Here is a 142,726-nt window from a genome sequence, read left to right as displayed (position 1 = left end):
TGCCCTCCCCAGATCACCCATTCCCATCTAAGGGTCCACATCCTTCACCTGTTTCCTTTGTTGTTTTACAGATCCTTGCATTAGAGTTCAGGCTCCCCTGGACTGGCTCCAGCCCTCTGTGCTCACTTCAGGCTCCAAACCTGGATGAGGATCTAATGCTACCTAATGTTAAGGTGTCCCATACACTTAGGTGGGTTCATGACTAATAAAGACAGCTCTGAGTGCAGCTTAGGACAAGTTCCATGTCCAGTGATGGGTTCTCTACTTCAGGGGACAGTGACAAAAGCTCAGACTGGGATTTTAGAGAGCCAAATTTCAAGACCTCTCTCAGCTCCTAGTGGCAGTGGCAGTCATATAGACAGGCAACAGTCCACTCTGTGTCCAACCCAGCATTGGGTTGCAGTAAAATAAAAATGTAATCACAATGCTGGGTATGGTAGATCTCACAGTAAGGCTCAACACTCTTGAGAGACAGGGGCAGATGGACCTCCATGAGTTTGAGGCCAGCCTGCTCTATATATAGTAAGTTCCAGGACAGCCAGAGCTACACAGGACGACCCTGTCTAAAAACAGGTACCACACAGACAATCTTTGTGGTCCCTATCCCGACTCCACCAATGTCTAGAGCCACCCCTGAGTCACAGCGATCAGACGAGGTAGGGGGAGGAGAGGACGTTTCTTACAGGAACTGAGTCTTCAGTTGGGTTCTCAGAACTCAGGGAATGAACAGTGCTGGCCAAGGCTCAGAGGAATAAGGGACTTGGGGGTGGGAGAGAGGCTGGTCCTCTTGGGGGTGGTTCTGATTCCAGTTCATGGTACAAGAGGTTGTGACAGCTTCAGCCCCCTCAGACCCCCCTTCTCAAGCCACCCACCCTGGCTCAAACTGGGTTCTATTCAAGGTGTGCTCAAAGGCTGGATCTGGTCAGCAGGGCACCCTGACACCCTTCCAGGTTCTTCTATTTGTCTGAGGTCCCACTCAGCTGCCTCGTAGCCTCTTCTCACATAACTCTAGTTTCAGGCCCCATTCTCATTTATAGGTTCTTTGAGACAAGGTCTAGCACAGACTGGCCTCAAACTCAGGGCAATCCTCCTGCCCCCACCTCATGAGTGCTGGGATTACAGGTATATACCACCACACCTGGCCTTGCCTACAGTTTGTATGTTCTCAGACCATGTTTTAGCTTTATTTCTCTATGCTAAAATACTCCAACAAAAAGTAACTTAGGGGAGAAAGCGCTTATTTTAGCTCACAGTTCCAGGTCCCAGTCCATCATAGCACATAGCAGGACATTAAAACGGCTAGTCACATCACATCCATAGTCAAGAGAAACAAATGCATGCATGCTTACTGCTCACCTCCCCCCTCCCCCTCTCCCCTCCCCCCTCACCCCCCCCTCTTGCATCCGAGACAGAGTTACTCTGTGCAGCCCTGGCTATCCAGAAACTCACTCTGCAGACCAGGCTGGCCTTGAACTCAGAGAGCCTCCTGCCTCTGTCTCCTCCTGGGTGCTGGGATTAAAGGTGTGCACCACCACTGCCTGGTGTCAGGACATTTTCTTCACTCTGATACAATCCAGGACCGGAACTTGGAGAATGCTACTTCCCATTTTAGGATAGGTTATCTCACATCAATCAACATAATCAAAACGGTATCCCACAGACATGCTCACAGGCCAAACTTATTCAGACAATCTCTCGCTGGTACTTTCCCAGGTGGATTCTGTGACTTTGACATTAATTAAAACTAACCATCACCTTGCCATTCTGAGAGGAGGAAGCATTTCTGTTGATCTTAGACTAGCCTGTGCATGGAGGAGTCATTTGCTTACCCTCATCTAGGTCCCTGCAGCCTGCAGGGAGACGAAGGCACACGGGAGAGCTTTCCTTTTTCAGTACTGGGGGCCAGGTGAGCTGTTCTAGAAAGGTGTTTGGACAGGGTCTTAATACTGATTTTCAAGTGGAGGGGCTCTAGAGTCAACTCGGGGACAAACCTTTGGGCATGACCATGAGACAATTTCTCGGTTGGGGTAACTGAGATGTGAGGCCCCACACTAGCGGTGGGCAGCACCGTCTCATGGGCTAGAGTCCCAGACTGAAGAAGAGAGAAAGGGAGCTGAGCTTGCTCTCTGCTTCCTGACTGTGTATGCAACGTGACTGGTCATCTTACCTTCCCTCTGCCATGATGGACTGTATGTACTCTCTCAACCTGTGAGTCCAAATAAACCCTTATTCCCTGTTCAAGACTCCTGATTCAGATCCCTAAGTGTGTCCAAAGGTGTCTGGCTTCCACACTCCTCACGGATCAAGGATGCTGTGGCCCCTCACTACACTTCTTGCAGCTCTCCAAGCAAGTCACATGTCCAGACTCCTCCACTTGGCTTTGTCCTGCCAGCCCCAAGCCTCTGCAGCCCCATTCCCTGGAACTCTGAGCCAGCATTCTCCATAGCTGCCTAGCCTTCCTCTGCCTGTCTGGTGAAAACTGCCACACGGGGAGCCCGATTTACCTAGCCTTGTGTGAGTTCTGAGAAGCTAATAGGTCCCCTGGGGCTGGTGGCTGATGCAGAAGCTGACAAGGGAAGGCATCCTGAACTGGCAGTTGGTACTAGAGTCAAGAGCAGGCTGGATGAGCCAGGCTGCAGAATACTGCTGGATTGCCTTGTGGGTCCTTGGGAACTACAGAGGCTAACCCTGATGAGATAGAATGGTTCCTGCCCCAAGCTCCAGCCAGTGCTGATGTCAGAGTCTACAGTGGAGGGAGCACACTCATTGGTACTTGGAATCAGAGTAAGAAAGAAGAAATGGCCATTTATTAGGACATCGTAGGGGCTGGTGACTTTCAGGCCACCTCTCATTCACTCTACTCACTGGTAGAGTCAGCAACATACTATTTATAGGCTCATAGGCTGCAACCCAGAGAGGTCAAGCAGCTGGCCAAGGGTCACACAGCTGCGGGGCAGAGTCTATCTTCTCGCTGGCCTGCATCTGAGACCTCAGCCAAGGAAACTAAAGGCAGGAGTTGGAGCCCCCTTGTCTGGAGGGCACACACAGGGCTGTTTTCATCCTGCCATGTTGAGACCGGGAGAAGACCTACCTGAGCACCACCTCCTCAACCCTGCCTTTCTGTAGTCTCAGTCATGGCAATCCCTTCTGTTCAAGAGAGAAGAGAATCCTTCAGCAGAAATCAATAATACATGAACCATCGCTGCTGTCAGGGCAGAGCACGATGTTTTTAATGCTTCTTAAAATTCAGCATTAACAAGCCTTCTAAAGGCTGGAAATATTTGAATTAGGGGAAATGAATGTTTTATGAGCTAAGAGGGAAACATAATCTCCCAAGGTTGGTCAAGGGGTGGCTGAGGTTCAGGGCAGCCTTGGATTAGGAAGACAGTAGGAGTCTCTGAGCCCCAGGCCACTGAGAATCACAGGGACTGTGTTCAGGTAGAACTCCACTCAACCAAGGTCTCAAAATGGTCTCCATCCATGCCTGGGAGGCAGTAGCCTTTTGTGTCCAGGTCTTGACTTGGTTCTGACCTCTTGGAACCTGCTTCTCCAGGGTAGTCAGGCTGTTCCTTTCCACATGGCTGTAGACAGCCACCTTCTGTGGTAGATTTGTTATTATTGCTCCATGAGTATTTACTGTTCCTGTGTATGCTGGCTAGTCTTACATCCACTTGACACAGGCTAGAGTCATTTGAGAAGAGGGACCCTCAACCAGGTAGGTAGGTAATTCTGTAGTATATTTTCCCACAAGTGAGGATTCAGCTCACTTTGCTCATTGGTACCATGTGTCTTTCAGGTTCTAAGTCCCTCGCCCCCTGTCCCTATGTCATGGCATATGGAGACAGTTTGTGCCCACTCAATTCCACAGCCCATAGCCTTTGTTACGATGGTCCATTGGCTATCTTGTGCCATTATTGCTGGCCCTTGCTGACTCTCTGGGATGCCAGAAATTGATAAAACTAATTTATCTAAAACTTTTCATTTTTTTTCTTCACTTGTCTGTTCCTAAGGATGGTATTTTTTCTCTCTTCTGGTCTTGGGACTCCTGCTCTTCCCAATTACTAAGACCATGGGCCAAAAGGCTCCAAATAAATTCACAAATTTTAACTCCTGTCTCTAGTCTGTATTTTGGCAGGCTGGCAGAAACATCAGAGCAGCAGTGTGGACCACAACCTGCAGTGCTCTGTCTGCTATGGACGCCAGTGGAGACTCTTGTCTGTGTGATGTGGACCAGCCCAGCCCAACGTAATTGTTCCCTGCCTCTACATCCAGGTCAGATAACCACGTGCTTCTGACAAATGCCCCATTGTCCAGCCTTTGACAGGCCTTTTTTGGGGGCCCTGACAACAACGTTCCAATGTGGTGGTATTGTGTTCCCCAAAATATTGTGTACCCTAATAAAATTTATCTGGGGTCAGAGAATAGTAAAGCCACTTAGGATAGACAGTGGTAGCACATGCCTTTAATCCTGGCATTCCAGAGGCAGAAATCCATCTGTTCAAGGATACAGCCAAGCATGGTGACTCACACCTTTAATCCCAGAAAGTGAGTCTTTAATCCCAGGGAGTGGTGATAGAAGGCAGAAAGATATATAAGGCATGAGGACCAGGAACTAGCAGCATTTGGCCTGGTTAAGCATTTGGCTGGGTAAGCTTTCAGGTTTCTAGCAGCACAGTTCAGCTGAGAGCCATTGGGATGAGGACACAGAAGCTTCCAGTCTGAGGAAACAAGACCAGCTGAGAAGTTGGCCAGGTGAGGTTAGCTGTGGCTTGTTCTGGTTCTCTGATCTTCCAGTTCACCCCAATACCTGGCTCAGGTTTGATTTTATTAATAAAAACTTTTAAGATTCCTGCTACACTCCAATGCCAGCTCAAAGCAGTTCCCGAAGAGAATACATCATCCCATGTTCCCTGTCCAGAGTAGGCTGAAATGCTGGGTCAAAAGGAAACCCCCTGGCATAGAGGACCAATTGGCTATCTAATGTCCATTGATATTTACTAATTAAAATAGTTCTGCAACAAGATGGGACACTTGACCTTCCTTATGCAGAACCAAGGAGGTGTTATATGACCTTAAAAAATAATTATTTCTATATGTCATTCAAGATTGTAATCTGGCTGTACTCAAAGATCAGAACTACAGCTACAGGGCCTTGAAAATGGTAATAGATTCAGATATCAGATATCACTGCCAACAGCTTAAAAAGTGTCTCTCCTTACTCAAGGTCTATTCAGACTTAGGAATGTGAGCCTCCCTGTCCTTGCTAACTTCATTAAGCTGTAACTAACTGGGAAACCTATATAGTCAGAAGATATATATATATATATATATCCTCTCAAAATTAGAAGTATATCTAGCAGATTTTGTTCCCTGAGTCCTCAAACACCTGTAGAGATCTGAAAATATGGCATTTAATATAAAAGTTTTTTTTATGATAAAGAGACATGTCAGCTCCTGGCAGCATCCTGTGTCTCCTCCAAGAAGATGGATGGTCGCAGAAGAACTTCCCACCCGGAAGCTCATGGCAGGGCTAGCCACGCAGTGAAAAGCTGATCCTGTCCAGACTATGAATAAGAGGAACAACAGGGATCGGTTGTCCTCTCTGTCAAGACAGGTAGGATGACCTCCCCAAATTTCTTTCATACAAAAAAAATCTGCCAGATCTTCTGGGCTGATCAGCTGAACAACTGCTGCCTTTGGGGCTTCTGTCTTCCAGTGACCATAGAGAGATGGAATTGCTGCCTAGGAAGATGGAAAGCTGTCTCACTTCTTAAATTTATCCTTCTCAGATTAACAGCCCCAATCCCAAAATTAAAAGCACCTTGATAGCTCATTAATAAGTTTCCTGTTGAAATTATAGACAGGTATGCATCATTCACAGACTTTGTGGTACAGGATAGTCTTGTTTCAGATATAACTCCAGAGGTTCAAAGTTTTGATACTGATAAATGCAGCTTTGCTAAACTGATAGAACAGTGACTACAAAGAGTTCTTAAGAGTCCTTAAATGGATTTCTAACCCTTTTGCCATCATGTAAATCCATTCCAGATGTCTTACAGATACCTACAGGCTCCTGGGAAAAGTTCTGCTACTGTATCAAGAAACCTGGTTTGATGAAAAATTGACAGTCTCCAGAGCCCATTTTGACCTCACCCGTTTTCAAGCATATTTTGCAGTTTCATTATTCCTGCCTGACTTCCAGAGAAATAGCAGATGCCATGGCTTCTATACTCCCGATTTGGCATGCCATTTCCCCCCAAGCTCCCGGAACACCACTGCTGCAGCCTGCCTCCCCAGCTCCCTCAAGGAACATTCCTGAGATCTTCTGCCGTGCGTGACTCCCAGTTCCCCCACCCCTACTTTGCCCCTTGTCAGCTTGAAGTAGCCTCGAGAGTTCAGTGCCCTTGTTTCCCCCACTTGCTTCCATAATTCACCTCTTTTTATAATAATCAAAACGGAGGAATGTTAATATTCTGACCCACCCCCTTGGCACCACCCTGAGTCCTGACAGAAAAGCCTCATTCTAAGGAAAAACTCCCCCCTTCCTCTCTCTCTTCTGCTTTTCCTCCCACGAGGTGCACCCCCCCTCTGTCTCTCTCTTTCCTATCTTTCTCTTCATCTTTCTACTATAATAAACTCGCCACGTGGAAGCAGCATCTGGGTTGTGAATTACTGGCCACCACCGCCATGCCCAAATGGCATGCATCTGCCCAGCCCGCCTTTGCATCTGCCTAGCATGTTTCCCTGCATGCTCAGGATACCCTTGGAGGTCCCCCACGCTATAATAACATAACAGCTCTGACTTCCCTGGATGATGGAATACAAACTGTAGGATGAAATGAACCCTTTCTTCCCCATGTTGCTTTTGGTCATGGTGTCTATCACAGCCGTGAAAACCCTACCTGTATTTGTTACTTTTCTTGTTGTTGGACAAAACCCCTGACAAGAGTAACTGGAGGATGCAAGGGTTTGTTCCGGCTCACAGTTTGAGGGGACAGTCCATCATGGTGGGGAAGACATGGAGGCCGGTGCGTGAGGCACCTGGTCACACTGAATCCATTAACAGAAAGTGGAGAGACAGATGAATCCTGGCGTCCAGCTTGTTTTCTCCTTTTTATTCAGTCCTGGACCCCGGCCCACGATGGTACCACTCCTGTTCAGAGAGGGTCGGCCCTCCTCAGTTAAACACAGACACACTCAGGGATGGGTTTCTATGACTACTCTAGATCCAGTCAAGATTCACCATCACTGGCCCTCCTCGCTGTGCCGGTGGCAAGTACTTGTCCCCTGTAAAGAAATGTAAACACTGGGAAGAGCCACCCTGCCTGGTGGCTGTGCCCGGTGTCTTAGCTGGAGTTTCTGTTGCTGTGATGAACCCAACATGACCAAAAGCAACATGGAAGGAAAGGGTTTATTTCACTTGTGCTTCTGCATCACAGTTCATCATCGGAGGACGTCAGGACAGGAACTCAAGGAGTTAACCAGGAGCCAGGAGCTGATGCAGAGGCCGTGGAGGGGTGCTGCTTACTGGCTTGCTCCTCACAGCCTGCTCAGCTGTCCTTGTAAAACCCAGGACCACCAGCCCAGGGGTGTCCCCTCCCACAATGGGCTGGGCCCTCCCACATCAATTACTAATTAAGAAAATGCCCTTCAGGCTTGCCTAAAGGCAATCTAATGGAGGTATTTTCTCAACTGAAGTTCCTCTTCCCAGGTATCTCTAGCTTGCATCAAATTGACAGAAAAGAAGAAACATCAGCACACTGGGTCCCTGCTTAGCCTTTCCAGGCTGGTGACTTCACAGGGGTCATACACTGACAGGTAAGTGCAGTTTATTACCCAGAATTCTCTCAGAAATGTGAGCATTCCCTCCCTTCCTCCCTCATACTTCTGTCCCCACATCCCCCCATCCTGTTGGAAATATTCTTCTGCATCGTGAAAGCCCTTTCCAGTATCAAACCTTGTCCTTGGCTCCTTCTGGGTCGGGAGCTTGTATTTTGGTAACCATTGATTGGAAGTGGGGTGGGGGAGGGCTTCAGGCAGAAAAAAGCGAGTATGAATTAGTTACCCTTTCAGACTGATTACATTTGATCCAGCAGTACAGCAGTTTGGGAATATCCATAAAGGAGAGCACACACAAGAGACGGGACGCATGTCCATCCCTCTGTACACACTGCAGATCTCATCCCGGCAACCTGAGACTCTAGAGCAGAGAGAGAGAGCATGCCAGCAAGCCACTGTTCTATAAAATAAATGATGACGTAAGTGGTAAGGTGTGGATGTGGCTTACTGTGCACATGGGAAGGGCACCAAAGAATTCCTTTTTTTTAGAAATTGGTGCAGATACCAATGGAGAAATGCTGCTTGCTGCCTTGCTTCCAGGCCTGATTTTGGTTACCTCTCTTACACAGCTCATACCAACTTGTCTAGGGATTGTGGGCTGGGTGCTCCTATATCAATCAGGCCGGTCTGATGGAGGCAATTCCTCCACTGACATTCTCTCTTCCGGGGTGTGTCAAGTTGGCAGCAGAAGCTAACTGTGACAGGTCTTCTACCGCTCTCCACCTATTGTTTTTTGAGACAGGGTCTCTCACTAAACCTGGAGTTCATTGATTTATCTAGGCCGGTGGAGGGAGCTCTGGGGATTCTCCGGTCTCCACATGCTGCCACGCCCAGATTTTACATGGGTGCTGAGATCTGAGTTCAAGCCCTTGTGTCTGTGCAGCGAGTGCATTTGCTGACTGAGCCACACAGCCCAGCCCCCAGTTTTATCTGTTTTTCTTTAAGTCAGGATCTCATTGTGCTTACAAGGTAGTCACCAGACTGGCTTGAAATCACTAATAACCAAGGATGACCTTGAACTCCTGATCCTCCATCCCTTTAATGTTGGGGTCACAGACGTGTGTTTATCTTTCTTTCTAGTTCTCTGTTACTTTTTCAACTCCCTGACCAAGGTTCAGACTTAGAGCGGATTCCCAACCTCAGGTTTATTCCTTGCAGAGTAGGGCGAGTGGTCAGTCCTGTTAGTATGAGGCTGAGGGGCAAGCGGGGTCCGAGAACAGCTAGTGACAGAGCTGTGACCATCTTCTTCCCTCTTCCTTCTCTGCTAGGCCTCCTGCCTTCCATCATGCTCACACCGGAGACTCACGTGTCTTTCCCAGCCCCTCATTCCTCACAGAGCACCTCTCCCTGAACGAATTTGTCACTCGATAAGGTCCTGACAGCGGATGTCAGTGACTTAATAGCAGATTAATCGAAGATCCTGTGTACAGCTCCTCAACTACAACCCTGTGTGCCTTTGACCTACAGGCCTGTGCCTTAATTAAAGCAATTAGTGGCAGCAGTCAGTGACAGGCCAGTGTTCTCAGGCCTCTGCCAGTTTCACACTCGCCTGCACTGAAGGACAGGGCCAGCTGTCCACACCTGGTGCTCATAGCAGAGCCGGGTTCTCACCTAAGTGACTGATCGCTCTTGGAGGTAGAAATTGAATCCTGCCAGGCAGGCAAAGCAAGAAAAATGAACATTTGGGCAAGTCAGGGACTGACTGTCTGTCTGTCTGTCTTTCTATCTATCTTCTCTTCCCTCCCTCCCTCTCCCTCTCCTGCCCTCGCCCTCACCCTAGCCTTCTCTCCCTCTCTCCCTCTCTCCACTGGCTTTCTATTTTTCACACCAGTAACTGGGCCACAGTGACCTCCTGTCTCAGCCTCAGCCTCCTGGGGCTAAGCCACGTGCTCCTGCCTGCATCCCTTTGCCCTGGTCTCTGCTCCCTCCTGAGGACAGCTCGGGATAGTGACATCATTAATAGCTGGGATAAGCTAAAGGCTCTGCGCGGCATTTAGAGGGTATTCTGAAGAGCTCCGAAAAGAAGACAGGGATGGCTAACCCTCAGCTTCACCCGTCAGCAAAGGACACACTGAAACACCACCTCATGCCTGCCAAAATAGCTATCCTCAAAAGGATGAAGCGGCCAGGAAGGGTGCATACCCACAGTCCCAGCACTTGGGAGGTAGAGGCAGGAGGATCAGAAGCGCAAGGCTAATAACAAGCTACAGTTTGGGTTCAAGGCCAGCCTGGCTTCCTGCGCCCCTTCCAGAAGAGGAAGAGCGTGGAGCATCACAGGCTGTGGGTGCAGAGACAGGGGAATGCCCGCACTTGGTGGGTGGGAAATGGAATTACAGTCACAATGAAAGCGTGAGGTTCCTCAGCAAGTTCAAGCTACAGTCACCACGTGGCCCAGCAATTCCTCCAGTGAATAGAGAGAAAATGAAGTTAACATGTTGAAGAGACATCTATACTCAATGTTCCCTGCAGTACCATTCAAAGAGGCCGAGATAAAGAATCAACCTAAGTATCCATCCATTGAGGAGAAACGGGATATGAGAAAGAAGACACACACGCAAATGGAATACTATTCTGCCTTCAAAAGGAAAGAAATCCTTCCATGGATGAAGCCGGAGGACAGGATGAGAGTGGAACAAACAAGGCGTGGACAGATGCTGCAAGACCTCACTCATGCAGAATCTGAGGACTGATTCCAAGCCAGGCATGGAGGTGCAGACCTGCAATCACAGCGTTCAGGAACCTGAGGCAGCCACTGGGAAGACTGGAGAACGTTGGCCAAAAAGATTGGCAAGTTTCTATTAAAGAGAAGGCATGCCTCTGAGAGGTCTACTGCACAGCATGGGGATTATAGGCAAAATCTGTGTTTTAGTTTATTTGGGTTTTTTTGTTTTTGTTTTGTTTTGTGTGTGTGTGTGTGTGTGTGTGTGTGTGTGTGTGTGTGTGTGTGCATGTGCAGGAGCCACATGTGGAGGTCAGAGGACAATCTGTGGGAATCAGTTCTCTCCTTCTCCCGTGTGGGTTCTGGGAATCAAACTCAGGTTGTCAGGTTTGGCAGCAGGCACATTATTTACCTGCTGAGCCAGCTCACTGGTCCTAAAGTACTGCGTTCTTGAAGACTGCTAAGAGAACATAAATGTCGTGTGTTTTCTTATCATGTGGAATCTGAACGAGTGTACATAGAGTATAAAGTATACGAAAAGATTATATTATCTATATGAGAGTATGTGTATATGGACATGAAAGCAGAGAGGTTCTGTGTGAGGAGGGGAGAAGCGGAAACGAGAAGAGAGAAAGGAGAGAGAAAAAAATCACATGGCTGTCCTCGCATGCAGAGTCTAGATTTAAACACATGCTGTATGTGTGTGACATGGAAACAGAGGGAAACGATTGGGGGCATCGGAGAGGAAGGGGGTACCAGGGAGGTGAATATGAACAGGAACAATATACGTGAAGACGTCCTGATGAAACCTGCTATTTTTGTATTGTAATTAAAAGTTTAGTTAAAAACTGGGGTTTAAAAGTAGTGAAAACAGTAAATGTAAATTACTCATGCCACAAAAGTATGTGAGGTGATGTGTATGCCAATCAGCTCCATTTAATGCACAGTGGTACATTGTACATGTATTTCAAAACATGCTGTACAAAGCACATAGATACAATTTTTATTTGTCAGTTAATTAGACCATCAATTTAAGAAGACATTCTGGACTGTCAGTTAATTAAAATAACAATTTTAAAAAGTGTTTTGTATTTGTCACTTAAAATACTATTTTTTTTTAAAGTGTTCTGTTTGGGCCTCTGCCCTGGCTGTGTGACATGGTACAAATTACTGACCCTCAGAGTCTTAGCTTCTCCCTCGGTGACATAGGACCGTAGCAGCCCCTGCCAGCGGGGCAACGGTGGGGCTGAAGGAGGCAATCGATGCTCATCGCAAGCTCAGTGCAGGGGCTGGTCATCAGAAGAACCCAGTTCATGGTGACTGGGCTTCCGTTTTTATCACGGCAATGCTTTGCCCCACTAACTCTGTGGAGTAGCTGACCATCTATTTCCCCGTTCACAGAGGACAAAACAGGTTCAGAGACATTAAGCAACTTACCCAGTATCACACAGCACGTAAGAGCCGAGCCCCACTTGGTGTGATGATGGTGGTGGGGAACCTCCTGTGTCAAGTGAGGAAAGAGATCTTTGTGGATGCAGCCGTGGACCAGTCCTCTCGCAGGGACCTCAGAAGCTAGGCTGGTGGGTCCCGTTTAAAATTCGGATCCTCGGGCTGGCTAGATGGCTCAGTGAGTGTGCTGGCTAGTGAGACAGCAAAGGCCTTTGCCCTCAAGCCTGATTATCTGAGTTCAGACCCCCAGGCCCCACCTGGAGGAAAGAGAAAGCAGACTGTGTTTTCTCTGACCTCTACATATGCAATGTGGTGAGCTTGCACGTGTGTGCACACGCATACACAAATAGTAAAACAGATGATGCGACGTTTTATTAACTGTAATCACCATTCGTCGTTCTTTTCTCCCCAACTTGCCTTTGGTCATGGTGCCTTTATCATAGCAATAGAAACACTAACTAAGACATAAGCCAATGAAGCTTTCCTGCCCACAGTTGCCTTTGGTCAGGGTATTTGCCACAAGAACAGAAACGAATCTAGAACACCTTGCCACAGGAAGGCAGTTCCCCCATCCAGGATGCACACAGGACACTGATGCCGACTGTACCAAGGGACACGAAAAGGTCACAGGCATGCCTGGTTGCCTTTCCACAGCTCAGCTGTTTACCCATGGAGCTTGCCCCACATGCCAAGACTCACTGACGACCACTGGTATTGACATCTAGCAAACATTTGCTCTTTTTTAAGAGAATAACACTGAGACTTACCACACACACCTTTTGCCTAGTCATTTCCCCTGTTCATGTATCCTGAAGATTATTCCAGAGCAGCTCATGGAGAATTGCCATGTTTTCTACAAAGTTGCCTCTACTCTGCTGTGTAGATAATTCACGTAGTCAGTTCTCAACCATTTCTGTTCTCTGGGTCAGAACGGTGCATTAGTCACCATTCTCATTATTGTGACAGATGCCTGACTACAGCAACTGAAGGGAGGGTTTATTCTGGCTCACAGTTTGAGGAGACAGTCCATCATGGTGGGGGAGCCATGGCGTCAGGGGCATGGAGCAGTTGATGACATCGTATCCACAGCCAGGAAGCAGAGAGAGAGAGAGAGAGAGAGAGAGAGAGAGAGAGAGAGAGAGAGAATGCTGGCATTCAGCTTGCTCTCTCCTCTGTATTCACCGACCCATGGCATGGTGCCACCCACAGTTAGGGTGGCAATGAGTTTATTTAATTATTCTTTATCAATAAAAAAATCAGGAGTCAGGTATCAGGGTAAAAACCTGAGTGGTCAGAGAAGCAACCAGTGACCTCATATCTCTTCTGGTCCACCATCCAAAATGGCCTGAGAGCCTCTCCCAGCCTTGCCTTAATACTTCCTGTCTCCTACCTATCCTCAGTCCTCCAAAACCTCTGTGGTTAATTTTGGTTAGCTGGTGGCTAGCTCTGCCCTCTGACTCAAAGCAAGCTTTATTGTCAGAATGCCATCAAAATATCACACAACAGGTTGGACCTTCTCACCTCAACCCCATTCAGAAACTCCTTCACAGACATGCCCAGAAGTCTGTCTCCTTGGTGACCATAGGTCCTGTCAAGTTGAAAATCACTCTTAACCACCATCACAGAGAGCAAGTGAGTTGCTTTTTCTTTTTCTTTGAGGGCTGAATTGACTTTAAATTTCTTTTACATTTATTTAGTGTGTATGTATAGGCACACACACACACACACACACACACACACACACACACACACACACACGGAGATCAGAGAGCAGCTTGTGGGAGGAGGTTCCTTTTCTTGCCACTGTGTGGTACCAGGGAAATCAGACTCAGGTCCTCAGACTTGGTGGCAGTACCTTTACCCAGTGAGCCCTCGGGAGCCTGGCGTTTTCGGTGGCTGTGCCAATTCACACACTCACCAGCAAGCTATGAAACGGGTTGTTTTTAAGTTGATGAGTGGGGAACAAAAGCTGTCTCCTCGTGGGCTCATTTATGTTTCTTTTATTAGTGAAGTTGAAAAAGCACTGGTCCCAGCAGGGTGTGGTGGCAAAGGTGCACACCTTTAATCCCAGCACTCTGGAGGCAGAGGCAGGTGGATTTCTGTGAGTTTGAGGCCAGCCAGGTCTACAGAGTGAGTTCCAGGACAACCAGGGCTACACAGAGAAACCCTGTCTTGGAGAAAAAAAAAATAGAAAGAAAGAAAACAAAAAACCACACTCTTTCCTCCTTGCCAGAGCTGATAGGAGTCTCCTGTTAATTTGTGTCTGGATGGTTGTTTCTTTTTCTTGTAAACTTGAAGAGACCTTTACATGTGGCAAAATCAACCCCCTTTCTCAGGCTAGGAGTTGACAGCTTGTGTCTTCCTAATGGTGTTTTTCTCCTTGGAGGAAATCTTAATTTCCATTCGGTTGTTATGTTTTGAATATGAAATTTCCCCCGTGGGCTCATCATCTGTGGGACACTTGGTTTGTGAGTCGTGCGTGACTTTTTCCTCAAGAGATGTCAACAAAGGACTACTTACCTTAGATGAAACCTAACGACGGACCAAACGAGTCCGCCAAAGCCTGATTTAGCAAAGCAACGCATTTACTGGGGTTACTTACAGGACCATGGATGACTCAAAGGCCACTTCATCACTGTCTTAGTTAAGGTTTCTATTGCTCTGAAGAGACACCGTGACCATAGCACCTTTTTTTAAAATTTTTTATTTATTTATTTATTTATTTATTTATTTATTTATTTATTTTAAGACAAGCTGTGTAGTTTTGGAGCCTCTCTTGGAACTCACTCTGTAGACCAGGCTGGCCTCAAACTCACAGAGATCCACCTGCCTCTGCCTCCTGAGTGCTGGGATTAAAGGCAATGTGCCACCACTGCCCGGCCATAGAAACTTTTATAAAGGAAAACATTTAACTGAGGCTGGCTTACAGTTCAGAAGTTTAGTCCATTATCTATCTTCATATCTTCATGGTGGGAAGCATGGCTGCATACAGGCAGACATGGTGCTGGAGAGGTAGCTGAGAGTTCTACATCTATATCCAAATGTAGCAGGAAGAGACAATTGACACATTTCCTCCAACAATGCCACTCCATCAAGGATACACCTCCTAATAGTGCCACTTCTTATGGACCTATGGAGGCCATTTTTATTCAAACCACCATAATTACCTTAAGCTCACCCCAGCATGGGTGGCTTAGAGTTCTTACATCTGTCACTCAAAACACTGCATTCCATTCCCTGGCCCACATAGGCTCTGGCATTTGAATATTGGATCCACAGTTAGTGGCACTGTTTGGAGAGACTCAGGAGATGTGACCTCACCGGAGGAAGTATGTCACTGAGGATGAGTTTTGAGAGCTTAAAGATATGCTGTTTCTAGTGTCTTCTCTGCTTCCTGCTATGATTTAAGATGTGATGGCATCTGCCATGTGCTGCCCCTGCTCTGCCATCACGGACAATTATCTGTCTAGAACTGTAAGGCAAACAAACTTTTTCTTTTATAACTTGCCTTGGTCATCATATTTCATCACAACAGTAGAAGAACAACTAAGACAGAGGGTGGTGTCAGGCTATTGCTATGGAGAACCTGACTATGGCTTTTCAGAGGCACGTGGAAGACTTCGGATCTTAGGACAAGAAAAGCAGTTGAATGGTGTGAGCAGGGCTTCATGGGCAGGCAATTCCAGCAGAAGCATGCACGGCAGTTCTGAGAGCCACGTGGACTGTGGAGGCCCAGCTCAAGAAGTTGCCGAGGGGAGCGACATTAGTAACTGGGTTAGAGATTGTTATTGTGGTATTTTGGCAAAGGATTTGGCTGCCTTTTGCCCATGTCTTAAGAACTTACCTGAGGCAAAATTTAAGAGTAATGGACTAATTTCTTCAGTGGAAGATATTTCAAGATAGCTTAATATTGACTCTGTCACATAGTTATTAGTAATCATTCTTGTGCAGATTTTCAATGAAAAAGAGCAAAAGGAGGCAGAAAGAAATACAAAATGTACAGTTTGAAGAGAAAAAGGACACTGGCAAGCTTAATGTTACAGCTAAGGCTTGTGCTGGAAAAGAGGTTGTGATTATTCAGATTAGTGCCATTAAGGAGCGAACTCTGCACTGGACAAGAAGGAGGGGTGCCCTCAGTGCAAGACCCCACCCAGGTAAGTCTCCAACCTGTGAAAGGAAAAGGTCTAAGGATTATTCTGATCCTAGAAAGGAACAAGCAAAAGCTGCTTCAAATGTGATTCAAGGATGGCCAAGGTCCATCCTCGCCTGGGAGATGAGCTTAGCAGTGTCATCCACATGGTGCTGGCCTCAGAGTTAAGAAGAACACCTAAGTAAAGGGCTCGTGGAGTCTCGCCCTGTGGTTATGGAGAGTTACTGAGGACAGGCCTGTGGGCAGGGAAGTCCTGCACGGAGGACCAGAGAGGCCATTGCATGAAGCTGTGAAAATGAAGCCTGGATTACATTGGACACCCCAAGATGTTAGTGCCAGAGCTGGGGGACATCTGCCAAGGAGAGCTGCACAAGAAAGTGGAACCAGCCCGTGAGAGAGACGTATCTCGCAGGCAACACGTTAAGCGGGAAGGGCAGCGCCATCTAAGGCTTTTGACATGCGATGTGGAGCTGCAGAACTTGGAGTTTGCCCTGCTGGGTGTTGGTCTTGCTTTGGTCCAGTATTTTCTCGATATCCCCCATTCCTTCCTTTTGGAATGGTAATGCATGTTCTGTGCCATTGTACATTAGAAGTACATAATTTGTTTTTTTTTGATTTTTATAGGCAGCTACAGTAAAGAGATTGCCTTGAGACTCAGCAGGGACTTGGACTTTGGAGTTTATTGAGATTATGAAAGACTATAGGGATTTTTGAAGTTGGGCTAAATGCATTTTGCCTTATGATATGTCCATGAGACTGTGGAGGCCAGGGCATGGACTATAGTGGTTTGAATGAAATGTCCTCTGTATTCTTGGGTGTCTGAATACTTAGTTCCAAGTTGGTGACGCTGTTTGGGGAGGTGTAGGAAGTATGGTCTTGCTGGAGGAATTCTGTCACCAAGGAGCAGGGTTTGAGGTTTCAAAAGCCACGTGGCTGTGGTTGTCAGCCTTCTCTGTCTCTCTGTCTCTGTCTCTGTCTCTGTCTGTCTCTCTCTCTCTCTCTGCTTCCTGTTTGCAGTTTGAGATGTGACCTGTCAGCTGTTACTCCAACCACCTGCTGCCTTGGCTCTGCCATCGTGGACTATTATCCCTCTGGAACCATAAGCCAAATAAACCCTTCCTCCTGTGAGTTGCCTTGCTCATGGTGTTTTATCGCAGCAACAGAAAACTAAGACAGAGAGTGTAAGTCAGATTGCTTGGGCTCCACATTTGTCGAAAGTGAGCTACAGAGCAACTTTGCATTCTGGGAGCAGTTATTCAATGAGTTTAATAAATAATCTACTTAAGCCAATGATTAGAAACTTTACACATCCCCGATTGTTGTTTCTTTCTACTTCCATTCTCTTCTTTCCCCTGGTCCATTGATGAGTCTTTTTACTTGTGTTGTCTTAATCACTATAGCCTTGTTCTATTTTTAATATCGGTAGGTGGGAGCCCATTCTTTTTTTTTTTTTTTTTTTTTTTTTTTTTTTTTTAATAGAATGCTTCTCCTTATTCTTGCTTGGCTGTATTTATATGCATTGGGCTTTATAATGAAGCCGACTCATTCCAGAAAGGAAGAACTGGTTTCAGAGATGGTGTGGGTGAGCAGGGGATACCACTGCCACCTCTGGTCCTGATGCAGAGTCCATCAGAAAGGGTGAGACCTTGCCGGATGGTTCCAGCTGGCTCACGGGGTTCTTCCTTCCCTCTCCTTAACCATGGAGGGATTTCTGGAGCACAGAGGGGTGAAGAAGTCAGGAAAGGAAGCAAGAGAAAATGGAGAGGTGAAAGAAAATTAAGAAGCAAGGAAGAGGTCCCCAGGCAGAGAGGGAGGTAGGACTAAGGGCACCGCTCTCTGGAAGAGACTGACAGATTGAAGCAGCAAAAACCAAGAAAGGAGGGTTCCTTGTGAGGGGGGAAGAGGGTGCATGAGAGGTGGGGACTGGCTGAGGGGCCTGGGAGGGGGATTGGGGTGGCCTGGAGCTGTGCCCTCAGGGGCTCTGCTAAGAAGAGGAGGGCCATATAAAAGAAAAGGAATCCAAGTTAGGAGCCCTCGTAGCCTCACACAGCCTGTGTAGTCCTGTGGAGGTAAAATCTGTCCCTGCTGCAATGCAGGGGCCCTGCCTTCAGGGAAGCCACCCAGCAGGCTTTTGGACTGGCTCCGTGACACACACCCTCATGGAGGGAACTCAGAGCTGGGCTTGCAGAGCCGGTTACAGGCATGCCTCCGGGTCCGCCATGAGCGTCGCGCATCGAGGAGGCGTCACAGCTCTGCTTCATTAGATGCCGTGATTCTCCACACACAAAGAAGGCAGCATTGCTTCCAGCTGTGCCCTGGAGGGGCGGGGCAGTGCCAGAGGTGTGCGAGCATGGGATGCAGTGAACACTGGAGAGGGAAGGAGGGTGGGAGGAGCAGACACAGAGGCTCATGCGCAACGGTCCAAGTGAGTGTGCGCGAGAAAGGGGCCCCAAGGGCTCTCACCGCAAACCTTACAGGCCCAGCCAGAGCCTTGCAAAGGCATTCTCCTGGGAGAAGTTTCTGTGTGAGCACCCTGCACCCCAAGGGCCAACCTCCAGGCCTGCAGTGCACAGCCACATGCCAACCTTCCGGGTGCAGCCCCTATTACTCTCCACCCTTTCTTGGCTGGGTTCAGAGTCTTAGCATCAGTTGGAAGCAGGATCCTGCTTGCCCACCCCATGGCTATATTTGTTTCTTTCCTCTACAGCTAGGATGAGCAGGCCCAAACCCTCTCCCTCCCTCATAACTTGCTAAGAATCAGAGAGTGCCTGGAGGATTCCAAAGCTACCTGACCGTGACCCAAGTTACCAATGTGTCCAGCAGCACAACAAAATGTCAACGAATTGAGCTTAACGGCCTGACTGACTTTTATTAAGAATTCATGAGCCAGGCAGCATTCCATCCGTGGAACAGGAAAGTGTCATGCCACAGCTGGAACAAAGAATCAGCGTGGAACAATAACAAAAAAAGAATTGTTTACCAGGTGTGGTGGTATTCTGCTCATCCCAGCTACTCCAGGGGCTGAGGTTAGAGGTGTGGCAAGCTTGATGCCAGCCTGGACCACAAGTCAGACAGTCTCAATAATACATAAACAAATAGGGTAGGGAGCTAGCTCCGTGGTAAAGTGTTTAAGCCAGTCTGGACTATATAGTCAGACTGTCTCAATAATGATGAATGAATGAATGAATGAATGAATGAATGAATGAATGAATAGGGGTGGAGAGTTAGCTCTGAGGTAAAGTGCTTGCCCCTGTATGTGCAGGTCCTAGGTCCAATCCCCATTGTTGCTAAAAACAACAACAAAAGCTGCTGATGTCAGGTTTCCTTCCTTCTAAGAGTTACTGCGATGTGGCTGGCCGGGAGCCCTGGCTTGCATGCCCTCATTTCTCATAGGCCAGATTGTTAGATGTTAATAGCTGAGCTTTCACTTGGAGATGAGGAATCTTAGCTCAAGTGACTCCATCTTGGGTTGTCTGTTGAGGTCTAGTCTGGGAGTTCAGGCCAAGTCAATGGCCTCCCATAAATCTTACTAACAATAGAATGTGGCTCACTTCTCCTGGCAGCTGGGCTTTTTCTAAGTCTGGGATCCCTGCTGTGCTACAGGGCACATTAGCATCCTGTGCCCAATCCTGCCCTCCTCCCCATAAGACCTGATGGCTGGGTGACTGGGTGGGGGATCAGTTTCCTTCCTGATATCCACGACACTTTGATTTTTAAGGGCCAGTGTCTTGAAGGGCTGTTTATTTCAGTTATAGGGGAGGGGATGTGTGTGTGTGTATTCAATTTGTGATTGTGATCTGGGGAAGGAAGCCAGAGGTATAAATCTATAGGGAGAAAGTGGGCATTAGTAGAAAATGTTCTTGCTGAGGATTTAGCTCTTTCTCTGGAAATTTCCCTCCTTCAAGCCTCAGTTTCTCAGTCTGTCAATGGAAGAGGTTGGATTTGTCTCTCTGAAGACCCCTCCAGCATGGGCCTGCTCTGATTTTCTTTGTTTTCATTTGTGTTATTTATTTATTCTTTAACGATTTCATATGTGTATGTGTGTACATGTAATATACCTCGACCCTCCCCCATTATCCTCTTCTTCCCCACACCTTTCCTCTGCTCCAACATCCCCCCTCTGTCCTAGTCAGAGTCACTGTCGCGGTGATGAACACCATGACCAAGAACAACATGGGAAGAAAGGGTTTATTTGGCTTCCACTCCCACGTCATGGTCCATCATTGAAGGAAGTCAGGACAGAAACTCAAACAGTACAGGAACCTGGAGGCAGGAGCTGATGCAGAGGCCATGGAGGGGTGCTGCTTACTGGCTTGTTCGTCATGGCTTGCTCAGTCTACTTTCTTATACAACTCAGGACCAGCAGCCCAGAGATGGCACTACCCACAATGGGCTGCCCACCTCCTGCATTAATCACTAGTTAAGAAAATGCCCTGCAAGCTGGATCTTACGGAGGCATTTTCTCGGTTGAGGTTCCCTCTTTTCAGTTAACTCTAGTTTGTGTAAAGTTGACATAAAACCAGCCAGCACACCCTCCAGACCTTTATGTCTTGTGTATTTATGTGTGTTTACACTGAATTTAATTAGGGTTGGGAGTAGTATGGGAGTGCATGGGGTCATTTACACAAACAAGGGCAGCTTACCAGTGCACTACTGAGGGACAGGACTTCCTCTCTCCTCACAACCATTAATTGCCTGTAGCTTCCCAGGGAGGGGTGGAAATTTATGAGCCGCTCCTCCGAGCATGGTAGCATATTGATGGGCCCTGTCCTGTGCAGGTACCCACAGCTGTCCTGAGTTCATGTGTAGAAGATAGTGTTTCCCAGCCTTCTTTCCCAGCCTCTAGCTCCCCTCTTCCATGACACTCTCTGAGCTTTGGTAATATAGATATACTGTTGAGTGCTGGACACTCAGTGGCCACTTATTCTCAGCACTTCGTCTAGTTATAAGTCGCTGCATTACCCATCCCCTAAAGCTGACAGGAGTCTCTGACAGCAGTGCTAATCGATGGGTCATTCCTGTGCCTTCTGTTGGGCAGATGGATGGAGAGGGCTTGCTGTCTGCCTCCTAGATGCTTCCACACATCTCGTTTGTAGAAGGGAAGCAGCTGCCAAGCAGGGTCCCGGGTCCCAGCACAGTCCCACAGTGAGAGAGGCCGGAGATGGAAAGGCCTGGAGAGGAGAGAGCACTCCTCACTGCCAGGCCGACTCCTCTCCATCTTAGTCACAGGAAGAGCACTGGTTGAAGATTTGCCATCTCAACTTTTCAGAGGGGAACTGTTGGAAGCGTGAGTTATCTCCTGAAGGGGATGAACTGTCAGGTGAGTCACCAAGGAGTCCAGTTTCCATTTGTGCTGAAAGAATGTAAAAAGGAAAAAAAAAGTCAGAGCTGAGGCGATGCTCAGTCAGTAAAGCACTTTCCCCAAAAGCATAAGGACCTGAGTTTGAGGCCCAGAATCCATGTGAAATGTGCAGTACAGTAATGTGATTGTGATCCCAGCACTGAGGAAACACAGATAAGATAATCCCTAGAGTTTGCTGGCCAAACAGCCTAACTTGATGGGTGAGGCCCAGGCCAGTGAGAGACTTCGTCTAAACTCACTCTCTCTCTCTCTCTCTCTCTCTCTCTCTCTCTCTCTCTCTCTCTCTCTCCAAAGTGGTTCTCTTAGTCTGCTCTAAGACTATAACAAAATACCATAGTCTGGGAAATTTGCAAAAGTAGAAATTTACCATTCATGGTTTTAGATCCAGTGCCTGGGACATCCTGCTCCATTTCATAGTTACCATTTTCTAGCTGTCCTCTCCCAGAGACAGGCAGATCTCTTGTAAGTTTGAAGACAGCCTGGTCTGCATAGCCAACTTTCAGGCTAGCCAAAGCTACATAGTGAGACATGTATATAAAAAAGAAAGAAAGGGGCTGGAGAGATGGCTCAGCAGTTAAGAGCACTGGGCTGCTCTTCCAAAGGTCCTGAGTTCAGTTCCCAACAACCACATGGTGGCTCGCAACCATCTATAATGAGATCTGGTGCCCTCTTCTGGCCTGCAGGGACACATGCAGACAGAACACTGTATACATAATAAATAAATTTAAAAAAAAAAAAAGAAAGAAAGAACGAATGAAAGGTGTGAGTGTAGATAAGAGCCCTCAGTCTAATTCTCCAAGATCTCATCTCTTTGCACTACAGACACCCCTGACTTACAATGGTCTGATACCATTTTCAATAGACTTTGAATTTTTATCTTTCCCCCAGTTAGTGATACATGGTGCAGCACTCTGGCCGTGCTGGATAGCAGCAGCAAGCAGCATGTGGTCATCCATGACTGCATGTGGCTCCAGCCAGCCACGTGATCACAAGGGAAGACAACAGAATGGTGCAGAATTGCCAGCCTTCTTTAAATGAGAGTACTTAACAAAGTACTCAAGACAGTCCATATTTTACTATAAGCTACGTTCTGTGCTGTGTGGATTTGCCCCAATGCAGGCTCATGAAGGTGTTCTGAGGATGATGGGGCAGGCTAGACTAAGCTTTATGTTGGGCAGGTTAGGTGTCAATTATATTTTTGACTCTACATTTACATATCTGAGCAGATACACCCATGTATGTATGTATTATTAAGTGTTTTTGAGATGGGGTCTTGCTATATAACCAGAGCTGGTTTTAGTCCTCTTTGTTGCCCAGGTTGGTCTTGAACTCACAGTCCTTCTGCCCCTGCTTCCTGATTACTGGGGTTATGGTCGTGCATCTCCATGCCAGGCTTCTTACAATGTTTTTACCTTCCATGGATTTACCTGGCTATAACCCCATTATGAGATGGGGTGCATCTATATTGCATTGGACATTAGAAAAGAATACACAGATTTGGTGAGGCCCCAACATGCAGGCCACAGCATTAGTTCCAACCTGGAATCTGGCCCCTCTCTTAGCTCACCTTCTATTGAAGAGAACTTAGGCTAAGGGTCACATCTAGCTGATCTAACTGCTACAGCTGGACCATCTGCATCCCGGGCACCTTCAGACAGCTTCATCACAGAGAAGCACCCGGATGTACATTTGGTGAGGCTCTAGCAATCTCTCAAGCTTTGAAAACTATGTCAGCTTTGAAGTTTCCGTTTTCCCGAGAGTCTCTTCATGTGATTTTTTTAAAAATTGGCCTCTGCCTCTTCATTATCATTCCTTCCCCCTTCCTCTCCCATGCCCCCTTCCTCTCCCATGCCCCCTCTTCTTCCGCCATGCTTCCCCCCTCACTCTTCCTTCCACTTCTTCTCCCAAACGATGTCCAACTCAGAAGATAAAGCTCATGGAGGTTCCAGGTTCCACGAGTTGGGGCACAGCACAGACGGTCAGGATAGGGACTGTGGGCATCTCTGTGTTCCTTCCCTATGCTAGCCCATGACCACCTCCCACACTAAACCTCCCTCAGTCTAAACATCCCTCAGCAATCAATTTGAGGGACTGAGGGGAGAGCAAGGTCGGCCAAGAGCTTGCTGTGTGAACATGAGGTCCTGAGGTCACTCCCCAGAATCCAATTTTAAAAAGTGGTGACCCACACTTGTGCTTCCAGATCTGGGGAAACAGAGGCAAGAGGCGCCCTGAGGCTCACTGCCTAGCTAACCTAGCCTATTGATGCACTCCCCAATGTGAAGCTGACTGGTTCAGGTTGTCCTTTGTCCTCTACATGTGTGAGTACAAGTACACACACACACACACACAAAACATACAGATGTACACACACAGATGCACAAGCACACATGCACACACACAACATACATACACACATGTACACATGCACACACACACACACAACATACAGATGCACACACAGAGATGCACAAGCACACATGCACACACACAACATACATACACACATGTACACATGCACACACACACACACCACCACCACCACCACCACACCATCATCACCACCATCATCACCACCATCACCACCACCACCACACCATCATCATCACCACCACCACCACCACCACCACCACCACCACCTCCACCACCCACCACCACCACCACCACCACCACCACCACCACACCACCACACCACCACCACCACCACAGAATGCATTTGAGAAACAAGTGGAGTAGAGAGCAAGAAGCAAACAGTGATTCTTGTAGGAAGGAGACCCAGATTTTATCTCCGATTCTGTATGGTACAAGTTGTGTGCTCTCCTGGCCTTTGTACACTGTCTGTCAGAGAGAGACAGGGAGGCAGGGAAGGAGAAGGGGTGGAGGCAGAAAGAAATAAAGAGAGGGAGGGAGAAGAGGGAAGGGGGAGGGAGGAACTTCACTTGTGACCCCTAAAAAGTTTCTGTGAGTCTCACACAAGTTCAAGCTTGAGAAAGCATTTACCGTTTGGGGACTTTAACTAGACTTGTCCTCTGGTCTGAAAACACTTGGTTAGTATCTGACATCCTCCGGCCGTTAGTCCCACTGTGGGTCTGTCCCTGCACTAGTTTCTACCCAGGTGGTTCCCTTTCTGCTGGCTCCTGTGATTGTGAGCTCAAGGCTCACCCCAGGCTTTTCTCTCCCTGTGAGGCCTGGGTTATGACCTCACTCCAAAAAGGACTAATATTCTCACCCCAAGGTGCTATTAGCCTGGCCCTACTTCAGGTAAATTTCTTGTTTGATATTCCAAATCGCCTCCACAGCCCTCATTTAAATTCCAAGCCGCTGAGGAAGGAGGCTGTGGTTTGGGTTCTCGGGCAAGGATGGCGCTTTTCCACACAAAGCTCAGATCAAGGCAGATGAGTTTCCCTCCGTCTCTCTCTGCTGACAGGTCCACTTTGTCACCGTGACCTTAGCTCCTCTGCATCTGGTTTTCCTGCCGAAGTCCCGTGTCTGATAACCCTGCCTTGCTTGGGTCTTCATGCAAGCTCTAAAACTCAGACAGGACAGGTGAAAGAGCTGGAGAGAGTGCTTTCTGAGCAGGCCTGATCATGACCTCCAAGTGTGAATCCATGCTTGAAAGAGAACTGACTCTCAAAAGCTACCCTCCAGCTTCTACGTGTGTTCAGTGGCACACAGGCACCCACAGTCGCACACCTCTCTCTCTTACACACACACACACACACACACACACACACACACACACACACACACACACAGCTCTAGACGCTATGTGAAGGAGGTGGGCTAGGGGCCGCCTTTGAGTCTTAACTTCCTGCCCTTCTCTCCTCCCTTCACGTAGGACGCTTGGAGTTGGCCCTGGCCTTCCTATGGCTTTAGCACGCGCTGGACAGGTGTCTGTCACATTCTATCTGGTTTCTAAGTGTCGAGTCTTGCGAGCTGTTCAGGTGTGGTGGCTGGTGGAGTTTGACACCCCGAAGCTCTCAGTATTCATAAGCCCTTTTTCTGCTCCTTTGTTCCACAGCCACCACCACCACCCCCGTACCCGTCTTCTCCCCTTTCTCCATACTTACACCACACTTCTTTATTCCGTCTCAGCTGTCCACTTAGTGTCTTCTCAGGGAATATTCTGGCAGATGTTCCTTGATGCTCCTGTTTGGCCCTCTTCAGCTTCTCCCTGTGGCTCTGGCCCTCCTACGTGGCCCGTGGATCCATCTAGACACCCCACTGCCCTGACTGCCCCCGGCCTCGCAATCTGTGCTGGCCTGTCAGATTCACTCACCCATCACATTTAACATGTCAAATGAGCTCAGCCTGGAGCGGTTTAGGTCAGAGCCTTTTTAGCATCTCTATGGAGACTTCCTCCTTTGAATCACCATGAACCCCCAGCATGTAAAAAAAAAAAAAAAATCAAGTTGAATTCTTAGAGATTAAAATGTCATCACTGAACCTAGTGCTAAACCATACACAAATTGGCCACATGCTAGCTAGCCTGGGAGGTCCAGAATTTGGCCAACTTCCTGTTCCCTAGATGGACTGGGGAAATGTGTGAGAATCCTGGCATGAGTTAGGCAACAAATCACCAGAGAAAAAAGGAGAATCTGGTGTTAATTGGAGGTCATTTCACTTTGGCAACATCCTTGGCTTGCCCAGAACCTGGCAAGAACTCTATTGGACCAGCTTCTAGAAGAGTTCACTGAATCCGTCTCTCCTGAGGGAATCCACCTGGGGACTTTGAATGTCTTGCCTTTATCAGAGACTCCACAGGGTAACAGGAGACAAAGCCTTAAGCCACGTGACCGAATTCCAGGCTTCCCACTGGAGGGGAGCATGTCCTTCCTCGGGGTGTCAGTTTTCTCACGTGTCAAAGGAGAGCACCCCCCTGGGGTGAGGAGAAGTGGGTGCCTGTGCAATTTTCACATCACAAGAATCTTCAGCTGTTTGGACTGAGAGGGGATTAGGAATTGCTAAGACATTGCCCTGGGGCTCCTGTGAAGGAGGGCTAAGGCCACATTCCTCTTTCCTATTGTCAACAAAACCCACTCACCAACCAACTGGCCATTTCCCAAGTGTCCACTCCATCACCTTATCATAAGGATGACTAGAAAGTGAGCTTCTGGTGACCCCACCGCGGCCTTAAGTCAGAATCACTTAGACTAGGACAGCTCATGACTACAGTGTGGAGGTTTGACTAGGAACGGCCCCCTAGGCTCATAGATTTGAATGTATGGTCATCACGGGGTGGTGCTATTAGGAGGTGTGGCTTTGTTGGAGTAGGTGTGGTCTTGTTGGAGGAAGTGTGTCACTGGGGGCGGGCCTTAGGGTTTCAAATACCCAAGCCAGGCCCAATGTCTCTCTCTCCCTCTCTCCCTCTTTCTGCTGCCTGTAGATCCAGATTTAGAGCTCTTAGCTCCCTCTCCAGGACTGTGTCTGCTTGCGTGCCCATGATGACAGTGGATTAAACCTCTGAACTGTAAGCCAGCCCCAATTAAATGTTTTCCTTTCTAAGAGTTGCCGTGGTCATGGTGTCTCTTCACGGCAATAGAACACTGACTAAGACAGCCAGCTTAACCTAACCCACCTGACTGGCACAACCCTGTGTGCTTGTCGGTTTTCTGTCACTGTGATACAATACCCAAGATAATCAACTAAAAAGAGGAAAGAGGGAAACAGTTTTGTTCCCCTCAGAGTTTCAGAGGTTTCTGCTCATGGCTCACTGGGACCTATCGCTTTGGCCTGTGCTGGGAGGGCACAACCGAGGAAGCTGCTTCCTTCATGGCAGCTGAGGGAGATGGGGGGAGGGGCAGAGCCACAGTCAAGGGCACACTCCCAGTGCCCAAACTTCTTTCCTCATGACTGCCGCCTCTGAAAGGCTCCACCTCCCATTAGCATCAAGGCGAGGGCCATCCAGTACTCTGTACACAGTGCTCCACCTGGGAGGTCCCAGGCTGGCAGCAGGAGGCTCTCAGGGCCCCACACAATGCCAGCTCCTACCCTTCCCCGGCATCTGGGTGACGGCGGCACACCTGCATGCATGTGACTCCACTCACCCCAGGAAGGCCATGTAGGCCGTGTGGGAAGGTGTGGTGAAGTCTCCTTTGCTGGCAAGCAGCACAAATGAACCCCAGCTGCCTCAAGACACAGGGGCCAGGGGCTGGGCGGATCCGGAGACTTCTAATTAACAGCATGGGCCTTCTAAAGAAAGCAAGGTGGAGGCTTCTGGAGCCGTGGTTCTTGGTGCCCACTGGCATTCTTCCCAGGGACAGTCAAGTGGGGAATGGTTGCCTCTCACCTCAGGTAGAAGTTCAGATTCCTGGAAGGAAAAGAAGTCTGAGCAGTTAGGGCCCACCAGTGACTCTTCTGTGCTTGGTTAAATGTCTTCTGGCACACAGAAGAGGGTCTGCACCAGAGAGAGAGAGAGAGAGAGAGAGAGAGAGAGAGAGAGACCGCGCATGAAGACCGTGGGGAGCAACGTTTGTACACAGAGTCATCTGGTGCTGACTCACACCTCCTCTCAGGAGGACCTACTCCCCATTTCCCCAAAGAAGGGGATTTTATCACTTCATCCAGCACTCATGGGAGCTGTTGTTGATGTTTCACGGGTGCCAGGCTTGTGGAGGGTTCTGGGATGGAAGCCGTCCTGACCAGACTTCTGAGGAGGGGACACACAGTAATGCAAGGATGAGGGGCCTGGGCCTGGGGAGGGCCCAGCTGAGGTGAGGCCTATCTTTCTCTTCACCTGGCCAGGGGACGCTTAGAGCTGGCTGACATAGTCTCAGAAGGTGATAGAAGTTGTTAACCTCTTCTACAAATTTCTACATGAATGGCTTCTTTTCTATGTGTGTGTGTGTGTGTGTGTGTGTGTGTGTGTGTGTGTGTGTGTGTACAAATTCATGTTCCACAGCATATATGTGGAGGTCAGATGGTGACTAATGGGAGTCAGCTCTCTCCTTCCATCGTGTGGGTCTGGGAGACTGAACTCAAGTCTTCAGCCTTGGCCTCAGGCTTCTTCATCTGCTGAGGCATCTCAGGGTCCATGGATGGCTTCTGTGTGCTCATCATCCCTGACGTTCTGAGTGGAGAGGGAGACCTGCCCCTTGATCTTCCTCTGGACCTACCTGTGAAGTTCCCTCAGGTCAATCCCTTGCTCCTGGTCCCCAGAGTTATCCCCCAACCCCCACGTCCTCTTGGGACTCAGTCTAACTGTCTCCAAGCCAAACTATCTTCTCTCTCTTTGGAGGCCTGGCCAGAGGTCCTGTAGTTATTTTTGCTCCTATTCTTGTGACAGTCCCTGTGGAAGGCAAGAAAAAAATGTCACCCAGATAAAGACACAAAACATTAAAAGAGAAGAAAACAAGGGGTGACATTTGGAAAAGTTTAGACAAGAAAGGCCTGGCAGGGTTGAGCTTGGAAGGCAGGAGAAAACCAGAGCCTGGGGGACTAGGGATGATGGTCAGAGGGCTGACAGTCATGGGAGCCTCCAGCCTGGGCTCCTCTGGGTCTGCCGGAATGCTCGCTGTCTGCACTGAGCCACTCTCGGGAATTCCTGGCCTCAATCCCACCATAGGGCTATAGGAGGCAAGAGTGGTTATTGAGCTTGAATAGAAAGGTGGGGGTATTAGATGACCTTCCCAGAGTCCCACACTGAGCCTGGACATGGTCCCATATCCATCTGACTCCATATCTTAATCGCCAAGGCTTGCAGGCTGGCCTCTGCATCCAAGATCTCTGTGTCTTCAAGGTCTGAGCAGCCGAGCTATGTGAGACGGTGAAGAGCCCAAGGGAGTCTTTAAGCAGACCAGACTTGCTAAGGCAGAAGCCCTGTACCGCTGCAGAAAGGGGTGTGTAACAAAAGAAACTAACTTGGAGCTTGGAGCTGGGTAGGGACCCAGCCCAGTCTTGGCTTTTATGTTGTATTGCCTTGGGTTGTACAGCAAGCTTTGACTTCCTCTGCTTCAGAACAGGCCAATAATACTGACTCTGTGCATAGGCCATCCTGTGCAGTGCAGGTACAAAGACAGCCCCTGGTTATTGATTCTTTGGTGTCTTCTCCAGCCTCAGAGCTCCAGGACCACTTCCACCCCACCCCCTCCCTTATTCTGTTGAGACACTGTATCATGTAGCTCAGGCTGGCCTCAAACCTGTTACATAGCCAAGGATGATCTTGAACTCCTGATCCTCCAGCCTCCCTCGCCTGCATACTGGAATTGTGGGTGTGTGCCAGTGTACCTAGTTTATCCAGTACTGGAGACTGAACCCAGGATTTTGTGCCTTCTAAGTAGGCCATTTATCAACTGAGCTACATCATGAGGTCCACTGCCTTTTTTCCCAGGGCCCATCAGTGGGGTAGAACTTTTTGCCCAGGAATCCTCAAGTGGAGCCGACCCCTTACTCAGCCTCCCCACACTCTGTTAGACCTGGCTTTGCTCCAGTTTCTGGGGAGGGACATTTGTGACTCCTGTACAGCTCCTTCGTGGCCACGAATACAGCCACCCATAGGGTGAGATGTATGGGGGGGGCCTGTCCTGGGTACCAGACCACCCTGGCCACTGTCTTGTTTCAGGTCCTTGGGGTTCAAGGTGTCAGACCTCTGCTCAGACAGCTTATCCATGCTGCTGTCTGTCACAGGCTTCCAACTCTCAATTTCACACAGACAATACAAAAAACAAGGTAACTCTTCTCTCTCATCCCAGTTACAACAGAATCAGCTCAGGTGAGCTCGCCGACGCCAATCACTGTCTCGTTAGGATCGTAGAGCCAGAAAGGAAAAGAGCAGTTCTTTACGGAGAAACAAAGGAGTGAGCAGTTCTGAGCAAGTTAATTCCTGTCCCTTACCTGTCATCCTCTCTCTCCAGTCTAACCATCCCCATCTAACTTGAAGCCCAACTTCCATTTGCTTTCTGTGACTTCCTCTTCCCTACCCTGGTGCGTGGGTACCTCTGTTCCTTACCCCAGAGAGCACAGCCAACTTGCAGCCCTGCTGGCTTTTCAGAGTTCAAGGAGACACCATGCCTTTCCCAAATGCCTTAAACATCACCCCAATCCCCGCCCCCCCACCCCCACCCCGGCCTCTGCATGCTGAGCCGGCTGTTTCCCTCTTAGAGGAACCTCTTTTGTGTACCAGGCCCTTCTTCCACTCACCACAGCACCCCTGTGTGAGCAGCCCCAGGGCATTGAGTTGGCCTGCCCTGCAGCTAGCTTAGCTTGGGGAGGTGAGGGGAAGGGGAGGCCCTAAGTGACTTGCTTCAGGGTGTGAGAGGAGGAAAGAAAGAATCTAACACACTTCCTGGGGCCATGGTGAGTGCAGGCTACTGGCTGTCAGCCTTGGTCACTCTGATTTTAGCCTGGTGAACCATCAGCTGCCTTCCCTCCAAAATTGTGTGTGTGTGTGTGTGTGTGTGTGTGTGTGTGTGTGTGTGTGTGTGTGTGTGTGCATACATGTAGAAGCCAGATGTCAACATCAAATGTCTCCTTCAATGGCGCCCCACCTTGGTTTTTTGGGGGACAAAAATCTCCCACTGGCTCGTTGATTCAGCTATGCTGACTGGCCAGTGAGCTCCAGGGATCTGCTGTTCTCTGCATGGCTGTTTACACGAGAGCTGGAGATCTGAACTCAAATCCTCATGCCTATGCGACAGAATGAAGTTCAGACATCATTTAAACTTATTCATGTTGAGGCCATTGTAGAATCACATGTGGCTTTAAGAGGCATTCAGAGGGAACCCAGCCCCTGCCCCCCTTGACTTGGTTTCCCATGAGAGCATCTTGCAAAACTCTCATCTCCTTTCCAGGATGTGGACCATGACACAGGCAAGGCATGGGAGGTTTCCATCACTGCAGGGACCTCTGTGTTGCCCTGTGATAGCCACGTCCACTCCCTTCTCCTATCCCGCCCTATCTGTAGCCACTAGTCTATTTCCCATGTCTTTAGCTGTGCTGTTTGAAAAGTGCTTCATCACTTTAGGGGATTGCTTTTTCTCACTCAGCATAACTGAGATTCACCCAGGTTGCTGTGTGAACTGGCTGGTCTTTTCTTCTTGTTGCTAAGTAATACTTTACAGTGGAATCAAGGCAGTTTATTTTTTTAGTCATTCCACTACTGGAGGATACCTGGGTGTTTTCCAGTTTGAGAAGATACCAACGAAGCTGCCACACACATTTACATACATTTTTGCAAGATTGATTTATCTTTATTTTATGTGCATGTGCTTTACCTGTATGTCTGTGCACCACATGTGTGCAGCGCCCATGGAAGCCAGAAGAAGGCGGTAGATGCCCTGGAACTAGAGTCATAGGTTGTTGAGAGCTTCTGTGTGGATGCTGGGAATCATGCCTGAGTCCTCAGCAAGGGCAGTTAGCGCTCTTCAACCGTTTCCAGACCTTTAATCCAGTTTTCCTTTTTTTCTGTTTACTGTTTCATTGTGTTGTGGTATATGTATGCTTAGGGTATGAGCACACCCCTGCATTCATGTGGAGGTCAGAGGTCACCTGGAGGGAGTCGATCTCTCCTTCCACTGTGGATGATAGGGATGCCACTCAGGTCATTATTCCACCCGTGGAGCCGTCTCTCCAGCCCAGCAGATGTCATTTAGGTGACAGTCGCCTTCATTTCTGTGGGATCAATACCCAGAAGGACACTCACTAGGTCATGCAGTCATTGTTTAGTTTGTGGAGAAACTGCCCGCTTGCCTTCCACAGAGGCAGCACTGACCACATGCCACCAGCGACAGGTGAGTGAGTGACAGGTGAGTGAGTGACAGGTGAGTGAGTGACAGGTGAGTGAGTGACAGGTGAGTGAGTGACAGGTGAGTGAGCCGGGCTCTGGCCCCTTGCCTGCTGGTGCTGGGCTGTCATCCACACCTTCTTCAGCTAACTACTTCTTCGTGTCTTCTATTTCCTGACTGCACTACACTCTTGGGTTTTGTTGTTTGTTTTAAATGTTATAAGCTTAGGTGTGGTGGCACACACCTTTGATTCCAGCACTTGGGGGGCAGAAGCAGGTGGATATCTGTGAGTTCAAGGCCAGACTGGTCTACATAGTGAAACCTTATCTAATACGTGTGAATGTGTGTGTGTGTGTGTGTGTGTGTGTGTGTGTGTGTGTGTACTTTATTACATATACATACTTTATTATATATAAACTTTTTATATAAAACTTTGTAGATGGAAGTTTTCCTGTGTCTCTCTAAGTCCTGCAGTCACTTATAAAATAATTACACAGAGGTTTATATTAATTTCCAATTCTATGGCCTATTGGCTCAGGCTTCTTGCCAGCTAGCTCTTACAACTTAACTCAGCCCATTTCTATCAATCTGTGCCATGTGACTTGGTGGCTTACCGGTACTTTCACATCTTGCTTCTCCCGGAGGTGGGCAGTAGCATCTGTCTGCCCCATTCTCCCTTATTCTCCTCTTTCTCCTGTTCAAATGTACCACCTAGCTTTATTCTGCCTCACCATTGGCCAAACAGCTTTATTTATCAACCAATCAGAGCAACACATATTCACAGCATGCAGAAAGACATCCCACAGCAAAACTTGTAAATGAAAAACTTCATACACCAAAATTAATACAACACAAAGTCTATACATTTCAATGAACTTCTCTAGAGTTAAAATAGCCATTTAGAATAGAGGCTGTGTAATGTCACACTGGATTTACACTTTGACTATCACACGTATTTTATGTACTATGCCTGCTCTGTCATGAAAAATTTGTAATTAGCTTTATATCCTCTTCTGTAACTCAGGTTGATTCACTGCATTTTGTTTGTTGTTTTGTTTGTTTGTTTGTTTGTTTGTTTGAAGGCAGGACCTCACTATGTGGACCAGGCTGGCCTTGAACTCAGAGATCTGCCTACCTCTGCCTCTTGAGTGCTGGCACTAAAGCTATGTTTCACAATGCCAGGACACTCTTTTTCTGAATGGCAGGTCTATGGTTTTTTTCATTGTTGGTGGTAGTTAGTTAGTTGTTTAGTTTGGGGGTTTTGTTGTTTTTGCTCACCAGCCTCAAGCTCACTAAGTAACTGAGGAGGACCTTGAACTTCTGACATGCCTGCCTCCACCTCCCAAGTGCTAGGATTCTAGGCTTGCACCACCATGCCTGATTTATGTGGTGCTAGGGATGGAACCCAGGACTTCATGCATGGTAGGCAAGACCTCTACCAACTGAACTCCATCTCCAGCCTCCAGGCCTGTGGGTTTTTTAAGGAGGGCTACTGTGAATGTTTGAAGGAGGATGAGACCCAGGGACAAGGTTGGGGGCACAGGGCTGACTGAGAGGGACACAGGTGGTGGCAGCCCAGAGTGGTAGGACCTAAGAGGCCCAACCCATTTGTTCTGAGCTTGTCAGACATGGGATAGAATCAGCCTGCAGCCTCCGTGTCCTCCCGATCCCCCCTGAGAATTCCAGTTGTTTCCAGCAGAGGGGACTCTAGTCTCCTGGGATCAGACCCCAGAGCAGAGAGGTTGACCTGAGAACTAGGCGCCTGGCATGGGGCCCAGCTGTGTGACATCTGAGTCCTGGGGAAGGTGGCTGAATGGCTAGGCCCAGGGGGCCTCCTGGGACAGCCAGGGACAGGGAAGGGCAGCTCATATTTCACCACTGCCTGGTGTATGACCTGAGCCTGGACGGATAACAGAATCACATCAGGACCAGTTCCCACCATTCCACAGGGACCTCTCTGGACATTAGGTTCTACAGCCTGGAAGTAACAGGACAATCTTTAAGCCAGACCCCAAGACAGAAGCCTGCATGTGTGAGGTATGTGAGGTGGACGTGGTAGGATATACCTACAGTCTCAGCACTTGGGAGGTGGAGGCAGGAGAACCACGAGTTCGATACTGGCCTCTGATGCTTATTGAGTTTGAGGCCAGTCTGGGTTCCATGAAATCCTATGTCACAGGCTGGGGCTCTAGTTCAATGGCAAAACACTTGAATAGCATTCTCAAAGCACTGGGTTTTGGTCCCTAGAGCTGAAAATCAGACAAACAAAAAGAGAGTCTCCCCAAACATGAGGGGTACATGAGCAAGGTGTGGTGTGCACATCTGTTGTGAGTATTTGCAGGTGTGAGAGGTGTCACCAGAGGACCAGGGACCTCCCAATATTTGCTTTCAGTCCGTTGGCTATGTGACCTTGGGTAAGAGACAGCCTTTGGGGGTTTTGGTGTACCAGGGTTCTGACTTAAAGGCCTAAAGTAAATGGCATTTCTTCAAATTACATTCAATGTCAGCGCTAAATGGGATTTGTTTTAGAAATTAGATTCCCGAGGCTGTGGGGATATTCGGTCAATAAAGTGCTTGCTGCTCAAACATGAGAACCCCAGTTCCTTCTCCAGCACCCACATGTGAGGTTAGGCATGTCATCTAGTGTACATCTGTAATCCTAGCACCGGGAGACACAGAGAAGAGGATGCCGGCGCCTTGGAGGCCAGCTAGCCTAGCCAAATCAGTGCACTCCAGATTCAGGGAGAGACCCTACCTTAAAGAGTAAGGTAGAGGAGCCGGAGAGATGGCTCAATGGTTAAGAGCACTGGCTGCTCTTCCAGGGGCCTGTGTTTGAGTCCCAGTGCTCATGTAACAGCTCACACCAGCCGCAGCCACAGTACCAGGGGATCCAACATCCTCTCCTGGCCTCTAAGGGCTCACACATGTGGTGCACAGACATGGGACCAGGCAAGACCACCCCTACGCATAAAATAAGTAAATCTTAAAAGTGGATGAGAGTGATCAAGGAAGATGCTCAATGCTGACCTCTGGGCTCCGCATTCACAAGTATACATATGCTCATGCAACTGCGCATACACAGTTAGATATCTGGGCTCTAGCAGAAGGCTAAGGCCTGAGATTCTAGCATCTCTGGACCCAGGATACCGACGGCTGGGTATATAACAAGCTGAGGCCAGTTCTGATGTGGCCGAGGTGCTGTTGACACCTCTGGAAGCAGTGACTTTCAAGCTGACCAAACCCAAGTCTGGGTAGCCTCAGGAGAAATCGAGGCCATTCCAGAACACCGGAAGGAGCTAGAGCTGGGGAACTGACTTTAGCTAAGGCAATGAGAGCAGTGGTGTAGAGTGAGGGACCAGTTAAGGCTCACCTTGTGAGGGAACATGAAGCTTTCCTTCCAGACAGAGCTGGGACTGGATGCCTGGAGACAGAAGTCTGTCTGTTTGGGCGGCTGTGTTTAGGGTGTGAGGCGGATAAAGGCATCAGTACTCTGTTCAGATGGCTTAGCAATCCCATTGCTACCGGGAGGCTCCTCCAACAGGGTCTGAGAGCAGCCACTATAAACACCCTAAGTCCTGCATACCTTAAATAAGTCTGGACATCTGGCCAGTCATTGTATTAGACTAGGGTTGGAGGATAAGGGTCCCAGTCTGCCACTTCCTTTGTGTCTTTGGACTCATCTCTGGACCTTTCTGACACGGTCACCTCCTCTGAGAAACAGGAACAGCAGTCACATCTGCCCCACCTTCCCAGCGTTACTGTGGCAGTCACCGTCAGACGAGGGAGGTGGCTGTGCTCTGTCACCTGCAGAGTGTCATACTGTCAGTGGAGGTACTGGTGCTAAGGACCATGCTGCCCTAGAGTAGAAACATCGGGGCTTAAAATAAAACCGCCCAAGTGTTCTGCATCTTAAATTGTAGGATGGTCACGGATAACCGCCTACACTCCACCTGAATTTATGAGGTGAGTATTATATAAAAGTGTGTGATGCTTCCATAGTTAAAACGTCTTTCACATGCCAAAAAAAAAAAAAAAAAAAGTACCATGGAACATTTATAATACAGTATGAATGTTTTGTGTGCATGTGTGTGGCTGATGTCACAAAAAAAAAAAAAAAAACAGTTATCCCCAAGCAAAACACTTCCTTCATTTATGCTGTACTTTATTTGAATGTGTATGCACACATTTGTGTGTAGGTATGTCTGCGTGTGAATGCCTGTAGAGGCCAGAGGACAACCTCAGATGTCATTCCTCAGAAACTGTCATCTTACTTTTTAAGATATTGCCCAGGGCCTAACTCATGAGGCTTGGCTGGTTGGCTGGTGAGCCCCAGGGATTCAACTCTCTCTGTCTCCCACCTAGGATTACAAGCTTGAGCCTTGTAATATACTCATTTTTTTTTTTTAAACAAGGGTTCTATGTGCTGAACTCAGGTTCTTAAGCTTGTGTGGCAAGTACTTGTACTAGGCGACCTAACCCAATAGGATCCCTTTAAACTCAAGGTTGCATATCTGAGCTCTAACTAGGTCATTCCTTTTATCTACCGTGTAGTTTTCCGCCTGGTCAGCCATCGCCCTGTGCATCATCCATTTAGCCTGCTGCTAAATTTGTTCCACAGCGAAGTTGTGCCTATTTCTCCCTATGCAGGACAGATGGGCTAGCTCTGGCTGTAAGCCCAGAGTGTCAGTGAGAAATGAGGCTGTGAGGATGCCTGGGGGTGAGTCAGCACCTCTGGGCCCAGAGGGAGCGTCCCCGCTGCCTGGCCCTCTCTGGTCCATCACAGCCTGCGGGAAGGAAACAGAGAAAGAAAAGATGTGAGAAACCCAATTTCGAAGCTGACATAACACTTTTCATTTTCATGGGAAACGGTAGTGTGTTTTTTTTTTCTTCAGGATTTTGTTGTTCTATTTTTTGTTTTGTTTTGATTTGGTTGATTTTTGCTTGGTTTTGTTTGAGACAGGGTCTTATTATGTATCGTTGGCTTTCCTGGAACTTGCTACATAGACCAGGCTAGCCTTCAACTCCCTGTGATCTGCCTGCCTCTGCCTCTTGGACCCTAGAGTTAAAGATGTTTGCTGGCATGCCCAACTCCTTTTTGTTTTTTACGGAGAATCTCAAGTAGCCCAGGCTGGCCTTGAATTTGCTACATAACTGAGGCTAGACTCGAAGTCCTGATCCTTCTGCCTCTACGTCTTTAGTGCTGGGATTCTAGATGTGCGCTACCTGTGTTTTGTTATGTTTGGACTCACAACCAGGCCCTGGGGTGCTAGGTAACCATGGACTGAGTACCCCATGCCTAATTTGGCTTTTTTGAGACAGGGTCTCAATATGTAGCGCAGGTTGTCTCGGCCTCCTGAGTGTTGGGATTGCAGGGGTGTAACATCTTCCCGTGGTTGGGAAGAAGTCAGCAGAGTTCCTGTCACAGGGAAAGAAGTAGCTATCAGAGGAGACCCCAGGGAGTCACCTCCACCCTTCACTGGAGGGTCCAGGACTTTGCGCAGTCAGGAGAGGTTACATAATTTGCTGCCCAGTGCAACACAAGACTGCAGGGTACATCGCAGTGTCAAGGAGACATAAGCCACAAGGTGGAATCCTTCAAAGCATGTGACATGTGACATCTCAGCAAAGCCAATCCCACCCAGTCTGTCCTTGGGGATGTCCTCTAGGTAAGCCCTGTCATGGGCTGGGAAGCACAACTTTTCAGAGGACTGGTTCATGTTGCAGAAGCCCTCAGGCCCTTGTCTCTGGGGGCCGTGAGGAACCTCTGGGATGGCTCCTCTAGGGTGAGGCATCTCAGGAGCCCAGGGCACAAGTCACTGGTCCTCAAGGAGCCAAATGGCAGTTTCCTCATCTGAGATGAGGCCTGCTTCACAGGACTAACCCTAATCCCACCTCACCTCCGGGGTGAGAGAGGTGCTAAGGACTGCTCATGGCCTCTGACCCAAGGTCACTCAGCTGTGCTAGAGACTCTTCTGGAAGAAGAGCAGGAAGCAGGGGATCAGACAGGATGTTGTTCTGAGCACCTGCTGAGCAGAGTCCTGTCCCCTCTCCCATCTCACGGTTCCAATCCAAGGTGGAGTGAAGAATATCTTGCTCTCCTAGCTTTAGAATTCTGTCCCCAAGGAATCCTACTCCTCTTTTCCTTGGCTTGTCCCAGAATGTACTTTCTCTGAGTTGGAAGTTCTGCCTGCTATCTGACCACATACCTTTCTGCTGTAAGTCCTCCTCTCCTTGTTCAACGCCCTTAGAGGACAACAGCAGCTCAGTAATGGATTTTAGAGACTGGAGACCAAGGGCCAAGTGCCGTCTGCTCTCCAGATGGGACCACTCCAGGTCCTTCAACATCGTCTTCTTCTTTGGCTTCTTCTTCACCGTACCCCAACCCCAGAAACTGGTATTTCCTCTGCTGTTAGAGCCCCACCAGGTCAGCCTGCAGGCAGAGTGCCTTTGCGTTCTCTGTCCTCTGCCTGGCCTGTGCTCCTCACCCCACAGGGAAGCGGGTTATGTCGTCTCCTTTGCTGGCTGGAGGAACAGGCCTGGGCTGATGCTGAAAGTCCTTCGGGGGTGGTGAGATACAGCTGGGAAGTAGTTGGGTTGGTAGCATGCTTGCATAGCATGCAGGAAGGTTCAAACCCCAGCGCTGCTTAGAACCAGGAGTGGTGGTGCATGCCTATAATCCCAGCACTTAAGGAGATGGAGGCACGAGGACCCGAAGTTCAAGGTCACCTTCAACGTTTTTAGAGCTCTTGGCTGAGTGTAGCTCAGTTGGTAGAATACTTGCCTACTGTGCATGAAGCCCTAGGGTTCTCTCCCTAGAACCACACAAAACTAGGTGTGATGGTACACACCTATAATCCCAAGAGTTGTGAGGTAGAAGAGGGATGATCAGATGGTCAAGGTTATCCTTGGCCGCATAACAATAAGTTTGGGCTAGCCTGGGCTATGTGAGGACTTGTCTCAAAATGAACCAAGTTCTCTAAGGGTGCTTTCACAGACCCCCCCCCTCCTGCTATAACATAGTCCTTGACCCTTGACCTAGGCCCAGCCTAGGTGGTGTGGGGCTTTCCCTAGCCTTTGCCAGAGCCTCTCTCCCCAAAGAAGGTGGCCTGGGTAGTGTTCAGCCCACCCTTGGGGTGAGAGCATCTCAGGGCATAAAACTCCTTCACTGCCAGTCAGGGATAAATAAGGACAATGTCGGTAGGCTTAGGTGATGTTGTCAGGGGCCCTGATTCAATGAGCTTGTAATGCTGTCTCCACATCCCAAGCCTACTTTGCTGCCTGGCATTTGTGGCACTTAGTAGGGGTCAGAGAGGTAAGCAAACAGACCCACTCAGATGTTATTTAAAGTGACACGCTGCAAGCGTGGGCACTTGGCTTTTATTAACAAGTTCTTGGAGGTCCACCTCCCGCCTCCCACATGTCTCTCTGCAGGTAACTGGTGGAGAAGAGTGGGTGCTGATGCAGGTATATAGGTGAGCAAGCGGGGTTCATCTGGTCCCTGTGTGCCGAGGATGGACCTGGGGACAGAGCCCGGAACCAGTCCTGAGGATGGGGTGGGTGGGGGAGGGGTGCGGCAAAGTGGGGGACCATCACAGTCTCCTGTAAAGACCTGTAAAAGCAAACATGGCTAAGGAACACGGGCAGATGATGCTGTGTGCAGGGGGCGAGGTCAGGATGGGATGGAAAGGATGTGTTGGCGAGTTCTGCCGAAGATCTGAACCCCTTCCAGGATCTCCTAGCTCCGACCAAGGTGAAGGAGGGCTTAGCGCACATGGGTGAGGCGCAAGAGTCAGAAAGAATTCCTTGAAGTCTCGGGCTCTCGGTGACCCCATGAGGACATTCTCTGCTAGTCATCAAAGTGAATGAAAGTTCACTGGGCTCCAGGCCCAAACCAGAGCCTTCTAGGTAGCAACTCAGCTTTCAAAGAAAAGGCTTGGTAGGGCCAGCAAGATGGCTCAGTGGGTAAGGGTGCTTGCCACTAAGCCTAAGGACCTGAGTTCAATTCCTGGGAGCTACGTGGTGAAAGAAAAAATAAGTTGTCCTCTGACCCTCATGTGCGCATGCACATGCATGTGTACATATTTGGGTGAACACATGCACATATACATGGGCATACTCCACACATACACTTTAAAATGTATTTTTTTCTTATTTTTTTTTTCTTTTTTTCCAGAGCTGAGGACTGAACCCAGGGCCTTGTACTTGCTAGGCAAGCGCTCTACCACTGAGCTAAATCCCCAACCCCTAAAATGTAATTTTTAAACAAAGAAAATACCACAAGCAGCTAAGTGTCCAATAAGGAACAAGGACATGTGCTCTAGCAAAATAAGAGTCTGTCTGTCTGTTCGTCTGTTTCTCTGTAAGGTATCATGTAGTAATGCTGGAGATTTAACCTAGAGCTTCATGTACGCTCTCTATCAAGTGAGCTACATCCTCAGCCCCTCATAACGCCTTTAATGAGTCCTATCTTGGGAGCTCTGAGATCCATCGAGAACAAGACAAACACCGGGCCCACAGTGGGACTTGCAGCCTAGAGGGACAGCAGATAAAAGTGCTTGCCCACACTACACCAGTTTAGAGAGAGGCACAACAGCGTCTTGCCACAATATAGATTCTCACTCCATAGAACTTGAGGTTCCAAGGAGTGATGCCCAGTGCCGCTGGACCACAGCTTCGACAGCAAGAGTTTTATGTCTTGTCCCTCCTGGGAGCAATGAAGGTCTAACTAAGAGAGAGCTCCCTGAGGCAGCAATAATGCATCCAAAGGAACAGCCAGCTAACAGTGATGCTCTGGGGTGGTGTTGGCAGTGGCGGGGTGGGAGACTTGGAGTCTCTAGGGACTTTGGACTGGCTTATGAGACTGATTTCCTTGACTATGAATACCGCTGGCTCAGCTTTCCCGCCCTGGCTCCTTAGCTCTCCCACTGCTCAGCCAGCCTGTGGGTGAGAACATCTGGATGGAATTCCCTGGGACTGGAGGGCATTCCCAGGCAGCAAGGCTGTCAGCCCTGCTGGGAACATCCACTCTACCATCTGCTCCAGTCCTTGGGAGTCATGTGAGAGAAACTGTCACTTCTAGCTCACCCCACCCCACCCCAGGGAACAGCTGTCCATGTCTCTGAACCCTACCCCAGGCATAAGAGGGGGTGTCCCCATTCTTGGTGGGGAGGAACTTCCAGGAGCTGGGGCTCCTTAAGAATCTTCCCAGCAGGCAGCCGTCCTGACCACTGGCAGGAGGGCTGCCTAGAACTGGCCAGGCCAGTGATGGAAGGAGAGGCTATTGTTGGCCCAGGCAAACTTACTGTCACGCCCTGGGCCACAGCTCTGTGATAAATATACTCTCCTGGTCCAGGCAGCCTCCAAACAGCTGTGTTCACTCTGGAGCTGGATGAAATGAGGTTCACACACAAGTAGGGAGCCAGCTGTTCCAGAGGCTCAGGTTACCTACAGGGAGGGGCAGCGCCGGGCTATGAATGCAGTCACTTGATACCCAAACCCAGGGTTAAGTCCTCAGTCACTGCAAGGCACGGGCAGACAGATGGGTCCTGCCTCTGTTTGAATGTCTCCCCATCTCTCTTCTTCTGTCCAGGGAAGTCCCTCACCGAGAGGTTGGGGTGGGTGTACCCAGCCTGAGACCAGGCAGCCCTTGTTAAAACAGTTAACAAATGACTGTCATCGCAGCCTAGGAGTTACTCAGCACTAAGGGTGGCTGTCCTTATGTCACGTCCTTATTATGAACAATTGCAGAGAACAATTAATCTTTAATCCTGAGCCAGGAGGAGGCTGGGGCTGTATAGCGTAGTGGGCAGAGTGCTTGCCTAACATAAACAAGGCCCTAGGTTCTACCCTCAGCACTGCATAAACCCAGCATGGTGGGACATGCCTAAAGTCCCAGAACTCAAGAGGCAGAGACAGGAGGATCAGAAGTTCAAGGTCATCCTTGGCTACAGGAGTCTGAGGCCAGCCTGGGCTACATGAGAAATCTGGTTTTTTGTTTTTGTTTGTTTGTTTGTTTGTTTTAAGAGCCAACAGAAGAAAACAAACCAGGTCTCTTGTGTCTGCTCTGGAACTGACTAGGGACCCTAGCAAGAGCTTCTCAAGCTCTGGGTCAGCTCTCTAAGGGGGCCGGAGATTACAACGCCTCTGTCTGCCACCTGCTGAGCGCCACCAGGATTTGGGCCGACGGTGTCACTGGGTGCTGAAGCCCAGGGTCCCCTTGTATTTTACTCCCTCACCACCTCCTCTGGGAGCTGTGCTGAGCTGGCAGTCTGAACAGGCTTAGCACATAGACACAGTCCCCACGGTGGCCCTGTCAGCTCCTGCCCCGCTGGCCTCGCTCTGCCCTGTGCCCTGAGCTGTAAACCTGAGCCGGGCAGGTGCGGCCAGGGAAAGAGACCTTTCTCACCACGATTTGCTTAGAGATTACGGGCCCCTGAGGAACGGCTTTTCTTTCTGTATTTCAATTTCACAGCTTGGGGAGATAGCTCATGTTCCCTGGAGACTGCAGTCTGTGCTAGCCCAGTGGAGGGGCCCTTACCTGGAACTGGGAGGACAGACACTGCCATTTTAAGAAAACGTGTCATTTCATCTCTGGGGAGCATGAGGCAGGGGACCCATCAGGACTGTCTGCAGACGCACGGTAAGCCTGTGTGTCACCAGGCCAGGGAGGCATCTCTCTGGGCCTCCAGGGACAGGAGAGAGGGATTGGTTTTGGCAGTAGAGAAGACGGTGAGGAAGAGCTTGGGGAGGCAGCTGCAGGTTGGGGGAAGCCAGGACAGGGTGCTAGAATAAGCAGTCCCAGGACAAGTCAGAAAGCACTGGACCCAGAGGCTCTGGCCTCTACCACGGTCTCCACCTAGTTGCTCCTGGCTCCAGGGTGTCTAGCAGGCCTGGACATGTAGAAGGGGAGATAGACCTCCGAGGTTTCCAGGGCCCCGCCTGTCTCATGACCCACCGCCATAGTCCTGGGAAGTATGGGAAATGCTTGGCTTCCCTCCACAGGCTCAGCAGCTCCCCCTGCCATTCCCAGACAGGGAGTATTTAGGAGGGCAATTGCTCTGTCACGCGCCTCTTCTTGGTTCTTTTACCTTCTGTTGGCTTCAGGCTTGGATTCAGACCCCAGCTCTACTGCCCACAGTATCTGTACCTACCTTCCATCCTGAAGCCTAGGCCCCTGACTTATAAGTCAGGGTGTCGGTGGTGTCCCCTCCCTAAGTTCTTTGAGGATCCCATGCAACGTCTGGTGCTGTCAAGCAAGTGCCTCGGCCCTAGGTTGAGGGGAGGGAGGACCCACATAATTAGGTGGTGGCTCCTTAGCCGTTTGGAACTCTCTCGGCTACCCAGGCTTGTGCAGTTGAACTTGTTTTTGGCAGCCTTGGGTATGCGGAATGACCACTCCAGCAGTAAAGGGGGTGGGGGGGGGCAGAGCTGTTGTCTTTCAAATGCCTTGCGGTGGGGTGGAGGGGGGCTGGCCCCTCAGCACATAAGAACAGAATCCTCAGCAAGATCAGAAAGAGGGCTCCACTATCCATTTCAGGGGCTGGGGACAGAAGTTCAGATCACACCCTGCCTGGGTCTCCCAGTAGAGAGTGGTCTAGCTGGAATTCAAATCCAGTCCAGGTTCCACCATATTGCCCAGTTCTGTAGGACCCAGAACCACCTGAGATGGTGATCAAAGGCCTCCGAAGAGGTCAGAGCTCCCACGGTTCATCTGGACAGCGTATTCCCCGCCCCCTCCCCCACTTAACCGTGGTAGTGGACAGCAAAAGCTATTTATTTTACAAAAATCCAACCATTATGTATGCAGGAGAAACAGAGGGTTCCAGAGCCTGCAGACCCGTCCTCACACTCCAAAGCAAGCCAAAGGCAGTGTGCTGCAGTCTGGCCGGAGGTCAGAGACACTATTCCAGGTATGAGTTTTATTGGTAACCAGGTGACATCTGAAGCCGCTCAAGAAATCGGGGCGAGAAAGTCCTGGGTTGTGATTATTTAGCGCAGCCGATGAAGAAGAAAAGATTCTTTGTGTAGCCATGAAAGAGACCGCGCCCTGGAGAGCCCCTGCCCTGGGAGCTGGCCTCAATCAGCTCCTCCATCGGCATTTTCTCCGTGAGGACTGGAACATGCTCAGACCATTCTCCCTTTCAGCAGCCCCCCCCCACCGCCCCCCCCCCCACCGCCCAGTGCAAATCTGTCCGGGCCATCTTAACTAAGATGTGACAAGTTCTTTCTCCGCAACGTTCCCCGTTCCCCTCCCCCTCTTGTTTATCATATCTGCCTTTTTCACTCTCCCCTGGGAACAATGGCATTCTCTAACACAGCTGGCATTGTCAGAACAACATGAAGCAAAAGCCGCCCGGCCTCCTAGGAGAGATGGCATGTGTCCCTCAGGAGAGAAGAAATCTAGGTGGCCATTGGGGCTGCTATCAAAACCTCTTCACACCCCCTCCTTGTCATCCTCCCATCCCCTGCACCCCCTGCATCCCCTTGGCTCGGCTGGCTCGGCCACCTCACCCCTGCCCTCACCTCTCCTTGCTAACTGTCAGTTTTCCAAAGTCTCCCATATCCCGGCACCCAGCAGCCCACAGACTTCAGTTGCTTCCACTGTGGGGGAGGGTGAAGACCCTCCTGGCCCAGTGGCCCTGAGCTTGGACTCCACCTGTGACCCCCCCCCCAAAGGTGGCCTGCCTGCTACTTGGCCAAGACCTGTACCCTCCCATGCCTCTGCCTCCTTGCTGCCCACTGCAGGAGCCAGCTGCCATGAAGCCCCTGGGGGACTTGAACTCTGAGTGCTGACAGTCAGGAAGTGATTTCAGAACTTAACTTATGCAAACATAAATCCTAAAACTTCTGTCTCCACTCTGTTCTTGGAAAACTTTCAAACTTTTTGAAACAGTGTAAGTAAAGGGACCTGTTTTTGAAGCTGTAGCTTTGATGAACTCTAAAGGCAGGGCTGGCTAGCCAGTGGAACCCTGGTGCCTGAATTTGGCATCCACGCCAAGGTATGGCGTAAGCATAAAATGTTAATTGATTTTTGTTTTATTTTGGTTTGGTTTGGTCTTGATATGTAGCTCCGGCTGTCCTGGAACTAACTCACTATGTAGACCAGGCTAGCCTGGAACTCACAGAGATCCTCCTGCCTCTGCCTCCTGAGTACTGGGACTAAAGTCATGTTTAAAGACTAGTCACTGTTTTTAGGTTTTTGCTTTTATTTTTTGTTTTTATTTTTTCGAGATAAGGTTCCTCTGTGTAGCTCTGGCTGTCCTGAAACTTGCTCTATAGACCAGGATGGCCTCGAATCAGGGATCCACCTGCCTCTGCCTCCCTACCTTTTGAGTGCTGGGATTAAAGGCATATATCATCACCTCCTGGCTAGTCATTGGTTTTTAAAGACATAGTATAGGGAGTGGGGAGTAAAATATCCTTCTGTAACTGAGTCTATCCTAGAATTCTCTGCAATTCTCCTGCCTCAGCCTCCTGAACACTGAGGTTATTGCTTAGCCAAGGCCAAGAATGCTGGATGTTTTGTTTGGGTCTGGTTTTCTGAGACTGAGTCTCACTCTGTAGTCCACATTGGCCTGAAAACTCACAGCAACCCCCCAGCCTCAGTTTCTCAAGGGCTGAGATTACAGGCATGAGCCAGCACCATGCCCAGTTTATTTCTAGCTTTCTAACAAAGTTGCTAAAAAGTTGAAAACAACATTTCTGGTCCCAGTTCTGTTTCTTATAGACATGTTCACTTGTATCTCTGCTCGAATGTGAGCTGCACTTCAGGCCAGCCACGGCTTCCTCCCTACTGCTCAGGTTCACTCCCTGGTGGCAAATATTGGTGTGTTGCCTTTGATATGACCCACACCATACATGTGCATGTTTGCAAGGCCTCATGCCTGTGTCTCTGTCCATGAGTACACATGTCTGCAGCAAATCTCATCATGATTTCTGGAACACAGACACAGCACACTGATAGATGTCTGAATAAGAGTTGGCCTGAGGACAGGGCCTTGGGCATGGAGCCTCAGATTGTCCCTCCACTTCCACCTCCCAGGAAGGCTAGAACAGACAGTGCTTCCACGACAAGCTGATGAGAATGTCAGGTAAGACAGAAGAAGCTACAGGCACCCTGAAATCAAGATCGATGACAGCTCCTTCACACCCCTGGCTGAGGGTGTCTGTCACTCCATCACTGGAGAGAAATTAAATTGCCTTGCGACGTTGTTTCCTGTTCCCACAGCCAATTTGGTTTTCTGTTATGTAGTGTCATGTAATTTCAAGATGCTGCCTGATTGATCATTTGGTTTATTCATAAATATCCTAGGTGTGGTCTGCAGAGCAAACTACACCACAGAACATGGAAGGGGGAGGGGATGCTTGTTTCTCTTCTAAAGGCACAACACAACTCAGGCTGGGTGCAGCTTGGGGGCAGAGCATTACTCAGGATGCACGAAGCCCTGGGGTCCATCCCCAGCACCACTCCAGAAGGAGAAGTAGATGTATCCAGTCATCTATCTACCCATTCAGGCTGCCATTCCCCCACTGAGCTGTCCAGTTATGCAGCCAATATACTTGGAGCCCTGCTGAGAGCTGGGCACTGTCAAGCCTTTGTAGATGCTTCTAGAAAACTTGATTCTGATACCACCCTTAGGCAGATGTCTCATTCTCTGGGCCCAAGCTCCTCGAATAAGTGGAGCTGAACTTCTGACCACCAAACTCTTAGGCCTTGTTTTCTGGCCAGAGATTTCTCATTTGCTGGCAGTGTCTTTCTTTCTCCCTGTCCTCAGAGGCTGCTGGCCAGTGTGCTGGGACAACAGAAGAGGACTCCAGGGTTTGGAGCGTCACCAGTCCCCACAAGCTGACAGTCCAGTTATCAGGAGTGGGCTGGCCCTGGGACAGGAAGAGCCAGCACAAGTGAGCACAAGCGAGATTGGCTGTGTCCTGGAGATCTGGAGCAGGGTTGATCCCACAACTGGAGGTCAGTATTTTAGAGGCTGCAACTTGCACATGGGATTCCTTCTGGCTTCTTTCCATGCCACAGCCAGAATCCCGCACTGGGCATTGCCAGGACTCCTTCCCTTGATGTACGGGGTAAACTCTCTCCTTTCCTGGCCTTTTCTTTCTGACTCCCGGGACCCCTTGCCTCTCAACTTCCCAGACATTCTGCTTCCCAGTCCTCCTGGCCTGGCCTTGTAGCAGGATCTTAAAAGTTCTTATTGATAAAATCAAACCCGAGGCCAGTTATTGGGGTCCATGCTGGTAGATCAGAGAGACATTACAAGCCACAGCTATCTCACCTCGCCGGATCCTCAGCTGGTCTTGTCTCCTCAGACTGGAGGCCTCTGAGTCCTCATCTGGAATGGGTCTCAGCTGAATTACTGCTCCAAAGCCTGCATGCTTAACCAGGCCAAATGCTTAACCAGCCAAAAGCCTCTAGTTTCTGGTCCTCACTCCTTATATATCTTTCTACTTTCTACCACCACTCCCTGGGATTAAAGGCTGACTTTCTGGGATTAAAGGTGTGTGTCACCATGCTTGGCCGTTTCCAATGTGGCCTTGAACTCACAGAGATCCAGAGGGATTTCTATCTCTGGAATGCTAGGATTAAAGGTGTGAGTGCCACCATTTACTAGCCTTTGTATCTAGTGGCTGTCTGTTCTCTGACCCCAGATAAATTTATTAAGGTACACAATATTTTGGGGAACACAATACCACCACATGGCCTCCTTTCTGGGATTGCTTCTCATACTTCAAGCCCACCCATGGGTTCTAGACATCTAGTTTGTCTGGTTGTCCCACCCACCAAGTCCTCCTAGGAACCTTTGGCTTCAGCCTAGCTGATTGGCACAGTGGCAGAGCCCTGTCGCTCCAGTTTCTATGAGTGCTACCTCTCCCTTCCCCCATAAAAGTCAGATGCAGCCAGCTCTCCAAGCCCTGTCTGTGCGACATCAGTCTTCATAATGAAGGAGTCTGATTGCGGGCTGTCTGGATGGCAGGTGGGCGGAAGCGGAGGGACAGAGCTGGAGAGAGGTGTCTGTTGTGGTTGAACCCCTGCTTTGATCCGGCCTGAGGAGAGCAATTTTCTCCATCTCCTCCTCCAACGCTGAAGCCAGCAACAAACCTGCCCAACCCACACTTCGAACCACAATACAGGACGTGTTACAACACCCCAGCATTCAAGAGAAGGGGGGAGATGGAGAATAGGGGTTCTGGGAGTGTAATACCCACGAGACCCTCTCCCCTAACTTGCTGAGAAATCCTCCCCTCTCCTGCCTCCTCTCCTCTCCAACTCAGGCCAGAAGGAAATCCCACAGCAGGCCCGTTTTCTTTTCTGGAGCCCCTGAGCCCAGCTTAGAAGCTGGGACTTAGTAGCTGTTCAATAAATGTTATTGAATAAATGAATTTTCAGCTCTCAGATCACACTGAGGATTTCCTGGTAACAAGCCAGTTCTGAAGGGGCTCGAGGGTATAATTTATTCATGGAGCAGCATTCTTTAAGCAGCGCGCAGGTTCCTGGCACTGTGCCAGGTGTTAAGGCCCAAGATGAGGAGAATATTAAAATCCAACAGTCTGCATGGAGCTCTCATTGGCACCAGAAGCTATGCTGGGTTCAAGAGATAAAGTGAATGGCACAGATATTCACGCCTGCACGGAACCTGTGTGCCTGCCATAGGAGGCAGGCAGTAAGAGAGTTAATGATGAATCATCAGCAAGACGGCTCCAGATTGGGTATGGGCTATAAAGGAAACAGGTGGGCTTGAGGATGGAGACCGTTGGAGTGGATTGCTTTGGACAGGGGAATTCCAGGGAGAGAGCTAGAAGTCACGAAGACTGAGCCGTCAGCACAAAGGCCCTGGGGTCAGAATCTGCTGGTGGGTTTGAGGGACACAAAAGACAGTAGTGTGGCTTGGGTGCGTGACTGAGGGCAGGATGGGGGTGCCCATGTCACTCTTCTCTGCACGTGAGCAGCAAGTCAGAGCAAAGGCAGGAGCTGCCTGGGAGGCAGGGATATTCAGGGAAGCCCTGAGCCCATTCATGAGGAGGACACATTGGCACCAAGTCCTGACATGGCACCGAGACTGGCCTTCTCCCCAGGGTCCTCCCTTCCCGGTCAGGAGTGACTCTGGGGTGGCACCAGCCGCATGCTGTGCTGGCCCCTCCCCACAGTGATGTTCTTGTCCTGAGGCTTTTTGCAGCCACTTTGGGGTGTCTGTGGCTGGCGTCTCCTGGGGTGAGTGAGCAGGAGAGTTTAGCAGCTGCCGCTGTGTCTAGGTAATGTTATCACGGCACGGCGCTGCTTTCATCTTGCTGGTTCCCCCAGAGCTTTGACTCTCACTGAGCCCAGCATCCAGCAAATAGCCCCATTGCTGCCTTTTATCTGGCTGACTTTCAACTTGAGCCGCTCTCTTCCAGGGCCCAACTGCAGAACTGTGCAGAGCTGCAGTCCTCAGAGTGGGCTGTGCCAAGCGCACAGCAATAATGCTAATAACTAATGGTGTAGCAATAGCTGGAGGTCAGCTCCCTGTTAATTAGGGTCTGGACATGCCCAGCACCGTGCTAAATGCTGGCTGTGCACCAAAGCAAATCTCACCATCACAAGACATGTCAGTATGTATTGCATGACTCTTAAATGATCTTATAATAATAATAATAATAATAATAATAATAATAATAACAATAATAATAACCCGGAGCCAGATATTGGGGTAAATGCTGAAAGATCAGAAAAACAAAGAACAAGCCACTAGAGAAACTTCCCGCCAGTACCAAATCCTCAGGCCAAATGGAAGGAGATCCTATCTCCATGAATTCTCTGACTGAAAGCCTCTGAGTCTTCAGCAGAAAAGGGCTTGAATCCTCAGCGAAAGGCTTCTGGTTCCTGTCTCCTCACACCTTATATGCCTTTCTCCACCCAGCCATTTCACTTCCTTCCTAGCGCTGGGATTAATGAAGTGTGTGCTTCCCAGTACTGGTAGCAAAGGCATGAGATCCCACGTGCTGGGATTAAAGGTGTGTGACTCCCAAGTCCTGGGATTAAAGGTGTGTGTCACCACTGCCTGTCTCTGTTTCTCTCCTAGACTGAATCAATCTCATGTAGTCCAGGGTGGCTTTGAACTCACAGATATCAAGATGGATCTCTGCCTCCTGAGTGTTAGGATTAAAGGTGTGTGCCACCACTGCCTGGCCTCTATGTTTAATCTAGTGGCTGGCTCTGTTCTCTGATCCTCAGGCGAGCTTTATTTGATACACAATGTATCATCACAGGCATGCAGCCCTGAGAGGTTGACTCACTTGGCTGGGGTTGCATAGAGTTCAGTGCTGGCTGCTCCACAGGGCTCTTTTCACTGCGCATGGATGAGCGGGTCCCAGTGCCCGGCTGACCACACCAGATTCTTCAGAAGACACTTGGTTCTTCTTCTGCCTCCGAAGTTCGGATCCTGGGGATGCAATATGGCTCAGTGAATAAAAGCACTTGCCATCAACCCTGACAACCCGAGTTCCATCCCTGGGATCCACACCATGGAGAGGATTCCCTATGTTGTCCTTTGAGTTTCACACACACACACACACACACACACACACACACACACACACACACACACACACACACACGTAACTTAATTTTTACAGAGGAAAGTCTGATTCTGTAAGTTTGCTGTGAGACCTAAGAATGTCTCTGTTAGAAGACAGAGGAGCTGGCGTGATGGAGGCGGTCTCCCGGGGGACTATAGCACCCTTCTGGCCTCCATCCCGGCCTCTCTACACCCCAACCTGCCTGTCTCAGTTCTTCTTCCTCTCCCTTTTCTTCCTTCCTTCTCCCTCCATCTTCCTCTTCCTCCCCCTCCCCTCTCTTCCTCCCCCTCCTGTGCTCTCCTCCCCCTCCACTTCTCCCCCCTCCACTCCTTCCCCACCCTCTCTCCTCTCTCTCTTCCTCTTCCTCCTCTTCAATTCCTCCTCCCATGCAAGAGAACAAGAAAGGAGTCAGGATTAAGAGCTGAGGGACAGAGAGCAGGACCTCAGGCAGCGCAGAAGAGGACTGAAGGGACAGGTGGACGTGGATACACATGTATGTGTGCGTGCGTGCGTGTGTGCGTGCGTGTGTGCGTGTGTGCGTGCGTGCGTGTGCGTGTGTGTGTGTGTGTGTGTGTGTGTGTGTGTGTGTGTGTGCCCACAGACACACACACACACACTAAACACAAAAAGAAAGAGGGCCTAAGAAGCATTCTCGGGGTGTCTCTGTTAAGTGGGGAAAAAACGATCAGCAGACCGGTTACCTGGACACACACTCGCTGTTCACAGCCTCCCTGTAATGTGGGTGTGCTTGTTATCATGCCCCTTTTCAGGGGAAACTGAGGCTCATATGTGGCTTCATTTGGGGCCATACAGACCAGCAGTGGACAGAGCTAGCCAGATGGTTGTGTGGTCCACAGCCCACACTCCTGACTGCCTCACAGGACAGTGTTAGGGATGAACCCAGAGTGATCACATTCATTTGTGTGGCTGGACAACTCCACATGGGAGGGGACACTGTTGTGAGCTATAAAAAAAACCTCATGGTGAGGGGCACCAGAGACAGGAGCATGGTGAGGCTGACCCATGTGGTTGTTTATGCAATGAGGTGAGAGACAAGAGGGCCCACTCCGCTCAAAGGGTTTGAGGCTTTTTTCTTTTCTTTTTCTTTTTTTGGTTTTTCAAGACAGGGTTTCTCTTGTGTAGCTTTGCGCCTTTCCTGGAACTCACTTGGTAGCCCAGGCTGGCCTCACAGAGATCTGCCTGGTTCTGCCTCCCTAGTGTTGGGATTAAAGGCGTGCGCCACCACCGCCCGGCTTGAGGCTTTTTTCTTAAGAAACCATTGCCTGGGATCCTGAGGGTGCTTCTGATAAAATGGTTTAAATTTTGTTTTATTGCTTTGTTGTTGTTAGAGTTTGCCCCCCCCATGTCCCAGGCTACCCTTCAACTTCCTATGTAGCCAAGGACATCCTTGAACTTTAAACTTTAGACCCTCCTGCCTTTACCTCCAGAGTGCTAGGGTTATAAGTGTGCTCCACCATTTTACCAGCTCTGCCAGAAATACCAGACCCACGATGATGGCTCTTCCAGACAGGTTCTGATTACCACACACACCAGACCAGCCAAGGTGGTCCATGCCAGAGACAGAGCTAGAAGGATCAAGAATTCAAGGTCATCCCTAGCTACAGAGAGAACATGAGGCTGGCTAGCCTGGGCTACATGAGGCTCTGCCCTGCTTGTCACCAAAAGTCCAAATTCTTCCTAGGGAGAAAGAGTTGGGAAGGTACACAGGAGGGAAATGGGAACAGAAAGACTTTAGAAGACACAGAAGAGTATTGCCCAGACGGGGGTGTGTGGATTCACGAGTGTGCAAGCATGCAAGGATAATTAATACCCAACAGCTCAGTTAGCACAGCACCGTGGAAAGGCCTCGGAAAGAGAAAGACAAAAGAAAAATTGCAGACGGATAGACTGAGGATAGACCCAGAACTGTAGATTCTAATAACTGGAGGATTTCTAGAGAGACTGGGGGAGGAAGCAGAATTGAGTTAAGCCAAGATTTATAACAGGTTCCTGGGACAGAGAGCGTCACCGTTATTTTTGCATTATTACAGTGCAATACCTCAGGCAGGCTGCTTAGGAAGGAGTTTCCTGAGCTCACAGTTCTGGGTGAGCTCACAGTTTAGGGGTGAGGTGCCCGCATGTACCTTGTTTCCAGCAAGGACTCATCACAGCCGATGGCAACAGCAGTGGCATTGGTAGGCACCAGTGACTGCACTGCCAAACAGGAAGCCAGTCAGAACGACTGTGAGGTGTCACTCCCAGATGCCAGCATTCCCTTCTAGAGTAGTCCCCCGCCCTAAGAACCTGGCCTGAGAACCTCCACTAGGCCTTGCCTCAGAGATGCCTTCAGCTCCCATCTCCACACAGAGGACCAAGGTCCCGACAAAGGAACCTTTGAAGAAACATTTGACAATATTCAGACCATAGCAACCTCCATCTCTACTTAGGGATCAGAGGTCACTTCATGGTATTTACCCGTGATCCATCATAGCCATTTGTGAATGTGGCCCAATTAAAAAATAAATAAATAAAAAAAAATCATAAACTCATGTAAAACAAAAATGGAGTGGGGTGGTGCCTGGGGTGATAACCGAGTCAGTGAAGTGTTGACACGCAAGTGTGAGGAACTGAGTTCAGATCCACAGCACCCAAGTGGAAGTCAGGCATGGTGACACGTGCCTATAACCCAGAGGGAACACAAAGGCAGGTGCCTGGAACTTGATGGCCAGTCTAGCCAATCGGTGAGCTCCAGGTTCATAAGATTGATAGCCAGTCTAGCCAATCGGTGAGCTCCAGGTTCATAAGATTGATAGCCAGTCTAGCCAATCGGTGAGCTCCTGGTTCCTAAGAGACCCTTTCTCAAAACAAAGAAAACACAACGTGGAGGCCCCTGGGATGGCTCTGCTGGTAAAGTTACCTTCACCTCGTAGACAGCATCGTGTCGCAGTGGCACACAAAATGAACCTATGTGTGCTTTGGCAACCTGAGGACCATGGGCTGGTCCTCCCTGTGTGGCCCCAAATAATTTGGTTCAATGTGGCCCAGCAAAGCTGAAAAGGTGGGCACCTCCTTTCTAAAGCTCACCCCAAATTAGATTTTATCTTTACCTTGTTGTTTTTGTGAACGAAAAGCCTCACACAAGCCAGGCAAGGACTCTACCAATCTTAAGCTGCCATGCAAAGAGAGGGCAAGATAAGTGGTTTTAGTATTATTGTTGCTGTCACTGCTTTTTTTTTTTTTTTTTAATGTTTAAAGATTTATTTTGCATGTGTGAGAGTTCTTCCTGCATGTATACATGTGCACCACACACATGCCTGGTGCCAGGGGGGTCAGAAGAGGCCATCAGATCCTCTGCAACTGGAGTTATGAATGGCTGTCAGTGACGGTGTAGGTTCTGGGAACTGAGCAAGAGCAACAAGTGTAGCTAACTGTGTCTTCATCTCTCTAGCCCCGTCATTGATAAGGCAGAGTCTTACTGTGTGGTCCAGCCTAGCTTCAAACTCACTGTCTGCCTGCCAAGCTTCCCTCTTGCTGGGATCATCCAGCGCTGCCATGCCCCGCTGTTATTTTGACAGATTTCTGCTTTAGGAAAACCAAGCCTATTGATGAAGAGGATTGCATATATTGTCACCATTTCATGACCTGTTGCTGAAAACTGAATGGCTCCTGTGGGGCGTCCTCTGTGGTGACAGCTGGTGATTCCCAGTGACCAGAGGGAAGTAAGCCCTCGAGGGTTCTGTCCTGCCTGGATAGTTCCACCCCGAGGGTCAGATGTAGACAGCGTGAAGGAGAGGGAGAGAGGGCTGCCGGAGGCCTGGCCTACAGAAGACAGTGTCCCACATCCCCTCCCTTCCTGCCTTGCCTCAGACTCTACAGAGGGGTGTGTGTGTGTGTGTGTGTGTGTGTGTGTGTGTGTGTGTGTGTATGTGTGTTACACATGCGTATGTGTGAGCATGTGCGTGAAGGCCAGAAGACAATCTCAGGTGTCGTTTCACATGTGTTATCCATTTTATTTTTCTTTCTCTTTCGGGATGGGATCTCTCACTGTCCTGGAGCTCGACAAGCAGGCTGGCTGGCTGGCAAGTCCTAGGAAATCCATCTGCTCTGCCTTCCCGGCACTGGGATTATGAGAGTGTGCCACTTTTTTTTTTTTTTTAAATGTGGAATCTAGGGATTGAACCTGGGTCCCTGAGCTTGCAAAGCAGTCACTTTATTGACTTAACCATTGCCCCAAAGTCCCTGTAAAGTGCTTTTGTTTGCTGATGTCATTCCACTCCTGGGAAGGAAGCAGAACACCCACAAAACAGCAAGATCTTGTTTTACAGAGGAGGGGTCTCCAAGAGACTTTCAGGTCACATGGATTCCAGGGAGCTTGGGAACAGCTCCAACATCAGCCAGGGGGGTGCTACCCCAAGGTCCCTTGAGCCAGCAGAATGGAGGTTCACAAGGCCATGAAGTATAGGGCCCCAGGTAGGCTGTGGGTGAGAAGGACAGGGCAGGGCTACAGTTTGGGGGACCCTCCTTGACCCTTCTCACCCTTAGATCTCTCTCACCCATCTACTCATAGCTCCCTCCTGAACTCTCTTCTCTAAAACACTGTGTCCCCAAACCAAGCAATTGTCTGCCAAGTTCTGTCTGCCAGAAAAGCTTCTCATTTTTCTTTTTCAAAACTCTCTGTATTAAAAGAAAATCAATACCCATGGCAGAGCCTCAGGCAGATCAACTGGAGACGCCTCAAGGCCTTTGCAAGGGGCTTCCAGCTTCCCAATGCCTCAGCCATGAACCTTTCTCTGGGTGGAATCTTCCACATGCCCCTTCTGGGATGCCAGCCCATACGCTTTTCTGGACAACAACCTTTTTTTCTCCCCCCCCCCCCCGAGACAGAGTTTCTCTCTCTGGCCCTGGCTGCCCTGGAACTTGCTCTGTAGATCAGTCTGGCCTTAAACTCAGAGATCCACCTGCTTCTGCCTCCTGAGTGCTGGAATTAAAGGTGTACACTACCACCGCCAGGCTGGCCAACAGCTTTTCTCTTTTCTCAGTAGCCTGCCCACCCCTTCACACACACACCCTGCCCTCCGCCCAGCAGAACACCTTCTCCCAAGACACTCTTGTCTCTCTCACTTCCTGTCATGCCTCCAATGCCAAGCCTCTAAGAGGCATCTTAGGATCCCCAGTCTCTGGTCTATACTTGCTGCTGTGTGTCCTTGGACCTTGGGTGACTTCTCTGAGCCTGGGGTTTCTCATGAGTAAAACTATTGCTGGTAAGACCACTTTCTTGGGGCTAGAGAGACTGACTCAGTAGGTTAAGAGCACTGGTTGATCTTGCAAAGGACCTGAGTTCAGTTCCCTGCACCCACACAATGGCCCGTTGCTGTGGGATGTCTTTCTGTATGGTGTGAATGTGTTGCTCTGATTGGTTGATAAATAAAGCTGTATTGGCCCATGGCATGGCAGCTTAGAGGCAGGCAGGAAATTCAAGCAGATAGACAGGAAGAAGAAAGGAGAGGCAGAGAAGAGATGCCAGCCACCGCCAGGAGAAGCAAGACGTGAAAGTCCCGGTAAGCCATGGCCACATGGCAACTTATAGACTGACAGAAATGGGTTAAGTTGTAGGAACTAGCTGGTGAGAAGCCTGAGCCATTAGGCCATACAGTTTATAAGTAATATAAGCCTCTGTGTGTTTACTTGGGTCTGAGCAGCTACAGGACCAGGCGGGACACAGGAAAACTTCCAATTACAGCCCACAACCATTTGTATCTCCAGCTCCAGGGGAGCCAATACTTCTGACTTCCATGGGTATATAATACACACACACACACATGCCAATAAAACATTTATACACATAAAATAAATAAATCTCTTTTTTTTTTAAAAAAAAAAAAAAGACCACTTTCTTTGTAGTTATAGCCAATGAAACTATCCAGTGTAGGTCACAGCCTCAGCCACGCTCTGCAGAGGGAGGGCTCAAAAGTGCTGCACTCCTTCGGTCCACTTCTTGCTGACCCTTCCCTCCATCCTCTCGTAGAACAGCCCACCCATCTTGGATGCTTGCAAGATCCAGTGTGACACGGAGTCTGCATGAATGGAGTCTGCTTCTGAAGGTAGGGCTGGAACTCTGCGCTGCAGAGCATGCTGGGAGGTATGGGCCAGAGAAGTAGGCAAATGAAGAGAGAAATGAGGGAGGGAGGGAGAGAAGCCATGGGTACAGGAGGAAAAGTGGGATCCCCGTGTGCTCACTAGACACTTGGAAGAATCTTACAATGGCCCCCACAAACCACTGGGGGAACGGCACTGCTGTCTGGAAGGTGCAGTGGGCACAAGGGTGGTACCCCGAGAGAGCACAGGCTCTCATTCCTCAGACACGTCTCTGTATCTTCCTCAGGGTACAAATCTAGAAGGGATCCTGCAAGGGTCATGTCAGTATGAGTGGGTAGCAGACTGCTATTTGGGTTCATGAGCTGGGGTCCAAGAAAGAAGCTAAAAATAACTAGCTCTAGGCAATAGGCACCCCTAACATCTGGAGAAGAGCCCTGCCCTTGGTTCAGCTCTTAGCCCAGTACTCCCTGCACTTAATCCTTCCTAGTAGAGGATTAAGCTGTAGTCACCCACAAGGTAACTGGCTTGGGTTTCCTTCCACTCCCCTACCCTCCACAGGACATGTGGGAACATTTTCCCCCCAATAAACTATCTACCAATACTCTTTCCTCAGAGAGTGCTGGAGAAACCTGCCTATGATTGCAGACTGGCCTGGTCCACCTGGAGGGAGATCTGGCACCAAGCACTAACATCCTGCATGGCCGTGGCTTCAGACCAACAGTTTTGCTCCAGGAATTTATCCTGTATTCATTCAGGCATCCAACGGTCGGTGAACAAGCTTGCTCACTGCAACTCTGCTTTTAAGCAACGGTGATTGGTGCCAACTCGGTGGCAGGATCAGGAGTCCAAGATCCATCTAAGTCATAATAGCAAGTTCAAGGACAGCCTGGGCTACGTGAGATGCGGCGTTGCAGGCGTTTGCAGACTCCAGGAATGCACCAAGGATCCCTAGCTGAACAACTGCTGGAGAAAGCAATCCACTGCTGGGAACAGGGACAGGAGTGGGTGTCGGAATTTCCCCTGGGCACCTTTGTCATTTAAGTGGGGTGCAGATTTTCAATGTCCATCATAAAATATGCACAGGGAAAGAAGAACAACACAGAGCAGCCATGTATGTGCCCCTGGGGTCTGCAGGATGGTCAATCCATGTCGTATTTGTCTCTGGAAAGCCAGTCTGGTGGACAGTAAAAGTAACCATAGTTCTCATTTTGCATTCCCACAAGCGTGTTCGAATCAGCACACAGGTTTCTAAATAAGAACAGTGGCCTGGTTCGGGCTGGCCAGGGACCCTGAAGTGTACCCAAGAAACACCCCCAGACCCAGCAGGGCTCAGCCCCTTCACTCTGCTGCATGGGGTGCCAGGTGCAGTCTTTGACAAAGACTAGATGATGGAGGCTGCACAAAGTAGCCAAGTGACCTCTCCACGTGATGGTCTATGGGTGGGTATCCCAGTCTGTCTGTGGCTGTGACCAAAGGAAGCTTGAGAAGAAAAGGTTTGTTTCAGCTTACAGGCTACCATCAAGGGAGGTCAAGACAGGAGCTCAAGGCTGGAGCTGGAAGCAGAAACCATGGAGGAACACTGTTTACCTGCTTGCTCTCCTGGTTTATTCAGCTACTGTCTTGGGATTTCTATCACTGTGAAGAGACACCACGACCACGGCAACTCTTATAAATGAAAACATTTAACTGGGGTGGCTCACTTACATTTCAGAGGTGTTGTCCATTATCATCACAGCAGGAAGCAAGGCAGCATGCAGGCAGACATGGTGCTGGAGAAGGAGCTGAGGGTTCTTATATCTTAACCAGCAGGCAACAGGAAGTGGTCTGTCTCACTAGGCATGGCTTGAGCATATATGAGACCTCAAAGCCCACCTGCACAGTGACATACTCCCTCCAACAAGATGACACTTCCTAATAAAGCCACACCCTTTGGAGGCCATTTTCTTTCAAACCACCACATTCCACTCCCTGGCTTCCAAAGGCTTGTAACCATATCATAATCCAAAAATGCATTCAGTCCAACTTCAAAAGTCCCCATAGTCTATAACAGTCTTAAACTTATTTAAAAGTGTAAAGTTCAAAGTCTCTTCTGAGATTCAGGCAATTTCTTAACTGTAATCTTTTATAAAATCAAAAGCAAAAAGCAAATCACATATTTCCAACATATAATGGCACAGGATATACATTACCATTCCAAAATGTAGGAAAGGGAGCATAGTGAGGAAATATTGGGCTAAAATAAGATCAAAAACCAGCTGGGCAAACTCCAGACTCTGAATCTCCATGTCTGATATCAAAGTGCTCTTCAGATCTCCAACTCCTTTCATCTTTGTTGACTGCAGCACACTTCTTTTTCTTGGGCTGGTTCCACTCCCTGTTAGCAGCTCTCCTCCACAAGTATCCCATGGATCTGGTATCCCAACATTTTGGGTTCTCCAAGGCAATCCAGGCTTCACCTTCACAGCTTCACACAATGGCCTCTCTGCTAGGCCTCCATTCAGGGAAACCCCTGACACATGCCTGGCTTCAATGACTTTCCATAGTCATGGAGGTAAATTCCATAACCCCTTTCTTCTATCCTTAACTTCAGAACCATGTGGTCAAAGCTGCCAAGTTCTGACTGCTTCCTGGGGCTGGAACATGGTCCCCTCGTTCAATTACATCTTCACCAACTTTATGTTTTTGATGGTTTCCTTCACTGCCTTAGGCATGACTGTCCTGAAACTGGATCTGTAGACCAGGTTGAGCTTGAACTCAGAGATCTTTCAATTACACTTTCACCAGTTTTCTGTTTTTTGATAGCTACCCTCACTGCTTAAGTTTGACTGTCCTGGAGCTCGTTCTGTAGACCAGGCTGGCCTCAAACTCAGAGATCTGCAAGCCTCTGCCTCTAGAGTGCTGGGATTAAAGGTGTGTGCCACTGTGGGAGGGGGAGCAAAACAGCTTGACCACACAACTGCCATGACAGGCTTAGAGGCCCAGACACAGCTTCTGTGACAGGCTTACTGGCAGGCAACACCCAGATCCAGAGAAAGCCATGAGCTGACCCCGCCCAGGGAGGGCCTGCATCTAAGGGAAATACTTGACATTCCAAACATTACCTATACTCCTAGACAAATGTCAGTGAATCAGGGTCCTGAACCCTGGAAATCCCCTCACCCAACCTCTTCTATGATTAAAAAAACAAAAACAAAAAACCCACACTGCCTGGGCTCAGGGCTCTCTGATCTCACCATTGTGTTGGACAGAAAGTCCAAGCTCCAAGCTTGAAAATAAAGGCTCTTTGCTTTTACATACAGGATTTAGTCTCCAAAGTGGTCTTTTGGGGGTCCCCACAATCTGGGCATAACACCACTACACCTGACTCTAAGATTTTCTTTAATTCTTTTTCTCAAGTTGGAAGCTTAGCTGGGTGGGATCTTGTCCCGAGGTCACCACTCCCTTTCTTCTAGTTCTTAGTCTGTTTCTCTCCTTGGACACAGAATTTAGCTCCATTCCACTTCCTGGTGCTCCTCTTCTCAAATTTTACATTTTGTAATTTACCCTGCTCAGCTTGCTCCTTTTCATTATAAATCTTCATTAGAGTTACCACTAATAACCACATGACAGAGTCTACACTAGGCTGTTTTGAGATTTCCTCTGCCAATGGAATTAATCCAAAACTCAGGTAGACTCTTCGGACAAGGGCAAAAGACAGTCACATTCTTTGCCAAAACATCACAAGATCGGTCTCTAGGCCATATACTAACATTCTCTGAAACCTCTTGAGCCAGGCCCCCACAGATCAAATCACCCTCACACCACTGTCTTCCTTATTCCTACTAGGATGGTCCATTAAGCAGCACTTAAAGCCTTCATCTGCTTTTCTAATCCACAGTCCCAAGGTCCATATTCCTTCAAACAAAAGCATGGTCAGGCCTATCAAAGTAATACCCCACTTCTGGTACCAGCTTCTGTCTTAGGGTTTCTATTGCTGTGAAGAGACACCATGACCACAGCAACTCTTACAAAGGAAAACATTTAATTGGGTGGCTCGCTTACATTTCAAGATTTAGTCCATTATCGTCACAGCAGGAAGCAAGGCAGCCTGCAGGCAGACATAGTGCTGGAGAAGGAGCTGAAGGGTCTTACATTTTGACCAGCAGGCAACAGGAAGTGAACTGTCTCCCTGTGTGTGTGTGTGTGTGTGTGTGTGTGTGTGTGTGTGTGTGTGTGGCTTGAGCATATATGAGACCTCAAAGCCCACCCCCACAGTGACACACTCCAAGAAGACCATACCTACTCCAACAAGGCCACACCTCCTAATAGTGCCACTCCCATAGGGGGCCAATGCCTTTCAAACCACCCCAGCTACCTTTCTTACACAGTTTAAATCCACATGCCCAGGGATGGCACTGCCCACAGGAGACTGAACCTTCCTACATCAATTATCAATCAAGAAAATGCCCCTCTGCCCCAGGCTGGAGAAGTGGTTCGGTGGTTAAGATCATATGCTGCTCTTGCAGAGGACCTGGGTTTGGTTCCCAACATGCATGTGGCAGCTCATGATCATCTGTAACTGCAGTTCCAGGAGGTCTAACCTTTTCTTCTGGCCTTGCAGGCACCAGGTGCCCACATGCAGTCCTCATACATAATATGCAGGCACTCTTGCATAAACGTAAAATAAGATGAATCTTTTTTTTAAAAAAAGACAGAAAATGCCCCCAGACATGCTCAAGGCCCAATCTGATGAAGGCCTCTGTTGAAGTCCCCTCCTCTCAAGTGTCTCTGGCTTGCGTCAAATTAACAATAAAACTGGTACAGTGGGCATTGTGTGCTCTCTCTCTCCACAGGGTGGCCAGGCTGACCTTAAACTCCTCATGTAGCCTAGGATGACCTTGAACTCCTGAGCTTCCTACTTCTACTTCCTTAGGAATAGGATTCATAGGTGCTGGGCCACACCTGGCCTACACTCTGTTTCTCCACTACAGGGTCCTGACACAATCCTTGGCATGTTTTTCCAATGCCTGATTGTCTGGAGGTCTTTATGTCCCTGAATTTCAGGCACAGAGTGAGGTGGAGAGGAGGCTTTTCCTCAGCCCCTGAGATCTTAGCCTCAGTGGTGAGCCGCGCTCTGGAGTTAGACACGGTCATTTGATTTAATCTCTGCCCTTCCCACAGCCTGGGTTTTCACCTGAGCATGAGTTTCTCCATCCATGCATTGAGGTCAGAAGTCCCGCCCCCAGAGTGTAGCGTGAGACCGCAGCGTGCCATACTGTGTTGGACCCACCTTCTCTTTGGGTAGAATAAGCACTGCTGAGATCAGACACCACCACCACACTCCAACACTCCCCCCCATCCCCTCCACCCACCCACCCACGCCACGCTCTTCTGTCTGGCTGAAAAACCCCAAGCCACAGCTTCCTAAGCTCTCATCCGAGAGCTGGAGGACCAGCTGTCAACACAGACCCTGAAGGAGTGTTTTCCAGAGCTGTTGGCCCAAAGGAGGTCAAGGCAGTGTCTGGCAACCCAGCCCCTCCCGCAGTACCCCTAGTCCAGTTACCACCCTTCTTCGAGAAGCTCCCGGTGCAAGGTCTGCTGGGAGCTGTCCAGGGTTCTAGGCTCCAGCTTGGCCACACCCCCACTTCCTTCCCCTCTCTCTGGAGAGCGGAAACAACTCAGGTTCCTCTGACAGGAGACTGCGCCCGGGGCGGGCAGGGTTGACAAGCTGCATTTTACAAGGACTCCGCAATTAGAGCCAACGTGCCTGTCGCTCAGTTCTCCGATACACAGCGGCGGACTAGCTTAATGCTCAGGAACTGAAAATAGTTGCCCCCTGATGTCACCTCTCCCTCCCGGTCTGTGATCTCGGCAGTGGGTGCAGCGGGGGCGGGGCGTGCAGCAATGACCAAGGGTCCAGGCTTTCCTGCATCCACCCGGGGACCAGAGCATCAAGGGAGGAATTGGTGTGACTTATCTTAAGTTCAGCGGCTCTAACGCAAGCGGCCACCTTCTCTGAGACCCATGGTGTCACTTGGGCCAGTTCTTTTTGGGAGGAAAAAAGGAGAGAGTGGTCTGTTTGGGGCTTCGATTCCCAGCTATTGGGGCGCCAGTCATGGCCTGCATTCTGCCCCGGTGTCCTCACAAAGCCCATGTGGATGTGCACAGGCCTCACGTGCTAATCTTTCCTTGACAGATCGCCACTTGAATGTTGCCTTGGAAGCCCTCTCTACTCTAGAAGTGTCCAAATCCTTCCCTCCCCGCCTCAGAGCCACAAGTCATACCATGCCATCGCCTTATAAAACAGGTCATTTGCAAGTTTTATCAGTCAGCTTCATCTCTGTTCAAGCAAGTCTGAAAACCATTTTCTGGAAGCAGGAGGGCAATAGATTCCGGGTCCCTCCAACAGCTGTTGGGCATTTAAAGTCTTCCTGAGTTCCCACAACCCCTGGGGAAATTTCTAGAGTGGAGGCCAAGGGCCTCTATGAACTGTGCCCCCAGCCAACCTTTCTTTTCTTTTCTTGTGTGTGTGTCTGTCTGTCTGTCTGAGTGTGGCATATGTGCCGTGTGTGTGTGTGTGTGTGTATGTGTGAGTGTGTGTGTGTATGTGTGCGTGTGTGTCATATATGCCTCTGTGTGTGTGTGTAAATATGTCTGAGTGTGGCATATATGCCAGTGTGTGTATGTGTATGTGTGTGTGGCAGGCATATGTGCCTGTATGTATGTATGTATGTGTGTATGTCATATATGCCTGTGCATGTGTGTGTGTCATACATGTCTGTGCATGTGTGTGTGTGTCATACATGTCTGTGTATGTGTGTGTGTCTATGTGTGTGCAATGTGTGTCTCTGTGTGTGTGAATGTGAATATGTCTGTGTGTGCAGGTACATATGCCAATGCACAAGTGGACACCAGAGGAGAGCGTCAGGAGTCCTTCTCCATCATTCTCTGCCTTCTTCCTTTGGGACAGTCTCTCCATGAACCTGGAGCTGCACTGGTGGCCAGCAAGTCCCAGACATCCTCCTGTCTCTGCCCACTACAGCACAGGGGTTAAAGGGGTTTATGGCCACCCCCTCCCAGCTCACCTTTATATCCTGAGCCTGTTCCAGTCATGGCTCCCCACACGAAGCAAGTATGGCCGACCCTGGGCCTTTGCTCACTGTGTGACCCCATCTGAAACCCTGTTTCCTGTCTCCCCTCCAACTCTCACTACAGCTCTCTGCTGGAGGAAACCACACTCATCTTCACAGGTAAATGTCACCATCCCTATTTTATCACTCAGTAGAGTCGGTCCCTTTGGGTCCCTTTTCTAGAGGCCTGTAGAACCTTTTAGTGTTAGAGCCAGAAGAGCCCCAGGAAGCCAGGTACAACAGCTAATGCTCATAATCCTATAACTCAGGAGTCTGAGGCAGGAGAATCTACCCTGATTTCAAGGCCAGCCGAATTTCAAGGCTACAGAATGAGTTCTGGGCCACCCAGGGCTATAGAGTGAGACCCTGCCTCAAACAAACAAAACACTTATTAATAAGAGCCTCAGAGATTATCTATCACCAATATTTCCCTCAAATATTCTGTCTGTGATTTAGTAAGGAGCCCGCTGTGTATGGTGAGCCAGTGTACACACAGAGACATATTCATGCGATATATGAGCAGACACATGCATTTGACACAGTCGTTCATGCAAACACACTTGCACACACATGTGCAAGAAACTCCTCCTGGACACAGGTGGATGACAGCCATCCTCACCGTGTAAAGCTCTGTGTGCAGGCTTCTGGCTGTCTCTGAAGACTGGTTCTGACCCCCTCTGTTGTTTATCTATCTGATGATGGGTTGCAAACAGCCACGTGGAAAGCACCGACATGGTTCCACACCAGGGTGACAAAGAGCATCCAAACCCGGTGAGAAGTGGAGCCTGGCCTACAGAGGTCCAGCCAGGCACCAGCACTCTCACCTTCGGCAGAGATCCAGAAACTCCAGGCTGGGGGTCCTAGAAGATGACTCATCAAGTAAAGGTGCTTGCTGCCAAGCCTGCCTGAGCTCAATCCCAGAAACCCACGTGGTTGAAGAAGAGAATGAACTTTGCAAGTGGTCCTCTGACCTCTGACTTCCACAGCAGTGCTGGGACACGAGTGCAATCACACACACACACACACACACACACACACACACACACACTACATACATACATACATACATACATGTAATTTTTAAAGTAAAAAAGAGAGAAATTCCAGACTGGGGGTATGACTCAGTTTGTAGGATATTTGCCTACTAGCATCCTAGGTTTTCTTCTCCACACTGTATAAGCTCCATGTAGTGATGCCTGTCTGTAATCCAAAGCAGAAGGATCAGGAGTTCAAGACCATCCTCGGTTACACCGCAAGTTCAAGGCCAGCCTGACCCTGTCTCCCTCTACTATGGCAAGGCTGTCCCCTCCCTGCCCAGGCCTTGCCCATCCCAACTGACTGAGCAGCGATGACATGCTTTGGGAGCCAATGAGGGTTTTACGTCAGCCCCTGGGGCTGGAGACGTGGCCTTCAGCTCTGGAGTGGGACTAGGCTTTTCCTGCCTTAGGAATCTGAACTTCACCATGGGGCCTCACTGAAGAGGAAGGTGGTTAGAAATGAGCCACAGGTCGCCAGGAGGCGAACTGGGGATGCTGCAGAGGTGGCAGCATGGTGACCAGAGATGTCAGGGATCCCGCCTCCAGCGATCAGTCAGGGATCCCGCCTCCAGTGATCAGTCAGGGATCCCGCCTCCAGTGATCACGGAATATCTGAGCCAGCTCCTAGGGGACCGGAGCAGCTGCTGTCCCTCTTTGAGAGAGGCCAGGGGTCGTGAGGTGCTGTGCTGTTGCATATAACATGAGATGAGCTTCAGTGCCATCCTGGGACACCCACCGACCCCTCCATCCACCAAGGCCCAGGTACCCTACACAGCTGGGGACCAGAGACTCAGCCACGCACAGGAATGACTGGACAATGGGCGGGACCAGCTAACAGAGAAACAGTAAAAGCACATTCTCTGATGAGCTGGGGAACTGCTCCCCGACCTAGGCTGGGAAGACTTGATGTTTGTCCCATAGATTTGGAGTAAAGTGATTCTGGTGAGTGTACTGAGCGTGAACTCTGGCAGGCCTTGCCCTTCTCTCCCATTTCCTCTGCCTTGCTAAAAACAGATAGATTACATTCCTAAAGCTAGCCACCAAGGTCTATTCTCTTATCTGGCTACTTCTTCCTCCTGAAGCCAACAACTACCAAGGTCCAGCAATCAGAAGCCCCCTTTGGCTGACCTAATTAACATGCCCAATTAAAATTAAGCACCTCATCCTAACATGGGGTTTCCCCCTTCACATTTATAAACTATCATTTGTTTATGGGCCATATCTGTCCTCCCTCTACCCAGAGGCAATCCTTTGTCCCTCTGGGACAAATACCCTGCCTCCTTTCCTTTGTCCCCTTCCCCTTCTCCCTGTCCCCCATCTCCTTCACCACCACACCCTAGCCCATATGAACACAGACCTCCCCTTTGCCTCCTCTCAAGAACGACACCTGCAAGGTCATTGGCCGCTGAGTTCTGCCTGAGTCAGAAAGCAGCCACTTTAACCTTTCTCCCTTGCTTAATAAAGGATCTCTCTGTGAAAACGGGAGTTTGGGTGTGGTTTGCCTCATCTAGCCTCTGAGAGGAAGCCCCCACTGTTTGGGGGGTCTCCATCACTGTGCACTTGTTGGATGGATTATTGAGTTCCACTTAGGAAGGGGCACTGGAAGGCAGCTGTGAGGCAGAGTGTCCCAGGGAGTGCCCGCTTGGGACTGGGAGTTTGAATATGAAGAAGTCCCCACAGGCTTGGGCTTATTGGGAAGTGGATGTGAGGCTTACGGGGGATTTTTCCAGTGATGAGGTTGGGAGCTATAATGTACAAGCGGTACTAGGGAAAACCCTCCTGTGTGGCTTGACGGATTTTCCTCAGGCCCGGATCTCAGCCTCAGCCTCTGTGGCATTGACATTGACGATGAAGCTGTTTCATCTACCTCCAATAGGAATCTGACTCACAGTAAACAAACCTTCTAGAGACTGAGTCACATACATCAACATGCCAATGTGCTTTTCTGAAATGGAAGTATATTCTGCTAAACTAAGCTCTGCCCGCAGCCTGCTTCTGAAACAGAAACTCATTGTGAATCTCAGCGCCATACCTTCCCTTCTAAAAAGCAACGGGCAAAACTTTCCTTGTAAGCACATTTCCTCTTTGGGATTATAAGGGTAATGCCGTTACTTAGCCCACAGCCGAACTGTCTTTAATAAGTGGTTTAACAAGTAACATAAAGTTCACTCTACAGCTGCCTCCACACCCTCAAGTTGGGCTTACAGGTTTCTCCACACATATGTGCAGATTGTAGCCCGTCCCTTAACAGGTGGCCTGCTCTCAGCCATTCGCAAGAAGCCAACTGTCACCAATCAGACTTCCGTTTTCTGTACGTCACTTCCTTTTCTCGGCCCACCTGGTGAAGCAGGACATCCAGGAATAAGTGTAGGTAGGGTTCACTATTAGGTGGCTACAGAGTCACAAAGCTGGTCAGGATCTGTACATATAGCTTCTTGCCTGGAATCATCAGGAAGATAAAGTGAGTTGTTATGGGGTTTGGGGATTTAGCTCAGAGGCAGAACACTTGCCTAGTAAGTGTAAGGCCCTGGGTTCAGTCCTTAGCTCAGAATAAAAGAATATGTGTGTGGCCTCAAATTCACAGTGATCCACCTGCCTCTGCTTCCCAAGTGCTGGGAAGCATGCACCACCATGCCTAGCCATGTATGAGTTCTTAAATGTGTACTTAAAAAAAAATGACTGTGAAACTTGTTACAAAATCCCAAAGATAATAAAAGACTAGCTAATTAGTCTCATGTTCTGCACTCCTGCCCCAGCCCCCAGCTCCTCACTCTGCCCCAGGCCCCAGCTACCCTTAGAAGTGCCACAATCAATGGTCCTCTATGTATGACATCCCCCCAAAACCCACCCACCTTTTTCTATCTTGGTTTTAAATAGTTTTTATTTATCCTTTGTGACAGTTTCATTCATTCATAACACACATTTGATAACATGTACACACACCCATCACCCCATCTAGTTCTCCTCCCACACCCTCTGGACTCCCCTTTCTTCCCAGCGAGTCTCCCTCCTCCTCCCTGTCTTCTTTTTCCCCAGTGAGATTAATGCGTGAGGAGTTACTTCCTGGAACACAGGGAACTTATCAATGGCTACACTACTGAAGAAAACTCTCTATCTATCTATCCATCTATCTGTCCATCCGTCCATCCATCCATCCATCTCTATCTATCTATCTATCTATCTATCTATCTATCTATCTATCTATCTATCTCTATCTCTATATCTATCTATCTCTATCTATCTATTTCTATCTATATCTCTATCTATCTCTATCTCTAACTCTATCTCTATCTATCTCTATCTATCTATCTATCTATCTATCTATCTATCTATCTCTATCTCTATCTATCTCTATCTGTCTATCTCTATCTATCTATCTATCTCTATATCTCTATATCTATCTCTATCTATTTTTATCTATATCTCTATCTATCTATCTATCTCTATCTATCTATCTCTACCTATCCCTATCTATCTATCTATCTATTTATCTCTATCTATCTATCTATCTATCTATATCTCTATCCCTCTAGTCCAGCAGCCATTAACTGCCAGTGGCTCCTCAGCTGGCAGGGATGGAGCCCTCCATCCCTGCTGTAATGCTGATTGGGTCAGTCATGTGCAGCTATGGAGTGAAACATCCCTGTCACGGCCAGAAGACCGCATTCCACAGCATCCCCCATCCTCTGGTTCTTACATTCTGCTCCCTTGTTTTTCTTTCTTGCCTCCCAAGTGCTGCATGACAGGCACAGACCACCACACCCAGTAGACATCACCACCCCCCCCCGGGTCCTGGACTTTGAACTCAGGGCCTCACACGTGTTAGTGTGCTACTACTGACCTACAACCCATATCCCAGATCTTACGTATCATAAAAGTAACTCCCAGTTAAAATAAGAACAAACAGGAATCTATAAATACTTTGGTTTTCCCACACCCCAAAGCTGACACCCACCTCAGGGTAACTGTGGTCAGTGATCTTTGCTATTCTTTAAAGTGTGACTGTCATGGTTCGTTCCAGAGAGAATAGTCTGCCCAGGAGACCAAGTTACAAATGAGAGCACGCGGGATTAGCCAGAAAGTGGGCAGAGGCGGTGGCAAGTTCCCAGGGGGTATTTCTGTCATCTCAGAGGCATGGAATGAATTGCCTCTGTCCGTTCAGGGAGATTTATCATCCACCCACCCAGCCTCCCCTCCTTCCTTCCATCCTCACTACAGGGGCCTCTGCTAGGTGCTGTGCAGAATGTAAGGAGGGACGAGACTCACTCTCCTGTGTCCTTTACTAGAGCCACGGATCTATGCAAATCTAAGAGGGACAAGAGAAGCCAGTCAAGGCACCTCTTGCCACCATGACCATTTCACAGATCCAGAGACAAATGTGATGTTCCCAGTAGCAAGAGCACGGTTGGGCCAGGGTGAGAGGAAGGTTCAGGGAGAGAACCCTTACACAAGGTGGACACTGAAACATGAAAGAATGGGTTGGTGAGCCGTGGCTGTGGAGGGGATCAGTCTGGTCTCAGAGCCATGAAGGGTACTCCATCTAATAGTGGGGTTCAGGAAAAGCCAATGGTCTTGGGAACACTCGAGGGGCCAGGCTCCAGTTAGAGGACTCAGAGCTACCAGGAAGGACCCTCAGACAAGGAACCATCATCGGCCATGGCTGACCCACAGCCAGAGAGTTAGTGGGATAAATCCCAGCTTCTCCTCCCTCCAGCCAGAGTTTCCTGTTGGCTAAACCTGTTGTGAGTTTGGAAGAGAAACATGCCCATGGGTGTGAGTTACTTCCTCTAGTCCTGGAACAGTGCAGATGGGGGAGGGTAGAGGTGGGAGACAAATAGGTGATTCACATGACCACTGGTCCCTCTTTGCCCTCAATTGGTGCCTCTTCTCCCTTGGTACCCCTAACCGAGCCAGATTTCTGGCCATGAACCTCTACTACAATGAGATATGTTTCTCCACCATGTGACTCCAAATTCCCCTCTGCACTTAGCCTGCAGATGGTACCCAATGACTCTAGCCCTCGTCACCACCTTTCCCTGACTACATAGGGGTAGAACCCCAGGCTAGCCCCTCATGCAGGCGAGACTCAGGCAGAAGGGGGAAACACATGACTTTCCCTCCCAGAATGCGCTGCCATGTGGCCTTTGGCTGGACCCTGCTCATTCAGTGCTTCACTGGCTCAGGTATATCTGGGAGACACTGGCCCCTGTCCAGGTAAGCTGCTGGGGCCTGGCCACATGGCAGGCAGCAAAAGCCAAGGCTGGCTCAGTGCCACAGACCCAGCTTTAGAAATCAAGCGATGGGTGGTCAGAGGGAGAAGCGGCCTGTTCTCAGCCAACTTGGAGCGCAGAGATGGCACAGCCCAGCCAGGCCCCCGCTGGACCTAGATCCCAAGTCCTTAGTCTTGCAAGGACCATGGGCAGCACCCATGCCTGAAGAAGACAGTATGTCATCATACCACGTGCAGGAGGCTAAGAGCCGGAGCCTTAGCTGAGCCAGCTGGGCCCTCCAACACATCTGGTCCAGGGAAACTGTTCACTCCCTAAGGCAGAACCCTTTCCCAGCATGAGATCTCCTGTGTAATGCCGCTATCTAAAACCCAGTTCCACCTGGTGTAGTGGTGCACGGACGTCATCCCAGCTCTCGGGGAGTAGAAGTTAAGAGAAGCAGGAGTGCAAGGCCAGTCTGGACCCTTTACCAAGTTCAAGAGAGCCCAGGCTATAGAAGTCCCTGGGTCAGAAAGGCCAATCATGCAGCTCATGGTCCAGTGCTTGTCTACCATGCATGGAGCCCTGGCTCCAGTCCCTAGCACCACACAGACTAGGCATGGCAGTCATCCTGTCATCCTAGCACTTAGGATGTAAAAGCAGGAGGATCAGGAGTTCAAGGACATCCTCAGGTACTTTGCAAGTTTAAAGTCTAGACCACAAGAGACCCTGTCTCAAAAACAAACAGATGAAATAATAAAATAAATGTTTTTTTAAAAAAATACCAAAAATAGCCAAGTGGTGGTGTGTGCCCTTAATCCCAGCACTCCAGAGGTAGAGCCAGGCGAATCTCTGAGTTTGAGGCCAGCCTGGTCTACAGAGTGAGTTCCAGGACAGCCAGGAAAAACTCTGTCTTGGGAGGAAAATGATTGAATGTCATCTTTCTGGTGACTCCTCTGGTCCCGACACTCAGGGGGATGAGGTGGGATGGTTGTGAGTTTGAGGTCTGCCTGGGCTACATAGAAAAAGGGAGAGAAGGAATTTCACCCTCACAGGCCTTCCCCTTCTCCAGCATCACTCTTGGAGACCTCTCTCTGGGATCTTGGAGTTCACAGGAAATGGTCTGGAAACCCTGGTCTGTTAGTTCCCTAGGTGTCCTGGTAGCTCCTCCATGCTCTGAATTTTGTGGCTGTTTGTTCTGTGTTGAGGATTGAAGTTGGGGTCTGATGCCTGCTAACCACAAGCTCTACCACAGAGCTACATCCAGCCCCTCATGGATAAGTTAAACGTTATCTTAAATATTCATGTACCCATCACCCAGAGTCTACAATTATCAATGGAATCTGGTTTCATCAGGATCCTTACCTACTCCATTTCTTCCTATATCACTCAGTGATATAGAAAGGGAGACATCATGACATTTCAGCTGTAAATATCTGAATTTGTATCTCCAAAAGATAGGTCCTCACTTTTATTTTTTAAGATTTAATTTCCTCTGTGTGTGTGTGTGTGTGTGCGTGCGCGTGCGCGTGCGCGCACCTGTAGACACCAGAAGAGGGCATCAGAAACCCTGGGGCTGAAATTACAGGTGGCTCTGTGCTCAGAGAAGGGAATGTGGCCCCTCTGTGATTTCCACACAGATGGGGACATCTAGGTTTGGACCCCAGTTTCCCAGAGTACCAGGTCTGCTATGTATGGTGCCACAGCACTGGCTGGGCCAGATGTCCTGTGGGTATTTAGAGCCAGGTAACTCTTTGTTTTGGGGTAAACCATTTTGTACTTTGTAGGGTATCCTTATAGAATCTCTAGACTCCCCTAGATACCAGTAACAACACTCCCAACAATGGTAATCAAAAATGTCCTTAGACATTGCTTAAGGCTCTTCCCAGACTGGACACAAAAGAACCCTGGTCTACAGCCTCTGTCTTAGGCCTCTAGAGGGAGGTAATTTCTCTGTAGAGATTAAGTGGGTGTGTGCTCTTCCTTTCAAAAATTCGCTTCTACTTCCAGAATGTTCTCAAGATACCTTTCCATTCATGCAAACCTTTTTAACTTCCATGTACCTTTAAAAAGTTTTCTTACAAAAGAACAAAATAAATATAAAGAAAAAGTCACACACCAAAATTAACCAGATCTTTAATCTATGTAACTCAATGAACTTCTACAATATTTATTTGCATGTTTTTAATAATTAAGTTACAACATTTTAGTAAAAAGAACCAACCAATAAACTTCAATGGCCTTTTGTCCCCACTTAATAAATGCAAAATTATGGTAATTGTGCCACAGATAAGTGTACATGGTGCCCTTCATTGATGTGACCTCAGGCTTGGGGAAAGGCAAGGAGGAGCCACGAGAATTCTCCTCTGCCTGTGTCACTGCCAAGCCCCAGCCCACAGCCGGTCTCATCCCAAGGTGTCACTTTCCTGGAACTGAAGCCCCCTCTAAATCACAGTGCAACTCCCTAGAGGACCAGGCTCAAGCCACCTCTCTAGAAACATCCGGAGTGGGAGTCAGGCATGTGGGGTTGCCTGTGTCCAGCTGGCTGTGGGACCAGGGGCCAGGTGTGGTGTGGCTTTCCCATCTGTAAAAGGCTGCTAAGACCTCCGTCACAAAGCTGGTGCAAAGATGAAAAGGAAAATGCGAGAGAGCTGAGCCCTGAAAGCCGCCTCACAAATCCTGTCGCTAGCGCCTGTGATTCTAAAGGAGAGAATGAAAGATGTCAAGCCCTTCCCCGGCCTTCCTCCGCCAGCCTCCGTTGCTCATGTTTGGCCTCTGAGGGAATCTCCTGCCTTGAAAGTCTCCCTCTCTTGTCACCATCACCTGTCCGAGTTCTCTCCCCTCAATCCATCTCTTCCAGACAACTCTATCCTCTGACAAAGGCAATAAGATCAAAGCCAAGTGGTCCTTCTCCACTTCGTGTGACACCAGAACCCCACCCCATCCAGCTAAGAGCAGTGCTGGATACATCCCTAGGGGGATAATGTCAGTGATAGCCATTTATAATATTTAATCATGAAGATGGTAGCTGGGCAGGCAGCATGGCTTAGCTGGTAGGACAGTTGCTGGAAGTCCTGGGGTTCATCTGGAGCATAAACCAGGCATGGTGGCACATGCCTGTAATCCCAGAACTTGGGAGGTGGAGGCAGGAGAATTAGAAGTTCACGTCATTCTTTGCTATTTGGTGAGTTCAAGGCTAACTGGGGTTATATGATAATCTCTCTCTCAAGAAAAGAAAAGGAAAGAAAGAAGGAAAGGAAGGAAGGAAGGAAGGAAGAAAGAAAGAAAGAAAGAAAGAAAGAAAGAAAGAAAGAAAGAAAGAAAGAAAGAAAGAAAGGAAGGAAGAAAGAAAGGAAGGACTCAGCTGGTAAATGTGCACTTTCCACACAAATCTTGACCCAAATTCCATCCCTGGAATCCACATAAAAGCCAGATGCAGTGGTGCAAAATCCTACTGCAAGATGGAAGATAGCAATGGGAGAATCGTCTCGAAGCTCAAGGGTCGGTTAGCCACGAGTGGGAAGCACAGCAGAAATTCGAGAGACCCTGCTTCAAAATCAAGGTGGAGGGCTGTTGACATGGCTCAGCAGGTAGAGACATTTGCCATTCAAGCCTGAGATGGTGGCCTGAATTAAATCCCTGGAAATCTGTGTAAAGGTGGAAGGAGAGAAGTCCACAAAACTGTCCTCTGATCTCCACATGCCATAGCATGTATGCTTGCATATACATCACACACAATTTATTATTTTTATTATTACCTGTGGAAATTGAGAACTGACTTCTGAAAGTCATCCTCTGACTTCCGCACATATACTGGGGCATGAGTTTGTGCCCACACTCACACATGAAACCCACACCCACAGCCACACCCAGAGTAACGATAAATTTTTTTAAAGAATTTAAATGGTTGGGTGGCGGCGGCGGCGGCGGCGGCGGCGGCGGCGGCGGCGGCACACGCCTTTAATCCCAGCACTCAGGAGGCAGAGGCAGGCAGATCTCTGAGTCTGAAGCCAGTCTGGTCTAGAGAGTAAGTTCCAGGATAGCCAGGGCTACACAAAGAAACCCTGTCTTCAAAGGGGGGGGGGGGCGCTTAAATGGCACAAGGCCCTGCACATGAAGCACTTTACACACTTTATTGAGAGCAGGAGGCGTATGTTACTGAACAGACACCTTCCACTCTCCAGATCCTGCCTAGACTCCTGGATAGCATCATCCAGTCAGCACATTCAGGGTTAATATTCCTGCTGCCTTGGCCACAGTACCCTGTCTATTGTTGACCTAATTTTACTAGCTTTTAATTATTTATCAAAGTGGCTGTATCCCATTCTAGGCTGTGAACCCCTTGAGGGCTAGGACCCTGGCACATTAATCATTATTAGCACTGGCATCCCGCAGTGACTGGCACATAGCTACTGCTCATTAAATGTTTTTTGAATGAGTGGAGTTACTAACATTGTCTTTCCCAGAGTCCCTGGGATATTAAAGACTGCTCTCTCCGCAAGGCCATTTTCCTGGCTCCGTCCTTTGGACTGGGGCTACGGTGAGTGTGATCTACAGACTGATATGGGCCTGCCAATTATGTTTCCAGTGTATAATAAGGTAAGTGGAAAACAGAGAATAAGTGTCCAGACATGCCAGAGCAATCTGATAGAGTCACGGAAGCCTACTGGATCTTCTATGTTTTTAATTATGCTTTTATTTTATGTGCCTTCATTTAATTTTTTTTCACTTCCTAGTCATTTATTCCCACTGTATTTACAATAGTGTCGGCTGTGACCAATTAGAAATGTGAAAATAGCTAGGTTTGATGGAGCATGCCTATAATGATGGAGCGCTTGGGAGTCAGAGGCAAGGAGATTGCCAGGAGTTGGAGAGTGAGTTCCAGGCCAGACTGGGCTACTAAGACCCTGCTGCAATCAATAAATAGGCTTGGTTCTTAGTCACAGGTGACCTGAGAGGTCCCGTTGTTCACCACACAGGTACATGCATGTGCGCGTGCGCACCCCCTTTCCCCCCCCCCCCCACACACACTGCCACTGTCCTTACACCTCTCTGATATCTGGACGGTCAATTGAATGTCTTTTATTTCTGTTTGGGTTTCTTATGCTGCTCCCTTTTTGGAAGTGTTACTGAGTGAAAGCTGATTCCTGCTTGGACCTAGCCTGAATAGAGGGCAAAAGAGGGAGCCATGGGAAGAGAGTGTGGGAAGGCTCAGGCTGGGGAAAGAAGGCTCCCATGGGGTGGAGCAAGTCCAGCGCAGAGCGTGGAGAAGCTGACCAAGAGATCACCCAGAGCATCAGGTTGTGGGTGTAGGGTGATGGCAGAGATCGGCCAACAGAATCTTCCCTGGCAGAACAGCAAGGCAAACCTTTGAAGGTAAAAGGCTGCAGTTTCCAGATAAATACAAGGGGACGCTGAGGACTGTTGAACTATGGCTCTCAGAACAAGTTAAACCCAGGCATGCACCCCAAGCCCCCACTCCAGCCTGGGGTGCCTGATGGAGGTTGGATCTGGGAATAACACGGCCTGAGTGAGCAGAACTGGCTGGAGACACCTCAGGGAGAAGGTATTCACCAGCTTAAAGCCAGAAGAGCCAGAACTGATTTCTGTGAACGATGGCATTAGCATACTTAAAGATCATGTCAAGGGGAGGAGGGTGAGCTCAGAGGAAAGCTGCTGCTGTTTACTGAGTCTGGGGAGTCAGAATCCAGAGAAGCAGCCCTGAAGCTGTCTTTCCCCCAGAAGCTGTGCTCCAAGGCCAGGGTTGGGATGTGGCCCTGGAGACAAGCTAACCTCTCCTCCCCTCCTCCATTCCACAGTCCAGGGTTCCAGAGCCCTTCTCAAGAATCTACTTCCTGCCAAGAATTTCCTGGAAGACCACCCAGTCCACTCTATCTCGATGATGACCATGAGCGGGACTATATGCCAGGCTCTGTGCCAAGTCCTCTCTCTTCAACAGTTCTAGGAGATGCACATTCCTGTGCCCATTTAGTAAATGAAAATATCGAGGCCCCACTAAATCTAGAGTTGTTCAGCTTGAACTCAGAAGAGCCTAGACTCCAGTCCAGGCTGCCTGACTCCAGGACCAGTAGGCTACCGGGTCACTCTGTCTTTCCTTTTGCTGGCAATCTGTTTAGTATGTCCATGCATCCATCTCTCTGGGACTGACTGAACTGAGTCACTACCCAGAACCTGAAGAACCAGGGCTCTGCCTCACCTGGACTGTATACACACACACACACACACACACACACACACACACACACACACACACACATGGCTAAGCAATATGACCAGTGGGTCTCGCCAGTGCTCCTTTTATCTCAGTAGCCACAACCCCATCAGAGCCAAGACCTCCAGGGCCACTGAGCTGGGAATTAGGAAGGAGGATACTGTCTATGGGGGATTTGGACAAGTCATGCTCCACAGTGCCTCAGTTTCTTCACTAATAAACTATCACACGACCTACAGCAACTCCAGCTCCCAAATGGCTATCAACGGGGCGCCTAGATGCGATGGATCTCGCTCAGTGTGCTGAGAACAGAGTATAAAGAAGAGGGGTTGCACAAAGCACGGAGTCCAGAGCAGCAGCAGCCAGACGCAGCTGGGTCTCAAAGTCAGCTGGTCCCGGCACTAGGACCCTGCCTCTCGGGTGCTTCTGTGTACTCAGGAGCAGCCACCACAGATTCTGACGGGGTGAAGATGTCTCTTCATCTGAGAAACTCCTTTTCTCCCTCTCCAGCTCCCGCTCAGGGAGGAAAAGGGGGAGGAAATCAAAAGAACAGTCCCTCTAACGGGCCTGAAGGTGGCGAGAGCTGCTTCTCAGGCTGGAGTGGAGTTAGAAAGCTAACCCAGATGAAGACCCCGAGGTCTACCGGGACAGCCCACCCCAACCCCGAGAGCTTGGCCAAGAGGGGGCGCTGTGGCCTCCTGCACGCCCTGCCCCCTGGATTCCCAGCTGTGAGCATAGGGCCGCAGCACAGTGCGCGCCCCGCTTTCTCCTCGGCACAGTCCAGGTGCCCAGCACCGCTGTCTCCACTTCATCTTGCGGATCCTAAGTAGGGCCTCGATCAAAGTGGCAGACTCTTGGTTTGAAAAATGAATGAATGAAGGAACGAAAGATTGAAAAAGGAAAGGCTCCTGCTGCAGAGCTCTGGTGTCTCAGCACATCCTGGGTGTGTCTAGGCCAAAGGCGCGGGGTGGGGGTTGGGGGTCGGGCCCGGGCTCCCTTCCCTACTGAAGTGGGGGTATTGGTGGACCTCCTGGCTGGCTACAGGGCGGGAACGACCCAAATGTAGTTCCCGGCTTCTTGTTTCCACGTAGTCTGAGCTTGGTGGAGATGGCCCTATTCTCCAGCTCCTATTAGCCTTCTAAATTCCCCAGAGCCCCGCAAGTCCCCCGAGACCCTCGATTCCCTTGGTCCCGACCACCAGCCGCACAGAAGGCGAGAGGAGAGAAGCTGACTGCTCTCCCGCCGCCGCCTCCCCATCCCTGTTTCTCCCAGAGCTGCAGCGGCTACCCGCGCACTGCCGCAAGCCAGGGTGCAGGAGAGAGGGGGGTCAGCACGGCCAGGGCGCAGGGAGCCGGCCCCCGGCTGGGCAGCGGACAGAGGAGGCGGGAGCCGGCACCCAGCGGAGGGGCGAGGCGCGGAGGAGGGACCGGAGGAGAGGGGAGGGGAGGGAGAAAGAGGAGGGGACGCGAGGCGAGGGGGCGGGGAGCCGAGGCGAGCGGCAGGCGGACCGTGGGGGAGGCGGCGGGGCGACGCGGGTTCCAGGCGGGAGAGAGGTGGCGGCGGGCCGGGCTGAGTAGGGAGAAGGCGACCAGACTTGCTCGCGAAGGGCGAGCCAGAGCAGACCGGCGGGGCGGGGCGGGAGGGCGCGAAGCCCGGTGCCGGGGAGCAGTGCAGAGGCCCGGGAGACCCACCGCCCACCGGAGACCGCAGCCGCCCGCTCTCGGCTCTGGGATGTCGGAGGGATCCTGGCATCGGGGACGCTGACGGTGCGAGCCCGAGGATGGGACGGCGCCCGCAGCTCCGGCTTGTGAAGGTAAGAGCGGACCGGCCCGCCGGGGATCAGAGGCGCTCTGGGCCGGGCAGGCTCAGGACAAGCGTGGGCAGGGGTGCTGGGGGAGGGGAGCAGGGAACCCGGAGCGTCCCGGGAGGCTTGGGTACAGCCTGGAGCCCTCTACCTGGACCTCTGAAGCCTGGCTTCGGAGACAGAAGAACTCCGGTGGAAAAAGAACCGGTGGTGGGAAGCCGCTGTGGTGCTAGAGGAGGAGGAGGGGGTCCGCCCACTCGAGGAACCGGCTCTACGCGAAGAATCGCTGCAGTCTTAGGGGCCGAAGCGACGTCCCCTTCAAGCTCTGGAGGGGGTTCCCGTCTCCTCCGGACACCCTCCGAGCCGCCCCTTTCTAGGTCCTGGGCGCGCTTTCCTGCCGGTTCCCCTCCGTAGAAAGCCTCAGGTTCCGGAGGAGGTGGATGCGGCCGGCTCCTCGCGGCCCTCGATCCACGTAGCATCTCTGGGATGCGACGGTGCCGCGCGCCCCAGTGTCCGGCCGGCCCGGGCGCCGCAGCCTCAGAGCGCAACGCTTTCTCTCTAGCCGGCGGCCGCGCTCGCTCTTGCCACCGGGCTGGGGAAGCGGTACCGCAGCCCGGAGTTTCGTAAAGTCTCCAGTAGGCGTTTACAGCGCCTACTGGATGAAGTTCGGGGGCGACCTAGGGCTTGGCGGGGGTGGACAGAGCCAGGGCAGAGCTAAGTGCTTCGCAACCCGGCCTGCAGCTCAGGGACAGGCGTCACTTTGCCTGTGCCAAGCGCGTCCTGGAGCGCACGGGCTCACTGGGTACCAGCACCTCAGCGCTGATGCCTGGGAAGGTGAGAGGGTCTGGGCGCCGCCGCCCGGCGTCCCAGTTGCCATGCCTGGGTCTCAGGGCCGACAGGGACCTCCTCGGCCCCAAGCAGAGACATCGGGTTAACTGTGGCCAGGGCATTCAAACGCCATTGCATTCAGAAGATTGAGTGGATTTAGGGGACAGGAGTGGGATGGGGGTGAGCAGTAGTGATTGACTGACTGACTTTTCCATCAGTTATTAAACTGTACATCTGCTTGCTCAAAAAGCATTTGAGTTAAATCACCACGCTTTTAAAATGTGACTTACTGCCCCGCTCACCAGTGACTCAGGTTCCCATGTCCTCCCTCTCCAAACACTCAAAAGGTTGTCTTCAAATCTGAGGTAGTCTCAGTGAACCTAAGGTTATTTTCTGGGCGACCGAAGTCTCCCACAAAGAAAGTAGGGAGATTCAGGGAGGTGGCATAGGTAAGCATTAGTGGAAGTATTTTTCCAAGCTTCCCTGTGTAGTGAGCCCTGATCTAAATTCACAGAGGGCTTAGAATGCAATCTTGTAAGCGAATTCAAAAGATTTGGGCTGCGGATATTTTTTTTTTCAAGTTTACATGGAAATCGATGAAAGTTCTTTCTCAAGCCCTTCTTAGAATTGCATGTAATGACCTGTTTAGAATGTTCACATTTTCTTAAACTAAAAAGGCTCTTTTTCCTCTTGTTCCTACTGACTAGTGGGCGTTGGGAGACTTGTCTCACCTGATACATTCAGTGAGTTCTCAGGAAACACCGACTGAGGTGCAGTTAGTGTGGTATTTGTATTCCGCACGCACATTTCCTGGTGGTAGTCTGGTTGCTTTATAAATATTAAGTCATTTAGTCTTCATAGCAGTCCAAGGAGTAGGAATTATATCCTATAGAGGATCTAAGCTGCTTGTTCAGAAAGGGGCACCATAGCTTGGCAGTCAGCAAGCCTGACTTTGCCCTCAGCGTCTGCACACAGAATCCAAACCCAGGCACTCATAACTAGGACTTTGTTTCATCGGCTTTTGTCAGTAAAAATTCTAGCCACTTAAAACCACTCTCAATCCCTACCAGCCTTGAGCCTGGGAGTTTCATCAGTTTGAACAAAGGAGTCCAGGGAACTTGGAGATCATGCAAAAACCAGCTCTGTCACTGATGACTGCCAGACAAGCCATGCTGGGAAAAGGGTCACTCGGGCCCATAGTGTGGGTTTCACATTGAACTGGTTATGAAGCATTGTGGGAGAGTGTAAGAAAGATGAAGAACGTGTGTGTGTGTGTGTGTGTGTGTGTGTGTGTGTGTGTGTGTGCGCCTGCCTGTGCACCAAATGAAGGGAGATATGCGTGTGGAGTGTCTGTGGCTAAGAATACAGGTGAGACATGGTCCCTCTCCCTATCACTCCACTAGCTGCTCTTCCTGGAAACAGGTCTATGTTCTGGTGACAAGTGACTCCTGACAGTGACTGCGGGGTGAACCAGGCCTCAGCGGGTTCTTAAAGGACAACCAGTGTCCAGGGAAACCAACGAGTGCCCAGTGGCTTCTAGGGAGGCCAGTTCCATTGCTCTTGTTATTGCTTATAGTGATTTAGAAGCGTTTGGCACAGTCTACAAACCAGAGGAGAAAATGCCTGTGACATCATTCCTTCCATGCTGCTGTGACCATTTTAGCAATGATCCTTGCTGGTCCTGTTTTTAAAGATCAGATCTGGGCTGTGACTATGGACAGCCCTCTCCTGTAGTGTCCCATGCCATTTCTGAGCCTTCCGAGGGAGACTGCCCACCACTGTGGAATGGCCATGGTTGGCTATGAGTGGTCCTCTCCTCCATTGTTTCTTTGCTTACATAATAATGGAGTTGGGTTTTCTAGAGGTGCTGGGAAGAATAGAAGGGGGGGCAGGGAAGTGAGCCATGGTGGGACTGTAGGCTGTGGGGTATGCAGTGGCCTGGTCACAGACCTGAAGCAGGGTAGGAAAGGGAAGCCATGGGATTTGCTATCCAGCCTAGGGAGAAACTTGGCGGCTCAGCCCCTTCTCAAAGCATGCAGACAGGAGAAAGCAACCCACTGGCCTGGAGCTCAAGTGGAAAATCCATTTCTTGCCCTTGCTGACAGTTGACTCCTGTGGGGGCCTCAGCAGCCAGCAAAGATCGGCCTTACATCTTTAAGGGTCAAATGTGCCCTTCAGCTCCACTGTCCGCATCCAGATTCCTGCCGAGAGCCTGAGCTCTGGTCCCAGGGAGCGGGAATGGTGGGGAAGAAAGACCGCCATAGAAGCAACAAGGTGCAGGGCTGAGAATTTCAGCAGTGGGAGGGGTAGGGCATCCGCTCGGTGGTCAGCAAGCCTGACTTTGCCGTTAGCTCCGCATCCAAGGGGCTGTGTGATTTCAAGTACGTCCCCTTCCCTCTCTGGGCCACAGCTGCTCTGTGCCTGAGCGTGAACTGACTCCCTTTACCCGTTTGACCTGCTAGGAGGGTCCCAAGAGCTCTTCAGGGCTGTGGCCTTACTTGGGAAGAGCAGGTCCAGCAAACCGAGGCCTAGCTCTGCTCCTCTTCATCTGGGGAGCTCACTGCGTGGGGACCAAGTACTCTGCTCTGAGCCTCAGTGTTCCCGTTGCCCCTTCATAGCACTGGACCTGAAAAGCCAGTGAATACAGAACGCGTTTACCAGATACCTAAGGTGAGGGTTATGTACCACCTTCTCCTTTTAGTTGATACAGTTGACGAAGGAATCCTTGTTGTCCCCATGGGACATGGATGTCACCTCAGAACAGAGGAGCCAGAGAGACGTGTGGGCTTAAATGAAAAAGAAAAAAAAAAAAAAAGCGATGCCACCTCAGATATGGAAAACACTAGAACCCCACTGTAAGCCACTGTGGTTATCGCAAAGGAGAAAAGAAAGCCTCGGGCACCAGGACAGATCACACCGGTGACCTGCAGCCTGAGGAGGCTGGAGATGCAGCCATGTAGGGAGTCTGGAAAGGCTGAGTGAGCCCTGCAGACTCCTCCCCTTCCTGCCTCCTTCTGGGGGACAGGAGAGCTTGGGGGGGGGGGTGCTGTCTTTCATCTCAGATTCCACCCTGGCCATTTCTGGACTCTCTGGAAATGAGAGCCCATTGGGGACAGAAGGACAAGTGGAGATTTTTGACTGCAGTTTTCTGGTCACATAATGAATTGTTAATTAGAAATGACCCCTGTTCTGTGAGAAGTCCCAGTCAGCAAGAGATGCTTGCAAGCCATACAATTCCTTTTAAAATGCTCTTTCTTCACCAGACATCTTGCTCTTGGCCAGGCGTTTGCTTGTGGGACTTGGGAACGTCGGTGAAGCAGATGTGGGCTTGAATCCTGGCTCTGCTATGAGGCTCTGAGAAGTAGGGTTAGCACCCTGATCTGTTTCTTCATGGTTTAAAGGATGGGAGAAATGAACCTGGAGAGACTGCTCAGTCAGTATAGTGCCTGCATGAATGTGTGAGGACCTGATTTGGGTCCCCAGAATCCACATACACTTGGATTCTTGGCATGGCAGCTTATGTTTGTAACTTCAGTGTTTTGGTGAGTGGAGAGGCATAGTAAGACAAGTGGATTCCTGAAGCCCATTCATTTGCCACCAGCCCAGCCTAGCCTAATCAATGAGCTTCCACCTCCGTGAAAGACCCTGTCTGAGAAAAATAATGATGAAGAGCCATAAAGATACCTGATATCCATCTGTGTCCTCCCCACATACGTGCACACATGAGCATGCATTGCCCACACTAACAAGCACACATATCACACACACAACACAACATCCATACACACTCTCCCTAAAACTGGGAAAATGGGGTAACCATGACTTCCTGCACTGCTGGATGTGGAAACATTCCTAACGTGTCTGGCATACAGTCTACCCTTAATAAGTATGAGCTAGAGCGGTCCTATAAAATATCCCAGCAATGACTCCAGTCTAAGAAAGGCCATTAAAAGTGGGGAGGGGGCGGGGCTGGGGATTTAGCTTATTTGGTAGTGTTTGCCTAGCATGCAGGAAGTCCTAGATTTGGCCCCCAGCACTGCATACACCAGGCATGGTGGCTCATGAATCTGTCATTCCAGCACTCAGCTAATAATAATTAGAAGTTCTTGATCATACTGGGCTACATAGTGAATTCAAGGCCAGCCTGGGCTACATGAGAACCTATCTTAAAAAAAAAAAATCAACCAAACAAAAATAAATAAATAGAAACTAGAAGAGGAGGAGAAGGAGGGAGAGGAGGGAGGAGCAGGAAGAGTGGGGAGGAGGAAACATCCCTGAGGGAAAGGCCAGAGCCACCAGCCTGCAGCGAGCTCAAGGTCAGGGGCCACACGGACCTGTGGAAACGTCTGTCAGAAAAAGTAGACACTTGCAAGGAGGATGATACAATGCGATTAGCTTTCGGGTGCAAGCAATTGGTCTGAAAACAACTCCTTGGAGCCTGTCAGGCAACAGAGCATTAACCACTGATTTTCAGTGGAAGTAAAAGGCAGGACGGCTCGGAGAGAGGGAGACCTATCCTCGAAGAATTTCATCTCAGAACGGGACAGGTCCTTCTTTCTGTGTGAAGCGGACATGTCAGGATTCAGGACCTGTGCCCAGAGACACCTCTTGAGAGGCCTCAGCCCAGCCTGCTCTTGGCAGTCATCGGCCCGGAAACTGCTCCTGGGTCACGTGAAGATGCTATGGAAACAGACAATCCTGCCACTGGTCTGCTGGGCCCAGGAAACAGCAACCACAGGAGCCCAGAGATGGTCTGAGTGGCACCCAGCCTCCTCCACTGTCACCCTGATCTCTGATCTGGTGAGGAGCCAGGGCACCTAGGTCAGAGACCTGAAGACAAACTGGCCGGGCAGGTCCAGCTGCTTCACTGCTGCGGCCTGGGAGGGGACTGCCGGAGCTCACTTTGAAGTCTCCTGTGTTAGACTGCACAGGGGGACCCAACCTTTTGGTTTCTTTGGGCCACATTGGATACAGAATTGTCTGGGGCATACAGTAAGTGCTGGAGCTGTCCGTCCTAGCACCCAAAGGTGTAATGTGGCCCAAGGCTGTGAGTGGGGTACCCCTGGTAGAGATATAAGGCTGCCATAAGACATAGTAGGAATCCTGGTTGAGTAGGTACTGGGAGGTCAGGACATTCAGGAGAATGAGAACAGCGCAGTGGTCCGGGTCCCTGGCAAGTACACAGAGCACTGAAAGGCAGCCTGCCCGGGCAAAGTGCTAGGACGGGAGCTGGGCAGGACAAGATTGTCACCTGACAGGGTGGGGGGTTGTCTTTCCCTTTGACGCCCTTTGCTTTCCCAGCCCTTTAGGAAGGGTTCAGTGGTTTCCGGAAGACCTTTTCTGGCTCAGCGGCCCCCCTTCCGCTATGAGGACCTTGCTGGTGGGCAGCCTGTGAGCAAAGATGAAAGATGAAGGCTCGGGCGGCAGCAGAGACAGGAAGGTCTTGGCTGATGAGAAAGGACCAAGAAAGAATACAAGTAGGGCATGGTCCTTCCAGGACCCGACTCTCCTGTACCGAGGGACCAGCCTTGTCCACAGCCTGCTCAGGGTGGACAGTTTTGTTATGATGGAGGAGGTCTTCAGGACAGACAGTCTGGTAGACAGAAGCTTCCCTGGCGAAAGTGAAGGGGAAGGAGGCATTGAACATGAACATGAGATCTGAGCAGGCTTGGGAGGAGGATGACTTGCATGTCTGCCTTGGCCATTCTGGCCTTTCCTTTTTCTCTAGTGCCCAAGATGCCATGTACCCCTGCTTCTGAGTGCTCAGTAACACTCACAGGTTCCCGGCCTGACCTGTGTTCCCTGACATGTGCTGGGGTGGTCCACATGCAGGCACAGGCATCTGCGTCTTGAGGGCTTCTAGGGAGACATCACTAAGGGGAGATCAGGGTCTGGGCTGGGGACGTAAGAGAACAAGAGTCTTCTTAGAAGCTGGGGTGTCACGGAGCAGGCCTGGAGTACTTCTGTTCCCCAAGATGGGATTAGAAGTGTTCTGATCCTCCTGGTGCCGAGGCAGGAGTAGCCAGGCAAGACAGAGGGGGCTCAGAACGGTGGCATTCCTGCCTCCTCTAAATGGTCTTGGCCTGAGTGCATGTCACAACCCCCAGCACCCTGTGGGTAGGCAGTGGGACAACTTTGGGTCCTTCTCTGCACATGGCTGGACCCCATGGTCTGATGCAAATGCTGCTTCCAGGCTGTGAGACTCAGGCCAGGAGTGGCAGGGCTCATGTGTACCCTGAGAAGCAGAGTGTCCTAAGGAAAGGGCACGTCCCTAATACTGAAAGTGTAGGAGTCCTGGGGTTAGAGTCAACTCTGTCACTTCCTGGTTGGGTGACCTTTGGGAAGTCACACCATCTCTCTGGGCGTCTGTACCCTCTTTACCTGGACAATGATGGGGATTAAAGCAGGAAATGCTTGTGCAGTGAGCAGCCTGCTCCCACCAAAGCTCAAAGAGGGGGACCTGCTGCTTTCATGGGTGTCAGCCATCTCTTCCCTGTCCCTCCCCTCATGCTGAGCTCAGCAGTCAAACTGTCTCCTCCACGAGGCCTTCTGTAATGCGCTCTGTCCTCCAGCTCGCCAGCAGGGAGAAAGACCACGGGGATTTTCCAGTCCTCTGCAGACTAGCCTGTGGTCCTGGCTGCACCCCGTGAGTCACCTTGCCAGTCTGACAACATTGGAGTTGGTCTAGACCCAGTTCAAGGAGATGAGTTTATTGACAACTTGCTTGGGTGTCGCAGCAAGGGCAAATTCCCATCCAAGTTTCTAAATAGTCTCTCTCAATTTTTGGACCTATCACACTGGGCACTGGTATTGAACTCTTTGCCTTTGGCAGACCTGCCCAAACTGGTCCTGAGCACTCTTGGAGTAGCGCTGCTCTGGGATGCACCTGGGGGCCACAATTCCCACCCTCAGTACCAGGATCACTGCGCATGCCCTGTGTGGCCATGCCATTTCGTACCTGATCAGTTCTGCTGTAGACCTGAGTGAGAGAGCATCTCTGGTAGCTGAGGCTGTGGAGTGGAGCCTGGGAGGAAACCTTGTGAATTATCCTGGCAGGGGAGGGCTGGTGTCGCACTCTGTGCTGGCTTCTTCTTCCTTATTCTACAGCGGTGGAAACCCTAACTAAGGCACTCATCAACCTGTCCCTTGTCACTGGGGTAAGAGAAGGTCTAAGCATAGTCAGTGGGTCCTCGTGCACCAGAGAGTCCAAAGAAGTTGTTCCTTGTGTGGTGGGCTCCTCCAAAGCTACGGGGGCCCAGACCTGCACTAGTTCTGTCATTTGGCTGCGGCTCAGTCTGTATAAAACAGACCAGTTCCCACATCCAGGACCCTATTCTGCCAGGGTCCTGTTCTGGCTGCTCCTGAGCTTCAACCATGCCAGACGTCGATCCTTCCTCGTCTTCCTGGTCTTCTGCCACATTCCCACCCGGGAGGAGCTGGGTGGAGCCAGCTGGCCAGGTGGGAGCCTTGCCACCAGCCCCCTGACCTCAACTTGAGGCCAGAAACAGGGATGACTGGTCCATGGTTGCAAAGGGCCATGGACAGAGAGCACCGGAGCTTCTCCCTGGATGTAGACGGCTCTTTCCTTGTGTGTTTTCCTTTTTCCCAAGCACCTCCATGGTCTCCCTTTCTCCTCCTAATGAACGGGCAGGTGAGTGTCCTCAGAATAGGGCCTGCCAAGGCCACTGTTGTTGGCCTTTGGTGATAGTAGTTTTGTTTGTGTGTTGTGTGTGTGCCGGTGTGTGTACATACGTGTTCATGTGTGTATGGAGGCCAGAAGACAACTGTAGGTGTTACCTTGGGGAGCACCATCCATCTCCTTTGAGACAGGGTCTGGAGCTCACCAATTATGCTAAATTGGCTGGCTGTTCATCCTCAGGGATCTGCATGTTCCCACTCCCCAACACTGAGCTTGAAAGTGTGTACCGCATCCAGCATTGGTATGTGGATTCTGGAGACCAGACTCAGGACATCATCCTGCAAGACAAGCGCTTTGCCTATCAAGTAAGCCCCCAGCCTGGAACAGTAGTTCTTTGCTGTGGGGCTGCCTCGGACACTGGGATGTCCAAGCACCCCTGGCCTCTACTCCCTGCCAGTCAATCTTCCCTCCTGTTGCTGCCAGGCTTTACCTGGGACTTCTGGGTCTGCCTGACTCACATTCACATCGCTCCCCCGCCCCATGATTCATCCCTAACTTTTTCTCAGTGGGCCTCGGCCCAGCAGCAGCTTACGTTCCCGAGTGGCTTTGGTGGGCAGCTGCTTGACCAAACATCCAGTTACAGAAGCTCTAGGCTTTCTAAAATAGACCCACCTGCCAACTGCCATACAGTCTCCTGCTTCCTTCCCAGCCTCCTCAAATCGCTTCTGAAATGCTTCTCTTCCAAGGACATGCTTCTGCTACCGCCTGGAGACCCCCCACTTGGCACCTACCCCTGTGCAGCTGATCAAGAGTCCCCAGGCATGTCACCTGCAGGGTTGATGCCCTTCACAGCTGTTCCCGCACCTGAGATCTGGCTTCTGCTTCCTCAGAGACCTCTCTCAGAATGTAGGGATCCCACACAGCTCATAGTTCCCAGTCCCCCAACCTGGGAGCAGGCTTAGAGCCCAGTCCAGGTTCCCTGCACCTGTGAGTTCTAACCAAGTTCTACCTGACTCATGCCTCCCGCCACGGTCCCATAAGGGACTCCACTTCCCCATTCTTACTGCAGCTCACTGCAGCTCTAGTTACGACCTAGAGATGTAGAGGCAAAAAACAAAAACAAAAACAAAACTGTACCCACTTGGATGCCTCAGGCTTATAGAAGGGGCTGGGGAACAGAGTGCCCTGTTAGGGCAGGAGAGGAGCTTCCACCCCAGTGCCTTCAGTTGCTAGGGTAACAGCCATGAGCAAGATTCTCTGCTCACATTAGTTTATCATTTAAAGGGCTCCAACTTGATGGGTTGAGATTACACGAATGTCTTAGTCAATGCTCTATTGCTGTAAAGAGACACCATGACCAAGGCAACTCTTATAAAAGAAAGCATTTAATTGGGGCTCACTTACAGAAGTTTAATTCTTTGTCATCATGGTGGGAAGCATGGCAGCATGGAGGCAGACATGATGCTAGAGAGTAGGTTAGAATTCTGCATCCAGATCCACAGGCAGCAGGCTGACAGAGAGACACTGGTCCTGGCTTGAGCATTTGAAACCCAAAACCCACCCCACCCCAGTGACACACTTCTTCCAACAAGGCCACACCTACTCCAACAAGGCCACGCCTCCTAATCCCTGTCAAGTAGTGCCACTCCCTAATGAGCAAGCATTCAAATCTATGAGACTATGGAGGCCATTCCTCTTCAAACCACCACAATGAGAAACTTCCGAGTCTATTAATGGGCAAGTCTTGAGTGAAAGCAGGAGAGAGGGAGGCCAGAGGCCCACACTGGACAAACATGTCATTGAAGAGTATCAGAGAACAAGTCATACTGTTTTAGCTAGCTTACTGTCAAGTTGACACAAGTTAAAGAGTTACCTGGAAGAGGGAATCTTAACTGGGAAAAATGCCTCCATAAGACTGGCCTGAAAGCAAGTTGTCTTGATATTGTCTTTACAGACTGATATGAAAGGGCCCAGCTATGTTGGGTGGTCACCTCTGGCACCTGAGTTGTATAAGGAAGCAGGCTGAGCAAGCCGTGAGGAGCAGGCCAGTAAGCATCATTGCCCCATGGCCTCTGCTTGAGTTCCTGCCCTGACTTCCCTGGATGATGCACAGCTATAAGATGAAATAGACCCCAAGCTTTCCTCCCTGAGTTGCTTTGGGTCATGGTGTAGAAACACACTAGAAACCCCAGCTAAGACAGATGTTAGGGCAGTGAATGAGTGACTGGCAGATGTGGGATGGGAGTATTAGTTGCTTTTCTTCTCCATGAGAGCAGATGATGGACAAAAGCCACTGGAGGAAGAAGGGCTTGTTTGGGCTCACAGCTCAGAGGGACACAGTCATCACAGGAGAAGGCTCAGTGGCAAAAGCCTCTCGGTCTATGGCCGTCTTAGGGCTTCTGTTGCTGTGAAGAGACACCAAGACCACAGCAACTCTTATAAAGGAAACATTTCATTGGGGTGGCTCCCTTACAGTTTCAGAGGTTCAGTTCACTATCATCATGGCAGGGGGCAGGCAGACATGGTGCTGGCTACATCTTGATCAGAAGGCAACAGGAAAATGGATTCAGACACTGAGCCAAGTTTAAGCATAGGAAACCTCAAAGCTCTGCCCCTGCCCCCACAGTGACACACTTCCTCCAACAAGGCCACACCTACTCCAACAAGGCCACACCTCCCAATAGTGCCACTCACTATGAGCTTATGGGGGCCAGTTACATCAAACCACCAGAGTGGCCCTGGCCAGGAAGCAGAGAAGGTCTTGCCCACAGTCTGCCCACTCACTTTCTCCTTCTTCCAGTTTTATTCAGTCAGACTTCAGGCCGTGGGATGATGCCATCCATATTCAGGGTGGGATTTTCCTCCTCATTCTTGGAGATTTAACATCTCTCTGGAAACTCTCCCACAGAGACACCCAAGGGTGTTCCTCATTGTGTTTCTTTTGGGGGTGGGTGCAGGGCTTGGCTTTTTTTGAGGCAGGTTTCTCTGTGCAACAGCCCTGGCTGTCCTGGAACTCGCTCTGTAGACCAGACGTCATTGTGTGTCTTAATCCAATCAAGCCTGCGATGGAAATTATCCATCATGATGAGCATTGGAGATAGGTACCACTCTATGTCCCCCTTTCCAAGCCCAGCTAGTCCACACCAAGGGCGAAACACATCCCACTTCTGTAGGTGGCCACAGCTTCTGGGAACAGACTGGAGATGTGATGGTCAGGAGACCAGATAGGAACAGTCTTGGTAGGGGAGACTGAGTCAGGAAAGAAGCCCATTGCTGTAGAACTGGCTGGGCCCTTGACCCCTTGTTACCCTGTATGAGCTCAATCACCAAATCTTTCCAAGAGCTTCCGGGTGTAGATGTTTCATTCCAACTCGTCCCATTTACAGACGGGAGAACGAGGCTGGGAGAAGTCCACTGGTTTTCCCAGGGTTACACAGCTGGATCTGGGCAGGAAGTTACCCCACTCTAGAGCTCTCTGACCCCAGAGTTAGAGGTCTGGATTTGGGTTTCCCTGCAAGTCTTGGAGCCAGAGCACATTCATCCCTGGGGAAGAATTTTGGGAACAAAGGTTCTTCTCGTTTCCCACTTGTGGAAACTGAGGCTGGGAGGAGAACTTGTCCACTGTCCCAGAACAAGTCTGCCAGAGCCACACTTCCCTGCACCAGAGTGCGCCTTCTTGAACTCAGCTCTCTGGAGTCCAAGGCAGGGACGCTAGGAAGGAAGGCAGAGGAGAGAGGCACTCCATCAGGAGAAGAGGAAAGGAGGAGGAAGCAGGTATTCAAGGGTCGTGGTGGAGTTGGGCCACAGTGGCACGTGCCTGTAATCCCAGCATGAGGAAGCTGAGGCAGGAGGATTGCCATGAGTTCAAGGCCAGTCTAGGGTACATAGTGAGTTCCTAGGCTAGAGTGAGAGCTTGTTCCAGAAAACCTAAGGGAGAAAAAGAAGAAAAGGACGGAAGGAAGTAGGGGAGGGAGGGGGAAGTGCTGAAAGTCATGGGAGTTATCACAGGACCCTTTGGACCAAGGGGTCAGAAAAAGAAAGTCAATCTGTTTTGTTCATTCATTCATTCATTCATTCATTCATTCCACATGTCTTGCAATTCATCGAGGATATCCTAATAGTCACAGACCCTATCCCAGAAGCTTATAGCCCAAGCAGACAGACTTCTGTGTCCTCAAAGACCGTGTATAAACTCCACTGCTCAGTGAGAAGCTGGTGTGGGGGAGGTCCAGCCCTGCCATGAGGCCTCGATGAAAGGAGTCAGAGAAGTGTAGGAGCAGGAACAAGGATAAGGGGACCCACATGGGAGCTCGGGACCCAGGGAGACAGTCTGGAGGTGGGGAACACCCAGGCATGCACCCCCCTAAGTGTAGGCAGGAGATTTTCCCTTCCATTTTTTCTTCTCTGTACAACAGCAATTTAGGCTAATTAAATGCAACAATACATTATTTCTTGTCTACCTAGAATAATCTTCCACTGCTCGCCCACTTTGGGGGGAAAACAGGCTCTTTACCTTGAGATGGGGACAGGTTGTGACTGTCAACAGAGGGCGATTATTGGGAGGGACCTGGCCTGGGACAGGGTGAGGGGAGAGAGGGCTGCATGGGGCACATCAGGAAGGCTGGGAAAGGACATGTGACATTGCTGCCCTCTGTCCTTCCTCAGTCTGATGTCGCCCAGACTCAGCTTTTGAGCACCTCTGTGGATCGAAAGCAAAGGCATCACCTTCAGGTCTCAGCTGGGCTGTGCACAGCTTGCAGTCCGAACCACCACTGACCCCTCTGCTCAACACTTGGGAGTCTGTGGCGTTGCCCGTGGGGTCCTCCACCCTCCCCAGAACCCCCTGTCCAGGTTCAGTCGGTCCATAACTGTGCTCGTACCTGGGACAGCAGAAATGGGGTCTGAAGAGTTGATTGCACGCGTCTTGTTTCTACAAGCCAGATCCTAGCATTTCAGTTTGATGGGGAGTCGGCTTGGGTAAGGAAATTGTGGTTTATGAGCCCTGTGCTCTCTCACATCTCAGCTTGTTCTCCTTGGCCTTGCCTAAGTCAGGCTCTTCCAGACATAGTACAGATCAAAACAGTCAGAATAGTCAGCAGAGGGCTGGAGAGATGGCTCAGTGGTTAAAGTATTTGCTGCATAAATGTGAGGCTGTGAGTTCAGATCTCCAGGAAAAAAAAAAAAGCCTGGAGTGGCCACGTGCCCTCGTAATCCCAGCGCTGGGAGGTGGGGACAAGCAGATCCTCAGGGCTCACTGGCCAGCCAGTCTAGCTAATCAGTGAGCTCCAGATTCAGTGGGAGACCCTACCTCAAAAAATAGTGTGGAAGTGATAGAGGAAGACACTAACGTTGACCTCTGACCTCCACATGAGCATACACAGACACATGCACCCACATGCACACACACACACACACACACACACACACACACACACACACACGGGGTGGGGGCGGGGAGAACTGTCAAAAGCTAGCAAGGGCAGAGCTGTGATCTTGACCTCCCTGGGCAGTCAGGGGCTTTTCTGGTCCATAAGCCACTGTCGAAGACCTGCGGAACTGCCTCATGGATCAGGAGGCACTGGCTTTCAATTTCCCATCAGGCTTCAGTTTCCACACCTGCAAAGGATGGCGCTGATAAGATCCAATTGTCTGCTGCCCAGAAATCTGTGTTGGCTCGTCTGGCCTCCTGGATCCATCTCCGTTTTGTGTCCAAGTCCCCCGATTCTGGCAGCTTGGGTCTCCCCAGGCCAAGTGCTTCTCCTCCTGATTGTATCCCCCCTCAACAGGTTCACCTCCCTCCAGAAGCCCACCCATGGTCATGCTATACAGCTTCCTCCTCTCTGTACTCAGTTATGCTTTGTTTTTGTGGTGTGTGTGTGTGTGTGTGTGTGTGTGTGTGTGTGTGTGTGTGATGTTGTCCTGGTCCTCTCTGCCTCTGAATTCCTGTGTGTGTGTGTGTGTGTGTGTGTGATGTTGTCCTGGTCCTCTCTGCCTCTGAATTCCTTTGTTTTTCTTCAAATCGAGTTCTTAGCTTTGGGCTCCATGAACGTAGACTCTCAGCCTAGCAAGGGCTTGCAAAATAAAACCAGTAAATGACAAAATACCATTCTTTTAGACTGAAAACCCCTTCCCAGGGGCATGCTTACAAAGAGAACAGAATGTGACTGAGGTAGACAGGGTGTAGGACAGTTGGCCACGGGAGCACCCTCATGGGTGTTGTACCAAGAGCCAAGGAGGATTCTGGGGCCCAGAGGGACCAGGTAGTGGGAGTGACTCTGGTGGCCTCACATTTCAGAAGCACCCCTTTCCTCGTTCTCAGGAGGTCTGTCTTCCAACTTTGTTGCCCCTTCTGCCCAGAAAAGGAAGTTAGGTATCAAGGGCCAGGTGACTCACACAGTTACCCAGTCTGAGCTCAACAGGAGGCCGAAGAAAAGGCTGGGGACACAGGCCCAGCTCTGGGAGGAGGAGGCATGCCTGCCCCAGGGCGCATCTTCCAGGATGAGCTTGGAAAAGAAGGCAGGTCCCTCTCCTGATTCCTCAGGAGACTTTGAAGAAGTGGGGGTGGCCCTAGCTGAGTCTGGGCCATATCTCCCTCCCTCTTGTGGCTCCTCAGGTCCCTCCCCAAGAGGCTAATCATGGAATTGTCCCATCAAAGAAAATTGTACTTTGTGCCTCAAAGACCAAATGGAGCCTCAGTAAAGTGGTTATTTACGGTCTCTAATAAGCATTTTCTGGGTGTGATTAACCTTTATGCCGAAGTCACACTGGGAACTCGGATGGCAGCTCAGATTGCACTGGCCCCGGGTGGGGGTGCTGGAACTGGCGCAGGCAGCTGTCAGGCTCAGCCCTCCCACTCGCCCTCCAGAGACTTCTGGGCCACCTTCCTTGCTTCTCTGTGACTGTTCCCTCTCCCACTGCGAGTGCTCCGTGCTCACCAGGGCCTGTGTCCCTTTGTGCAGTTACTTGAGGGACAGGATGCCCTTGTCTTTCTCAGGCTTGACCTCCAAGGCTTGTGAAGATTAGCAGTTAGAGGTTTCGTTTGGGGCCTGCCAGGCTGGGGTACAGAACCAGCACATTCACCAGTAGCATACTGCCAACTTCGCCTCACTGACAGTGTTTTAATTTCTCTACTAGCTAGAAAATGGCAAGTTTGCGTGAGATACTGCATTGCGGGATATTTAACTATGTGAAGACGTGTTACGTTTGTTTATGCTGGGGAATATTACTTTAACTGTGTAAAGGTGTGTTACATTTGTTTATGCTGCATTTGTTTAACGATGTAAAGATGTGTTGCTGTCTCCACCTTGCCTGCCTAAGGCACCTGATTGGTCTAATAAAAAGCTGAACGGCCAATAGCTAGGCAGGAAAGGGATGGGCAGGGCTGACAGGCAGAGAGAATAAGTAGGAGCAGAAATCTAGGCACAAGAGAAAGAGAAGAGAGAATTAGAGAGAAAAAGAGGGAGATACCTGGGGCCAGGCAGCCAGGCAGCCACCAGCCAGCTAGACAAAGTAGGACATACAGAAAGGAAAGGTAAAAAGCCCCAAGGCAAAATGTGGATGAAGAGAAATGGGTTAATTTAAGTTAAAGAAAAAAAAAAAAAGCTAGCCAGAGAGGAGCATGAGCTAAGGCAGAGTGTGATTTGGGAGCTGGTTGGTAGCCCAAAAGCAAAAAGCCTGGTCTAATACTGAAAACTTTCTTTTTTTCCAAAAGGAGCCTAGGAGATGGCTAAGTGGGTAAGGGAGCTTGTTGCACAGTATGAGGACCTGAGTTCAAATCCCAAGTAGCACCATAAAATGCTGCACATCACTGCACATGCTTGTAACCCCAGCAGCAGGAAATAGATTCTGGAAACTCAATGGGAGCCAGCCTAACTAAATGAGTGAGCTTCTCGGTCACTGAAAGACCCTATGTCAAAGAAATAAGGCAAAGAGAAATAGAGGATGACGTCTGATATCTTCCTCTGAACTCCACATTTGTGTGCTGCACACTCATGGGCATGTAGCAGGAGGAAGGAATGGAGAACAGGCCAAGGAAGTGCTCGTTCTCGGGCTAAACGTACTTTGGCCTGATTTAAGAAGATCCCAATCTGATTTTATAGAGGTCTGGATTTTACTTGCTGAGAAGTAGAGGAAGTGATGAACTGTCCTGAGAAAAGTAGGTTTTTAAAAATTGCCAGTACCATTCCACACTTAATTTCAGGGTATTCACAATGCCTACCACCCTCAATGTGTTTGTGGGTCGCAGATTAAGAATTCCCAGTTAGCCGGGCGGTGGTGGTGGTGGTGCACGCCTTTAATCCCAGCACTCGGGAGGCAGAGCCAGGTGGATCTCTGTGAGTTCGAGGCCAGCCTGGTCTCCAAAGCGAGTTCCAGGAAAGGCGCAAAGCTACACAAAGAAACCCTGTCTCAAAAAAACAACAACAACAAAAAAAAAGAATTCCCAGTTAGTCCCAGCACTTGGGAGGCAGAGGCAGATGGATCTCTTAGTAGTCTGGTCTACAGAGTGAGTTCCAGGACAACCAAGGCTACACAGAGAGACCCTGTCTGAGGAAGAGGGGGCAGATTCCCCAGTTTTAGCTGGGTGTGGTGGCTCACATCTTTCCTTGTGCTTGGTAAACTGAGGTAGGAGCATTTTGAGTTTGGGGTGAGCCTGGATTGATTGCGTAGAGAGCCTGTCTTCAAACAAGTCTCCTTTAAGAGGAAGACATTAGCCTGGAAAGTTTGGGAACCTTTTAGCTACCAGCAGAGAAGTGTCCTGCTGATGTTTTGAGAAAATGGAGGTGACCGAGGGAGAGATTCGCAGCCTCTAAGAGGAAATTTATGGGGAAATGCTGGACATTTTGTGGAAGTATGATTCTGAAATTAACTGGAAGCTTTTATAAACCTCTACAGAGCAGGAGGGGGCGCAGGCAAAGACTCTGCCACGGAGCTGACCTTTTTGGGGAGGAAAGACAAGCTTAGAAATTTTAAGAAGCATTTGTCTTTGCGTAAATGAAGCCCAAGACCTCTGTGGGTAGGAAATGGCGTTATGACCTAGCACATCCAAGACAGTCAGACTAGCAACAGGGTTCAAGCTCAGCTGAGCCCTTTGCCCTGTGGCATTTGATTTTTTTTTTTTCAACAAATCTGGATTTCTGCTCTAATGAACCCCAGGACATTAAGATATGTGAATAAGAGCTTCTGGCCTTTGCATTCGTCATCTGATTAGAGCTGGGTTGAGTGTGTGCAGTAATGAGCTGGCTTTCACACACTCTGGACTACCCCCAAGGCCTCCATTGGGAGCATCCCTGACATGTGCAGGGCACACTGGAAGGGTATACTGAGTCACTTTGCTTTAGAGAGGTTACCCTAAGGACAGCTGAGTCACCAGGTACTGGCCAGGCTTAGAAGAGACACAGACTGTGTGGGCAAAGGTGTCCCCAAACAGGAGGGACTGTGTGGTGAGAGGTGACCCACAGTGAAGTAGATGGGAATGGGGCGTGATGTGTCTTCAAGAGGGAGCTGAAAGACCGAAGCTTCTTTTAAGTATTAGATTGATAAGGGTAGATGTCGGGTGGTGGGCTGATATTTTCCAACAGGGTTTGCCATTTCTTTAATTTGCCTGTGGCTGAAATGAGATTGATTGATTGATTGGTTGGTTGGTTGGTTGGTTGATTTGTGTGTGTGTTAGGAGATGAAGCGGAGTAGGATTTTCTAGAAGGAGCCTCTAGCTCCAGCAGCCATCACCCATCTCCGGGGATAGCGCAGGGTTCCTAGTGACTGTGAGTGAGCTGTGCAGCTTTGTCACGAGGACACCGAGGACACCGCTCTGCGCTTAGCTGTCAAGAGCCACCAGCTAGCTTGTGGCTCCCTCTTCTCTCTACTTCTGCCTTTGCATTTGGAAAACGGGGCTAATGATATTTCTTCGTCCTCTGGAGCCTGGGAAGCTTAATTACTGATGAATAAAGTATGGGAAACTGCTCTGGGCCAGAGCAAGAAAGGGTTTATCCTAATTGTTGCCAAGGCCCAGGAGTGAGTTCCCTGTCCCCAGAGCTGATGGCAGAGTGGCACCTGTACCTGCACAGGATGGCAGGACTGGGGATTGTTGAGTCTGAAGCTCATGTCAGTCAGAGCGAAGAGAGCCCTGGAGTGAAATGGAGAGAGGGTGCTTGAGGTGTGGGAATGAATTAAAGCCCACTAAGGACTCGGGCAGATATCAAGGATACGATGTGGCTCTGTAAGTCACTAGGATTAGGGGTGGTTCTTATGGGGGTGGGTCCAGGCTCTGGTCAGGAGTGCAAATGCATGGTGGGAAAGAAGGCAGCAGAGCTCGCCTTTGTCATATGACAGAAGAGGAAAGGAGTCAGTAATGGTGGGGCTGGAGGATTGCTGGGATGGGCATAGACAGGGGACATTCCTTGCAGGTGAACATAGAAAACTGGCCTCTGAAGGGAGACAGACAGATGGACACACACACACACAACACACACACACACACACACACACACACACACACACACACACACACACACACTGAAGCTTAGCCCAGCCACAGTCAAATTAAATACACTAGTGTTCCATTTGCTTCTCGAGCTGGATGTGGTGGTCCTTGTTGATAATCCTCTTGATCCTAGGACCCCCAAAGAGGGAACAGGAGAACAGAGTGGGGTGGCTATGTGGAGAACACTCCCAGGGCTGCCATCCTACCTAGGGATTCTCTTCTCACTGTGGTTAGGGCCCCAGCGGAGGAAAGAATGCATGTAGCAGTGCCCCTCCCCCACCCCCACATGCTTCGGGACCCCTTGCAGGAGGAGTCCCGACAGACACAGCTCCAGCCCATCTCCACCTCACTACTTGGACCAGATAACAACCACTGAGTTCAAGTCAGTCTGCATGTCCTCATTGAGCTCCCATTGTGTACCCAAAACACAGCATCGTTCATTAGCCTAGTTGCCAAACGTGAGTACGGTATATGGTCACAGACACAGGGGAGGGCTGGCCTTGCTTTAGAGCAAGGACACTGAGGCCAAGAGAGGTCACACAGCCCACCCACCCAGTCTCTAACCTGTAGAGAGGGTAGTAACCTAAGAAAGGGACCATCGCTGTTGGGGGCAGGGGGCATCCATTGGAGAAGAGATAGCCTTCCAGTCATAGGGCCCACGCCTCTCCCATCCCAGCAGGGCTGAAATTCTGGAGTCAGAGTAACATGGGGCCCTCAGTGGGGTTAAAGGACAAAGACCTTCCCCGGAATAGGGACCCATCTTTCCAGGCACAATCATTTCTTCAACGCCTCAACTTGCCCATCTGCAGTAGCCGTATCCATGCTGGCCCCAGGGAGAATCAAGCCGTCGTAACTATCACAGCACATTGGAAGAGGCTGACACATGAAGCACAATCTGCAGTGACTGGTAGGCCAGGCAAGGATGAAGGCTCAGGAGGAGCTCATTAAACCACAGGCCTGAAATTCCGCAGAGGAAGGGAAGGAGGGAGGAGGGAGAGAAGGTGGAGGGTTGTGTGCAAACGTGTGTGCATGCATTCGTAAAGACCTACTTAGACATGTTTGGGGCCCATGCAGTGGAGGTGGCCCTCCCCAGCAGCCAGAGACAAACGTCCTCTCTGTTCAAGTAGCTCAGGCGTCCCCACTGACCAGTCTCCATTCCTGGCCCTCTATGAACCAGACAATTTTAAACATTCACGAGGGGACCAGGAGACAGGGCAAGGGTAGGATGCTGGGCAGAGGAGGAGGGGGCAAGAATCATCAGGTCAGACTGCTGAGCACCCCCTAACTGTATCCTGTACCCCCTTATGCTCACAGGCCCTTCTCCTCCTGGGGCTGAACCCCGTCTCCACCTCCCTACAAGATCAGCGCTGTGAGAGCCTGTCTCTGGCCAGCAACGTCTCTGGTGAGTCATCCCTGCCCCTTCCCTCCCAGGATGCCAGCTTCCCACAGGATCTCCTTCCCTGGAGCTCTGAGCAGTGGTCTCTATGGGCAAAGATCTGGAACTGGAGTTCGTGAGTGGAAAGGGGCCTGTGATTAGCCAGCAGCCTCGGCTGTGGGCACAGGAGACACACTCAGCAAATGTACCACATGGTCACCATCCCATGGGCGACAGGGGAAGGAAGGCCCTCCAGGCCTCAGTGCTGGGCTGTGAGTTGGGGATGTTGGAAAAAGGACAAAGGTTGCTGCTGTTGCTAAACGTGCTGATGCATAAGGCTGCATGCAGCTAGCACAAGGGATGCTCGATACTGTCACCCATCTGACACCTGAGATAACTGAGACGCAGAGGAACACTATGTGCTGGAGCCTGGGTTGCGATGCCCAATACCTCCCGAATAGAAAATGCTAGATGGATGCAAATTCACCAAGGCCTATAGCTTATCCATTGACAAAGGGCTTCTGCATCATTATTTTATCCCCCAGGAACTAAAAACCTGATCTCTCTCCACATGGGGAAACTGAGGCATGAAAGAGTTTCATAAAATCCCCAGGATGTCACAGTCAGTGCCATCAGGGTCTGGTCCCAAATCTAGGCCTGCTGGATCCCAAGGCCAAGCCTCCTCTCACTCTGGCCATGGCCCCAGGGATGGCAGTTGCCAGGCAGGATGAGTAGAGATGCATTTTTGCCTTCTTGAATCAGCCGTCAAACACCCCTCATGCAGCAGATCCCACGAAAGTCACCAGAGGAGCTGAGAGGGTCTCCCAGTCTCGTCCAGGTCCCCAGTGCTGAGAATCAGAGGGTGATAGCAGCCAGTGGAGAGATGGACTCAAGAATGGACAGGAGGCAGGAGGAATTCATTTCTAAAGCTGATCCTGGTCAGAGGGGAGGCTTCTGCAACTGGGACAGTGGTCACGTGACCCTCTGCGCCTCACAGGGAGTGCTGGGCCCGCAGTAACCAACGGGGTCCCGTGCCGACTCCCAGCTGGTTCCGCCCACACCCCAACCGTGGAGCTAAGGACTGGTATCCACAGGAAGACTATGCCCTGGACTTCTTTGCCCAAATGGAGGGAGGGGGCATCATGAGGTCAAATGCACTGAGTTTTGTGGATCTGTTTCACAAACTGTAGAGCACAGATAGCTACTGGGTATAATCGTGGCTTTTTTTTTGTTTTTTGTTTTTGTTTTTTGTTTTTCAAGACAGGGTTTCTCTGTGTAGTTTTGGAGCCTGTCCTGGAACTCACCCTGTAGGCCAGGCTGGACTTGAACTCACAGAGATCCGCCTGGCTCTGCCTCCCGAGTGCTGGGACTAAAGGCATGCGCCACCACCGCCCACCCAGCCTAATCATGACATTTTAAAAGTACTGAGCATATACCTAGCAGGAAGAGAAAGTATACCCTACCTTACTTACTACAATGGAAGGGTCAGTGAGGCTAGGACAGGGGTAGAGCAAATCCAAGAAGCCTTCCTGAAGGAGGGGGCTTTTAAGTGAGCCTAGAGATAGAAGAAGCAGTGACTGAACACCAGTGGTTAAGTTTGGCAGAAGGACTCACCAGGGTGAAGGAGGCACTGGCCGTCGGAGCACTGGACTACCCACTGACTGAACTGAGCAGGGAGTGCATTGTGCTCACCTGTCAGCAGTCGCAGCCAAGAAGGGCAGGGAGGGAGGATGCCTGGAGGAGAGGTCTCCATCCCTCCTCCCCACCCCAGGCCAGGTCAGGCTCCATTAACTTGCTTGTGTTCAAGAGAAGTGACACCCTGGAGCCACACAGGTGTCACCTGTCCTTGGAGGCAGCAGGCTGTGATGAATGATGTTCATTCCTCCGTGATTTGTACTGGGTGCCCCACCCCCACCCCAGCCGCCTGGCTTCATCAGATGCAATCCATCACCCTCCACAATGGCCTCCGCTATCACCATTTGTCATCTGATGGGCATTGGCAGAGACAGATGGTGAGGGTGGGGTGGAGGGCCCAGGACAGATGGATGGGCGTCTGGCCAGAGTGGCTGGCACTGTGCTGGAACCTTTGGGGGCCTTGCACATGCCTCATGCCAGGAGTAAGGAAGGGCTAGGTTCCCATGGCCAAGGCTCCCATCATGTGACAGATTACAGACTTGGCGACTTATAAAATCATGGCATGAGTATGACTGTGCCAGAAAGTAATAGAATTACTGATAGCACCCTAGACAAGTGGAATCAGAGTTCAGGAGGACCTGGGGTGACCAGTTCCCATCCCTGTTCTTAAGGTGGTAATGATTGGCAACAAACAGTAATAATAATAGCTAATACGTGTGAACGTCCACTTTGTGTCGGGCACAGTTCTAAGTGCTCAGCCTCATTCAGTCATCACAAGAGATTCATCAAGGATTTTTGTTCCTGCTTTAAAGAAAAGGAGTCTCGGACTCAGAGAGACTGAGTAACTTGACTGAGCATACACAGTCACCCAGCACTGGCCACAGGAGTTGAGCCAACTGGGCCTGATTTCAGATTTAATACACAGAGATCTATCATACTCAGGGCCCAGTGTCCTCGGTTCCTTGGAGACAAAGTGTCACTTGGAGGCACAATGTCACCACTGAAGTTTTCCCCGAGCTTGTATATTGCCCTACAGTTTTTTCAGCACCTACCATGTGCCTGGACTTCTACTAGGTATTGAGTGTGAAACTCAAGAGTGTTCAGAGCCACAAGACAGGAAGTGTGGCCCACACTCTACAGAGACACCTTTCTTTGTCCTGCTGAAGAGGCAGCTGAACCTGAGGTGCCAAGCCTGTCTGCCCACCCCCTTGCCTCTTTCAGTGCTGTGTTATCCAAACAGAGCAACTGTCCCTTCATCCTAGAGCACTAGCCTCCTACTCAGAGGAGTGCCCATCTCTGAGGTTGCCCCGGTGTAGACGTAAGTTTCTCTGGTCCTGCCTGGCCCCCCTGTTGGAACTAATCTCTCCCACCTGCATCCTGCAGCCACTCGGTCCCAAGTAAACACACAGAGGCTTATAGTATTTACAAACTGTATGGCCTATGGGTCAGGCTTCTTGTTAGCTAGCTCCTATAACATAACCCATTTCGATTAATCTGTATGTTGCCAAGTGGCTGTGACATTACCAGTCTGCTGGCATCTCTTTGCTCCTTGGACAGCAGTGGGCTGGCATCTCCCTGACTCCACCTTTCTCCTCCATGTATCTCTGCTTGGATTTCCCACCTGCCTCTAAGCTGCCTTGCCATAGGCCAAAGCAGCTTATTTATTAGCCAATGGGAGCAACACATATTCACAGCATACAGGAAGACATCCCACAACGTACCTGGCTGCTCCCCAGGTGGCCTCAGAGGAGTTGCTCCCAGAGCCTCAAACCTGATGGGCAGATGGCCTTCCTACCTGAAAGGGGGCTGCCAGTTATTCACACCCTTTGTGGTTCACCCAGAAGCCGGTGATAGGAGACTCCCTCCTAATTGGAGCAGGAGCATGGTTCTAGCTGCCCTCTGGCATTACCTACAGTGGAAGGGTCCTCTGAGCACATATGGGCACTAAGCTTGACAGGGAGGGAACTATGTGGCCAACTTGACAGAAGAAACCAGTGTCCAACTGTACACAAGCAGAAACTGGGCCACCCTTCAAAGGATCCTTATCTGTTATCTGAGTGGCACAGTGACAAGAACGTCAACCCCAGAGACCTCGGCAAACACCTGCCTCAGGACCTCTGTAGTGGCTGCTCCCTCTTTGCCATGTATGCCCAGGACTTCCCTCCCTCCTTCCAAGTTTGTGATTAAACTTAGTGTTTTAGAGGAATGCCAGATTAAAATAGCGCCCAGCCCATCTTTATCTCCGTTCATTATTTGTAGTATTTCTCAGTGGACAGCGCATGCTTGCTCGATCATCCTGTCTCCCACTGGGATACAATCATCTTGAGGCAGGACGTCTATTTTATTCTTTGTTTTGTTTTGTTTTTCGAGACATGGTTTCTCTGTGTAGGGGCTGTCCTGAAACTAACTCTGTAGACCAGGCTAGCCTGGAACTCACAGAGATCTGCCTGCCTCTGCCTTCCGAGTGCTGGGATTAAAGACATGTACCACCACCGCCCGGCCTATTTTATTCATTTGTATTTCTCTAGTTCATACCATTGCTTAGATGAGTTGAGTATTTGAATATTTTGTTTTGTTTTTGTTAAGAGAGGGAAAGAACATGAAGTTGGGTTGGTAGGGAGAGGGCAAGGAGGATCTGGGAAGAGTTGGGATAGGGAAAAGAATATGATCAAAATATATTATATGGAAATAAGAATGATTTTAAATTCCCTTCCATCCCAGCACTAGAGAGATGGAGAGAGTAAGTGATATGGCTGGGTGTAGAGAGATAGGAGCTCAGGTCCCTTTTGGCTGAGGATTTCATAGAGGTAAGAATTAGTGTCTGGCTGCTCTGCTTCTCTGATTTTTCAGCATTTACCCTGATATCTGACTCCAGGTTTTTGATTCATGCTACACATTCATACATATGTGTTTGCACAGTTACATCTATATGTATATGCATATGTGTATACTATCCCCATAAAGTCTCACCAACACAACTGCATAACTGAACATGAGCTGAACAAGGATAGTAACAATCGACATGCTAAAGTGGATGGAGGAAAGCCCAGGGGCCTCAATCCTACACAAAGCGCTATAGGCAACTAAGGAATGCTGAGGGCTGGAGAGAGAGTCTTCCCCAGGGAGGAGTTCAGGAACTGGTTATCCACCACCAAATGGTTATTCCTAAAAGCTTTAACACTTTAAGAGAAGCAACAGGCAGAACTGAGTTCTAGTGAGCAAACTTTTTTTTTTTTTGTTCTTCTCTATGAACATTTTCCATTGTGCTTATTAGTGACATCAGGATTTTTCTTACAAAAGCATAATAAAGAAATGAAATATAATTAGCATGGTTTTAAAGGTAAATTTCTATCTTCAAATCGGGTGTATCCTTTGGAGGAATCTTTTGATTGCTCCAAGCTGTATGTTAAGATATAATACAGAGGGGAGGTGGGGAGGGAAGAGGAGGCTACGGTTGGGATGTATTGTATGAGAGAAGAATAAATAAATAAAATACAATTCGGAAAAAAAAGATATACAAAAAAATAATAAATTCCCTGTCCATACGGTAACTCACTAGGAAGCGGTTCATAGGTGGCCAGCTGGCCATAGGAGAGTTAGCTCTCTGACCGCAGCTCACCTTCGCTGCTGCGGGCTGCTGAGTCTGCTTGGCTAGCAGACTGCCTTGGCCTGATCCAAACTGCTCCTTATCCCAAAACTCTTGATAACAAAGTGGGGCAATACCACCCCCACCCAAGAGGGGAGGAGAGGAGGCTGTTTGGGGTGGTAGTGCCTGTAGGGGATGTTGATCTAAAATGCCAAGCTTCGGGTTGGCTGAGATGGCCGTGGCACCAAACCTGGGGACCTGAGTTCCATCCACCAGGTCCACATGGTGGAAGGAAAAAAATCGATTCTCCCAAGTTGTCCTCTGACCTCCATATATACCATAGCAAAATAATTTGACCTTCAGCAACCCAGACTTTGAGATCCTTGGGTGCATCTGGCTGGGACATGAAGATTCCTGTGCTCTGAAATCAGTCTCTGCACCTGTTTCTCAAGGCATTTCCTCTGCCCTTCCTGGCTTTATCCTTCTTATCTCTTTGTCCCGGTCACCCTCACATACTCCAAACTTGGCCTGCTTTTTTTTGCCAGCTTTGTTTTCTCCTCTACTCAGAGTAGTTGGGTGGATGGCAAAGCACCCTTCACGGTGACTGGTAATATTCATGCTGATCCCCTCTCCAGGGTTTCTCTGTGTAACAGCTCTGGCTGTCCTGGAACTCGCTTTGTAGACCAGGCTGGCCTCGAACTCAGAGATCCTCCTGCCTCTGCCTCCCACACACATGCTGGGATTAAAGGCGTGCACCACCACTGCATCTTATTGGTCTTGTCTGTCTGCCAGATGCCCAGGGACCCTGCTCTCTTTCCCAGGCGTGGGGTCCTCAGGATGAGCTAGCTGCAAACGTTAGTCAGGCTGTAAGCACGTTACTGGACAGCGGAGGGCCCCAGGGAAGGTGATCTCTGGCTGGAAGGTGCTCTGGGCAGCACCATCTGAGGCTCTGATGTGCGGCTTGCTCCAGGCCCTCCATCCTTGCATCCCCGTGCTTCTTCCCTTCATCTGTTCGGCACCACCCCCACCCTAGATCTCTCAGAGGTGGACTGAAAACTGAAACCCTAGTGCTAGTTCAGCCGCTAAGTGAATCAGTAGAGCGTGGCCGCTGCTGCTGGTTGCCCGCCCCCATACCCTTGGCCCCGCCCTCTCCGATCCGCCCCACCCATAGGACCCCGCGCTGCTCTGAGAGAAGCCGGTGCCTTTCTTGTCGCCTACCCCATTCACCCCACCTCTCTGCTCCAGTCTTGAAATCTTTCACAGACTTTCATCCTCCAGGATGTTCTGGGCTTTTAGTATAAAGGTCGCTGTATTCCCCCAGATCACTTCAGCAGCTTCTGGGGAGTGTCGGGGACAGGCACCAGGAACGTGGCACAGAGAGGGGATCCAGCCAGATGCTGTGAAAGGCAGCTGCGAGCCGGGGGCCTCTGTGGGGGCGGTGAAAGCACCTGGGCTGGCCTCAGAAGCCCAGGGTTTCAAATCCACTCTGCCCCTTGGTAGCCTCTTGAGATTTGACCCCTGTGCATTCTCCGGCCTTCAGTGTCCCTTGTCTGTAAAGCAAGGAGTTAGCTCCCACATGGGCAGGGGGTGGGTGTTTAGATAACCAGAGTAGATTTTAGGTTATCTAAAGGAAAACCCTAGGGACGTTTGCCATTCTGCATCGCCCACCATCGCGAGGGTCTCCAAATCCTTTGACGAGCTGTGGGCAGAGTTAGTGCTCCGATTAGGGTCTTCATAACGGGGAACATTGGGGGATGGGGTTCCCAGCTGGAGACTCCTCCAGGCTGAACTGCGCCGCTCTAATGGGGCCTTGATATCAGCTGGTGCTAGCTGCAGCCAGGGCTTAGGTCCTTCCCCGCCTCTGGTCCCTGCAGAAGTCTGCCTGGGAACTGTTTAAGGAAGGAAAGAGGCACTTTGGCCGAAGGTGCTAGGCACTTCCTTCCCTGGACTCCTGACAGTGCGTTTAACCTCCCGGTGCTGGGTGAGTGTGTGAGCACTCTGTGGGGAAGGCATCCTCACCAAGGGAGCCAGCCAGCCCCTTAGCTCTTTGTTATGCTCTGGAACCCACAGTCCCCCTAGGGCCGTAGCCGCAAATCCACATTCTCGTGTAGGCTGAGCTCATTTCTGCACTGGGGCATTGCTTTTCCTGTCTGTAGCGGGGCTGAGGGTGGCGGGACTCTGGAGGGACTCCTGTCTGCCTGGGGCCTTGGCTGGACCTCACTTTTCCTCACCAGTTGTCTCTGTCCCTAGGCCCGCAGTGCAATGCCTCCGTGGACCTCATTGGCACCTGCTGGCCCAGGAGCCCTGCGGGGCAGCTGGTGGTCCGGCCCTGCCCTGCTTTTTTCTACGGTGTCCGCTACAACACGACAAGTAAGGACGGAAGAAGAGGGTGGGCTGCCGGGGGCTGGATGGCGGCAGTTTGGGGATGGGAGGAAGGCACCCCAGGACCAGCACTGCTCTCGGCTTGCTCCTGCTGATTCCTGCAGAGATAGTGTATAACTGAGGCACCAGGACTCAGAGAAGCTGGGGAACTTGCCCGAGTCACCAGCTGGTAGGGGGGTGAAGCTGGAAGGTGCCGGTCTGCCTGATGCCTTCTTCGGTAGTGGACAAGCTTCCGGTTAGTCCCATTGAGCCGCAGCCACTCCTGAGAGGTCTTGATGGTCCTAAGAGCCCCGACTTTGCTAATCAGGACCCTAGGGCTATGAAGTTCTGTGAAGACAGGGCACCTAGAATATGCCGAATCCATGATGGAGAACTTGTATTCCAGTCTCCCGGGCCCACAGGTGTGATGGGGGTGGGGAAGGACTGACCCGCAGACCAAACAGATACTGGATCCCCATGTAAACACCTTGCTCCCCAGAGGCCCAGCCTTCACGCTGGGCTTTGCAGCTCCTTGCCATAGCATCTGCCACCCTCAGAATTAATTTGCTTCCTCCTACCAATGACTCAGGTCCCTGCTATCAAGAGAAAAACAGATGGAGGCCAGGGGCCCCCCACAGAGGAGGTTGGGTTCCAGGTCCCTGGGGTTAGAAGCCCCTGGGTCAGTCCTGAAGGTGTGGTGGGTGATCCCCAAGCTCCAAACATGTGCTGCAAGTGACTGGATACCAGGCTGAAGACCTCTTCCCGCTCCAAAATCCCAGAGCTCTCCCCCTGCCCCTCCCTCCTTTACTAGGTGGATGAAGGGGTTAGGATTAGGAATACAGCCAGAAGGGTTTCCTAGGATGACTGGGAAGGTCAAGAGAGAAAGGGAAGAAGAACAGAATGGTCAAGGGCTCTAGGAGGAGAGATCCAGTAAGTAGAGAAAAGAGAAGACTGTGATGTGCAGTCGGCTAGCTTCCGACTTTAGTAGGGCACGTTTTGTAGAGGAAACTGAGGCATAGATTGGTTGATAACCTAATCAGAGTCACAGAACCTGAAGGTGGAGTCCAAACCGAGAGTCTAGGGCATGCACACTGCTCTGCATACACCCCACGCCTTGTCCCAGGACAGTGGCAGCATGGGCTGGCACGCCCAAGCTCCCCAGGAGGTCTCTCCCTTCACTGCAGCACCAGAGCCTGTCTGGTTACCTCCAAAACACGCATCCTCCCTACCAGCCTGCTGCCCAGTCTCAGGCACTCCAGTCTCAGGCCTAGTGCCCAATCTCACCCCGTCACCCGACTCGTAAGGCTACCATTGCCTGTATTCCTGAGTGGAGGCTCCTAGGCAGTCTGTGGTTATAACCTTGCCCACGTTGGCAGCCAGCCTCAGCCATTCTCCATGGGTACCCTCATTTGGGATTACCAAAGTTTGCTAGGCACATCCCAGTAAGTGCTGTTGGGCATTAGTGCTATAGTTTACATGGGTCCCCTACACTCTAGATCCATGGACAGTCCATAGTTCAAGAGCCCTTGGCTTCGGGCCCTCTCTGGCCTTTGTTTCTTTACCTGCAGAATGGATGGGGGCGTGGAGTAAGATATGCCCTGGGTCAAAGATATTCCCTTGCTCACCCAGTAGTTCCAAAAAGAAAGTTGAGATGTTGGTTTCCTGGCATGGGCTGCCAGCCTCCCCATGCAGGTGCCCCTGGCGCCAGACTATGGGAGTGTGCACACGGTAGCATCAGGAGGGGGCAGAGCTGCTCCTAATCATTAGCTTCTAATTAACTCATTTACTGATGAGGTGTTGCTAGGACTTCCAAGCTGCTCCCTCCTGCGGCATCAGGTCTTCAAAGAGATGGGAAACATTTCCAAAAATACCCATTTTCCCATGATCCTTTAGGAGGACTGCTCAGCTCAGCAATTAGACAGGAGGTTGGCTCCTCCCTGGCAACAAGCCCCTGTGCAAGGCTTCAGGTCAGTTCGTCCCTCTGGGTCAAAGCCTGCTGCTTCCGATGGTCCAGCCTGGGGACAGAATCCAGGCACCCTACGCTTGATGGGGGTGGGTGAGGGAAGCCGTTGAACAAAGAAGACTCTCATAAAATCTCCACCTGCACCTCCTTGGATAGAGACAAGTAATATGTTCTATTATGTAAGGTTATATAAATACAACCCAGAGACAACAATAATAAACATAAGACTGACACCATATGCCCGGTATGCTTCCAACTGCTAACTAAAAATACTAACCCAAAGAGGCCAGAGTGTCTTCAGGATGGCTCTGTCTCAAGACAGGGAAGCAGAGCGATCAAGTGACTCACCCAAGGTCACACAGCTTGTATAAGGGTGGTGCCAGCTTTTGAACCCAGACTCTGTAACTCCAGCGGCCCTGTTCTGAACCCTGCTTTGGGCTGCCTCTCTCTGCTTTGTGCTCTCCCTATCCATCTCTGCCCTAAGCCCCTTTCTCTGCTGATATTACAAGCAGCTTCTGGTTGATGCTGTATCAATCCCCTTGTCCTTGCCTCCTGTCCCCACAGATATCCCAGAACATCCTCATCGTGAGCCCCTTGGGGATCAGCTCTTATTTAACACCAGTGGAGAGCCTGTGGCCTCATTGCCAACTCTGCCCAGATCATAGCTTTGCCTAGGACACAGATCTGCTCACAGCGAGGCCAAACCGAGCTAGGAAAATCCATAAAGATAATTTCCCCCATCAGCTAGCTGCCGCCAGAGCAGCTTCTCAGGTTTGAGAGGAGGCCACAGCCTTTCAGCTTGGAAGGTCAAACCAGCTGCCTCTGTTGAGGCAGCATCAATTCCCCTGGCCCCTCATTCTTCATCTACCTCTGGTCCTGATGCTGCCAACAGAGGCGGCTCCCAGGCTGATGGTCCTTAGGGATCAACTGGAGCATCTCCACCTTTGGAAATTAATGGAGGGGCCGAGAGGCTCTAACCGCTCAGCCACAGCTGCGCTATGCCTTTGGCCCCTGTAAGGGCTCCGACCCCAGGGACTGGGGCTCTGGCAGCGTCCCCAGCCCTCTTCCAGCCTGTGAGTCAGTTGGAGCCACAGAGTGGACACTCGTAAGAGTGACTCCAGTGGAGATGATTCGGGCGGGCTCGGTTTTTGTTATGACCAGTGATGCTTAGAGTGAGAGCCAGAAACACAAGGAAGCATGCGTGGTTGACAGTACTGATTCCGGAGAGGACGCAGATGAGGCAGGGAGACGTCACAGGAGATGAGGAGAGTGCAAACCACTTGGTCCCCCTCCCTGGTGGATTTCCCAGCTCTGCTACCTAAGGGGCTATGCAGGAAGTGAATGAAAGGGGCTTTGGGGGCAACCCTGCCTCCCATGGCCCTAAAACTAAGTAGAGCAGCCCTGAGCCACCCTCCCAACCTCCTTAGGAGGTGAAGTTCTAGCTACGGTCCAGTCTGACAGTCACAGGATCCCCCACTTTTTGGGGGTGACAATGACACAGGCTCCCCCACCTCTTGGCCTGACAGTCACAGGCTCCCCACCTCTTGGTCTGACAGTCACAGGCTCCCCCACCTCTTGGCCTGACAGTCACAGGCTCCCCACCTCTTGGTCTGACAGTCACAGGCTCCCCCACCTTTTTAGCCACATCCTGTCTTCTTTTCCAGTGTCGCAGGCCAGGCCAAGAGCAGCAGTCACAGGCCTAGTAGTGAGCTGCCTGCCACATGAGAACCACTTGGTGTCGTCCCCAGCATACCCCTGCCATCTGCCCTTCCCTACCCAAAGGCCTCCCCTGTGGAGCCTCTGACAATACGGCATGCCATAGAGAAATGGTACCATTGGGACCTTCTGTAAGTCTGACCCATGTGTAACGCGAGAAATCCACGGAGTCTGCTTAAAGGGCAAAGGAATTTATTAGGGGAGAAAAACTCACTGTACAGAACAAAATTGTCACAGGTTCTGGAATGCTGGGGCACAGTCTCACGCAGTTCCGGCCCTCTGAGTCAGTCCCGCATCCAAGTCCCACAAGGGAGCAAAGAGGACTGCTAAGTGCATCTCAGGTCTTAAGGGTAGCCAAGAGGCCACGCCCCAGGGGCGTGTACTTCGAGGTCATGGGCAGGTGAGAGCAGTTAGAGAGCTATTAGAAGAAGAGCAACTAGGAAGTGCACCACTGGAGAGGATTTGTGGGGACGCAGCCCCTGGGGAGGGGGAAGTCCATGATAATGCCAGTTTGGGGTAACAGAGCCAACGCCCTGTGGGCAGCTTGTAGGGCACAGATGTGACTCTTTGTGGTACAGGAGGTGGAAAGAGGTAGGACATGGAGCAATCAGGAAGCCTCTCCCCCAGTTTTATTCCAGGGGTCCCAGCCAGGAGGCCCTGTGCTAGCTCAGATGTGTGGACAGACAGATGTCTCTTCTGTCATGATTTTCTTCTTTTCCCAGACAATGGCTACCGAGAGTGCCTGGCCAACGGCAGCTGGGCAGTCCGTGTGAATTACTCTGAGTGCCAGGAGATTCTCAACGAAGAGGTGAGGATAGGCCACCATACTGAGGGGCAGGCCAGGGCCACCTGCACAAGCTGGGTGCCTGCCACATGGCCAGTTGTGGCCTGGGAACTTTTCAGAAGCTGGTATTGAGGATCTGCCCTAGGGAAGCTGGTGGGGAGCTGCTGGACGTGCCAAGTATAGTGAATTCAGTCCTGGTCCCTCTTCCTTCCTTCCTCCCTTCCCTCCCCTATCTCTCCCTCCCTCCGTCCATCCCTCCCTCCCTCCCCCCTTCCTCTCTCTCTGATCTTTAGCTGCTTTCACTGGGTGTGGGACAGGGCTGGGGTGCCATCAAGCCAGACAGTAGCTGGATCCACACTGACACCAAACAGTGACATCAGGGCCCAGCCCTGGGACCTGTGTCAGAACCAAGGCTGGAAGGGGGGCGATGGTGCAGTTTGAAAAAGCTCCAGAGACACTTTGCAAAACTTCAATGGTTTTGAGCAGCTGTTGCTTACATGGAATGCAAAATGTAAAAGGTACAGATGGGAACACAGCAAGAAGTGCCCCCTCCCACTGCTGTCCCTAGCCAGTTTCTCATGTGTTCTGCCTGTATGAGTCAGTGTGTCTGTGCATAATGTTTTTAGCCCAACACGTCACCTGTTAAACAGACTACTTGGTGCTTGCTTCTTCATGTAGCCATCGTTCCCAGAGGTTGTTCATGTCAGTTTAGAGCGGACATCCTCATTCTCTTTACATTTGGACACATATTCTATAATATCCACTCTCCAGATGTGCCGTAACTTAGTGGGCCAGTCTTTATTCTCAGTCTTGGTTTTTAAGCTTGGCAGGTGTGTGAATGTGTGGGTTCCTCTGTGCCTCTACATACAGTCCCCCTTCCCCTCCTGAGGAGGGCGGGGTCAGGTTGCTGGGTCCCTGTGCCTTAGGAGTGAGGAAGGCAGACTGGTCCAGGGGATCCTGGGAATCCCATCATCTGGAAGGTCTGAGTTAGAAAGGAACTTGCAGACCCTCCACCTCAACCTGAGATTTCCAGACCTGCTTAATCTCCAGAGCAATTGTTCACACACAGTCACCAGAACCTATAAGGTCAAACTTCCCAGGGACAACCTGGGGATGGGCATTTTTACATGTGTATGTGATATGTATGCATGTATGTGCATATTCCTGATCATATGTGTGTGGGTACATGTGCACATGTATGTATCTGTGTGGACAGCAGAGGGTATCTTCCCAGATCACTCTCCACTTTATTTACTGAGGCAGAGTCTCTCACTGAACCCAAAGCTCAGCAACTTAGCTGGTCTACCTAGGCAGCTTGCCTCAGAGATCCTGTCTTGCCCACCAAGCGTCGAGGCTACAGGTGGGCCACCACAGCCACTCAGCTTTCAAAATTATTCTTCTTATTTTTTATGAGTGTTTTGCCTACATGTGTGCCTGTGTACCATATGTGTGCCTGTGTACCCTATGTGTGCCTGTGTACCCTATGTGTGCCTGTGTACCATATGTGTGCCTGGTGCCTGAAAAGGCAAGAGGGCATCAGAAACCCTGGAACCAGGTCCTCTGGAAGAGCAGCACAGTGCTCTTAACCACTGAGCCACCGCTTCCTCCCCGTCCTCAGCTCTCATGTGGAGATTTAAACTCCAGTCCTCATGGTCGCATAGTAACCACTTTCCCCACAGAACTGTATCCCCAATCCCAGGAACTGGCATTTTTAACAGACGACCCAGGGAGACTGCACATGGAGCGAAAGTGAGAAACCGAAGCCTGGAAAGTGGGAAGTAACATACAGTGTCGCATAGCCAGAGCGTGAACGTGCCCTGGAGTCGTAGTTCAGAACCAGTAAAGAAGCAAGGTGGATGGGCACAGTGGCTTGACCCACCCCAGACTACTTGGCTTTAAGCCACCAAGCCATTGATGTCTTCTTCTAGAAGCCAGGTCAGTTTCAGCTGAAAGGATGTCATGCTGCTGTCTATTGGTGGGAAAGCTCCTCGGGATGCAGCATGAAGGTTATCCGGCATCCAACGAGGCCTCGCCAGCTTGGTTGCCTGACCCTGACCCCAACTTGAGCAAGCCTAGGCTGGGCGAGGGTCAGAGCCCAACTAGGAAGCAGGTGTGCCAAAAAATGGTGGGGCAGGAGACTCCTCCTCCAGCCTACAGCAGAGGAGGCAGAGAGAAGGAGATGGGGCTTACGCTCTGAAAGGCAGGCCAGGCAGCCTCTCAAAGGCACAGTTCCCACCCAGAGAGGGGTGGTGCACATGGGAGCATGTTGGCAAAGCAGAAGTCTTCCGGCCCTCCTACTGCGGCTACCTAGCTGCAAGGTTAATGGAGGCGTCTGATGCCTCTCCAGCGGTCCCGCGAGGAGACTGACATCCCCACTACCACCTGCAACAACAGGCATCTGGCCCTTGGATTTGGGCAAAGCTGGAGTCTCCACAGTTCGAGTTCCCGCCCGACCCGCCTCTCTTGCCCTAACTTAATCTCCTTTCTTCTGATTGGCTGATGTGGGGGCTCACAGAAGCCTCCCTTCTAGGTCACCTGTCAGGATGGGAGTCTCCCTTCCTTCTACCAGCAAGGTTAGGTAAGGAGACTAGGAGCACCCCTCTTTGGCAGTGTGATTGAGCAGGATTGGCTTGGGGGTAGCCAGTTTGGGGTCTAGAGTCGGCTGAAGGTACTCCCAGGTTCTGTGACCTTGAGCAGGGAACTTTGTTGAAATCGCCTAGCCAGGCTAAGAATAACTCAGCTCTTGGCTCCAGGCAGGAGGGAGAGGGTATCAGCTTGAACCTTGGCGAAGAAAGGAGATTTATCCTCCCACCATGCCTCAGTCTTCCCCCAGGAAGTCAGGATAGGTGGCAGGGTAATCGAGAGCAGGTGACATGGATGGGGAAGCTCCAGGTCGCATGGGTCCTGACTTGGTGGGACTGAGACCCACACATACCGTGCAGAGACTCAGCCCTACCTGGTCCAGCTCTGTCTGGCTCTGCTGCTCTTTCCTGGCCGCCCCTGCTGGCCTGGCTGCATGGCCGCTCTAAGTGACCAGTTCCTTTAGGGAGCATACCATCTCTGCTGCCAGCCCCTAGCTCCAAGCTTCTCTGTCCTCTCAGATTTACAAAGAGGCAAGCATCTAGCTGAATGAGCAGCGGCTTGCTCAGGTCCGAGCCTGGGATTAGCCCAGATCAAGCACAAGCATGGAGGGGAGGATGGGGTGCAAATAAAGGCTCTGTCCTTAGTTTCTTTTCGGTGGCACCAGCACCAAGGCAACTTACAAAAGAAAGCCTTTCACTTGGGGCTCACAGTTCCAGAGGGTTAGAGTCCATGACCGTCACAGCTGGGAGATTGACAGCAGGGAGGCAGCCATGGCACAGGAGCAATAACGGAGAGCCTGTTGAGCACAGCCATGAAGCAGACAGAGAGCTAAGAATGGTGTGGGCGTTTGAAACCTTAAAGCCTGCCCCCAGTGACACACCTTCTCTAATAAAGGCCACACCTCCTAATCCTTCCCAAACAGTTCCACCAACTGGGGACCAAATATTCAAACATAAGAGCCCTTAGGAGTCATTCTCATTCAAATCAACACAGGGTCCTCAGAAAGCTGCCTGAGAAATGAAACTTGTGAGGGCATGGAGACGTCGGGTATAGAGATCTGTCCACAGTGGGCACCTCCTGAAGACAGATCCTCAGCTGGGAAACTTGGTTCATCTAAGCCAGGGATGGCACAGAGCCCCCCCCCCACCACCACCACCCTGCCTACACTAACTTCTGCTTCCTGTAACTTCACCCACAAAGTGCCCTTTTACACTGTCCTCAATTATTATCTGTTCCCCTGAAACAAATACTATCTCTTCCCCCACACCCCACTGAGCACAAGGCTTCAAGCTCTTCCTGGGAAGTTCCAGTGGGGACATGAAAGGGATTCTGAGAGCTTGAGTCAGGGGTCAGGGCTGGAGGTGGGGCAGTGATTGGAATGGGCTGCTAAGATGTTCAGATGCTCAGCAACTTCCTGGGCTTCTTGCTAAAGGGAAGGTTCTAACTAATTCTGTGCATCTGGGGTGGGGCTCGACTCTGCCTTTCTTTGCAGATGTCTGCAAACTCCTGACTGCTGTTGCTGCTGGTTTAAGGGCCACACTTTAAGAACTAGAGGTATGGGCCACCCACAGAGGAGTAAGAGAGGCAGCTCAGGAAGCCAGATGGACAGGAAATGCCCCGAGTATGATGAGCAGGGATGGGGAGTGAGAGAGGCAAGCCACCCGGAAGGAGCTGTGGAGAGCTCATTGCTTTCATCCTGGCAGGGCATCCGAACAGTTCTGATGGTGCTGGCCTCTGGGGCAAGAGGATTTCTTCCAGCCTGGTCAGAATCAGCTCAGCAGAAACTGCTTGTTAGAGTCTGGTCTTGAGGGCACAGCACAGAGGTCCCTCTCCAACACCCCACTGTGCCACCCTCCTCAGGGAGCCAGTGGATCTCAGGTCTCCAGACAGGACAAGGAAAGAGTACTGCTCAAGCTTCCTGGGGTTGGTTCTGTCCAGTTTGTGCTTTGGGAATACAGTGACTTCTGCAGTTCTTGTGTGTGTGTGTGTGTGTGTGTGTGTGTGTGTGTGTGTGTGTGTGTGTGTGTGTTTAGTTTTTTCGAGACAGGGTTTCTCTGTGTAGTTTTGGTGCCTGTGGACCAGGCTGGCCTTGAACTCACAGAGATCCGCCTGGCTCTGCCTCCTGAGTGCTGGGATTAAAGGTGTGCACCACCACTGCCCAGCTTTAGTCTGCAGTTCTTGATGGTTTGTCCCCAGGACTCAGGATGTCACTGACATCTTTTGCAGGGAGTCGGGGGAGATCATTGGCTGTCTCTTGAGACATTTACTGACTGGTCTCTCCAGGTGTCCTTGACAACCTCGTGGGGTGTTACTAGCTTTTCCTTGGGGTGATGCTGGCTCCCTCTCGGGGTGTTGCTAGGTGTCTTTCTGGACAGTGCTGGCTGGAGCTCTGGTTGTTAATGGAACTTTCTCAGTGTCACTGTTCGGCCTGGGTGCCACTGGATGCCTTCATCTCTCAAAGTACTGGCAACTGTCTTGATCTGGTTTTGTCATTGGAACAGAATACTCAAGATTGAGTCTTTTAATTTTTGAGACAAGGTCACATGTGGTCCAAGCTGAACTCAGACTTGTATCCAAATGAGGGGCTGGAGAGGTGGCTCGGCCGTCAAAAGCACTTGCTCTTTGCACCCACCACCAGGTTCCACCCCAGTCATTCACACGGTGACTCACAGCCGTCTGTAACTTCAGTTCCAGGAGATCCAATGCCCTCTTCTGATCTCTGCAGGCACCAGGCACATCCTTGGTGCACATGTATACATGCAAACAAAACACTCTCAGACATAAAGATAAACAAATCTAAACAAACTTTTTAAACTTGAACTCCCGTTCCTATAAGCCCAAGCCCTGAGTTCTGGGCTTACAGGCATAGGCCACCATTCCTGGTGTTATGGATTGCCAAGACTCGAACCCAAGGCTTCATGTATGCTAGGCAAGCAGTCTACCAGCTGGGCTGCACCCCTAGCTTGTGGGTCATTTATAATGACTAGAAATGGATTGGCTTTTGGTTCTGCAAGCTGAGACATCCAAGGTTGAGGGCTAGCATCTTGCAAAGGCCTTCCTCCTGTGTCGTCTCATGACAGAGGGCAAAGAAAGAGAAAGCAGATGGGCCTCACATCCTCTTAGAAGGAACCAGATCCTGCAGCGAGGTACCCACTCTGCTGGGAGGCCCCGCCTCCAGCAGCTCTGTACTGGGCACCATGTTTCCAGCACTTAACCTTTCATTTTCATATCAGAGCAGCTGCCATGTCTCGGGTGTCTCTGGCACTCTCTCCATGACATTGCCATCCCTGAAGCTGTCTTGGTGTTCTGGTCCTTGGATTGCATCAGGCCCTTGAGGTGTGAGGCAGGTGGAACCCAGAGCTTGACCCAGCTGGATCTCTGGCCCCTGAGGCATTGGGCTTTGTTTTTCCATTCCAGACCTTCATGAAGAAAAACCCTCTTGAGCTGCACTCTCTCTGCTGAAGCCCCTCCACCAAGATCTTGGACCCAGCAGAGATGAGAACCCCCCAGAGAGTGCCTTTTCCCTAATCCCTGCTTGTTCTCCTCATAACCCTAAGAGTAGAAGGAGAAGAGGACCCTACGAGCCAGGCTGGCCCAGGGTCTGATTGCTTGGATCAATTGTGTAGCCTTTCCAACCAGAAAACGAGAGGGCAGGGGCCAGTCTCAGTGACATCACTGAGGATTATGGTCTGGGACCCAGCATACAGTAGGTGCTTAGTAATGACTTCTCTCAAAACTACCCAGCTGAACCCCGATGAGCAAGTGGAGCAGCCAGGGGCGGGCTCTGACAGAAGAGGCAGCAAGCCCTTCTTCCCTCTCCCTCCTGGTCCAGAGAGAATGCTGGCGCATGGCAGCAACTCAGCACCACAGATGTTGTTATTACCCAGGGGCTTCTCAGCATGGATGTGTGGAAAATTTAATAAAAGAGAATCAAGTGCTGATTCCAGATAGGCTTTGCCATGTGCATGCCTGTCTGGAGCCTCTGGTCGGATCCTGGCATCTGCCAAAGGCCCTTAGAGACCCTTGGCATTTGAAGGGCAGAATGGACCCCTCCCCTTGCTTCCTGCCATCTCCACTCATGATCCTGGAGTCCTAGGGCTCCCGAGGCGTGAGCTGCTCATGTGATGTCCCGCCTTCCTGGAGCCTAGGAAAGGGTGCCTGGGAGTTTTGCCTTGGGAATCTGCAGAGAGCTGGGCCGCTATGAAGTAAGGACTTGATTTGTAACATCAGTGTCTTGCCAAGCTGTGCGTGTAGCGTGTAGATAGAGATGGTTTTTAAGCTGCAGTTGGTAATCCTGAACAAGCCTTCATACCTCTGGGTTTCTTTTCCCACGAAGGAGGCTACGGATGCATTTGCAGCTTTTTCCACAGTCACTTTGAAGCTTTAGGGTGAGGAAAACTCTGGGTGTGAAGGCTTTCACACATGTGTCAGTAGCTTCGGTTGTATACTCATAATTGAATAATTAAGAAAGCCAGGGGCCAGAGAGATGGCTCAGTGGGTAAAGGTGCCACTGAGTGTGACAAACCGAGTCTAATCTCCAGGATCGCCTGGTGAAAGGAGAGGCCTGGCTTGTGCAAGTTGTCCCTAACTTCCACACACCAGCCATGACACAAATGGCCATCCTCATGCTCCTACACACACACACACACACACAACACACACACACACACACACACACACACACACACACACACACACACACACACATTGAATAAATAAATGTAATTGAGCTGGACAGTGGTGGTGCACACCTTTAGTCCCAGCACTTGGGAGGCAGAGGCAGGCACATCTCCATGAGTTCGAGGTCAGCCTACACTACTGAGTGAGTTCCAAGGAAGACTCCAAAGCTACACAGAGAAACCCTGTCTCAAATAAATAAATAAATAAATAAATAAATAAATAAATAAATGTAATTAAAATGTTTTTTAAAAATTATGAATGGCTGAGGATGTAGTTCACAGTAGGCAGAGCATTTGCCTAGCCTGCTCAAGGCCCTGGGTTCAATTTCTGCTATCCATAAAGAGGGGAGGAAATCTAAGAAGGGAGAGAATGAAGAGAGATTGTTCACTTGGGGCAGCCCCTGGGCCAGGCAAGGAGTAGGGAAAGGCTCTGGGAATGAAGAATGTATGTTCTTTCTTTCAGGGGTATATGTACGGTACATGCATGTGTTCATATATAGACACATGGGGGAAACACATCCATGAGTACCTATGGAGTACCTATGGAGGTCAGAGGCAGATGTAGGGTGTTTTCTACCTTTTATTTTTTTTTTTTTTTTTGAGACCGGGGTCTCTTCACTAAACCTGAAGCTGACAGTGTCACTGGAATAGCAGGCCAGGACCCCAGGGATCCAGCTTCTCTGATACCTGTTGAGATTCCAGATCCCCACAGTCACACTTGGCTTTCATGTGGGTGCCAGGGATCCAAACCCAGGTCCTGGTGCAGCCAGACTCAGGTGTGACCAGGAAGATGGGGATTCAGTTCAGAAGTGAATGAGGGATGGAATCTCGGAGTCTCTGGACCCACCACAGCTGTGGTGTCAGGACAGAATGAGGCACGAGCATCTGCGAGCACAGGCGTCTGTGGGTGGGTGGGTACAGTGTTTGTTAAGGTGGCTCAGGAGCCCTGTGTGGCATGGGTGCAGCTTTCATTCCTGTCTATCTAACTGCACGGCATGGCAGACAGACTGACCCAAGTGGATGGTGCTACTCCGAGGCGGCACATGGCTCACGGGGTCACTCTGGAGCAGGGCAAACCCTGTGACTATTTCCCACTCTTCCCCCTACACCCCTCCCCGGTGCTGTCCTCACGGAGCTGTTTTGTTCAATGGGGTGCAGAGGTGTGGGTGTGCGGAGCCTCAACTCTGACTCTCTCTCCTGCCTCAGAAGAAGAGCAAAGTGCACTACCACATTGCCGTCATCATCAACTACCTGGGCCACTGCATCTCCCTGGTGGCCCTCCTGGTGGCCTTTGTCCTCTTTCTGCGTCTCAGGTGAGAAGGCCCAGGCACTGCTTCCTGTTAGCCCCTGGGCCCCTGAGCATGCGCGGCTGAGGCAGAGAAGATACAGGCGTAGCTCCAGCATGCGGGTGCTGACAAAGGGGGTCACTGCCTCCCGCTTGAGTACAAGGGAATAGCGAGCATCTGCGGGAATCTTGGGTCTCTTAGGACTCTGGCAGTCATATCTGTCCTTTCCCCCAGCAGCTGCTGGAGGATGCAGAGTAAGGAACAAAGCCCAGGCTCACCCATGTTACCAACTCCTAAAGCTGGTCCTCATCCCTTTTGGGGTTATCGGGCAGGTAGATCCTGGACGGTGAGAGTTCCACAGAGTGATATCCCTGCCTCAAGGTCTAATGTGTCATGGCCCAAGTGGTAGGAAAAAGCTGGGCGTGGGTGGGACCAGGAACTGAAAGTCCAGAGGGGCTTACTGTTGGAGATCTCTTCTTTTTGCTGAGCCCCTCTGCCTCTCAATCCTGCAGTGTGGAGAACAAAGGGGGAACCCCTGACCACACCAGGCTCTGCCAGGAGTGGATATCTTGGTGGCCCCAGATAGGAAAGGCCCTGTGGAGCTCAGGCCAACCAGTCAGCCCCACTCACTCCAGGCTTTAGTCCCTCCGTCTTGCGTCTGGGCTGGAGGGATGCTGGCACCCACCCTCATCCTCCCCCCCTCCTGTTGCTGTTACCACCTGCCCTCTCCCGCTGCCCCAGGAGCATCCGGTGCCTGAGAAACATCATCCACTGGAACCTCATCTCGGCTTTCATCCTGCGCAACGCCACGTGGTTTGTGGTCCAGCTCACCATGAGCCCCGAGGTCCACCAGAGCAATGTGGTGCGTCCCAGCTAGGGAGACAGAAAAGTCCAAGCCTGGGTCAGAGGGGCTAGAGTGGAGCTGCCCTGTAGAAGGGCCAGGCCTGGGTACCCACAGAACAAGGACCCCAAAGAGCCTGCGGGTGGGGCACTGTCCCTGACCACCCCCAAGCTCATTGTCATCTCTGGTTGGGCAGGGATGGTGCAGGTTGGTGACAACTGCCTACAACTACTTCCACGTCACCAACTTCTTCTGGATGTTTGGCGAGGGCTGCTACCTGCACACGGCCATTGTCCTCACGTACTCCACCGACCGTCTGCGCAAGTGGATGTTCATCTGCATTGGCTGGGGTGAGCTGGGCCAGCCCTGCCCCTGAGTCTCCTCACCAAGGACATGGGCTGTCCGGGTCAGGAGGGTGGTGTGTGCACTCTTCTTAGGCGTGAGAGTAGTGGGATCCCCATGAAGGAAGCATCGGAACTCAACTCCCAGAAATCCCTGCTCGGTTATAGTTCCTGGGCTGTCCTGGGGTCTTCCATCCAAGTTTCAACGACAACCCCTCTCTCCCTCAGGTGTACCTTTCCCCATCATCGTGGCCTGGGCCATCGGGAAGCTGTACTACGACAATGAAAAGTAAGTCACTTCCGAGATCAGAGCCTAGCTCTTCAGTGTGCTCCCCAGGGGACTTTGGCTGTTGTCTGTCCTATAAAGACAGTGGCTTCTGCGTCAACAAAGGCAGAGCTGAGCACTGGCCTCAATTCAAGGGTCCTTTCCAGTGCTCTGCCAAAGGTGCAGCCAGACAGCCAGGGTCTCAGCCTGTTACCTGTCTGGAGTTTGAAGGAGAGCAAGACCAAAAGTCAGGCAGCCCAGGGTCTGAACTGTGCCATCGCTAAGTAGCTATGTGACCTTGGGGCTGTCACAGCAGGCCTCTGTTTCCTCATCTGTGAAATGGGCATCTTCATTCTAGCTACTATCCCAAAGCTGTAGTGAGGAAGAAGTGCATCCGTGCACACTCAAGCACATAGAATTGTGCCTGGTACCCAGTAAATGCCACACAGATGCTTGTTACCATCAAGGCGTGTTTTACAACAAGATTGTGTGCATTTAATGGAAACTGGTCCAGATGCTTTCAAAGACTCTTCCAGCTCCTCTCTGAAGCCTCGGATTGTTAGTAAAGCAGACTCGTGCATTCCCAGTCCACCCTGAAGTCACAGCTTGCACGTGTGGGAATTCCCAGCTGCCCCTCACAAGAATCATATGGGAAGACCTAGAAAGTTCTGTACCTTAGAGCTCCCTGCTGTGGGCCTGAGGTGTGGTCTGGGTAACAAGGTGGCTCCAGTGTGAAGCTAAGATTGAGAACTTCATAGAATGACGGAGAAGGTGAGAGGAGCCGGGCAAAGCAGAAGCCAGCCCCTGTGGCCCGTAAGCATGTCCAGATCCCAGCTGGCTGACCGATTGACTCGGGGTTCACAGTGGCAGGCCCTCCTCTCCCCGCACTGGGCTGCACCAGAAGTCTGGAAGAGTGTCATCCACATTTGTGAAAGTGGTTCCTTCTGCCTCAGGCTGGAGCATTTGCGCAGCGGCAGGGTAGGCGGCAGGCTTCAGGAAGCCAGTTCACTGAAGTGGGGGTGGGGTGTTCCCGGGGATCCTCTTGGGAATTCCTGGATGGGGGTGCCTGTGCTTTGTAGGATGCGAAAATGTGAGTGCAAGAGATGGGGGTGAGGGAGCGGGGGAGAGAAGAAAGGAAGAGAGAGGCAGGGAAAGCCCAATTACTTGCCTTCCCACCCTGGAGCAGAAAGGATGCCAGCTAACAAGAAAGTTAGGTCTGAGCAGCCCTGAAGCCCCATCTGGTGGACAGATGCAGGCAGTGCCGCGGAAGGATTCTGGGCGTGCGAACATGGGAGCAGGGGGAGGATGGGCAGAGGCCTCAGTTGGAGCCCACAAACAGTGGTGTATGACCTGAGTAGTGTTAAACAAACTTGTTCCAGCCAGAGGGTCGCATATACAAACTTCACATTCTAGTCTGCAGAAGCATCCATTGCATCCATAAGGACACAGGACTTCAGATTTGCCGTCCCCACCTACTCCCCCAGCTTGCTAACGGGCAGCTCAGGAGACTACAAAGCAGCCCTGCCTCTTTCCATAGATGTTGGCCGTGACATCTCTCCTGCACAGGCTGCTCTCCAATGGAGTCCGACAGAAATTTCTAGCTGTTAGAACCACTTGGGTGGAAGGGCAGTGAGCATGTTAGCCACAGCCACTCCCAGAGTCCCTCGGTGGGCGCCGGAGATGGCAGGGCTAAGGCCAGGCTCCAGGCTGTTTCTGGCTTGATGTTTTTAGAGTTCTTTCCCTGAAAAATACAAACAGCTACCCCTTCCCTGTAGGGTTCCAACGACAAACTCAAATGCAATTCACAGAAGTCCAACTGGGAAAACCAGTGAATTTACTGGGATCACTTACAGGGCATTGGTGAAGGGTTATTTTTAAGAGCATTGGTGACCTCAAAGTAGCCACGCCACTAAAAAGTTTCCCCACAGCATGGGTAATGACTTCCTATAGCCACATAAATGGAGTATCACCTCCAGTTAACTCTGTAAACTCTAGCACCTCCTAAGACATGAGGCTATGTGCAGTTAGGGCAGAATTATCTATAAGGGCCCTAGAAGTACAGGAGGAAATGGCTGGGATCTCAGGCAAGGGTCCACTGACCCTCCCTCCCTACTTCCCCTTCCTGTGAGGGAATGGTAACAGTTGGTCCCATCTTGAGGGTCCCTTACGAATAGTCACAACTGCATGGATGAGGGTGATGGCTGTTCAGGGGCCTTTTTCATGGGCTCTCCCTCCACAGAGCTTGTTCCAACTTCACATCCCACAGCAGAGGGTACCATCCACTTTACAGATAAGATCACATCCCACAGCAGAGGGTACCATCCACTTTGCAGATAGGACCACATCCCACAGCAGAGGGTACCATCCACTTTACAGATAGATAGGACCACATCCCACAGCAGAGGGTATCATCCACTTTGCAGATAGGATCACTGAGGCACTGAAGCAGAGTCCGCTGGCTTGGATTTCTTAGAAATTGGGGTGCCCTTTCCTGGCCACTGGCATTGATCCTGCTCTAGTCAAGCACTGCCCTGTGGCCAAGCACTATGCCACTGGAAGGGCCCTGCTGACCCCTCCCTTCCCTTTCCTTCTGTGGTCTTCTAGGTGCTGGTTTGGCAAACGTCCTGGAGTGTACACTGATTACATCTACCAGGGCCCCATGATCCTGGTCCTGCTGGTAAGAGCCTGGGGAGGTAGCTGGAGACAAGCCACTATGGGAAGGGACAATCTGGATAGAAAGGACCCTCTACTAGGTGGCCCCAGAGGGGAACCTGGGCCAGGAATTTTAAGTGTTAGGGAGAGAAGGACCGAAGAAGAGGAAGTGGGAGAGGGAGCAAGAAGAGGGCAGGGTGAGTGGCTGCAGAGAAATACCAAGAGCAGAGCTGAGAGGACTGAGGACCTGGCCCGCCTACCCCCACCCACCTCCATTTCCTGCATATGTCCCTGCCACATGTCCCCATCCCTGCCACCCATCCTCACTCCTGCTGGTATGCTCCAATTGCAGATCAACTTTATCTTTCTCTTCAACATTGTCCGCATCCTCATGACCAAACTCCGGGCATCCACCACGTCTGAGACTATTCAGTACAGGTACCTGGCTCCCCAGGGGTACTTCCGAGGTACCAGCCTCCTCTGAACCAGCTCTCTTCCAAGCCAGTCAGTCCACCCAGAAACTGCAGCTCCACCTTCTTAAACACCCCAGAGACCATCTCCCAAACCCATCACTCTCCCCAGAGCTAGCGGGCTCACCCCTCCTGGGTAGCCTGTGACTCTCGCCTCTGTTCCACCCTAGGAAAGCGGTGAAGGCCACTCTGGTGCTGCTGCCCCTCCTGGGCATCACCTACATGTTGTTCTTTGTCAACCCTGGGGAGGATGAGACCTCCAGGGTCGTCTTCATCTACTTCAACTCTTTTCTGGAGTCCTTTCAGGTACCTGCATCCTCCCTGAGCCTTACCACTCTGGCTCCGGGAGAACCTATTTGCACCTATAAGAGTGAGGATTCTTCTGGCAGAGGCCTGGAGGATTGGGGGGCTGGAGCAACCTGGGCTGGTCAGACCCCACTCACCTCTGACTCCCGTCTCCCCCTCAGGGCTTCTTCGTGTCTTTGTTCTACTGCTTTCTGAACAGTGAGGTAAGAACCTAAGACCGGGGCTGAGACTACCAAGACCGGGAACTGTCCCCTCATGTCTCTTCTGCCCTGGGCTCCCTTCCCTCCCTCTTCCCAGGTCCCATGGGTTGCTGCAGGGAACTTTGAGAAGTCCCTATCCCTGTCGATCTGCACCTGTGAGGACAGCCCCCCTTCTGACTTTAGGCATGGCATGGGGGATGGCTAGAAGATAGGGTCTCTGTCTTTGGAGGAGTTGGGAAGGTAGGGGTTCTGTATTGGTGAGGCCAGATGGCACCTTTGTTAGACTAGAAAAGGGTGTCCCTTCCTCACTTGAGAAAACGGACTCGACAAATAGCAAACCAACCAACAGTAGTAATTACGTGAATTATACAGATCCTGTCGTGACACCTGCTTGTAGCAACCTAGAGGATGCTGGGCTGGGGGCGGGGGTGTCCTGAGCCTGAGCTCTGATGTCACCTGTCATCCTGTGCCCACAGGTCCGCTCTGCCGTCCGGAAGAGGTGGCATCGGTGGCAGGACAGGCACTCGATCAGAGCCCGAGTGGCCCGCGCCATGTCCATCCCTACCTCCCCCACCAGAGTCAGCTTCCACAGCATCAAGCAGTCCACAGCAGTGTGAGCTGCAGGCCACAGAGCAGCCCCCAGTCCTGAGGCTGGGGGAATAATGCAAGCTCCCTGGTGAGCCTGTCTGCAGAGGCAGCCGGCCTTCCCACTCCTACCCCTGGGCTGCAGACCTGAGCGCCTGCCCAGCTGTAGACGATGGCTCATAGCATTGGGCTGGGCCCACAGCATCTGGCTCCCTGCTGCCCATTCTTCTCGGAGAGCGGAAGTGGAGACCGGGGGCTAGAAACCCTGAAGCAGGTTAATGGGCCCTGTGAAAGCTGTCTTTCCCCCAAAGCAGCTCACCGAAGATCTTGAGTCTTCGGCAGCTGTGGGGAGGCCACTTGCTACCCCAGGGCATCATGGGAAACTCTCTCCTGTGATTGTGAAGCCTCTGAATCTTGGCGATGCCTTTGGATGCTACCGAGAACCAATGTCACACGGTCCAGTCAGGGGACCTGGAGATAGCGGTAGAAATCTGGCGGCGTCATCAGATAGCACTCCACTACCCTAGGAGCCACTCCTGAGCCACCAGAATGTCATCAGCACCGTGGCGCTGCCACTGGAAAGCCCTGCCTTGCTGCCTTCCACCCTTAGACGTTTACTATTCTGCAGGCCAATCCAGCTTTCTGCCACTTACCCACTGACAACAGTCCCCTCGCCCTGAAATCCTACCACCTCTTGCCTCTGGGAGTCTTCTGATTTGTGAGAAGGTGGGGGTTGGGAAGGGGACTGAGTTGCCTGTGAGGGACAATCAAGTGGGCCCAGCCTTTAAGGAAGTAGTGTCCCCTGGGTGCCCAGGCCACTAGTTTTGTTGGCTGGCCTCTGGAACACGCTCACAGGCTGAGTGAATCGAGAAGGGCCCTGTGCTCAAGTGCCCTGAGCCAGGACAGGTGGCTCCTGGGACAACTAACTGGCAGACCCCTTACTCCCAGGCATGGAATGGCCCAACTGTCACTGTGTCACAGGGCTGAGGCGCTGCAGCAGGACCCAGGTGGGGGGTTGTGATATAAATAATATTTATCTTTTCAACTACCTTTGTGAAGGTTTGCACTCTGCTGGGGCTGGGAGTGAGCCATAGGGGTCCTCTGAGAAGTAGACATCAGGGACTACTGCGTAGCATGAAGCCTGATCCCACTCACACCATCCAGGATGAGCCCGAGGGCTGGAGGCAGGGTATGGACTCCAGACATGAAGATATGGGTGTGACCAAGGATGCTTACCTAGTAAGAAACAGCTCTTGCCGGGTGGTGGTGGCACACACTTTTAGTCCCAGCACTCAAGAGGCAGAGCCAGGTGGATCTCAGTGATTTCAAGGCCAGCCTGGTCTACAGAGCGAGATCCAGGACAGGCACCAAAACTACACAGAGAAACCTTGTCTCGGAAAACAAAAACAAAACAAAACAGTTCTTGGTGAGGAGGCTTCCCAGAAGCAGACATGGAGATGTGGTTGCCAGGGCAATCCCAAGGCAGGACTGGAGGTGGGAAGGCCAAGCACGGAGAGAAAGGGAAAGGTCGGATGGCATACATGCGCCGTGGCAGGTGGCTGGAGCTTTGGCTTGCTGAGGGGCCTGGAGCATGAGGCAAGGGAGCTGAGTTGGGATATTTATCCACCAACTCCTGTCACCCATTGTTCACTGATTTGAGCTGCTCCCAAGGGACATGCGTTTCCCTGCACTGGCTACCTCCATGTGATCGCAGAGTTGTCAGGGGCAGCACGCTGCAGGCCTCTAGAAGCCAGCATGTTGTACCTTGTAAGCACAGAGACTGGTGGAATTCCCATGAGGGTCCCAGTGCCACCTGGGACATGCCTCTGTGTCTCTGACCAGGGAGGAAGGTCACCTATGCATGCACACACATGCACACAATTGCATACGAGGGTATGTGGCATGAAATGCCAGGAGCAGACTGAGATGGCTGTGGCTGGAGAGCTCCATACCTCCTGCTGTGCCAAGGGGGTTGATGGAGGAGGGGGTGTATTCTTCCAGGACACATGGAGTGCCCTCCCTGCCGATTACCCAAACAGAAGTGTGCCCTCAAGTAGAGGTGGGCATGGGAGGCCCAGAGAACACCCAGACAGCAATGAGCTGAAGAGGCTTCTACATCAATTTAGGAGTATGGGGTGGCCTAGGGAGAGCAAAGGACAGCCCTGCCAGATGACCGCAGGGACCTAAAGTGGCCGAATGTCAAATAGTCACACTGAAATGGTTCTCCACTCTTGTCTTTCAACCTGAGCAGAAGAGGGAGAGAGCAAGGTGTCATTCAATGTGGCAGCATGGGCCTGTGTTCTAAGGAACCTGGGGCCTGCTGTCTCGGAGAAGCTGGTGTGCCTGAGCGAGCAGGGGCGGGTTGAGATGAGGGATGGGCCTCCTGTCCAGAGGCTGTAAGAGGAAGCTGCCTGGAGATAAGTAGGAACACTAAGCAGTGAGTAGCTTCAGGCAGTGTCTGGGCAGGCCCCTCAGTGGACATCAGGGGCCATTCTGCTCCGAGGTTGGGGGGGGACTTCCTCTGGCTGTGAGTGGATTGACCCAGGCCACTATGTGGAAGGGCCGAACAGTTGCCAACTGGAGTCACAGGGCCCTCTTCGGCCCCAGGATGGATCTGTCCCTCATGTCCGAAAGAATGCTTTTCCATATCACACCTAGGGAACACAGTCTCCTGAGAGCCACCCTCTTGCAAAAGATCTCACTTCTCCTGCGGTTCTCTTGGTGGACACAGAGCAACAGGGGAGAAGCGCTCTCTTCCTGAGGGCCAAACAGTTCCCACCCTGGGATTCTGGTTCCCCAAGCCTCTGTGCTGAAGAGGCATTTGCCTTAGGACTAAGACAGGAACAGCCAGATCAAGATAAACTACCTTCTGAGGAGGGAGGGGGAAAGGGTTTAGGATTCAGACAGTCATCCTTACCTTAACCGAGTCACCTGTAGGTTGCTTTATCATCTACCAAATCTATTCTCACATGTTCTCCAATCCTTAACTCAGTGGGGAATCAGCCCATTCTGCAGCAGAGGAAACCAAGACTGGGGATGGAAGGCTTGGTTGCACATCGGGGTGTAGGTAGAGTTTTCCTGCCTGGCCCACAGTCAGAACAAATCTCCCTCACCCGCCAGTCCCACAGCTGCTCAGATCCGACCAAGTAAACACAGAGACTTATATTGCTTACAAACTGTATGGCTGTGGCAGGCTTCTTGCTAACTGTTCTTATATCTTAAATTAATCCATTTCCATAGATCTATACCTTGCCACGTGGCTTGTCATGGCGGCTGCTGGCAGTGTCTCTTTCTGCCTTCCCGTTCTTTGTTTTCTCCTCTCTGTTAGTTCCGCCTATACTTCCTGCCTAGCCATTGGCCAATCAGTATTTTATTTATTGACCAATCAGAGCAACACATTCGCCATACAGAACATCCCACAGCATCAGGGATCTTCCCTTTCTGGAGTGCTCCAGCCTTGGCTCGGAAGGCCAAGACCCACACAGCAACACTAGAGCCAAGGGACAGTGAGGTTGACATAGGTTCTCAGGCTGATCCCAACAGTGTGTCACATTGGCGTCATCAGTGGCTCACCCCACGCCCAACTGCCAGGTCAGCTGGGGAAGAAGTAATTGAGGCTGTGTGCTCAGTGTCTCTCCCCTTCTCCACTCCACTCATCCCCCTCCTTCAAGTGATGCTTCATGTCAAACCGTACAGCCCAGGTCACCAGAAGCCACTGTCAGCCTTGTGTTCCCCATCCAGGATCCACTCAGTCCCTGCAGAGGATTCCACTAGCCTCAAATCCATCTCCTCCAGGTCCACCCATGATTTCAAACTCACCGATTTGACCACGCTGGGCCCAACATGAAGAGGGAGACTCTGCAGCCACCCTGATCCCAGCCCTGTCAGTGGATACCAGGCCTCAGTTGGGGGTCATACTCACTGCTCGTCATTCAACCCTATAAAGCAGCTGCTGCTCTCCCATTTAATGGGTGAGAAAAATGGAGCCCAGAGAGGATAAGAGGCCTTCCTGAGGGTACTCAGCAGTGACATGGCTGGATGAGAACCCAGGCAGCCTCAGGTGCTCCAGTATTCCACCACTTACCCACAAGACCCCATTGCAAGGTGGCTCTCTATCTCCTCCCTTTGGGGACATTCTTCAGCTTCCCAGTCAGTTGACGAGTAGTACTCAGAGACGAGCTAGTGGAAAGAGCCTGCAAAACACAAGCCTGAGACTGCCCACCTCCCAGTGTCCCAGTCTGCCCTGGCTGCACATTCCAGCATGGCCTCCCAGTCTCCTGCTAACACACCAACCCTGTAGACCCTGGAGCTCAGGGTGGAGGAAGACCTGGACTGCGTGGATTTTGCAAAGCTCTTCGCATTCAGGGAACAGTCGTGAGATGAGTTCCAGACCACTGGCCACTCCTCCTGTCTCTCTGTGGGGTTCTAGACAGACCCCCCAAAGCCCAACCTCATTACCCATTGGACAAAGGCACAGGGCAGGGGCAGGGCCTTTTAGAGACCCAGAGAGGCTGAGGAATATCACAGACACCCAGCTAGGGTGGGCAACATGGAAGTGTCCCTTCTTTGGCCTTCATTCCCAGGGTGGTGGGGAGGACACAAATAGTGTCCAGGCCCAGATCTGCTCCAGCTGGAAAGGTGTGGGCCATTGAGCCAGGCCAGGAGAGGGTCTACGGCACCTGGTCCCTTCCCCACCTCCTAGAGTCCCTGCCCTAGGCTAAGACCCGCTGCCCCATCTGCAGTCCTCCCTACCTTGATTGGATGAAGATAAATATTCCAGCTGCCACCTAGACCTGGTCCCCCTGGAAGGCAGACACTTTGTCCCAAACTACCTGGGGAGCCCCTGAGATCCCAGATCCTAGGTGAGGGAGGCAGTGGGGATGTCGGGCAACAAGGCCAATGCAGGAACTCACCCAGAAGGTTGTAACTGGAGGTCTTTAGAGGATTCTGCAGAAACAGAGCCTGGAGAATAGAACACCAGCTGCTCCTGTGGAGGCACTAACAGAGGCGCCAAGTAGCCACACAGACAGGAGGACAGACAGTTCCAGGGCTGGTGGACTGGGGGTTCTGGGCCACCAGGGGCTGACTAGGTCTCCCCAAACCCCCAGTGAACCAGACACAAAAGGCACATGGAATGAAGGGTTCAGAGAATTCTGTGGACCTAGGGCACCCCCAGCCTGAGGATCTTGCACGGGGGATGGTAGAACCAGCAAAACGGTGTGCTCACACAGTCTCAACTTCATTAGGGCACCCACCGGCGCCAGAGTCCTGATGACCAAAATTGAACCAGTTCTGGGGACAGCGCTACTGCAGTGGACCAAAGTGAAGTCTTGGTTTCTTGGTTTTAGTTTTTTTTTTTTTTAATGGTATAATACACATGAACGTAAAAACTCACATTCCAACATGTGAAAGCACACAATTCTGAGGTGTTAATTTCATCGTAGCCTACAAATGTGTTTAGTTATTATATGTCAATAAAATACACCACAACACTATTTCCAGAATGTTTCATCATCCTGAATGGAAACCCCATCCCTCCTCCTCCAGCCCTGGCCACGGTGAATCTGATTTCAGTTCTTGTGGGTGGATCTCCCTAGGATGCCAGCTTCCACAACTCTCGGTATAACTGAAGAGGAATCTGCCAGCCTGCTTCCCATATGGCCATGCCACTGTGTTCTCAGCAGCTGCGCAGAAGGCTCTAGCTTGTCTGTATCTTCCCTTGTGGCCGAATTGATTGGTTGGTTGGTTTTGAGACAAGGTCTCATGTAGTCCAGTTGGCCTCAAGCTTGCAATGAAGTCAAGGATAACTTTGAACTTCTGAACCGCCTGCCTCCACCTCCTGAGTGCTGGGATTATGGGCATGCAGCACCACACTTGGAGCATGCAGCGCTGGGGATTGAATGCAGGGCTTCACACACACTGGGCAGGCACTCTACCACCTGAGCTACATCCTCAGCTGTTGGTTTTTTAATAATAGCTGGCTCCATGGATGTGTTGGTCTTGATTTCTAAGACTCTCTACGGGAAGCAGGGCTTTAGTAAGGATCGTAGCCTTTGGTGAAGGCTGCCTGTCTGGCCAGCATCTGAGTGCTTGGATCTAGAGCAGTGATTCTCAACCTATGGATTGTGATCGGAATGACCCTTTCACAGGGGGTTGCCTAAGATGATCAGAAAATACAGATATTTCCATTACAATTCGTAACAGTAGCAAAATTACAGTTATGAAGTAACAATGAAAATAATTGTATTGTCAGGGGTCACCACATCATGAGGAACTGTATTAAAGGGTCACAGCATTAGGAAGGTTGAGAGCCACTGATGTAGAGGGATACACTCAGAAGAGACATTGCTGCCGGGCAGTGGTGGCGCATGCCTTTAATCCCAGCAATCAGGAGGCAGAGGCAGGAGGATCTCTGTGAGTTCGAGGCCAGCCTGGTCTACAGAGTGAGTTCCAGGACAGCCAGGGCTACACAACGAAACCCTGTCTGGAAAAACAGAAAACAAAAAAAGAAGTGACATTACCACGTGCCCTGACAACAGTTGTACATGCTGAGCCTCCGCCCAGCCCCAGGCCCCTTAGCAATGCATCTGGGCCCCTCGAAATAAAGATTCTGGAGAAGGGACTAGAGGAGCCCATGGCAGCCCCTCCCTGGGCCCTGCACACTGCCCCAGCGGGTGGCAGGTCGCCAGTCCATTGTGCTGACTCCCTAATGTGCTTCTGACAGCTCACTTGGCGTCGTAATTACTGTTGGCAATGTAATTAAATGTTATGTTAATGGATAGATCAGAAGCGCACAAACAAGGGAACACAGTTTTGATGACAATTCATTTGGCTGCTTTGAAAGACACAGTTGCAAATGAGTCACCAAAAACTAAGCTGTCCAATTAGGTGTTGGCAAGACCAATGTAAATAATCAGGGGCAAGAAAAAGTCAGAATCTAAATGTGGCCTGCTGACCACTTTACAGTGCTCCTTAAAAAATGGCCTCCATGTCAGAGAATCCGAGCTGGGTTCTGGGAATATCTTTCATCCCCTCTTATTGACGTGGAGTAAACTAGGCCTTTGCAGTATAATCAAATTAAGAATGCATGGGCTGTAAGTCATGGTGACACAGACGCAGACAGAGACAGTGCTGTGTGACAATAGTTCCAGAGTGAAATGACTCACTATAAGCCAGGATGGCCCCAAGGCTCACTGGCCACCGCCTAGGAAGAGGTAAGCAAAAATGCTACCTAGACTCTCCACGGCCCAGGCTGCTACAGTAAGTACAACAGACAAGACGTTCAAGCAACAGGCATTGATTCCTCGTGTTCTGGAGAATGCAGCATCCAAGACCAAGGCGCCCACTGATTCAGGGCCTGAAGATGGCTCTCCACCTATTTGGAAGGGCCCCTCTCTCATTGTGTCTTCACAAGGCCAACAGAGAGATTATCTCTCTGGCGTCTCTTCAATAGGTTCTAAGAACCTGATGGGAAGGCTCCTATCCTACGATCTAACCACCTTCCCTCACACTGTGGGCTAGGCCTCAGTGTGCAGATGAAGAGGGGACACAAACCTTCAATCTATAGCCTACTTACACCTTCCAGAATTAGGAGGGAATGCATTTCTGGTTGTTGCTGTTGTTGTAGCACACATGAGCACACATGCACATGGGGCAGGGGCGGAGGCAGGGAGAGAGGGAGAAAGAGGGATGGGGAGATGGGTGAGGTTATTATTTGAGGCGGGATCTTTGTAGCCCAAACTGGCCTCAAACTCACCATCTCCTGCTGCTGCTTCCCTAGTACTGCAATTAGGTATGCCTCACTATACCTGGCTCATTTCCAGCATTTTCTTTTTTAAATTACACTTTATTTATTTACTAAGCGAAGGGTGTACATGTGCCACGGCGTGTGTGTGGAGGTCAGAGGACAACTTTCAAGAGCTGGTTCTTTTCCTGACACTATGTGGGTTCTGGATTGAATTCAGGTAGTCAGGCTTGGCAGTGAGCACTCTTACCTAAGCCAACTCGCTGACCCCATTTCTGTTATTTTAAGTCACATGGTTCATATCATTATTTAGGGAAGTCTAAGCAATTAATGCAATGAATAGGGGCAATAGGGAACACTGTCCCTCCCGTGTGTGTGTGTGTGTGTGTGTGTGTGTGTGTGTGTGTGTGTTGTACAGATGTATGTATGTAGTTGTCTTACTTTTCTATTCCTGTGACCAAACACCATGACCAAAGATACTTACAGAAGGAAGAATTTCATTTGGTCTGTGGTTTCAGGGAGAGAGTCCCTGACAGCAGGGAGAAGGAACAGCTGAGTCACAAGTTGGTCCACAGCCACTAGGCAGTGGGCACACTGGGCATGGCACTAGTCTTTTGAAATCTCAAGTCCTGCCCACAGTGATACACCTTTTCCAACAAGTCCACACCTCCTAATCCTTCCCAAACAGTTCCACCAACTGGGGACCAAATGTTCAAGTAAATGAGCCTATGAGGGACCATTCTCACCCAAACCACCACTATAGCAATGGTGGAGATGTGTGCCCATGGAGGCACACGTGGAGACCAGAGCAGGACACAGCAGTTATTTGTCTCTCACACACCCTAACCAGGTCTCTTGAGAGAGTCTCTCACTGGACCTGAAGCTGCCTAGGGAGCTTCTGGCTTATCTCCACCTCTAATGCTGCGGTTACGGGCACATGCAGCCATGCCTGGTTCTTTATGTGGGTGCTGGGATCCAAACTCAGGTCCTCGAGCTTACAGAGCAAGCACTCTTATCCACTCAGCCATCTCCCCAGTCCTAGGATACAGGATGTTTTTTAAGGACTTCCCACTTCAATTGACTTTGTTAATGAATCTGTCTCCCACCCAGTCCTCAGCATCACCGTCTCCACAGTCCCCGAGCCAAATGCTAGATGCAATGGTGACATGCTATGTGCAGTGATAACGGATGCTCTATGCGGTGATAATGGGTCAACCAGGGACTCTGCCACTTAGCAGCCTAAATCTGGTTCCTAAACTCAAGTAGGACCTTGGAAAGGTTCCCTGACTGCCCTGAACATCAATCCAGAAACTCACTCGCCCACCCCGCACACATTTTCTGAGCATTGCTTTCTGTTCACGGATCTTAGAATACTAAGCAGGGTAGATGGTCTCTGCCTTCACAGACCTTGCGTGTCTTCAGCAGGAGCTAGAACATACCAGACAGGTGCATATGCGTTAAGTGCAATGTAGTAACTAAAACCTGCATTGGGATGGTGGCATCCTGAGAAGGGGGCTGGGTTGTTGTTTTTGTTTTTGTTTTCCTGGGGATGGTGATAGAGATGATATTGGAGCCAAGGCCCAGATGCCATGGTCAAGCAGCAAGTGCCATAGCTCATACTGCCAGGAGACTCAGGGCAGAGGGCAGGTCGGTGGGGCTGAGGATATATGGATCAGTGACAGAGTGCTGGCCTAGTATGCACATGGTCCTAGGTTCAATCCCCAGCACAAAGAAAGAAGGGGGTTGGATAGTTAGCAGAGCTAAGGGGCTTCCAGTTGGAGCAGGTGGACTGTGCTCGGGGTTGACCCAGAGAGAGCTCAGAGTTAGGGCATAAACCCATACTGAGATTCCCTGCTGTACCTGAACCACCTCTACAAGCCCTGGAGACCTGGACCAGTTCCCACCGTGAGGACCTCATCCTGAAACGGAGTCTCTGCTCCTGTACCAAGAGGCTATGCTGGTGACTGATGGCAGGCCTCGTCTCCAGCAGTGAAGTGTCACAGTATCACAGGCAAAAAGGTTTGAGTGCCTGACAATAAGGAGCAGAGGATGGCTACAGGCCAGTGGAAAAATCATGGAAACATAGGAGGATGGCCACTCCCCACATCCTCGCTTTTGGTCTCAGGAGCCCCCGGGTACCCCACTTGTGGGTGGCTTGAGGGAGACTGGACAGGATAATGTGGGCAAGTATGAGAGGACATCAGAGATGGGGTAGAAACTTGCTAGCACCAAGGGTGGGTTCTTGATTCCAAACTCAGCTCCCAGCTCAGCCTCAGAAGATAAGCAGGGAGACCAGCCTAGAATTCACCTCAAAAGGTTTATGCGACATCGAAGTCCAAAGGTTTAACTAGTACAAGAACCTTGTAGACTGGTCCACTTGGACTACTCTGAGCCTATTCTACTCTATGATATGGGAGTATCGGGTAAGGCTAAGTTACTGTAACAAAGACGCCCATGACAAGCAGATAGCTTATTGTGGAAGATCACCTATCTCCCTAGCAGCAGTGAGCACCCCAGATAACTGTTCCATGCCGTTGCCCAGGGACCCCCACTCTCTTCGCTTTGCCCCCTTCCTTCAGGCATTGTCCTCATCACAGTCCTGTCCTTGTCCTGAGTTGCAAGAAAGTTAAAGAGTGAGCAAAAAGCTCCACCCTATTTCATCCTAGGTTCTATGAGGGAGGCTGGTGATGAGCTCTGGACAGAGGGATTAATTTAGAAGGACAGTGTACAGCCTCCAGCTAGCGGGGGTATTGTATATGTGCAATGGATACATAAAAAACACCTTGCCCCTTAACATGTGCGTGCCATGGAGCTCCGTGCGCTGGAACCTAGAACCTGGTGTAACATCCTCATTACTTCACAGTCAATGAAATGAGTCCAGGGACTGGAGAGAGGACTCAGTGGGGAAGAGCACTAGCTGAGAAATCATGAAGACCTGAGTTTGTATTTCCAATGCCCAGATTTAAAAAAAAAAAATAGGGTGTGGCCACACATACCTGTCACCTCTGCCCTGTAGGACAGAGAAATAGAATCACTGGGGCTTGCTAGCTGCCGGCTTAGCTCCAAGTTCAGGGAGGAAACCCATCTTAAGGGACTATGAGGAAGAGTGATGGAATGATGAGGAATCGGCACACAGAGTTCTCCTCTGGCCTCTGGGTGTGCATAGGTATAAGGACTTACATACGCACATGTACACACATAATATACACTATACACACTGTCCTGGTTTACTTTATACTGCTGTAATAAAACACCATGACTGAGCTAGGCGGTGGTGGCACACACCTTTAATCCCAGCACTCGGGAGGCAGAGGCAGGCAGATCTCTGGGAGTTCGAGGTCAGCCTGGTCTACAGAGTGAGTTCCAGGACAGCCAGAGCTGTTACACAGAGAAACCCTGTCTCAAAACAAAATAAACAAAAAGAGGAAAAAGAGAGAAAATGTCCCTACAGACTTACCTACAAGACAATATATTGGAGGTCTTTTCTCAACATAGGTTCTTCTTTCCAGATAACTCTAGCTTGTTTTAAGCTGACAAAACAACAACAACAAAAACTAGCCAACACACACACACACACACACATACACACACACACACACATACACACACACGCACACACAGAGAGAGAGAGAGAGAGAGAGAGAGAGAGAGAGAGAGAGAGAGAGAGAGAGAGAGAAACCAGTCCAAAGAGGAGAGCTGGCCTGGACTGCCTAGGCTATCCAGGAAGAAAGATGAAAAACTGTTTCCAGAATCCTGCCTGGGATCTCCAGCCCCGACACCCCACACTTACTTCATCTTACCTGGTTTCGTCCTACCGGGCGCCTGGGCAGGGAGGAGATGTCAGATGACCTCCCTATTGGATCCAGGGTTGGGAACATGACCCTGAGAGGAGCCTGCGTCCCATAGCAGTGCCCTTCATCACTTTATGACAAGGTAGGTGTGGCTCTGGTCTCCAAGACAAGTGGCCAAGCTACTCTGTGACAAAGAGCCACACCCTTGCCCTGGGAGGGGAATAGAGCTGTGGGCAGCTGTCTCCTTGGGAGGACACAGTAGGTGGCTGAGGAGGATGTTGTGCCTGGGTTCCCTCCTCCCCATGGGCTCACTCCTCCTCCTCCTCCTCAGCCCTGAGGCCCGGGGGGAATACGGCGTGGTCCGCATCGTGTCAAAGAATTGGAGCAAGGACTATTGTGTCTTGTACAGCTCCGACTACGTCACTCTACCCCGGGACCTGCACCATGCCCCATTCCTGCCTCTGCATGACGGCACCAAGACACCATGGTGTCCGGATGAGGACTTCCACCAGGCTCAGGACGGCTCCCCTAGACAGCGACCCCTCCACCAGACTACTACCATGGTGATGCGTGGAAACTGCAGCTTCTACACCAAGGGCTGGCTGGCTCAGGGCCAGGGTGCCCACGGGCTGCTCATTGTGAGCCGGGCCAGCGATCAACAGTGTTCAGACACCATCTCCAAGTCCCAGGACCCCAGCAAACCCCGGCCTGCCCTCACCATCCCGGTGGCTGTGCTCCGCTATACCGACCTGTTGGACATCCTCAGACACACTCACGGTGACACCAATATCCGGGTAGCCTTGTACGCCCCCCTGGAGCCCGTCATCGACTATAACATGGCAGTTATCTTCATACTGGCTGTGGGCACTGTTGCTGCAGGTGGCTACTGGGCTGGCCTGATGGAGTCGGACCAGCTGCAGAGGCACCAGGCCCGAAGAGGAGGGGGGTTTGGTGGTCGCCATCAGCCACAAGTGGAGGGAGCTGAGAGGTTCCAGAGGGCCCAGGAAGACGAAGATGATGATGATACGTCTGTGGATTTTACACCAGCCATGACGGGCGCTGTGGTCACCATGTCCTGCTCCATCATGATTCTGCTCTACTTCTTCTACGACTGCTTTGTCTACGTCATGATCGGGATCTTTGGTCTGGGTGCCAGTACTGGCCTCTACAGCTGCCTGGCACCCATAGTGCACCACCTGCCCCCGTGGCAAAACCAATGGGCACTGCCTGACCGCCGGGCTTATATGAAGTTGCCATTACTACTGCTGGCAGGCCTGTGTGCCACGGTGACTCTTCTCTGGGTCATCTACCGCAACGAGGACCGTTGGGCATGGCTCCTGCAGGACACCTTGGGGGTTGCCTACTGCCTTTTTGTGCTGAGGCGGGTGCGGCTGCCCACGCTCAAGAACTGCACCTCCTTCCTGCTGGCCCTGCTGGCCTTCGATGTCTTCTTTGTCTTCGTCACACCCCTCTTCACCAAGACTGGCGAGAGCATCATGGTGGAAGTGGCCTCAGGCCCGGCAGACTCTTTGAGCCATGAGAGGCTGCCCATGGTGCTCAAAGTGCCCCGACTGAGCTTCTCAGCCTTGACATTGTGTGACCAGCCTTTCTCCATCCTTGGCTTTGGTGACATCGTCGTCCCCGGCTTCCTGGTGGCCTACTGTCATCGCTTTGATGTGCAAATCCGCTCTCGCCAGGTCTACTATGTGGCCTGTACGATGGCCTATGCCATAGGCCTGCTGGTCACCTTCGTTGCCATGGTCATCATGGAGATGGGCCAGCCTGCTCTGCTGTACTTAGTGTCTAGCACCCTGCTTACCAGCCTTGCCGTGGCTGCCTGCCGCCAAGAGCTTACCCTTTTCTGGACTGGCCAGGGCAGAGCCAAGATCCCTGCTGGGCCCGTGGCAGAGCCCTCCATTGCTTCTGCGGTAAGCTCCAAGCGGAAGCTGGAGGGTGCGACAGATTCCCATAGAACCAATGGGTTTGAGGAGGCCGCCGACCAAGAGTCAAGGGACTTAGACAGCAACCTTGGGGATGACATGTCAGAGATGGTCACCCTCTCTGAGGACGAAGCCACAAGTCCAGAGGGCCACAGTGAGAGCTCCGAAGGCTGGAGTGATGCCAACTTGGATCCTGGTGAACTATCCCCTGGTTCCCCCATGGCCCTGGAGGAGCTGATGCCTCTGGCCATGTTGATACCACTGATCCCACCAATGCCACCCCCCTCAGAGCTGGGTCGCATCCACACCCAGGCTCAGGTCCACGATGCCAGCCTGCCCTGGATGGGTCTGCATAGGAGAAAGGGCTTGAAAGTGAAGAAGTGCCCGTCAACCCAAGCTCCCCTATGAACAGAGCTCCCGGGACCTGGACCTCTCAAAGGACTTCCAGAACACTGAACAGCAAAGCCAGACAGGATAAGAGATCGGGCATTAGAGAAACTCCCTATCTTCCTCTGGAGTCTCTTTGCTTGTTAGGACCATAAGATAACAGTAACACAGAATAAGTCTGTGCAAAGTTGGGAAGGTCCCTGTGGGCTGGTGGCACCTCCAAATTGTGCAGAGGGGGAAACTGGGGCTCAGGGAGGTCACGTGACTTGCACAGGTCCACTCAAGATTTGCCTCCCCCACCCCCAGAGTTCCCTGGGCAGCTCCTTGCCCTTTCTTTGCCTGCCTGGCTCCTTGAGCCAAAACCCCCAACCCCTTCATCTGGCACATAGCTACCCATCCCATTTCCTCCACCTCTAATGTCAGCACCCTATTATGGCTTCTTGATCCCTTCACATTCTCTTCATCTCTATTTGCACTTGCTGTTCCCACTAACTGGATGCCTTTCCTGTCACAGAGAGACCCCAACCCTAGAAATCGTGAGGCTTCCTTCCAAACTCAGCTCACATGGGCTTGCTGACCCCCTCAGCTCAAGGCCCAGACACCAACACTCAGCCCCATCCCTGAGACATTGACTGTGCCCCTGCTGTGTGTCTCCTGAGGTAGTGGGCATAGGAGGAGGACCCGGACATCACAGAAGAAGAACGGGAGTATAGGGCAAGTAACAACTTAAAGCCAGGAGTGCAGGGAGCTGGGCCTGAGATGAGAAGCTTTACAGACCACGGGCCAGTTGCCACTGGCTCTGAGTAATGACAGGGTCCTGCAGAACTCAGAGGTCCCATCTGCAAAATGTGGCTTATAGGACTGTATCCTCTGAAGCAGGGGCATTGACAAGATGATCTCCTTAGGACTCCACCAGGTTTTAGATCATGTGGTGTGTTTAAAAGCTGCTTGATCAGTGCAGCTAGACCGTAGAGTGAGAGAAGGCCTTCTGAAAGAGGCCCTGTTGGGGGGTGGGGGAAGGTGGTCACGTCCCAAGGGGCAGTGCTGCAAGGTTGTTAGTGACAGAGCTGGAGATCTCAGCTCCACACTGACTTAGAGTATGTCACTTAGGGGAGACTGACCCTCTCCATGCTCAACTTGCTTATCTGTAGCACGGGATGAGCAATACGCTCTACTGTGGGACTGTCAATAGGTTTGAAACGGTGTCCGTCTGGTGGCCAGCACCCAGCCGGGAGGAAGAGCTGCAGGCTTCCTTCCATCCTTCTTTCATGAAGTGCTCTGACCTTGTTCATACCAGTGTACCCATAACTCTGGTTTTCTTGTCCTTTGGAGTCGAGTTCAGCTTTGTGAGGGCGAGGACTTTTGTCCTCTTGGTTCATAGGTTATATTTCTGAGCCAAGGACAGAGCCTGACATGTCATAGGTATTTAGTTTCTGTTTGTTAGATGAGGGAAGGAGGAGGGAGGGAGGGAGGAGGGAGGGAGGGAGGGAGGAGAGGGAGGGAGGGAGGAAGGATTAGGCATTGATCTCATTTAAACTGTAGAGAATAGAGTGTTTCTGAAGAAAGACCCCATTGTCTAGGCCTCTTTCTTGGAGTTTGGTCAAAGTGGACAGGCATCTCAGAGCCCACTTTCAGGGAACAAACACTTCACAGCAAACAGTGGCTTCAGACCCAGCTGGAAGGATCAGGTGAAGCCCTCAAGCCAGGGCTCTGACCTGAGGCATTGGCAGACCCTCCCACTGCGGCCAGTGGCCATCTGGCCTGGCCAGAGGGGCCGCCATAGGTCCTGGCTCATCCCCAGCCCGGGCAGCCTCCCCACTGCTGGCCTGCGTCACTGGACCCATGGGGCAGGCTGCACCCCTGTCAGGCCTGAAGGGAAGGGCTGGACAGAGTTCAGACCTCAGCCCCCTCAGTCCTGAGTGGGAGGCAGGCAGGAAGCTTCCTCTCCCGGGCATGTGCAGCGGGAAGCTCTGAAGATGCCAGCCCCAACAGGTGTGACAGTGATGAGGCAGACACAGGCCTTCAAGGAGCAGAGCCTCGGGGTGGGTCAGGACAGGGCAACTAACTGTCCTTGTTTACCAGAGTCCAGGTGAGCAGGAACAGTTCATAGATCCGAATTTGCTTAGTATGTGCTGTTGGGACATTGAAACAGCCACAGAGATTCAGAGAACAGGCCTGTGCTGGAGTTGACCCAGTATTCCGGACACCCCAGTGCAGCCAGATCTCAGCTCCTCACTGGAAAATCATTCCTGTCTATGAAAACCCAGCTCCCCTGGGCACAGCCCTCTCTCCCCATCCCACCCCCAGGATGCCTTGGGGAAGCGTTTGTGTGAATAACCCAAGCTCCAGAACTCACTATGGACTGGCTCTCCCCCCACTCCCAACCCTGCTCCCTGCCCTCACTCCCAGGTGTCTCCCCAAAGGCCAGGCCTCTCCTCCTAGGACTCTCCTGAGCCCCATTCCTGGGATCCCAAGCTAAGGCAAAGGAACCACAGCCTGAGTGTGACCTGCAGAATGATCTAGATTCCCAGCCTGCATCTGCTGAGCTGCTGTGTCCCAGAGGGCTAGGAAGGGGCAGGAGAGGTCCAGGGCCTTTTTTTTTCCTATCAAGACTATACCACAGCAGTTCTGCCTACTGTAACCAGGTCTGGGCAACAACTCCAAGTAGATGATGCAGCCTGGGGTGTTTAAACACAGACACACAAACTGAGCTGCATATCAGGTACTCAGCTGGGGACACATTTGAAGAGTTCCTGGGCCCCAGATTCTGACCAAGTGTACTTGAGTGGAACCAGGTATCTATGGATTTGAAGGGTTCCACCTCTGCCTAAGGCTGAGCTTCTTCGGAGTTGGGCCCTGGTCCCTCTGTGCATCTGGGCTAGCAGGTGGGAGGACATAGACAAAAGCTCAAGGTACAGAACCCAGGGCAGCCCCCCAACCAGCCTTGGCATGTACTTCCAGCCAGCTCCTCATAGATTCACCTGCCAGGGCCCTAGACACAGAAGTCCATCCCCAGAGGCTCAGGCTCCATTCGGCTTTACTGGCCAATGCTTGGGCAGGAGGAATTGAGTCAGATTCACCAACCCACCAATCAGCTTTATCCATGCCCTATACTCTAGAACATTCTGACACCAAGGCAAAGGCTAATTTTATCTGTTCATCATGTATTGGGCCTGATACATCACAGGTGCTCAAGAAAGCAGTTGTCAAATCAGTTGTGGGGTAGAGGAATGCTCCCCTTGGCTAGCTGGAACCATGGGGACATAAAATATTTTTACCCACTGACAGGACAAAGTAACACTACCTGGCCTGGCATTTGCGTTCAGCATTACCATCTGGGAGTGATCGGAACCCTGTGCTTGGCACAGTCAGAAATCTCAGTGTTGCGGTTGCCACTCTTGAGTGGCTCTGTTCCTCTACCCAGAGGCGGCCTCCTATGTACCTGCCCCACCTCACTTTGCAAGTCTACTTTCTAGGGCTTGTCCTCAGTAGCTGGTCCAAGCCATACCCTTCTAGAGCAGCCGAGAGCTGGCAGAGTTCACCTGGAAAGACAAAGATACAGGATGCTATTCATGTGCACCCACACAGGAGCATACATGTGTACTACACTATGGGCTTGTACAGATACACCGCATCCATTCATGCTACATTATAGGTACTTGTACAGATACACACATACAGAGACATACACACACACACACACACACACACACACACACACACACACACCTGTAGCAAGCACACATTCCCTAGTGTACACCTTACCACACACATCCACACATAAGCTCTAACCTGTTCCCCTCAGAGTCCAGCCTTCCCCACCAGGCTTTTCCTAGCTCACGCACAGTTGGAGGCTCTGAAGATGTTTGTCTGAGCACGTAGGAGACACCAATCCCTGGCACATGGCAATCAAGCTGACGGCCAGGCAAGAGTGGCGCAGGGGCTTAGCCACTTGTACTTTCCGTGGCCTCCAACAGTGGCCTTGACTCAGACACTTGCTCGGCTTGGGGGCAGGCCTGGGTGATGGACTCCCCAGATGAAGCCCCTCCCACTTGATTGGATGTGG

The 142,726-nt window shown here is 50.8% G+C and overlaps 2 protein-coding genes across 3 annotated transcripts; both read left to right on the top strand.

Annotated features, from left to right (window-relative positions):
- The first annotated feature begins 78,002 nt into the window (after positions 1 to 78,002).
- Crhr1 (corticotropin releasing hormone receptor 1) lies at positions 78,003 to 126,115 on the top strand. Of its 2 annotated transcripts, none has more exons than XM_028882671.2 (13): positions 78,003 to 78,232; positions 98,485 to 98,572; positions 106,017 to 106,136; positions 110,529 to 110,614; positions 119,059 to 119,165; positions 119,880 to 120,000; positions 120,176 to 120,329; positions 120,549 to 120,609; positions 123,190 to 123,262; positions 123,590 to 123,675; positions 123,878 to 124,013; positions 124,175 to 124,216; positions 124,690 to 126,115. In XM_028882671.2, the coding sequence occupies exons 1-13, from the start codon at positions 78,200 to 78,202 to the stop codon at positions 124,828 to 124,830; spliced, it is 1,248 nt and encodes a 415-aa protein (XP_028738504.1). In that variant the 5' UTR covers positions 78,003 to 78,199; the 3' UTR covers positions 124,831 to 126,115. The 2 variants fall into 2 exon arrangements, with proteins under 2 accessions (XP_028738504.1, XP_037056427.1); XM_037200532.1 differs by lacking the exon at positions 78,003 to 78,232 and adding an exon at positions 96,492 to 98,077.
- A 10,428-nt stretch (positions 126,116 to 136,543) lies between these two features.
- Sppl2c (signal peptide peptidase like 2C) lies at positions 136,544 to 138,783 on the top strand. The gene has a single exon (XM_028882537.2). It carries the CDS (start codon positions 136,609 to 136,611, stop codon positions 138,679 to 138,681), a length of 2,073 nt encoding a protein of 690 aa, XP_028738370.1. The 5' UTR covers positions 136,544 to 136,608; the 3' UTR covers positions 138,682 to 138,783.
- Positions 138,784 to 142,726: the final 3,943 nt, after the last annotated feature.

The sequence above is a fragment of the Peromyscus leucopus genome, chromosome 8b (genome assembly GCF_004664715.2).
Source record: "Peromyscus leucopus breed LL Stock chromosome 8b, UCI_PerLeu_2.1, whole genome shotgun sequence".
NCBI classification, from domain to species: domain Eukaryota; kingdom Metazoa; phylum Chordata; class Mammalia; order Rodentia; family Cricetidae; genus Peromyscus; species Peromyscus leucopus.
Note: the sequence above shows the minus strand (reverse complement) of the source record. Positions and strands in the feature narration are given on the sequence as shown.

Bases quoted from the DNA above. Each gene is read 5' to 3' on its own strand.
- Crhr1 (XM_028882671.2), top strand. From the start codon at position 78,200: ATGGGACGGCGCCCGCAGCTCCGGCTTGTGAAG. The intron at 78,233-98,484 runs GTAAGAGCGGAC...TTATGCTCACAG, and splicing joins CGCAGCTCCGGCTTGTGAAG to GCCCTTCTCCTCCTGGGGCT. The intron at 106,137-110,528 runs GTAAGGACGGAA...TTCTTTTCCCAG, and splicing joins TGTCCGCTACAACACGACAA to ACAATGGCTACCGAGAGTGC.
- Sppl2c (XM_028882537.2), top strand. From the start codon at position 136,609: ATGTTGTGCCTGGGTTCCCTCCTCCCCATGGGCTCACTCCTCCTCCTC.